Raw genomic sequence first — 115,669 nt, forward strand, 5'->3', positions numbered from 1 at the left:
ACAAATTGAATCTGATGACGGAACCCCAGAGGTCCCAGCCGTTGAGGAATGAACTAAGATCGCCATTGGACCATTTGAACTTTCCTTTTGTTGCGGGACTGAAACACGGGAGCCTCAGGACATGACTCAAGGAAGCAGCCCATCTGATAACCAGATACCTGGGAGCGTTAACAGCCTCACCCAGTTTTATGAATGGACATTCTCCGCTCCCTGTTTCTGCCCTATCGTAAAGTCTCGCGGGAAGAGGCTTGACAGCGAGATCTCAGGATCCCAGTCACAAAGTTGTAATTGTACCTTTTCTTTTATGTGTTGATGTTTTCTGTATTGTTGTAAGGTAAGGGACCTGCCCCCTTACCTGCCCCTTTGCCCCCTTTGATCTGTGTGTATAAAAGTTCTTGTGCTTGACCACGAGGGCGCGATTCCCCTGCCTAAGCTGTAGCAACCACTTCCGAATAAAATACTTTGCTTTTGAAGAACACCGGCTTCCTGCGCCTCACTACGTTGCCTGAGCTGAAATCACTTAATGTTATCTTGATCAGCAGCGGTAACAAAATGGAATGTGAGGAAAATTCCTGAAGGGTTGTTTAGAGTCTACAGCAGGGGTCTGCAACCTGTGGCTCTCCAGATGTTCACGGCAGTGTAACCCATGCCAATAGAAAGAAAGAGTTTGGATTTATATCCCCCCTTTCTCTCCTGCAGGAGACTCAAAGGGGCTTACAATCTCCTTGCCCTTCCCCCCTCACAACAAACACCCTGTGAGGTAGGTGGGGCTGAGAGAGCTCCGAGAAGCTGTGACTAGCCCAAGGTCACCCAGCTGGCGTGTGTGGGAGTGTACAGGCTAATCTGAATTCCCCAGATAAGCATCCACAGCTCAGGCGGCAGAGCTGGGAATCAAACCCGGTTCCTCCAGATTAGATACACGAGCTCTTAACCTCCTACGGCACTGCGTAGGATTGATGTAGCCAAGGATGAGTAAGTTACAACACCATGTGTAAGAAAGGCCTATGACCGTGTCAAAATTATTGTATACTTTGGGCAAGAGCCCCGTATATTGAATAATTTTGCTACCCAAACCTTTTACTGGCATAATAAACGGTACAGATTAACAGTGATCACATAGTAATACAATCACGGTTGCCACTTAATGACATAACACAGGTACTTAGCCACTGTTTCAGAGATGGCAGAAGAATCATTGAGATAAGAAATTTTTTGTTGGTCTGACAGACTCTTATTAATGAGTAGAGGGGTCAGCAAGTTAAACCTGGTCGTCTTATAAAATCAGCAATGTAGAAGCATATGAATTACAGCTTCGTGCTGCTTCATGGCCCCCTATATTTTGAGGCCCTGGACTTTAGCCTGCCAAGACTGTAGGTAAATCCGGCACAGGCCTGCAGGCTCCAGCAAGTCGGGGACCCTCGCATAACCATTTATGAGTGAGGCAGGACATTTTTCTCCACCCAACCCTAGTCAGAGCTGTCAACGTAAACATTTAACGCAGAAGTGGCTGATAAGTCTGCAACCCATTCTTATGAGAACTGAACTGCCCCTAACTCTCCATCGGACTGCATAACCTGCCAAATAGGGGAAAGATCCTTGAAACCGTTTCTATAAACATAAACAATACTTCTCAAGCCCTTTCCTTCCTGGTATTGAAGGAGCAAGCAAGCGTGTAACTGCTGTAACAGGAGACTTCAGCCAGTGCCAAGAAATCCTGTTGCTCCAGTCGCAAGAGCTCGCACTCTTTGCAAACCCTTTGTTGGTGCACAATAGCCATTTGCAAAGCAGGGTACGTGGAGCGGTTTGTGTATGTTTGTTTTTCTTCTAACGCTGATTTAGAAACATGTTTTGAATATAGGAGAAGGGGGAGGAATTAATTGTTCCTACTAAGGTGGGGAGGGGGAGGGAAGGGTGTAGTAGCGTAGGAGGTTAAGAGCTCGTGTATCTAATCTGGAGGAACCCGGTTTGATTCCAGGCTCTGCCTCCTGAGCTGTGGAGGCTTATCTGGGGAATTCAGATTAGCCTGCACACTCCCACACACGCCAGCTGGGTGACCTTGGGCTAGTCACAGCTTCTTGGAGCTCTCTCAGCCCCACCCACCTCACAAGGTGTTTGTTGTGAGGGGGGAAGGGCAAGGAGATTGTAAGCCCCTTTGAGTCTCCTACAGGAGAGAAAGGGGGGATATAAATCCAAACTCTTCTTCTTCTTCTTCTTCATCTCACAGCAAACACCAACTTTTTAGATTCAGAAGCTTTCAGACCGATATGCCGGATTCTAGAGAAGTTCCAGGGAAGGGAAAGCGTCACAGTCCCTATAACTGGTAACCCCCCCACCCCCTTCCTGCTGACTCATTGCAACTTAAGAGTAAATCCCGTCATCTCTCCCCCCCTTTCCTTTCCATCCCATCACATGATAAGCAGCTGGGCTCTTTCCTGCAGTTACGCAGCCGGGGCGGGGAGTAACGCGAGGGGAGAGGGGGGGGGGGCGGTCAGCAAAGGCGAAGCAAAAGTGTAAGGAGGAAGAGCAGCAATTCGGTTGCAACCGGGGGTGGACTCGTTGCGGATTGGGGGTGGGCTGTGAGGTAAGAGCGCCTCCGTGTCGGGGGTGGGGGGTGAGTTTAGTCAGATCGAAGGAGCTGCGGGGGTGGGGGTTGTTGTAGAACTTTCTGGCTCCTTTTTGGCTTCTCTCCCCCGGTTTGGAAGTGCAAGAAGTGGTCGGAGCGGTGCAAAGTCCAGGAGCTGGGTGTGTCTGGGAAGGGAATAAGTTTCTTAAGGTGGGGGGGGGGGGAGCCTCCCCTCCCCAACTTATTTTCTTTCCCCCTCCCCCGCCTTTCCAGGAATGCAGAACTGTTTTTTCGCAGCGGTGGCAGTTCCTAGTTTCTCTTTTTGGAGCCTCCATTGCAATAAAAAACCAGGTTGTTGGCACAGGACGCCCCCCTCCCCTTTCGAAGATGGGGTGTGTGTGTGTGGTTTCCTTTCACTAACAACCATATTGTTTCCTATAAGGAGTCTTGTAGGAGTGAGGTATCTCCCTTGGTGTAAAAACCATGTTCCTGACACAAGACACCCACCCCCTCCTTTACAAGGTGGGGTGTGGGTGGTTTCCTTGCCCTAACAACCATCTTGCTTTTCCTTACTCAGATCAGGAGTCTTGTAGAGCCTTTGAGGTGTTGACTCGTTTTTATTTTCAGCCAAAGGGTTTGGCCAAGTGGGGTTTGGCCCTTTTGTCAGAGGGGGTCCCCGTCAAGGAGTCATGTTTGAGGTTATGAAGGGTGGGGGGAGTAGTAAAGACCTCACGGTCTGAGGGCCAGGGTGGCAAAGTGGTGGGAGGGGGACGGAAACTTTCCGCGGACCGGATTTGGGAGAGCTGGACTTTGTGGTGGAGGGTAGGTGTAGTTTAGGTAGTATGTTGAAAGCGGCTGGAAAGCAGAGGTCTAGTATCCCTAATGGCAGCTGGGTGTAGTAGCACTGTTTTCTCTTCCTTTGAGGAAGTTCCGCCCACGATTTACTAGAATCACACCCCCCCTTGAGGGCCTAAATGCTTTGATATTGTTTCTTCCACGCGTCTTTTCTTTCTATCCTGTGTTAATACTGCCTCTGTTTTCCTAGTTCTCTTTTTCCCTTAACGGTTTGCGGTCTGATGGTTCTCCATTGCTTTTCTTACAGGAACTAAGCTTCAAAAATGGGTGTCGAAGGCGGCATGAAATGTGTCAGATTCTTGGTTTTCTTCTTCAATTTTATATTTTGGGTAAGTTATGGGCCTTGCCTCTGCTAGTGTGTGTGTGGGTGTGGGTGTGGGGTGTTTGTGTTTTTCCCGAAGGAATTCTACACTGTGTTTGTGCAAGAGGAAGTATATAACTTAATACTACAAATTACTTGGTGCAGAACACAGTTAACAAGTCACTGTGCCTTAAGGCTTTAAGTCCTGGTTGCTGCTGAGGGAAAACCAGTTATTTCTGTCATGTAACTGGCTTCTAATATATTTGGCTTTTCTTGGGTTGCCTCATATTTTGGAGATGGGCTATCTTGTCAGGGCTAACTAGCTTCTTTATAGGTAGTCCAGTTTTTTGGACTTTCAATAGTACCCTGTTTCCCCTAATATAAGACATCCCCAGAAAATAAGACGTAGTAGAGGTTTTGCTGAAGTGTGAAATATAAGGCATCTCGCGAAAGTAAGACACAGCAAAGTTTTTGTTTGGAAGCATGCCCGACGGACAGAACACAGAAAAATAAGACATCCTCTGAAAATAAGACATAGCGCATCTTTGGGAGCAAAAATTAATATAAGACACTGTCTTATATTCGGGGAAACACGGTAAGGGCAGAAACTGGGGCATATTTTTATCTATGTTCTTTAATATGTTTGGAGCTGTAATGGTTTTCCGCACTGGACACTGGGACATTGGTTTTGAGGGTGCTGATGCTGTTGTAGGAGATCTTCATTTCTAAGGTTGTCAACTGGCATGGAGAAAAATATCATTCCTCTTTAATAACATTTAAGAGCCATCGAGTCACAACTAACTTATTGCAATCCCTTGTGGAGTTTTCAAGGCAAGGAATGAGCAGACGTGGCTTGCTGATGCCTTCCTTGGTGGTCTCTCATTCAAGGACTAACCATAGTTGGCCCAGGTTGGCTTTCAAAATTTGACAAACTCAGTTTAGTCTGAGCTATTCATGCTTCACAGAGGTTTAATAGCATGCAGTCTCATTTGTTCTTTTCTGCACATTATGCACAAGGACAGGGAGTTTTTCTGCAAGCCTACCTGTTTCCTTCACAGAGCTACATTTTTTTTAATGATAACTGAAGTTACATTCTGCCGGAAATGAGATAGAACAGTTTAAAAAGAAGTACTAAATTGTAAATCACCGCAATATATAAAAATAGATCTTGGCGTCCATGACAGTTTATTAGTTCACCAGCTGGCTAAACAAATACAGCCACATTATTCCCAGAAAGACCTAAAAGCCTCATGAATTAAGCTGATGTGCTTGTAGAGGCAAGAGAAAGTTTGGAACTGCTGAACTTCAGCCGCCACCGCAGCCCTCTCCCATCAGTTGAGTGGAGAGTCTGAAAGTCATGTTGTCTAGATCAGCCAGATGCCTGTATTTTGAATTTTCAGAGGATTCTCTAGCCCCGTGGTGGCGAACCTTTGGCACTCCAGATGTTATGGACTACAATTCCCATCAGCCCCTGCCAACATGGCCAATTGACCGTGCTGGCAGGGGCTGATGGGAATTGTAGTTCATAACATCTGGAGTGCCAAAGGTTCGCCACCACTGCTCTAGCCTTTTGTGTCCTTGTCATTAGGATTATTAGTTGTTGCTGTTGTTTAGACATTTATACCTCACTTTTCTCCCCAATGAGAACCCAAGTGACTCCCACCTTTCTCTGCCACCCACTTTTATTTATTTGCATTTATTCCCCGCCCTTTACTGTGGTATCAGGGTGGGTTACAATAAAAAACAATACAAAATCCAACAGTGGTGAAATCATAATGAAACACCATTCTGAAAACCCTAAAACAGTCTAAAATCTCACCCACCCACCCTACCCGCAAAAAGGAAGGGGTGTATGGAAACCTTGGTGCCCCTCTTCAGCGTGGGGAGTCTATCAAACACCTGGGTGAAGCAGATGGTCTTCACCAGGTATCGAAACTCCAAGAGAATAGACGCCAGGCAAACCTCTGCAGGAAGGGCATTCCATAGCATAGAGGCCACTGTAGAGAAAGCCTTCTGGGCCACCCCCACCCCCTTCATCTTCAACAGTCAGGTGGGCCTCCATCTCTAATCTCAATGTTCAACAGGCAGGAATATATGGGCAGGTGTGCTCTCACAGGTACCCAGGACTTTTCATTAGTTGGCCTCTGTTCAGTCCCTTGTAGGTCAGCAACACTGTGATGATAGTAATTGAATCTACAGTTGTGGGAAATGAGAAAAGAGTACAAACCATGTAACAGTTCCGGGGCTTTCTTGGTTTGGGTGAGGAAGCCGCTGAGCCAGCGAGGTGTAGTAGTTAAGAGCGGTGGACTCTAATCTGGAGAACCGGGTTTGGTTCCTCTTTCCTCTGTGTGAATGGCGGAAGCCAGGTTTGTTTCCCCACTCTTCCACCCGAAACCTGCTGAGTGATCTTGGGACTGGTCGCAGTTCTCTCAGAACTCTAAGCCCATAAGGAGGCAGGCAATGGCAAACCACCGCTGAACGTCTCTTGTCCTGTAAAACCTATGGCAGTGGTGGCGAACCTTTGGCACTCCAGATGTTATGGACTACAATTCCCATCAACCCCTGCCAATTGGCCATGCTGGCTGGGGCTGATGGGAATTGTAGTCCATAACATCTGGAGTGCCAAAGGTTCGCCACCACGGCCCTATGGGATAGCCACAAGTCAGTTGTGACTTGACAGCACTTTCTACCACCAAAGAGGCTGCCAAACTCAGCCAGTGAAAGAGTTCTCAGTTTCTGGTGGTGGTGGGTTTTCCAGGCTGTGTGGCCGTGGTCTGGTAGATCCTGTTCCTAATGTTTTGCTGCATCTGTGCCTGGCGTCTTCAGAGGTGTATCACAGAGAGAAGTGTGTTCCTCACTGTGTCTTCGACGGTTGTCAATTTCCTTTTTCAGTCCAGTCTTTTCACTTTCTGTAGCCGTCAGGTTAAAAACTTGTCCTGGCAGAGCACCATGTGTGATTTAAACATGGCTTCTGACTAGTCTCGGTTCGCCTGTCTGTGGGTGGGCTGAGTCCCACTTCCAGTGCTCAAATGACACAGATGAGTTTCGTTAGCACCAAATTTGAACGTCCAGAACCTAATGTTTTTGTTAATCACGTTATGGAATCAGATTCTGTCTTCGTTTGTTAACAACTCTGCCCGAGGCACACCCTTGTAACGTTGTAAAAGGACAAATGCTGTGCTGTTACTTAACAGCAGGATCAAACTTAGCTCTCTGTGTCTGACAGCAGTCAACTGATGCTTGTTTGGTGAGGAATCATGTGTTGCAAAGAGTTGTGTGCCAGAAGAGGAATTCTATGCAGAGAGGGACAAGCTGACTTAAGTGTGTCGGAACATACAAAGGACACCAGAGGAGCTGCTCAACGTGGCAGAAAGTGTCAGCTTTCCTGCTGTGTAGTTCCTTTCCTGTTTCATTAACGACTTTGAAATGGCAGCTGTGAGAACGGAAGTAACTCCGGCTGTGAATGTGTGAGATATACCAGAAATTGATGTGAAGGGGGTAGAAAGTTTAAGCCTTATCTGGCCACTAGCTTTATTTGATGGACATTCTGAAGCCCTGCTGGCAGGCGCTGATGGGAATTGTAGTCCATGAACATCTGTAGAGCCGCAGGTTGCAGACCCCTGTTCTAGGCAGAGATGGGATAGCAATTGAGGACTAGGATTTCTGGATTTATGACCTCCAGAGGGATCAGATAATATAGAAGAAGAAGAGTTTGGATTTATATCCCCCCTTTCTCTCCTGCAGGAGACTCAAAGGGGCTTACAATCTCATTGCCCTTCCCCCCTCACAACAAACACCCTGTGAGGTAGGTGGGGCTGAGAGATCTCCAAGAAGCTGTGACTAACCCAAGGTCACCCAGCTGGCATGTGTGGGAGTGTACAGGCTAATCTGAATTCCCCAGATAAGCCTCCACAACTCAAGTGGCAGAGCGGGGAATCAAACCTGGTTCCTCCAGATTAGATACATGAGCTCTTAACCTCCTACGCCACTGCTGCGTGTTTCCCCCAAAATAAGACAAGGTCTTACCTTAATTTTTGCTCCAAAAATATTCCTTACTGCTTATTTTCAGGGGATGTCTTATATTTTGTGCCCCATCGTTCAGATGTATTTTTCCGGGGAATCTGTAACTAGGGCTTATTTTTGTAGTAGGGCTTATATTTCGAGCATTCTCCAAACATCGCGAAGAATAATGCTAGGTCTTATTTTTGGGGAAAGAGGGTGGGTGTATATATTTAATTACTTAGATTTATATTTTATTTATTTTATATATTTATTTATATATCCTATTTGATATGCCGCCCCACCCCCAGAGGCCTCTGGGCGGTGCACGATCCATAATAAAACATCATAAAACCTTATGAAAACATCATAAGAATTAAAACACAAAGCTAACAGCGGAAACATCTCAGACTATCCGGGGGTGCCCCATCCTATTCTTATATATGTCGCTCTCCCACATGCGCTCAGAGTGGCTCATAAGAAGGTAACAACATGGTTACGTAAATACATACAACAGATAAAAATAACTCTAAAATGCACATTGATTGAAACAGCAAACAACTCATTAATAAACTAACAGGCGACCGGCAAACTACACCTCCTGCTCCTAATCGTTTGGAGAGCCTGGGTTGAAATACAAACAGGTGGCTGGTCAAAAGATGAAGGGGTAGCCTCCACCGAAAGCCTAATGGAAAAGAATGGTTTTACCTCCTCTCATTTCATTCATGCTGTGGAGACAAAGCACAAGGGCTCCCTTAACAACAGAAGGAAATTTATGACTGGCTTGCTTCTCGGAAGCAAAACTTGCACTGTAAAATGCTCCCCCCACCCTGCTTTCTGTAAATCCGATACTTCTTATTCTTTAAAAAAAAAAAAACCATGCTTTGGGGTTTCTGGGTAAATGGAGGACTCAGCTTGCAACTCTTCTAAAAAAAAGGGGATTTAGGAGCCACAGGTGATGGATTCAACGTTTGCACCTGTATCTTGTCATTTTGCTTTGCCAAGTTTGAAGCCTTTTTTGGACTGAGATGCTTTGCTCCAGTGGAAGAGGCTGCCAAATTGGAAGACGTTTCCTTGCGCTGGAGGAACATTTCCAGTTTGGCTGAGCACAGTGGTAAGATACCAACCCCAAAGCCCGTGTTTGTGCAATAAACAGTGCATTTCTGTGTTCACCCCAGAACATAGGCCAAAGTATTCCCTGTCTGGACTCTGTTGTTGCCATTGTTTCTCTGCTAGCTGCAGTTGAACTACCGGTAGATGGTTGGGAAGATGAACTCTGATGTGGGGTTAGATCCAAGTACGTACCAACAAGATGAGTTTTTGAGAGTCCGCTTGTCAGAGTCAAAATGTGCACTGTGAAAATCTTTTTGACCTCTAAGGTACTACTGGACTTGTTATCTAGTTGTTCTGCTGCTGACCAGCACAATTACCCTCAAACAATCAGTGTGGGGACTGGAGTTTGCAACAGAGAGGGGGGAACTAGGGTGTTGTGGGTTTTCCAGGTTGTATGGCCGTGTTCCAGTAGCATTTTCTCATGACGTTTTCGCCTTCATCTGTGGCTGGCATCTTCTCTGAACATGGCCATACAACCTGGAAAACCCACAACACCCTAGTGATACTGGCCATGAAAGCCTTCGACAATACAGAGAGGGGAACCTTTGCTAAAGCACAGAAGAGGTGGGATTGAAGACCCATGCTAATGGGACTTGTGTGTTATAGTGACACTGTCTCTTCTTCTGCTGGTCTCCGACGCACGTTCTTGCTCTTAACAGATCCATGGCACCCCTTCCCCCTCAATAAGACTTCAGTATTGAATAATTCCCAAATGCTTGCCTTTCATGGCATCAGATGCTATTTGCTCAGCCAACCACGAAGAAGGCGAGTCAACTATATGTTTGTCTTTCCCGTTAATTTGATCAAGATGGCAAATATACCTGGGTGGAAGAACCCTGGGGCTCCTCCAGTAAGATATGGATAAGGGAGGGAGTATATCATGTGACTTGTTTTTTTGGGGGGGGGGTGAGATTTGTTGTTGAGTCACAGCTGACTTAATGGTGACTCCTGGTGGGGTTTTCCAAGGCAGTAGATGTGTGCCGTTGCCTTCCTCTGTGTCATGCCCTTGGTATTCCTTGGAGGTCTCCCATCTAAATCCTTGCCAGGGCTGATTGAGGGAGAGAGTGGCTGAAGGTCACCCAGCAAGTTTTCAAGGTCACCCAGCAAGTTTCAACACGTAACCAGTTCCTCACTCTGGCTCTCCTATAGGAGTTCAGTAAATCCAGGAATCTTAGCCCTCAGCTTCCAAAGTGAATCTAGAACCTTTGGCACTCCAGATGTTATGGACTACAATTTCCATCAGCCCCTGCCAGCACAGTCAATTGGCCATGCTGGCAGGGGCCGATGGGAATTGTAGTCCATAACATCTGGAGTGCCAAAGGTTCGCCACCACTGAAGAAGCTTTGTTTTCATTCTGCTGAATTCAAAAGTTTGACATGATATGTCAAGGTCTGCATGCATGTTTGGTTTGCAAAAAAACTATCAATTTTATGAATGCCCTCTTTGGGCGTATCACTGTTGAGTTCTTAGATACCAACACCTCTGTTTTATTTTGGTTTTTTTTAACACACACAGTGCAGTGGGTTGGGTCCAGTGAACTGTGAACAGAAAAGAGTTCGAGGAATAGATAATTTCTCCTTGCTTTGTGGCTTTCTGCAGTTGGTCCCTGCCCCCCTACAGCTGCGGCCACCATTTTGTAGGTTCCATGCGGGCACAACTGTAGAACATCAAAAGTGTTGCTGATAGCCACCTGGAGCACTATAAATGCTCTTCTTGATGAACCTGGCACCTATATATGATTCTATAATCCTAAAAGAGAGTTGGAAGGCAAACCCAAGGACCCCAGCAGAGCATTCCTCCACACACAAAAAGGTCCAGGAAGGTGTGGCATATTAATTCACCCACCTGTCATCTTTTTGAGGGAAAAGTTATAACTGAAGACATTGTGGGAGAAGAAGAGGAGGAGTTTGGATTTATATCTCCCCTTTCTCTCCTGTAGGAGACTCAAAGGGGCTGACAATCTCCTTGCCCTTCCCCCCTCACAACAAACACTCTGTGAGGTGGGTGGGGCTGAGAGCTCAGAAGAACTGTGACTAGCCCAAGGTCACCCAGCTGGCATGTGTGGGAGTGCACAAGCTAATCTGGTTCATCAGGTAAGCCTCCACAGCTCAAGCGGCAGAGCGGGGAATCAAACCCGGTTCCTCCAGATTAGAATGCACCTGCTCTTAACCACTACGCCACTGCTGCTCCTTGGTTGATTATCCCCACCCCACCCCCCCGCCGGACTGCAACCTATACATACAGTAGCCTGCTGTGCTCCTTGGGTGTCTTGATCAGCTTGGGGGGGGATGCTTTGGGAGGAGAAGGTATTGATTCCATAAATGCTTTCAATTCCATACAGTTCATTGGATCTAACCATGTAATGCTTCCCTCTAGAGAGCCAATGTGGTGTAGTGGTTAAGAGCAGGTGCACTCTAATCTGTAGACCCGGGTTTGATTCCCTGCTCTGCCACTTGAGCTGTGGAGGCTTATCTGGTGAACTTGATTAGCTTGTGTACTCCCAACACATGCCAGCTGGGTGACCTTGGGCTAGTCACAGTTCTTTGGAGCTCTCTCAGCCCCACCTATCTCACAGTGTGGTTGTTGTGAGGGGGGGAAGGGAAAGGCGTTTGTAAGCCCCTTTGAGTCTCCTTACAGGAGAGGAAGGGGGGATGTAAATCCAGCTCTTCTCCTCCTCCTCCTGATAAAGAGCAGAATTTTAAAAGGATTTTGGTATTTCCTGGGTTCTCTGTTACTTGCCCTTGAGCTGAAACAATTCAGTAAATGGGATTCAGCCCTTCATACTTTTGAACTCCAGTTCAACATGTGGAAGTCTACATTTGAAAATCTAGACTTCAAATGTTTGAATCTATACAAAAAAAGTAAATCTCTCCCCCACCACTAACAGTGCAATTCAAAGGGGAGTTAGTCCAGTTTAAACTCATTTATCTCAGTGAGTGTAGACTGGAGTAACTCTACTTAGGGTTATGTTGTAAGCCAGGGTGTCCAACTCTGGCACTTCAGATGTTCATGGACTACAATTCCCATCAGCCCCAATTGGCCAGCAGAGGCTGATAGAAATTGTAGTCCATGAACATCTGAAGCGCCAGAGTTGGACACCCCTGTTGTAAGCCTTTCTTCCAAGAACATAGCTTAAGGACCCTGCTGTTTGCAGCTGAGTGCTTATTGTGATGGTTGTGTGAAACAAGTGGGAAAAACCTGAGGTTCTTGCTTCTGCCACCTAAGCAGAGATGAACTGTAGCTATAAAACATCCATGTCAGTGAAGAAAACATGACACTTTTGTAAGTTTCCTGTATGGGGTCATTTTAAAGTTACTTTTCCTGTTACTTCCCTTATAATCTTGTGTCTGATGTAATATGATCAAAGTGCTGCTGCTGAACGGTAGCTCCCTCCCACCGCAGGGAAAGGTCTGCAGGTTTTTCCACAAATGAGTCTGGTGTGTGTTGTGTATAAGTGTGTATAACTGGCTTAACTTTGGCTGTCTGTAAGTTATCATTCGTTTATTTTGGATCTTTTCGGCATTTGTATTGTCTACTCCTAACTGCCCACCTACTGCTGAGCTTCCCTTCCCTTCTCCACTTCCTGGGCTTTGTGGAAAATATGGACGGTTTCCCAGAAAACACAATGCAGCAATGGGGCCTTTTCTTGGGAGGGGAAAAGCAAGTTGATAGAGCAGTATAAGCTAATTCTTGCAGCAGCCAGATGTTACGTGCCTGCAGTGGGAACGGGGTTGTTAAGGAACAGAGGTTCTTGGTAGTGTCCAGGTGGTGGTGTGGGTGGGTTTGAAAGTAAGCAATTCTTGCTTTTATGGGTGGCTTCTACTTCAGAGGCTCCTTCCAGATTGTGGCACTTGTAACACTGTCCCTGCATCAGGGGCGTGCCTGCCAGAGGGACAGGGGGTATCTCCTGTCCCCAGGCACCATCCAGCAGGTCATGTGGGGGGCATAAAATCGCCCCCACACATTAAAGCCTGCTGTGGGTCCGCCGGGCGCCCTGCAAATTGAGGAGCGCCCACTGGGCCCATGGCAGCCTGCTGCCGGGCCGTCCCCCACCTCCAATAGAGATGGGGGCCAACCTTCCACAGGCCCACTGGGCGCTTTTCAACCCGAGGGGCACCCTGCAGGCCTGCGGCAGGCTGCCCCCCCCCACCTGTATAGGAAGTCTGCCTCCAATAAGAGGTAAGGTGTGGGGGGCGCCCGGAATAGTGTTGCCCCCAGGCGCCATCCCTCCCCCATACGCCTCTGCCCTGCAGCATCTCCCCTGGTATGGTAATCATCTGGCCTCCCGTGGGCACAAGGGGGGGAGGGGAGTAGTCAGACGCCATCCACATTTTAAAATGGGTTCTGTTTTTATATAATTGATATTTAAATTATGTTTTAATGTTTGTTTTAACCTGTTGTGAACCGCCCTGAGCCCTCAGGGGGAGGGCAGTATATAAAACTAATAAATAAATAAAAAAATAATAAAATAACGCCCCACACACTGAAGTTGGAAGTTAAGCCCATTAAATGGAGACTCAAGGCGGCAGCCCTTGTTGATTTGGGTAACTATTGCTTCCAGTCAAGCAACTGGCTGCTGTATAACATACTTCTTCTTTTCCTTCTTCTCTTTGACAAAAGACAACGGTGGCTATTAAATCAGAATCTTACACTCCTCTCACTCTATTGCTGCCTTGCAAAACACGACGTCTCTCTCTGAAATCAGATGCTCAGCTCCTTGTTCATGGCACTGGGGCAACAAAGAAGGGAATAATGGGGCATGTGGCATAATCTCACGGAGCTGACCACGTTAAGGGCAGTTTTATCTTCTCAGAATGACAGTGACTCTCCACGGAGATTCCATGTCATGTGTCGCCTGATTCTTTTAACTGGAACTGTGGAGGATAGAATTGGAGCCCTTCTGCATGCTACGCTCAGTAGGCGTGGGCACCAGTATTTTCTATCAGTACATTTTGGGCTCAGGTTTTAAAACCTGGGATTTTTCAGTAAAGCCAAATAAAGCCCAAACCCATTGGCTTTATTCAACTTTTTACCATTTCTTTTTTAGGCTTTTAAACCCCCCAGAAATTCAGTTCTCCCCACCAGGGCTTCTCAAGTCCATGGGGACTTAAGAAACCATAGCAGGAAGAATTGCAACTGAACTTGGGCTGAACCTAGCACAGCATTCAGCCCCCCACCTTCAAAAGTGTCCTCACTGCCAAATAGCTTGGGTTCCCCCCCCCCCAGTAAATTAAAACTCCCCCAAAACTGACATACCTTATATACTCGCATATAAGTCTACTTTTTCTGCACATTTTTTGTGCTGAAAAAGCCCCCCCTCGACTTATACACGAGTGAGGATCTCACTTAATTCTTGTGTGGTGTTCCCCCTCTCCCGTCTTCGCTCTCCTCTGCCTTCTTCTTTGCCTTCCCTCTTTCAGTCACTTTGTCTGCCTCCTTCTCTGCTTCGCTCGCCTCTGCCTTCTTCTCTGCCTCCCCCTTTCAGTCGCTTTCACTGTCTCTGCTTTGCTCTCCTCTGCCGCCTTCTCTGCCTCCCCCTTTCAGTCGCTTTCTCTGTCTCTGCTTTGCTCTCCTCTGCCGCCTTCTCTGCCTCCCCCTTTCAGCCGCTTTCTCTGTCTCTGCTTTGCTCTCCTCTGCCGCCTTCTCTGCCTCCCCCTTTCAGTCGCTTTCTCTGTCTCTGCTTTGCTCTCCTCTGCCGCCTTCTCTGCCTCCCCCTTTCAGCCGCTTTCTCAGCCTCTGCTTCGCTCTTCTCTGACTTCCCCCTTTCAGCCGCTTTCCTTCTCTGCTCCGCTTTCCTTTGCCTTCTTTTCTGCCTCCCCTTTCAGCCTCTTTCTCTGCTTCGCTCTCCTTTGCCCTCTTCTCTGCCTCCACCCCTTTCAGCCCGCTTTCTCAGCCCCTCCTTCTCTGCTTCACTCTTCTCTGCCTTCCCCCTTTCAGCCGCTTTCTCGGCCTCCTTCTCTGCTTTGCTCTCCTCTGCCTTCTTCTCTGCCTCCCCCCCTTCTGCCGCTTTCTCTGCCTCTGCCTTCTTTCTCTCGGTGGCGGCCGGTCCCTGTATCTCAGCGGGTGACAGCCAGTTGACCTGGGTGAGCTGGACAAGCTGCAGGATGGAGATGTCGGTGGCAGAGACCTTGGGATTGGTGAGATGAGGGGTCAGTGGCAGAGACCCCCAAATAGCTTACCTCGGACCGTTATCTATTTTTATTTTTGAAATTTACCAGTAGATGCTGCATTTCTCACCCTAGGCTTATGCTCTAGTCAATAAGTTTTCCCAGTTTTTTGTGGTAAAATTAGGTGCCTCGACTTATATTCGGGTCGACTTATACACGAGTATATATGGTAGTTTTTTTCAGGGGTTTGGGTTTGTCAGATCACCACCCCTAATGCTAGGCAGATGCTATACTACTGAGCCATGCCCCCTCCCTCTTGGCTCCAGCCTTCTAATGGTGGTTCTTTGCTTGTTCCCGGGAAACCGCTCATGTGTACTTCAGAGGAATTTAGTTCTAATAGAAGTTGATTACTCAAGGCACAGGTGATTCAACAAGTTACAACATTAAGCAAAGTTAACAGTCCTTTTCTACATGCTGTTTTCTGCCCCACCTGGCATATCTGTGGCATCCACCTGGCCTAGTTGGGCCAACGAGGTATCCATTATTAGGCATTTGTTTGGGTAAGGGTGGCAGTGATCTCTCTTTCTCTGCTCTCCGTCACTGCGTGCCATCTAGAAATGGGCTGGTCCTCTTTGCTTTGAGTGCCTCCACCCTGCCAAGATAGGGCAAAGTAAATACTGACTCCAGGAAATACACAGACTATTTGGGAACTGGGTGGTGAATCAAGCTGGAGAGGGAAGAAGCTTCATGTTTCAGAGATCTCTGGTGGAAGAGCAGAAACGCTTCTTGTGTAGTCTGCAACTTCCAGCCTGAGCTGGATTGTTGCTTATGATCCTGAATTTTCTACCGTGTTTCCCCGAATATAAGACAGTGTCTTATATTATTTTTTGCTCCCAAAGATGCGCTATGTCTTATTTTCAGGGGATGTCTTATTTTTCTGTGTTCTGTTCGTTGGGCATGCTTCCAAACAAAAACTTTGCTATGTCTTACTTTCGGGGGATGCCTTATATTTCACACTTCAGCAAAACCTCTACTATGTCTTATTTTTCGGGGATGTCTTATATTAGGGGAAACAGGGTAGTACCACTTCTGGAAAAGGGCTGTCTCGCTCCTTGTCTGGTAAAACTTTTGCCGAGTGTGCACGTATTAACAGCTGCCTCTCAAGAGCGTTCAGTCCCCGTTCCGTAACTCTCTCTGGTAACAGTGCTGCATTAAGCTAAACGAAGTCAGTGGATTTGGAGTGGAGCAACTCTGCATAAAATTGTCTGGTCTGCCTCAGGTGCATGCAACTTGAATCTAGTACAGACCTGGGCATTATACGGCCCGGGGCCCACATCCGGCCCGCTGGATGACCCTGACTGGCCCTTATGACAGACTTGGCCCTGGCCTAAGAGGACCTAAGCTTTAGAACAGCGCTGCTCACGCTAACCCTCCCTCTTCACCTCTCACCTTGCCACTGCATACTGGAAAGGGCCTCTGAGAAAGGCCATGCCCTCACCAGCACAGTGGCTTCTGGAAACGTTCCCTCCTTTGAAAGTTTCTCCCCGCATGAAGCCGGTTGCCTTGGCTTGCCTTCTTCTGTGGGGCTTTCAAAAGCGCCAGTCGATGAAAAAAGTAGGTCAAGGGACTTAAGGTTTCCCCACTTGCTTGATTGTGACAGTGGACAACGATGCAGGTAGGTTAAGCCTGTGATTCTTTGTGCCAAATAGTGTTGTATGCAGAACTGTTGCCACTGATTCCAAGTTGATCTGTGCACCTGTCTGTCACTTATCAGCCCCTATTATGCAGAATTGAGTTCAGCCTTTTGGCCCGGCCCTCCACAATATTTTCTGTTTCTTATGCGGCCCCATGGAAAAAATAATTGCCCACCCCTGTTCTAGTATCATGCAGGGAGTCTGAATAGCCTGCACTTTCTCACACTGCAGGTGGTGGGGTGTGTTTTCACCTGTGTGATTATTGTGTGTCATTTAACTTTATTGGTATACCCTGAACTGAAAGAACAAACATACTTTTAAAAGCATGTGAGCGGTGCGGCCAAGTACAAAGGCCAGCTCAATGCTTCATTTTCTATCCTCTGTTATATCTGCCTGTTCTATCAATTAATATTATTGGCTGTGCCTTTAAGTTCCATGATAAGTGCAACCAGGTCCAGGGATCCCTAACGCAAGGCCCATGGGTGCCCATAAACACAATTCCAAATGCCCACCCAGTATTTTTTTTGAAAGTGTGGCTTTTGGCCATCAAGGGTTTTGATTGGTTGTGAAGATTTTTGAAACTGCTTTGGCAGCATCTTCCCTCGCAGCTCAAGGCTTAGTCGTCATGTGCTGACACCACCACTGTGTTTCCTTCTCCTGTGGCAGCATTTTGTGGCTCTGCCTGCCATGATGCATTAAAATTCCAAAGATCCCTGCAGGCTCCAAAAGGTTAGGGACTCCTGCATTAGATGTTTGTTAAAAGAACTGTGTTGATCACTTTACCTATGCGGCCTACTTTAGAGGCCAATGAAAGAAAGGAAGTTCTTAAAGGAATGCAGGATATGCAAATGTTGGTGGCGTAATACTGAACACTGACTTTTGTAGGAGGACCAGAAATGTACTGCGAACCTTATCATGTAAAAATCTGTGTGCTAAACGTACACAAATGTTCCTGATTTCATATGACTTGGCTTTTTTGTTGGTTGAAACATTTATACTTAGGATTGCTAATTCCAGGTTGGGAAATTCTTGGATATTTGGGGGCTGAGCGCGGGGGTGGGTGGGGGGGGGAGGGACATCAGTGAGTTATGCCACGTGGCCAACGTATCCTTTAATCCTTCCCCGGTGCTGTGCGGAAGTTCCAAAACACCGCGAAACTGAGCCAGCTGGGAGAGCTCCCCCTGCTGGGTGACCCATTATCTGCGTGCTACCATACAGTGACCGTGCACACGTTCTGTTTACAGGGAACATTGCATGTGGAGTTAGTAATCTCATTAGTGTGACCTGTTTGTCAGCTCTGTATCTGTGATAGAAACTCTTGATCTTGTGGATGAAGTAACTCCACTGATAACCATTTCCTTTGCCCCACTAATATGGGCTTTTGGAGGGGCTTTTGGAGGGGCTGGCCGCGGTTCTACTGCCCCCCACTGAAGGTGCAATGGCAGCTGAGGCTGCCGGTGTCCATCTTTTTCGAACTCGGTTGGGCCTGATTTTCTGATACCACCACAGGCCCTCCCGCTCCCTCACTCTCTTTTTGGCCTTGGGCACCGATTTTATGAAACTGCTGCTTAAATTTTAAATGTTAAATTTAAATTCTGAATTTTAAACTGGTTAATAGGTTAAGTTTTATGTTGCATGATTGCTGTTTGAATAACAGCCGTGTTTATGAGCCGCCTCGAGCCCTTCGGGGGTGAGGCGGCTTATAAGTCAAATAATAAATAAAAAATGGTGACAGGTAACTCTGCTTCATTCCATTGACAGGTGGGTTTGCCATTCATCTTGTTTAAAACAGTTCTAATACATGCCTCATGGTTCAAGTAGATTTGTCTTTCAAATGTTGCACGGTTTGGAATTTCCTCTTTCTTTTCCAGTCCGTGAAAAGGAATCTTTGTCTGTCACCTTCTTGTCGCAGATTAAGATGAAACATGTTGGCTGCACACATGAGCTTGAATGTGATGTTTTAAACAACATGCATTGCCCATTTGCTAGGCTACCAATGTGCCAAACTATGGGGCGAACTACACCTTACTGTTTAAAAGAGTTGAGTCTGGGTTTCCCAACCCTTCTCATTTTCCCTGCAGCATCGCAGCGGCTGCAAATAAGGGTTTCTTTTGAAAAAGAAGAGGCCAGATGGGCTGGGGGGGGGGACACACACAGTGAGGGGAATCAGGGCCCCCCCACCTCTCTGGCAAGCCATTTTTCTGCACAAAAACTACACTGGGGGTGGGTGCTTCTTCATGTGCATAGGTACTCCACATGGAATAGCAAAACTGGGGAAATAACAAACACCCACATCGTTTTCATGCACAAAAATGGCTTGTGAGAAGGCCTTCTTTCCTCCATGGTGCCATTCTGAACCCATTTGTGTTTTTGATAGCGGAGTCAGAAATGAATTATCCCACTTCTGATCTTGTTGTTAATAAAGGTGCAATTATGCTTTATTTCTTATAAGTTAGATAGGAACAAGTTGTATTCGGTAGGATGTAGGAATTACTGTTGTAATTTGTATTTGTGTCTTCATGGAACCTCCTTATCTCAAGGCAGGAATCCACCCCTGTTCCACCTGGGCATGTCCCTTTCATTTGCAAAAACCCTGAATGGACGTTTGACAAAAGGGACCCCAGAAGAAGCGCCTCCATCTGCCTAATCCCACCAGCAGGCAGATAAGGTCGTCGTTGTCGTTAGGTTTCATTTCCTGACCCCAAGCACCCAAAGGACTCTTTTGTGTTTTTCCCGCCTGTGCCTACGTCATCACCTCGCCCTGCTTCTGCCGCGAAATTCGAGAAGGGACTGCCCTCTGGATTCTAATTGGTCCTATGCATTTGTAGATGTATGATTGGTTCCCATGTATTTGTGAATGAATGATTGTAGGTCAGTGATGGTGAATCTTTTCGAGACCGAGTGCCCAAATTGCAACCCAAAACCCACTTATTTATCACAAAGTGCCAACACAGCAATTTAATCTGAATACTGAGGTTTTAGTTTAGAAATGCGTTACTCGGGAGTAAGCCTGGTGAAGCAACCGTGCAATTCTTCAAATGGGTGAATCACGACCCTAGGAGGGTTTACTCAGAAGCAAGCCCCATTGCCAGCAACCGAGCTTATTCCCAGGCCAGCCTAGATGTGTGTGTGTGTGTGTGGGGGGGGTGATTTTCCACCCCTCCACATGACGGACTCTGCACGTGTGCCCACAGAAAGGGCTCTGAGTGCCACCTCTGGCACCCGTGCCATAGGTTCGCCACCGCTGTTGTAGGTTGTCCTGTACTCCCCCGGGCTCCTGGGCGGGAGAAAAGTGTATTTAAGTTGTTGTAAAGCTGCTAGGCAGCGCAGTTGCCGTGGTGTGGAGGTGCTGACATGTAAGTCAGCACCTCAATAAAACCTTTTATTATTTCACTATACTCGCTGTGTTGGGTCCCGTTTCTGTTCCTCTGCGCTGCCGAGAGCTGGTCGGTCTGGAGCTATTAAAAGTTACCAGGCAGCGCGGTAACATTTTCCTTTTTTAAAAAAGAAGTTGTTCCCCACAGTTGTTGTGTGGCTACAGGAAACATGAATTGGGTCTGGAAAACTCAGACCCAACTCTGCAAAAACAGGAAAGTGTAATTTGGCCCCATATCTATCCATCATTTCCTCCTGTGTGCTAAGGAACGTATAATTTGGCTGCGGCTTTCTTCTCTGCCTCCCCCTATGCAGGAGAATTGGTTGTTGAGATGGATGTGAACAAACCTTTGGTTCTCCGTGTGAGGACTTTCCATCCTTACTGTACTGACATCTTGGGTTTTTTTTCCTTCACAGATCTGTGGCATCGCTCTTATTGCCCTGGGGGTTTATGTACAGATTTTGCTGAATGGATCCCTGACGATGTCTAGCGTGGCCTCTTCAGGGGCTCCCATTGTTATCCTAATTGTGGGCGTTATCATCTTCTTCATCGCTTTCTTCGGCTGCTGTGGAGCATGGAAGGAGAATTACTGCATGGTCACCACGGTGAGGATTGATGGGAGTGTGAAAGCGGGTCTTGGAATGAAAACTTAGAATTGAGGTAGCTTGAGGAGGAAAAAGAAGCACTGAAGGTCGGTCAGTCTTGCAGGAACCTTCCCCGTGTTTCTATTCTGGAATTTGCATTATCCACATCATCACATCCTTGAGAACTAGATTTAAAAAACAACAGGAAACGCATTTAATTTGTATAGCTCTGCTCACATGTGGAATGATATTGGATGTAGAATTCTGAAATATTATTGTTGTTTGATTTCACAGCTGCCAGGTCTTTAGCTGGTTGTTGGCCTTTCTTTACAATTCAGGCCTCACCCAGAGGCCTAGGAAGTTGTAACGTATCAGCATAGTATTCGTGCGGATCCCAGCAGGGCCACCTTCTGAATCTGACAGATGTTAATTTTGTCAATTTGAAGATATTTCAAGTGCTGCCCTAGTGTTTTCGGGATGGCTCCCAGGGTGCCGATTACCACTGGGACGACCTCAGCTGGTTTGTGCCATAGACGCTGAAGCTCGATTTTCAAATCGTGGTATTTAGTGACCTTCTCATGTTCTTTTTCAATGACCCTGCTGTCACCGGGGACTGCTATGTCGATGATGGTCACTTTCTTGTCCTCAGTCACGGTGATGTTTGGTGTATTATGTTCCAACACTTTGTCTGTTTGGATTCGGAAGTCCCCCAGGATCTTGACCTTCTCATTTGTTGTTATTGTTATTGTTTTGAATGCCACAGCTACCAGTTCTTTAGCTGGTTGTTGGCTTTGCATTACAATTTGAGCCTCACCTAGAGGCTTTGTTGTTGTGTTGTGTTATTATTATTATTTGGATTTCTACACCGCCCTCCCCTTTCGGGCTTGGAGTGGATCACATCATAATATAACATAGTATATTATATAGCCATCTAAAACAGCATACATCTTAACAAAATCAACAACAATACATACATCTAATAGTAATAAGAGGAGTCTGGCATAAGGAGAGGTTATTAAGAACAGTACATGGGCAGTGGAAGACCTACTGTTTTGTTTTCTCACTGGGACCTTCCCATTTTCTCCATGTTAAGAATCTCTTGAACGCTTGCCATGTCTTTGCTATGCTTTGTGCTTCTTACATCAGAATTGATGTGCTTCTTACATCAGAACGCGCAGAGCGAGCTAGGCAAGCAGCGATACAGGGTCTCAATGTGTGGATGAGAAGGTGGTGTAAGGCAGAGGGTTTCAGATTTGTCAGGAACTGGGGAACCTTTTGGGACAAGGCAGGCCTGTACAAAAGGGATGGGCTTCATCTTAACCAAAGAGGAGCCAGGCTGCTGGCGCTCAACATTAAAAAGGTGGCAGAACAGCTTTTAAACTGATCCCTGGGGGAAAGCCGACAGGAGCAGAGGTGACTTCGCTTCGGAATACAGTATCCATGGGGATGCAGACAGAGAGGGAGATTTTTCTAAATCAACCACATACAAGCGAGGAGCATAGCAATGTGATAAGTGATAGTGTCTACAAAAGGCTGCAGGCAAAGCATATAAATCCCATAGGTTAGGGCCAAGCAGAGACAGAGTATACAGAGTGTCTCCTATGCTAATAGTAGAAGCCTTTGAACTAAAAAATGGGGAGCTGGAGTACCAGAGTTTTGAAGGAGGGACATTGATATAGTGGGGGCATCACAGCAGAGACATGGTGGAATGGAGGTGAGAACCAGTTGGGATGCTGTTATACCAGGTTACAGGCTCTATAGGAAGGATAGGACCAGGGCATGGTGGGGGTGGGGTTGCCCTCTACATCAAAGAGAGCTATAGTGTCACATAAAACCAGACATTGCAAGGGGAGCTTGATTCCCCTACAGGAAGCATTATAGATATCACATACACAATCGGGAGTGAAGGATAGTTTAATATATTATCGTCCCCCTGACCAAAGCGTTATAAAGAGGATTCTGGAGATGGAAAAAAAAAGAAAAAAAGTAGAGGTGAGGCCAAATTGTGTGCTAAAAGCAAAAAATTATAGCTGGTAATGGGCTGCATTCTTGAACTATCCCCACATAAACTTCGGAAAATGCGGGCGTGTTCCAGGTCATAGTAGCGGCGGAGAGAGCATTCCTGGGTATGCTAAGTGACTGTGGCTTAGAGCAGATGGTTGTGGAACCAACCAGGAGAGAGGTGATCCTAGATCTAATTCTATGTTGGGACTCAGGGACCTGGTGCGGGGAAGTCAGTGTTGTTGAGCCGATAGCTTGAACCTCAGCGACCACAGATGCCTGTCAGAATTCAGAGTATGTCTGCATGTGTAACAAGTGACTAACTACTAATGTAGTTACACATTTGCCTTCAGAAAGGGAAATTTCTCAAAGATGAAGGGGGGATAGTGTTGCAGGAAGCTGGAAAGGGAAAAAATCCAAGAGAGTCAAGGAAAACTGTCCAGGATGCTTGGAGGGTTATTTAAAACACAGTCATAAAAAAGTGCCTCAGCTTGGAATGTGCCCTGTGAGGTTAGGAAAGGCAGCGCCCAGTCCAAAAGAAAGCCACCATGGTTAACAAGAGAGTTTGAGGAAATTATCAGAAAAAAGAAAATGTCTTTTAGAAAATGGAAGTTCAACTTGACTGGGGAGGAATACCGGAGGGAACACAAATGGTGGCAAAAGAGAAGCAAGTTAGCTGTGGGGGGAGGGCAAAAAAAAGGATTATATGAGGAAATGCATGGCTCTTGAACATCAAGACCAGCAACAAACAGTTCTTCAAGTACATCAAAAGTAGGAAGCCAGCTAGTGAAGCAGTAGGCCCGTTAGATGACGAAGGAACAAAAGGTGTGCTAAAAGATGACAGAGAGATTGCAGAGAAGCTAAATTAATTCTTTGCATCTGTCTTCACCCAAGAGGAGGTGAGGAAAATTCCTGCACCTGAACCAAGTTTCCTAGGAGACAAATCCGAGGAACTAGTGAAGATAGTGGTAGACAAGGAAGAATTTCTGGCAGCCATTGATAAATTAAATGCTACCAAATCCTCTGGCCCAGATTGCATTCACCCAAGAGTTCTTAAAGAGCTCAAGTATGAAATTGCTGATCTCACTTTAATATGCAGTTTATCCCTGAAATCTGCCTCCATCCCTGAAGACTGGAAGATGGCCAATGTCACACCAATTTTTAAGAAAGGATCTAGGGAGGACCCAGGAAATTAAAGGCCAGTCAATTTGACATCTGTTCGTGGTAAATTAGTAGAATCTATCATCCATATATATATAAAAAGCTAACAGTGACTTTGTTAGTCATGCCCTAATGCCGAAACGGCTGGACCCCTGTTCCTCCCTGTTGCGGGCAGGTAACCAGACCTTCAAATCACCAAAAGTCCATACCTGAGCCAGGTAAAACGTATTTTTCCTGGCGCACCAGGCCATGAAGCTGGCTGTGTTTAACTGTCACCCTTAGAATGTTCGTGCAGCCTGTCTGTCTGTGGCCTGAGGGTATGAGGGCTTAGAAGATTTGCAGAGATGGCCAGAGATGAGCAGTTAAAACAGTAAATAGGTAATAATGTTAGGTAATACAAGTGGAAGTGAAACACATACACACTTTGCCATGTGAGACGTCAGGTGGGGTCCCCCCCCCCTCAGACGCAGGTAACTTTCACTCTCTGTGCCTCACCCACTTCTACCACACAACACACATACTCTCATCCACATCCAGCTCATCCTCACACACCTCACTCTGCCCACCCTCACATCCAACCACCACTTACCCACTTCCTCACCCATATTCGCCACAGCTCTCTTTTACTAAAAGCTAGCTGGAATTTGCCTTTTTCTTCTAAGAAAATCCATGGGGTGGGGGTGAACCAACACTACTGGCTCCACTTCTTTTGCACATGGCCCTTTAAGAACCCAGGGAGCTGGCCTCAATCTGAACGCCTCACCACCCTGCCACTGTTGCCTAACTGGGATAGCCTGCTTGCCCCAGTTCTGCCTTACCCAAGCCAGGACTGTGCGTGTCAACCAGCCTCATGGACAGTGGGATTCGCACTCTGGACAGTTCTGTTGTGGAATGGAAAGGGTTACCTTATACTGAAAAAACAAGACAGCACCATATAACAATGTGAATTGAAAAGGGAAAGAGGGATTCTATTTGACCATCCCAAAAGGCTATGCTGCAGATCATTGGACCTGCATGGACATCTGTGTGGGTTGCGGACTGTGATGAGAAGGACAATTGCCACAGCAACGCGTGGCCAGACCCCGCTAGTTAAAGATAAAATTGTAAAACATGTAGAACAGCAAGACCTGCTGAGGAAGAGTCAGCATGGCTTTTGCAGAGGCAAGTCCTGTCTTACAAACTTACTAGAGTTCTTTGAGGGTGTAAACAGGCATGTGGATAAGGGGGAACCAGTGGACATTGTCTACTTGGATTTCCAAAAGGCTTTTGACAAAGTTCCCCACCAAAGACTATTGAGAAAACTCAGCAATGAAGGAATAAGAGGGGAAGTCGTCCTATGGATTAAAAACTGGTTGAGGAACAGGAAGCAAAGGGTGGGTGTAAATGGGAAATTCTCGCAATGGAGAGATGTAGGGAGTGGTGTCCCCCAAGGATCCGTTTTGGGACCAGTGCTCTTTAACCTATTCATAAATGACCTGTGAAGTAGGGGTGGGTAGCGTGGTGGCCAAGTTTGCAGATGATACCAAATTATGTAGGGTGGTGAGAACCACAAAGGATTGCGAAGAGCTCCAAGTGGACCTTGATAAATTAGGTGAGTGGGCTAAAAAATGGCAAATGCAGTTCAATGTAGCAAAATGTAAAGTGATGCACATAGGGGAAAAAAATCCAAACTTCACATACACGCCACAGAGGTCAGTCACAGACCAGGAAAGGGATTTGGGCGTCTTAGTTGATAGTTCCATGGGAATGTCAACTCAGTGCATGGCAGCTGTGAAAAAGGCAAACTCTATGCTGGGGATAATTAGGAAAGGAATTGATAATAAAACTGCAAAGATTGTTATGCCCTTATATAAAGCAGTGGTGCGACCGCACTTGGAGTACTGTGTTCAGTTCTGGTCGCCACATCTCCAAAAGGATATCGAAGAGATAGAAAAAGTGCAGAGAAGGGCAACGAGGATGATTGAGGGACTGGAGCACCTTCCTTATGAAGAGAGGCTGCAGCGTTTAGGACTCTTTAGTTTGGAGAGGAGACGTTTGAGGGGGGATATGATTGAAGTCTATAAAATTATGCATGGGGTAGAAAATGTTGACAGAGAGACATTTTTCTCTCTTTCTCACAATACTAGAACCAGGGGGCATACATTGAAAATGCTGGGGGGAAGAATTAGGACTAATAAAAGGAAACATTTTTCCCCGCAACATGTGATTGGTTTTTGGAATATGCTGCTGCAGGAGGTGGTGATGGCCACTAACCTGGATAGCTTTAAAAAGGGCTTGGACAGATTGATGGAGGAAAAGTCGATGTATGGCTACCAATCGGATATTGGATGCTGCTTTTAAATTGTTTTAATATTTATTGTTTTATCACTGTTGTAAACCGCCCTGAGCCCTTCGGGGGAGGGCGGTATAAAAGTAGAATAATAAATAAATAAATAAATAAATCTTGATCCTACTTGATCTGAGATTGCAATGCTTTAGCAGACCAGGTGCTCGGGAGCAGCAGCAGAAGGCCATTGCTTTCACATCCTGCATATGAGATCCTAAAGGCACCTGGTGGGCCACTGCGAGTAGCAGAGAGCTGGACTGGATGGACTCTGGTCTGATCCAGCAGGCTTGTTCTTATGTTCTCAACTGTCAGTGAAAACGACAGCCATACAGTTAACTTGTGGTGGTTTATCTGCTGTTCATTTAAATCCATCTGAATGCGCATGCCATTAAGTTTCTGTGTTTTTGTTCTGGAGAGAGTTTTGTTGGCTTCTGAAGGTCCACGGTCCCTGTTTGCTTGCAGCCTTCAAAATCATAAATGCAAAGGGCTTTTTAACCATGGCTTTTTTTTTGCCTAGCATTGGACTCAAGTGTGAGGGGTGAGCAGAAACCAAGAACTTACCAACTATGATCTAGTATGATCATTAAGAACTGGTGCTGTGTTCCCTGACGGGATAGACCAAAAAAAGGTGGTGCCAGAAATGAGGAGTTGTGTCACTTTGTTTATTGTGTAGGGGTATTGCTTCCACCCAGTAGATATAGTCTTTGATTTCAAGAGGTGGGGCTTAGTGTTGGATAAGGTGGAGGTAGATTCTTTTCCTCAGTACTGAGTTCAAAAATCATGTCCATGATGTAAAACGAAGAAGAGATGAACATACACTTAACAATGGTTTACTTTTCCTAATAGTTTGCTGTCCTTTTGACCTTGATCTTCCTGGTAGAGATTGCTGCTGCCATTGCTGGGTACATCTTCAGGAATCAGGTAAGAGATGTGAATTGTGGGTAAAGGGCTGGTTGCTGCCATTTCTGAAAGGCCCTAGGGAAGTGGCAATAGAGGGGAATCTCAAAAGAGAGTGCCGTCTTCCTTTGGACTATTAAATCTCCCCAGAGTTGATTTTTGTTCCCCCAAAAGGATTTTTGTATGGCAGTGAATTACTGTGTGCGTGTTTTACGGGTAATCCTTATCGTGTATCAATCACCTCGCCTTTGCTTTTTGTTCAAAGATCAAAGGTGCGGTTAAGGCCGGAATCAATAAAGCAATGTCTGAATTCAAACCAAATACAACATTTGAAAGTGACATGGAAAAATTGCAGAGGGAGGTGAGTGAAACAAGGAGCTTCTGTCTTCTGGGCAAAAGTGAATAGGAAAGCCAAGGTGGTGCTATGTTGTCTGCACTTGTGTTCCCAAACCTGGAGCCTATCTGAGTTGGCAGTGAAGTTCTTGGAATAGAATCCATGCTGCTGCTTTACATATATTCAAGGCCTTGAGAATGTCTCTTTGAGGGCCATTCCAAACATTCAGAATAGTGCACTTTGCAGCTGGAATAGCAAAATCTACTTGCAAACAATTGTAGAAGTGGATGGAAAGTGCATTATTCTGCATGCGTGGAAGTGCCGTCAGTAACGTGCTGATGTTGAATCACAGTCTGCTTTTGAAAGCGTTCTTAATTTCAGAAGTAACTTGTCAGGGGGAGAAGTGCAGTGGTGGGACTCAGCAGGTTCGTGCCACTTCAGCAGAACCGGTTGTTAAAATGGCGCTTGTAAACAACCAGTTGTTGAATTATTTGAATCCCACCACCGGAACCTGTTGTTAAATTATTTGAATCCCACCACTGGAGAAGTGGCTGTTTGAGAAACACAAGCTTGAAACCGTCTTGGGTCTACAGAGCTACTTCTGTGTTCTTTGAATCCCAGCCATGAAACTTGAGGAGAGCCCTACTGGATCAGCCTGAATGCCTGGCTTGTGTCCTCTCTCCAAATATGGCCAGGCAGATGTTTCTGGGAGTCTTGCAAGCAGGAATTGAAGGCAGATAACCTTCCTCTGTTTGTCCCGAGCATCTCCCATTCAGAGGTATACTGTGTTGGAACCTGGAAATTCTATTATATTCTGTTTCACATAAAGATGTTAGTTTGGTCAATTGAGGTGCAGCAACTGAGAAAATGGTATGGTTCCGCATTAGAATATAGTCCCAACAAATGTAAGAATTGTCATGCATTTTTACGATCTGCCTTTGGCAAAACCATTATTTTGTGCATTGTTGAACTTTGATACAGGAACATTTATGCCAAAATGTATTTTTTACTTTCAAACAATTGGGGGAGCAGGGCTAAGTAGGCATTAGGACACAGTCAGCCCATTCTACAACAAGAAAGGTCCAGCATGCTTTGTTCTGTGGTAGAGGAGTTTACAATCTACTAACATCATTATGTGAAACAGGGTATAGCTGACAGATTAGGTCATGGCCACTTCCACAGGATTTTGTAGTCTTGAGTTGGGCATTTGTGTTGACTCCGCCCCTTACACCCTTGGGAAATTGGAACAGTAATGCTCTTACAAAATGGCTGAAGATGAATGTTCTGAGGAACCAATTTCTACTGAGATGCATGGGGTTAAGACTGACTGGGAACAACGAAACCTCTTCTGGCATGATTCTGCAAAATGCTCACTTCCTTTTCTCCATACAATTCTCCCTTCTTCCCCATTCTATTGCAGTTTATTTGCTGTGGGGTTACAAACTACACTGACTGGTTTAATAAGACAGGGTACAAAGACCAAGTTCCTCCATCATGCTGCAAAGACAAAACAGATGATTGTGCCAACAACCCAACACCTTTCAACGTCTTCCCTGAGGTATATGCGGAAAAGAGCTGGCACAAACAATTTTGGAGGGGGGAAAGAAGTTTGTTCCTGGATATCCGAGTCTTTTGCTGGGCCCTCTGAGGTAACTCTTTCCATTTTTCTATCCCTGTAGGGTTGTGCGACAAAAATAGAACAGTTGCTGAAGAAACACATTCTAATTGTCGCAGCGGTAGCATTGGGCATTGCCTTCTTTGAGGTAAGAATTTTAGCAGTCTGTGGGGAAGAGCTGTTGTGGGAGAGCATATGTAATTGATGGTTGCACTGGGTAAGATTTAAGTCTTTACAAAAAAAATTGTGCATGTTAAAGCTGCATTCTGCAGTCTGAATAATACATCAAACATGGTTTTTAAAAATCTGCTTCTGTTAGCTACAGAGGGAAGTAAAGAATAAGATTCTGAGGTCCAGTCGTATGTTGTTAGTAGTCGTAGTCGACTCTCTCTCTGCTTCTGTGACTTCACCAGGAATTGTCCATGTGCTCGAAAGGCCTTGCCCTTCGGTTCCCATTGGCTAGAAAGGTCTTCTAATAAACTGCGATTCTCAATACTGTGATCGTTTCTCCCCTTTTTGTTCTGCAAACTAATACAGCACTTCCAGACAACCGACAAAGCTTCAGAGTAGCATTAATCAATATGCTTCTGAACTTCCATAAATGTAGTGTAACTATGTAAATTTGATAACTGGATTACCCAGTCGGCAGGAATACAAAGGTCATGCGGTCTCCTCCATCACACATAGCTGAGATATGTGCTGTATTCTTAAGAGAGCCGGCCTGGTGTAGTGGTTAAGAGCAGGTGGATTGTAATCTGGAGAACCAGGTTTGATTCCCCGCTCATCCACCTGAGTGGCAGAGGCTTATCTGGTGAACCAGATGTTTTTCCTCACTCCTACATTCCTGCTGGCTGACCTTGGGCTAGTCACAGTTCTTTGGAACTCTCGCAACCCCACCTATCTAACAAGGTGTTTGTTTTAGGGAGAGGAAGGGAAAGGAGTTTATAAACCACCTTGAGTCTCCTTACTGGAGAGAAAGGTGGGGTATAAATCCAAACTCCTCCTCCTTCTTAATGCATGCCTAGCAGGCTCTCACAAGTGATCTTCTGGCACGAACTCTTACAGTGGATAGAAATATGTTTGTTGCAGGTTGTCCAATGGATGCAGGGTGGCTCCTTTCCTCTTGAGTTCTTCCCCTGTTCCTGACTGCATGTTATGAAGCCAAACCAGGATTGGGGAACTTAATTACCACAAAAGTGTTACTGGAGCACTTCTAATAAGTCTCTGTACATACACTGATAGAGGGAGGGAAAGCCGCCAGTGTTTTGGGCAGGAGGACCAAATAAAGTTAAACCCTTTTAGACTATAAAACAAAGTATGAAGTTTTCTATGAAGTTTTGGAATAGGATCCCGTCAGATAGTCAGCCTCCTTTTCCCCGTTTTGCTATTTATAGATTAAAACCAACTGCCATACTTTGTTGTTTGCTTAGCTTAACTGCCCACAGTGGAACCAAAAAGCTCAATTTTCAGATATGCAATACTGGCATTAAGCTCAGTATCTGTTCCTCCAGACTTTGACTGACTTAACTGGTCTGAAGATGAAAATGAATGCCAGGCGTTGGGGTTGGAGAACACACAACTGGACTGTCCCTTTTTTGTTTTTGTTTTGCTTTGCTATGGTGCACAAGTGCATTTCATTGTTCTACTGTTGCCTGTATTCAAGAAACATTTGCAGTTTGTTAGAAGCAAAGTTTAAAAGAAAAAAAACACCTGTGAGCAGATAATCCCGGGATGAATATTTAAATGTGGAGTAATGATGACTCTAATTGCACCACTTTTAGTTACTTAGAAAACAAAATGAGCATTGTCAGCATCTATCTGATGTGGAGGAGGGGGATCGAAGATCCACTTTGAGATACCGTATATACTCGCGTATAAGTTGAGTTTTTCAGCCCTTTTTTTAGGCTGAAAAATGCCCCCTCGACTTATATACCCCTTCCCCACCTCGGTCAGCCCCCAGCTTACTTGTGCAGCGCCTCGTCCCCCTCACTCACCCCTTCCTTTCCCTGTAGGCTCTGAGGCTCGGCTTCAGGGAAGCTGCTGCTCGGGCAGCCTGTCTCTATGGCTTCCTTAAAAGGGCAATGCTCCAAAGATTGCTTAAGCTGCGCCCCCTGCAGGCCAAAAACTTAAGCAACCTTTGGAGCATTGCCCTTTTAAGAGAGTCGTAAGGTTGCCCGAGTGGCAGCTTCCCTGAAGTCAAGCCTCAAAGCCTGCAGGGAAAGGAAAGGGTGAGTGAATGAGGGGCCAGGGCTAAAAGGGGGTGTGGTCGAGCTACAGTGGGTTGCAGTGCAGGGCTGATCGTGGAGCTGCTGCATTTCCCACCCTCAACTTATACAAGAGTCAATAAGTTTCCCCAGGGTTTTTTTGGTAAAATTGGGTGCCTTGACTTATGCTCGGGTCGACTTATACACGAGTATATACAGTACTTGCTTTAAGTCACTTAAAGGCTATAAAAGCCCAAGTGGGAAACCAAGCTTGGTGAACATGTCAGGAAGGGGAGGGACCATATAGATAGAGTTTGGGTTATGCAACTAAGAGCTGGAGCGTCCTGTTCTCTCTGTTGCCAAAAGATAAGACAAAAGTATTCTGGCTCTTTTCCCTGCTCTGTAATAGTGTGAAAAATAATCTGCTTGCATGCATAACTCCTTCAAAAAAACCCAAAACCAACCCTCTCCCTGACTGATACCATTTCTGTAATCTGTTTTTCAGCTTCTCGGCATTGTCTTTGCCTGCTGTCTCATGAAAGGGATCCGCAGTGGCTACGAGGTCATGTAGCTGCTCTTCCGTGCCGTGCACCTGCTGCAGCAATTACACAAAATGCTGGAAGATTTCTGTCTCTTTTTCTGGGGTGCAAATGGCAGGTTCCAGTGTACTTTGGGGCTTTATTGTGGGAAAGGAGTGGGTAATTGCATTCCCTTGTTGCCTTTTGTAAAATGCATCTGGCCATCTGGAAGGATATATTTGTGGCCTTACCTTTTCTGTAACAGGGAGGTGTAGTCCCTGTAGTATCTTTTACTTCTCTCTACTGCTGATCATCCTTTACATTTACACTCACGTGGGCTGTTAGACTTTTCTCACCTAGTGGTCATCTTGTGACGAGCAGCTGCTGCTGGGTTCCCAGCAGATGTTCCTAGTACTCTTCTTAGCTGTGAGCAAGCATTCTCCAACTGCTGCTTTCCGTGGATTCGTACATCTTTAGACTTCTGTAGCTTTTTATCTTGACACGCCTCCTGATAACACAGATTATCTTGTGCCTTTTCAGCTTTACCTCTTCTGCCTTAGAAAGGCAGGCTCTTCATTCAGACAGATGTTTTTTGTTCTGGGAAACCGCAAGGGGACGGGAAAAGTGAATTGTGGGGCCTGTTTTTAGCTGGTCTCATTGTTTTGGAAAATAAAGACATTTGTTTCCCCAAAAGGTTTGAATATTATTTTAACTCTATACTGGTTTGAATGTACTTTCTAATCTTAGATCTCCTCCCCTTTGGGCTTCGCATCCCCTTTCCAAAACTTGCTTGCAGAAGCTCAGGAGTAAAGGCATGTTAGTATGACAGAACTGCTACTTTCATTAGTATGGAGGGGGGATCGATCGGGGGGGGCACTTCCATGCTGAGCCAGTAATGCTTGAATTGGCCGTACAGTCTTGTGTTGTAGGGTATATGGTTTCTGTAAGCACACAGGATTTTTGCATTCATCCCTCTCGTAGTTGACTTAGTGCAGTTCACAGATTTAACTGAAACGCACTTGAATCCTTCAGACTGGTAATGGAGGACTTTGCTGATACATTGAAGAACCTTAATTATGTGTAAAGATTCCAGTTGTGCATTTAAGAATAATAGGTGTAATAGAATTATAATAGGAATAATAGACCATTTAAGAATGATAGGTACCTGGTTGGGGGAGAGATTCCTCTTAGCCCACTCCAGTTGTGGCATTTTCACCTGTTTGTGTAAACATTATTATTTATAGTTTTGCCAAACAAAGTGAAATTAACTTAGCCTGTGACTCTGGGCCAGCTTCTCCTATGCTGGATCCCTTTAAAGCAGGCCCTCCAGATGTTCATGGACTACGAGTCCCATCAGCCCCTGCCAGCATGGCCAATTGGCCATAACATCTGGAGTGCCAAAGGTTTGCCACCACGGCCCTAAACCAAACCTAAACGGGATTGGTTGGGTACAACATGGGGTACCCCATGTTCCCTAGGCAAATACGCCACTGCCTATTCCTTCCTTTTGAGATGGCACCATGGCATCCTGAAACAGCATTTGGATTGTGCCCAAATGGTCTTTGAAGTTCATGCGAGGACCTGGCGACACATGTGCTATGCTTGTGGTCAGAAGAAAATGGCGATAGACGGTAACCCTTCCGTTATTGCAGAATAATAAATGCACCTCGACAATTGTTTGCAAGTGGATTTTGCTATTCCACACAGCTGCAAAGTGCATTGAAAGTGTATTATTCTGCATGTACAGAAGGGGCCTTAGTTTCAAATGAAGCCAAATGCAATTTAGCCTGCGGTCCATTTACCATCTTTAGATACATTACTGGAGTGCCAGCTATTTACTCTTTGCTTGTGTATTTTTTGGGCCCGGTAGGGCTTTCAAGGTAAGAGAAGCTTGGGTTGTGTGATTTGCCATTGCCTGCCTCCATCATACCCTGGTATTCCTTGGAGATCGCCCATCTAGATTCTAGCTGGGGTCAGGGCCAAGATCCCTGGCAAGCTTCCATGGCCAAGTGGGAATTCAGACTTGGGTTTCCCAAGTCCTGGTCCGACACCTTAACCACTCCCCCACGCTGGCTCTCTATTACTGTTACTGCCCCATTGGTAATGGTTCTAAATAGTACCGGCCATGAATAGAGCAATTACTGCAGAGTATGCCGGCGGCAATAAAAGAACATGGTCTCATCTAGGCAAAATGCGCTATATCCAGAAAAGCAGCCATGTCTTCCTGTTTCATCACATGCACTTCCTTTGGATAAGGTGGCCCTGTTTTGGTCTTCCTGTTTTGATTGGGCCAGAGTTCACTATGGAGCCAGGAGAGACAGCCACTGCAGAGACTCTTGTCTGGGACTGCTGTTGTTAGATGACGCTATTTCTCGTTTGCTCCCCAGAAGTTCCACCCCTCGCTAATAGCGTTTTAGACAGAACTCTGTTCTTAATAAGCCCTGCCAGCATGGCCAATTGGCCATGCTGGCAGGGGCTGATGGGAATTGTAGTTCCTGAACATCTGGAGAGCCGCAGGTTCCCTACCCCTGGCCTAGACAAGCCTAGATGGAATATGGCCCAGACGGCTCCCGTCCGGTCTTGCCCAAGACAGTTTCATCTTCCTCCTGGAGCTGAAGTGGCAAACTTAGCAGAACCTCTCTGCAGTTTATATTCCCTGGAGTCTGGATGTGTTTCTTAGTAATTCGGTGATGTGGGTTTTCCGGACCGTGTGGTTGTGTTCTGGTAGTTTTCGCTCCTGATGGTTAGAGGGAGATGCCAGTCATAGATTTAGATGAAATGTTAGGAGCAAAAAGTACCAGACCACAGCCACACAGCCCAGAACACCCACAACAACCAGTTGACTCCAGCTGTGAAAGTCTTCAACTATATATATATTCTTAGTAACTTCCCCCCAATATCTGTGTAGACCCTCCTACATCTCTGGGTGGTTTGTATCCCTTGGAAAAGGCGGGTTTTGGCTTTCACCCCTATTCAGAGCACTTCGACATCCCGTGAATGGGAACTATGCAGTACAAACCAGGCACTTTGCTCTCAGTTTTGTGTTAAGCCTTTCAATTGCAAAGAAAGCCCGCATTGTTCCTTATACCTATGTGTCCCCCCCCCCCCCCCCCCCCTGCTTCATACCTGGTAGTCCATCCTTATTCATCTTCCTTTTGGTTCCCTGTAATGGGATGATCTTCATGCCTCTTTTGCTACATTGGGGCCTTTATTTCCACATTTCTGAAGAGGGAGGTGTTAGGCTTCACCCCTGACTCCAAAACTGTTCCTCCCTGTCCTCTCGCAGATAATGTAAGAAAGGCGCACTTTGAAATAAGTGTTATTACACATTATCTTTATACCCCTATTAATATCTGCATCCATTGAAGTTAAGATGCCCCTCTGTCTAGTTCGCTCTTGTAGGTTTCAGAGTCTCTGCTGTAGCAGGTAATATCTTTGTTTCTCCCATTCCTTAAGGAACCCTGGGATTTAAGATGCTTGCCAGAAACGCCTTTATTTAATACCTGCAGAGGAAGATCTCCCTTTGAAGGATGCTTGCTTGCTTAATGCTACTGGATATTCCTAGCACAGAAGACCAGGAAGCTTGGCTAGTATGTTGTACTTTGCATAGAGCAGTGGGGAAATCCAACACCTGGTAAGTGAACTGAGTGCACTGAACAATATGCCCTATACTATGCCCTGCAATGCACAAGAATTTCTATGGGCTGAGGAACTGATATGTGCGTTCCCTGCAGATGGAAGTTGACAGCCATCTCCCTAGGCATGTTTCTGAAATGGCAAGCAACAATGCAGGTGATCCTGTGTATTGTTATAGAAAGAATAGGTAGATATGATTTTTCTCTCACCCAAGCACTCACACTTAGATCACCCACTGTGGTGTAGTGGTTAAGAGCGCAGACTTCTAGGAGGACAGGGTTTGACTTCACCCCTCCACATGAAGCTCACTAGTGATTCTTGAGCCAGCCACAGTTCTCGGCTAAACTCTCTCAGCCCCGGCCTGTCTGTCTGTCTGTCTCACTTCGTTGTGGGAAGGGATACACAGGCTGCTCTTGAGATGCCTTAAAAGGACAGAAAAGGTGATAAAACCCAACTCTTCTGCTTTCCTCCATAGATCATCAGATCAGACCTGGAAACCCTTTTACTCATCTGTAATACCCTATCCTATCAGGGACCTCAGAGGTTACTGTCCCCTGCAGTGAGGAAGACTAGTGGCAGGGCATTGGCTTTACCGTGACCTAATCGGGATTATTTCTGCACAGTTCATTGTTTCCTTTTACACCAGTAGCTGGGCCAAAAGGCTTGGTCTAGGAACAGAGAAGAGACTTGGGAGCTCCATGGACGCTGTGGGTGGGGCTGGCTTTGGTAGGATGGTAGCCAGCTTAATATCCACTATGAGCAGTGGCAGGTAGGAGGTCGAAGCTATTAGAAACTGGCATCCCAGCCAGCTGTATCGAACTGGGATGCTTGGCCTGCAGATGTGTTCCATGCAGTTGGTCACTTTGCTGAGATTCAGTCACAGATGATGTTCATTATGAAGTTCTGACTTTCACATCTGGGAAAGGCAGAGGGTACACCAATTGGGAGATTCTCATAGTCTAGGACTCAGAAAGGGAGTTCTTTACACTCCAGATGTTATATATACTCCATTAGCCCTGCCAGCATGGCCAATTGGCTATGCTGGCAAAGGCTGGATGAGAATTGTAGTGTCCATGAACATCTGGAGTGCCAAAGGCTTCCGGCTTTCACCACTGGCCTAGGAACAAGATGAAGCATGCCTTGAGGGGGGGCCAGGGTGGAGAGAAAGGTCCACCTGGCACAGGAAGCAGACTCACTGTAACAACTAGTCGTCTCTTATCCTAAAACGATAACTTTCTTTTCTGATTCATAACCTGGAAACAAAGCCAGAACTGCTTTTCAGCCTTTGCCTCCCAAGTGATCTGGGTCAGTTTTGATGCCTTCAATGCTGCTATTATGGAGCTCTAAAGTACTCAAGGCAATCTTAAGTGATCGGAAGAGGCTCTTCCAGGGCTGCGCACCCAGCTCTCTAGGAGAGTCTCTACAGGGCAGGTTTCAGCCTGCTATTGCTAAATATTTTCAAAAATACAAGCAAATGAAGGCTTGAGCAGCAGTGGCTAGGAGGTTAAGGGCCTCGTGGTATCTAATCTGAGGAACCAGGTTTGATTCCCCAGCTCCGCCCGCCTGAGCCGTGGAGGCTATCTGGGGAATTCAGATTAGCCTGTACCACTCCCACACATGCCAGCTAAGTGACCTTGGGCTAGGTCACAGCTCTGAGCTCTCAGTTCAACCCACCCTTGGCCAGGGGTGTTTGTTGTGAGGGGGGAAGGGCAAGGAGATTGTAAGCCCCTTTGAGTGTCCTGCAGGAGAGAAAGGGGGGATATAAATCCAAACTCTTTTTCTTCTTTTGTAAAGTTTGTAAAGTGAATGTGATGCCTCCCAACTACAGACTCAAGAAAGGGAATATTTGTTGGTACATGCCAAATTCTCTCCCTCCCCCACCAAGGGCATATTTGCCAGAGGGACTTTAGGGGGGGTGTCAATTGACCCCGGGTGCCACCCATTAGGTCACGTGAGGGGGGGGGGCAAAATTGTGACCTGAAGGAGCAGCCAGGCTGGGAGACTGCTGCCTTGGAGGAGGTAAGTGGGGAGGGGGGCACAGAAGGCGTGGGGGGTGCAGGACCAGGTATTGTCACCAGGCACCATTTTATCTCGGTATGCCTCTGCCCCCCAAACATACATATACCAAATAATGGAAAGTGTAGGTACCAGCACAAAGAAGAAGAGAAAAGTTCTAAACACTGGTCATTCTAATAGATTGGGACCATCAACTATAATCACAGAGCTGACCCTCCAGATCCTGAGTTGCCCAGTCTTAACTGTACATCATTAAGCAACTTAAGCAACTTAACTGTACATCATTAAGCAACTTTTCTTGGATTGTAAGTGTTGAGTATCAGGTGACGGAGGGAAATGAAGGTGCTAATTAGGATAGGATTGCCAGATGAGCCTGCATGGTGTAATCAAACTGGGTCGATTCCCACCCTGCACATTAAGCCTACTCAGGTGACCCTGGTCACAATTTCACTTCTTCTGTACAGCAGCCTCCCCATAATAACATTTAACATCATAAATGCTTTTTTTTACATGCATTTTGTTGCTCGTACCAAACAGAAGAGTTTAAATTAAGATACCAGCAAATTATAATCTGAGAACTGGGTTTCATTCCCTCGCTCCTGCACATGAAGCTTCCATTAGTGACCCTAGGCTGGGCCACAGTTCTCAGAACTGTCTCAGTCTCTAAGGAGAAAAGCAAAGGTAAAATCCAATTTGACCGCCTTCTGCTGTGAAAACCCCTACAAGATTGCCACATAAATCGGCTGTGACTTGCCACTGCATGCAAATACACATACACAATCTGGAGTTCTGGAATCTAAATGCAGGCTATTGGTTATTGCTGCTTTCCCATGCTGCCTTTTAACCTTTAACTGTGGTAAATGGTGCAGCTAATAGCTATGTTTTCACTCAAGTCTAATTTTGCTCTCCTCAGCAGTAGTCACAGCTTTAAAAAGGCACCTAACTATATATATATTCTTAGTAACTTCCCCCCAATATCTGTGTAGACCCTCCTACATCTCTGGGTGGTTTGTATCCCTTGGAAAAGGCGGTTTGGCGCCACCCCATTCAGAGCACTGGACATCCCGCAATGGAACTGCTGCAGTACAAACTCAGGCACTTATTTCAGTTTTGTGTTAAGCCAATTGCAAAGAAAGGCCGATTGTGTCTATACTATGTGCCCCCCCCCCCCTGCTTTGTACCTGGTAGTTCATCCTTATTCATCTTCCTTTGGTTCCTGCAATGTGATGATCTTCATGCCTCTTGCTACATAGCCTTACTTCCACATTTCTGAAGAGAGGGTGTTAGGCTTCACCCTGACCCAAAACTTGTTCCTCCCTGCCCTCTGCAGATACGTAAGAAAGGGCATTCTGAAATAAGGAAGACACATTATCTATACCCCTATTAATATCTGCATCCATTGAAGTTACATGCCCCCTTTCTGCCCGTCTTGTAGGTTGTCTCTGCTGTAGCAGGCAATATCTTTGAGCTCCATTCCAAGGAACCCGGGGATTTAAGATGCTTGCCAAAAATTCATTTATTTAATACCTGCAGAGGAAGATTCCCTTGAAGGATGCTTGCCTAATGCTACTGATATTCCTAGCAATAAGAAGACCAGGAAGCTATTGTATGCTGTAGGTTTTGCATAGAGCAGTGGGGAAATCCAACACCTGGTAAGTGAACTGAGTGTGCACTGAACAATATGCCCTACAGTGCACAAGAATTTCATAATAGAGGAACTGATATGCAAAGTGTTCCCTGCAGATGGGAAGTTGGACAGCCATCTCCCTAGGCATGTTTCTGTTGAAATGGCAAGCAACAATGCAGGTGATCCTGTGGCTGTTATAGAAAGAATAGGTAGATATGATTTTCTTCACCTGCCACTCACACTTAGATCACCCACTGTGGTGTAGTGGTTAAGAGCGGCAGACTTCTCTAGAGGACAGGGTTTGATTCCCCACCCCTCCACATGAAGCCTACTGGGTGACTTTGAGCCAGCCACAGTTCTCGTCAAACTCTCTCAGCCCCACCTGTCTGTCTGTCTCTCTGTCTGTCTGTTGTGGGAAGGGAAGGTGATTGTAAGCTGCTCTGAGACTCCTTAAAAGGACAGAAAAGCAGCGTATAAAAAACCCAACTCTTCTGCTTTCCTCCGTAGGATCAGATCAGACCTGGAAACCCTTTACTCATCTGTAATATCATCTTATCCTATCAGGACTCAGAGGTTACGGTCCCCTGCAGTGAGGAAGATCAGGTGGCAGGGCATTGGCTTTAATGTGACGACCGATTTATTTCTGCACAGTTCATTGTTTCTTTTACACCAGTAGCTGGGCCAAAAGGCTTGGTCTAGAACAGAGAGAAGAGACTTGGGAGTCTAGCGGACGCGGTGGGCTGGCTTTGGTAGGATGGTAGCCAGCGCAATATCCACTATGAAAGCAGGCAGGTAGGAGGCCGGAAGCCACAGAAACTTGGCATCCCAGCCAGCGCTGTATCGAGTCCGGGGATGCTTGGCCTGCAGAGCATGTTCCATGCAGTTGGTCACTTTGCTGAGATCTGGGTCACAGATGATGTTCATTATGAAGTTCTGGACTTTCACATCTGGGGAAAGGCAGAGGCACAATCAAATTGGGATACTTTCATAGCCTAGGACCGTGGTGGCGAACCTTTGGCACTCCAGATGTTATGGGCTACAATTCCCATCAGCCCCTGCCAGCATGGCCAATTGGCTATGCTGGCAAAGGCTGATGGGAATTGTAGTCCATGAACATCTGGAGTGCCAAAGGTTTGCCACCACTGGCCTAGGAACAAGATGAAGGCGTCTTTGAGGTGGGGCCAGGGTGGAGAGAAAGGTCCTTTACCTGGCACAGGAAGTGAGACTCACTGTAACAACTAGTCAGTTCTTATCCTAAAACGCATAACTTTCTTTTCTTGACTATAACTTGGAAACAAAGCCAGAACTGCTTTTCAGCCTTTGCCTCCTGGGTGGATCTGGGCTGCTGTTGATGCTCTTCTAAATGCTGCTATTATGGAGCTCTTAAAGTACTATGCATCTTAAGTGATCGGAAGAGGCTTTCCAGGCTGCGCAATCTAGCTTCTCTAGGGAGAGTTCTACAGGGCAGGGTTTCCCCCCAGCCTGCTATTGCTAAATATTTTCAAAAAATACAAGCAATGAAGGCTTGGAGCAGCAGTGGCGTAGGAGGTTAAGAGCTCGTGTATCTAATCTGGAGGAACCGGGTTTGATTCCCAGCTCTGCCACCTGAGCTGTGGAGGCTTATCTGGGGAATTCAGATTAGCCTGTACACTCCCACACACGCCAGCTGGGTGACCTTGGGCTAGTCACAGCTTCTCAGAGCTCTCTCAGCCCCACCTACCTCACAGGGTGTTTGTTGTGAGGGGGGGGGGAGGGCAAGGAGATTGTAAGCCCCTTTGAGTCTCCTGCAGGAGAGAAAAGGGGGGGATATAAATCCAAACTCCTCTTCTTCTTTTGTAAAGTTTGTAAAGTGAACGTGATGCCTCCCAACTACAAACTCAAGAAAGGGAATATTTGTTGGTACATGCCAAATTCTCTCCCTCCCCCACCAAGGGCATATTTGCCAGAGGGACATTGGGGGGGGGGTGTCAATTGACCCTGGGCACCACCCATTAGGTCACGTGGGGGGGGGGAATTGTGACCTGAAGGAGCAGCCAGGCTGGGAGACTGCTGCCTTGGAGGAGGAGCAGCCAGGCCGGGAACCTGCTGCCCCCCAGCCAAGGGGCGCCCCTCAGCAGGCTTCCGGGCCAGCTACGGGTCTGTGGCAGGCTTTTGACCCGCTGTGGGCTGGGCGCCTGCCGCCCTGGGGGAGGTAACTGGGGAGGGGGGCGTGGGGGGTGCGGCAGCAGGTATTGTCACCAGGCACCATTTTATCTCGGTATGCCTCTGCCCCCCAAACATACATAGACCAAATAATGGAAAGTGTAGGTACCAGCACAAAGAATAAGAGAAAAGTTCTAAACACTGGTCATTCTAATAGATTGGGACCATCAACTATAATCACAGAGCTGACCCTCCAGATCCTGAGTTGCCCAGTCTTAACTGTACATCATTAAGCAACTTAAGCAACTTAACTGTACATCATTAAGCAACTTTTCTTGGATTGTGTTGAGTAACAGGTGACTGAGGGAAATGAAGGTGCTAATTAAAATAGGATGGCCAGAGGAGCCAGCATGGTGTAATCAAACTGGGTTTGATTCCCCACTCCTGCACATTAAGCCTACCAGGTGACCCTGGGTCACAATTTCACTTTCAGAAAATAGCAGCCCTCCCCATAATAACATTTTAACATCATAAATGCTTTTTTACACATTTTGTTGCTCAAAATTAAACAGAAGAGTTTGAATTAAGATACCAGCAAATTATAATCTGGAGAACTGGGTTTCATTCCTCGTTCCTGCACATGAAGCCTACTGGGGTGATCCTAGGCCAGTCACAGTTCTCAGAACTGTCTCAGCCCTAAGGAGAAAAGCAAAGGCAAACCACCCTGACTGCCTCTTGCCGTGAAAACCCTACAAGATTGCCATAAACCGGCTGTGACTTGCCACTGCATGCAAATACACACACACAATCTGAGTTCTGAATCTAAATGCAGGTTATTGGTTGTTGCTGCTTTCCTATGCTGCCTTTTAACCTTTAACTGTGGTAAATGGTGCAGCTAATAGCTATGTTTTCACTCAAGTCTAATTTTGCTCTCCTCAGCAGTAGCCGCAGCTTTAAAGGCACTCACAGTTTGGAAAGAAGTCTTCTCCGTAGCTCCGCCGCGTCTCAGGGGTCATGTGGTCCCAAAGTTGCCGCAAGGAAGCCTCTATAGATTCTAGGTTGGTCACTGCAGTCTTGAAGAAGCCTGGCTCCACGATGGAAACCTTTACTCCGAAGTGATACATATCCCTCCTGCAAGAGAAGTGTTCAATGCTTACAAACAGCAGCAGGTTCTAATCTGGAGAACTGGGTTTGATTCCCCATTCCTGCACATGAAGCCCATCAGGTGACCCTGGGTCACAGTTTCACTTTCAGAAAATAGCAGCCCTCCCCATAATTACATTTTAACATCATAAATGCTTTTTTTACACATTTTGTTGCACAAAATTAAACAGAAGAGTTTGAATTAAGATACATGAAGTTATTGCTTTTCAGTATCTTCTTCTGAAATATAGCACAGAATCAAATTTGATTGTCACCTTACTGGGCTCTTCAGACTGACAGGTATATATGTATTTCATGTATAGGTCGCCCTTCCCCTGTGAGCTCACGGCAGCTTCCAACAACGATAAATATGATAAAATTAAATACATTAAAACCAATAATCTACTCTAATCAGAAAATGGATGGCAGCTAAAAACTCTCGTACATTAAGAAGAAGAAGAAGAGTTGGGATTTATATCCCCCCTTTCTCTCCTGCAGGAGACTCAAAGGGGCTCACAATCTCCTTGCCCTTCCCCCCTCACAACAAACACCCTGTGAGGTAGGTGAGGCTGAGAGAGCTCCGAGAAGCTGTGACTAGCCCAAGGTCACCCAGCTGGCGTGTGTGGGAGTGTACAGGCTAATCTGAATTCCCCAGATAAGCCTCCACAGCTCAGGTGGCAGAGCTGGGAATCAAACCCGGTTCCTCCAGATTAGATACACGAGCTCTTAACTTCCTACGCCACTGTAGGAACAATAAGTTCCTATGATTGCGTACAGGAAGATAGAGGGGATAAGGGGTGGGAAAGAGAGAGGCCATTGGATGGTAAAGTGTTGTTGCCTCAACCATAAACCATCTTACAGGCCCTGCAGAACCGCATCAAGTCCTGCATGGTCTGGGCATAGCGTCAATGGAGCCGGGTGGGGTGTGACACGCCGAACGGAGCAGCGAAGGGGCATGGCCGGGCCACGGAGGGGGCGTGGTGGGAGCGTGGCGGTCCAGGGTAGGGGCGCAGGGTGCGCGCATGCCCTGGTCACAGTTTCCCCTCATTCTGGGTCTGGGTCTCATCCAATAGAGAATTTAACCAGGCTGGGGGCAGAACCTAAAAGTCTCTGGCTCTGGTTCATTTCAGAAATGGTGTAAAGTCATGGCTTAATGGCCTCTTTCGCACATGCAGAATAATTCACTTTCAATGCACTTTGCAGCTGGATTTTACTGTGAGAAAATAGCAAAATCCACTTGCAAACAATCGTGAAATATGCCGCCACAGGAGGTGGTGATGGCCACTAACCTGGATAGCTTTAAAAGGGGCTGGGACAGATTGATGGAGGAGAAGTCGATCTATGGCTACCAATCTTGATCTTCCTTGATCTGAGATTGCAAATGCCTTAGCAGACCAGGTGCTCAGGAGCAGCAGCAGCAGCAGCAGCAGGCCATTGCTTTCACATCCTGCATGTGAGATCCCAAAGGCACCTGGTGGGCCACTGTTGAGTAGCAGAGTGCTGGACTAGATGGACTCTGGTCTGATCCAGCAGGCTCTTTCTTATGTTCTTATTTGAACCAGGATCTTGGATTGAACCAGGAAAATGGATTGAAAGTGCATTATATGAACCAGAAAAATGGATTGAAAGTGCATTATTCTGCATGTGCAGAAGGGGCCTAAGAACAGAGGCATATCTAGGGGAAACGGCAGTGGCGTATCTGCCTAGGGACAAGGGGTACCCCTTGTCCCCGGGCACCACTTCTAGTCACATGGGGGTCGCAAAATTGGCCCCCCACGTGACCAGGAAGTCCTGCTGTCTCATCGTTTTCACGTGCCTCGACCCCATCCGAGGCACGCAAAAATGACTTCCTGCTGCCTCCAAGTGCCCTCTACCCCACCCTGGACTCCCCCTTCCCTTCCCCCCCTGCCGGCTGGGCTCGCAGCCAGCAGCCTCTTCCCCTCTGGGCAGGCCAGAAGAGTCTGCATTTCTTGCCTCGGAGACCTTCTTTTATAAGTATTGAGGTCGGGGGTGGGGCTTGGGGAGCAGGAAGTCCCACCCCTTCCTGCTCCCTAAGCCCCACCCCCTGGCCTCAGTGCTTATAAAAGAAGGCCTCTGGGAGCCCAGCCGGCAGCGGGAGTCTGTGGGGGGGAAGGTGGGCACCCTAGACCTTGCCCATGTCCATGGTGACATGGGCGGGGTCTAAGACAGTGGGGGTGGAGCCTGGGGCATCAAGGGGCAGAGCTAGGGTGGTGGGGGGCAGAGGGGGGCGGCAGAGCCTGGGGGGTGTCCTGGAGACAATTTGTCTCCGGGCGCCATTTACCCCTGGTACGCTTCTGGGAAATGGAGCTCGGGACAAAATCTGAGTTTTCTGCTCCCCCCCACGGGCTCCATTTCCCCTAGATAAGGGGGTGGGGGAGAGAGAGAGATTGAGCTGCCTGCTAATCTACTGTTGCTGTGAGATCTAAGGACAAGGTTTCCCACGCTTTTCTGCTTCCCTAAACTTCCTCCTTGGCGTCATTTTCTGAGCACACTTGGTTTCCTGTTTATTTGCTCTTTTTGCTTTTTTATTGGGGGGGGGGGGATAAATGTCCGAAGCACTTGAGTATATGAGGTATAGAGAATGCAACACGAAGCTGTGAAGCATTGAAGCAGAGAACTTTAAAAAAAGAAGGGCAATATCACAAATTGGTTGCCAGGAATCATTTCAAGGTGGCGAGTGCGAACAAAAGGGGGGAGTGAAAATGTTTTACCGATTTGTGCGGAAAGGGCTAGTTAATGGAATGACAGAGGATGTTGAAGAAGCAGAGGTGGGCGGTGGAATAAAAGAAGGGTGTTTTTGAACCAAGAAAACATGAGATGGTAAAAAAAAGGTGGGGGAAGGGTGAAATGAGTCACGAGGGCAGTGATGGTGAACTTTTTCGAATGCCCAAATTGCAACCCAAAACCCACTTATTTATCGCAAAGTGTCAACACGGCAATTTAACCTGAATACTGAGGTTTTAGTTTAGAAAAAACGGTTTGCTCTGAGGTGTGTGTTACTCGGGAGTAAGCTTGGTGGTAGTCGGTGGCTTTGCTTTGACGGGCGCTGTGCAACTCTTCCAACTTAAGGATTGAATCATGACTCCGGGGGGGGGGTGTTAAACTCAGAAGCAAGCCCCATTGCGCTAAACAACAGAGCTTACTCCCAGGTAAAGGATCATGCTATAGTTCTTCACATGAAAATCAGTGGTGTTTAACAGCGCTTAACAGGGTTACCTACACTGCTTCCCCAAAACTAGGTCTTAGTTTAATGCTAATAATCAAGCCCGGCAGCCCAGGCCAGCCTAGATGTGTGTGTGTGTGTGGCGGGGGGGGACACTGTTTGCGCATGCCCACAGAGAGGGCTCTGAGTGCCACTTCTGGCACTCGTGCCATAGGTTCGCCACCACTGCACTAGGGTGAAATGTAAGCACAGAAGAGTGAAGGATGAAGTGCTCGAATGGGAAAGGCGATGGATGAAAACAGGCAAAGCCCTACCTGGTCTCCTACCTAAGGCTGTCGGAGAAGGCTTCAATTGTGTATTTGGAAACACAGTAGCCACCGCCATTGCCTGAGAGACGACCCAGAACGCTGGAAATGTTGACCACACGGCCACGGGCCTGTTTGAGGAGAGGCAGGAAGGCCAGAGAGACTTCAATTACCCCAAAGGTGTTAACAGCCATGACTTTGCGGTAATCATCTATGCGCATCCACTCTGTGGGTCCAATGGGGTTGGCCACACCTGCATTGTTCACCAATCCAAAGAGCCCTGGAGAGAGAGAAAGGGGGGACTGATGGGTGTGGACCAGAGGGAAAATAATGTCACTCTTTCCCTATGCCTATTACTCAATCAGTTCCTTTGTGTTGCTTCCTGAGAAAAACTTGGAGTTAGTTAATGTGCCTGTCCTAATTCAGCATAAGAATTTTTGCCTTGTGTGAGATTATCCTTATACATAACTAGCAGGGCCCAGTCATGTGTTGCTATGGCTTATTGTGGTGAAATGGGAAAGGAACAGTAGCAGCAAATCAATTGCAGAGGCCAGCAGTACGTACTCATGCAAACACGCAGCCTGATACTGTGCAATGTCATGGATGTGTGTGCCTGCATTCCTGGGGGGGGGGGGGGATGGAAAGGCACCCCTCCCACACATCTAGGCTGGCTGGTCATGATCCTTTACCTGGGAGTAAGTTTGGTTGGTGGCAATGGGTGTTAGCTTCTGAGGAAACCCTCTCTGGGGCGCTGATGCAGCCATTTATTCAAAGTATGTCACGGTTGCTGTACCAAGCTTACTCCTGAGTAATGCGTGCCTGGTTTTCTTAACTGTAACCACAGTATTCAGGGAGTCTAAAGTGCCTGGCCCCTCCCTCCCATCCCTTGCATGTCACCCCTCACTTTCTTCCCTCCCTCACTTCTCTTCCCTTGCATGCCACCCCTCCCTCTCCTTCCCTTCCCTTTTCCTCCGCTTGGGTGTGTGGGTCATATCAAGATGCTTGGCCCCCGCCTCCCCTCCCTTGCATGCCACCCCTCACTGTCTCCCCTCTCTCACTTCTCTTCCCTTGCATGCCTCCCCCTCCGTCCCTTTCCTCTCCCTCCCTCTCTTCCCTTGCATGCCACCCCTCCCTCCCCCTCCTCCCTCTCCCTCTCCCTCATGTGTATGTGTGTGTATGTGTTTCACTTCCACTCGAGTTACTGCCTATGTACTGTTTCCACTGCTCATATCTGGCCATCTGAGTGAACATTCTGAGCAGCACAAACATTCTAAGGGTGACAGTTACACACAGGCAGTTGAATGTCCTTCACCATGGAGCGCCAGGAAAAAGGCGTTTTACCTGGGCCAGGTGTGAAATTTCAGGTATGTGAACATCTAAAAACACTCTCACCTGGCTGACTATAGTGGTTGGGAATTTTCAGAGGAATTGGCCCAGCAGTTACTGAGGTATACTGTCATCAACAAAAACACTGTTAGCTTTTTATATATATAGATAGATTGCCTAAGAGGGATGGAAAGTCCGATGACAAACGTCCAGCCAACGGGTATGCAGGGCTCACAACATTCCATCCCTTCCCTGCCCACGTTCCCATCAACCTAGGAGCCTCCTCCACCCCAAACAACACCAGCTGCTCTCCTGGAGGGAAGGAGGGGAAGGAGAAGGGGGGGGTCCCCCACCCTACTTCCCTCCCTCCTTCTTTGAACCCATTTTGTTTTAATTTAATATGGGCTTTAGTGCTAGTTCACTAATAATAAGCAATGCCACAAAGGCCGTGGGCAATCAGCCATAGTCACAGCCTTTCCCTCAGCACAGGGCTGGCTCCAGGTTTTGGAGGCCCCTAGGCTAAGGTGACCAGATGGTCACCTTTGTGAACTGGGACGGGGGTAGGCGTCACAGGGTGGGAAACGGCAAGCCCCAGAGGGCCGTGCTCCTGCGGCCGTGCGCGCGGGAGGCTGCCGCACTGTCTTGCGCCCCAGAAGGCAGTGCAGCAGCCTCCCAAAAAGCAGGACAATTGAAATAACCAGCGGGACGCGGGACAAATTGTTTGAAGGCGGGACTGTCCCACCAAAAGCGGGATGTCTGGTCAGCCTGCCCTAGGCAGACAGTGGGGTGTGGAATGGTATGGTATACTGATCTCATTGTATCTCAGAATAGGATCGCCAGCTCTGGATTGGGAAATACCTGCAGATTTTGAGGGTGGAGCCTGGGGAAGGTGGGGTTTGGGAACTGAAGGGACCTCAGCAGGGTCTGATGCTACATAGCATCAGAGACCGTCTCTCCCTGTATTGCCCCTCTAGGCCCCTCCGCTCTTCGGAGGCAGACCTGCTGGTGATCCCCGACCCCAAAGCGGTCCGGCTGGCCTCTACAAGGGCCAGGGCTTTTACAGTCCTGGCCATGCCGTGCCTAGAATGGAACAGAGCTCCCAGGACTGAGATCAGGAGCCCTGTGGGACATACAAGAAGTTTCCACCCAGGGGTCTCTGTAAAAGCCGGAGCAGACAGTGGCGTGGGAGGTTAAGAACTTCGATGTGTAACTAATCTGGAGGAACGAGGTTTGATTCCCCAGCTCTGCCGCCTACCAGGCTGTGTAAGGCTCTGGGGGAATTCAGAATAGCACTGTACCCCCACTCCCACTGCGCCCAGCTGGGTGACCTTGGGCTTCTCGGAGCTCTCTCAGCCCCACCTACCTCACAGGGTGTTTGTTGTGAGGGGGGAAGGGCAAGGAGATTGTAAGCCCCTTTGAGTCTCCTGCAGGAGAGAAAGGGGGGGTATAAATCCAAACTCTTCTTCTTCTTCTGTTCTGCCAGGCATTTGGCCAGCTGGGGTAACATCGATATCCCGCTATATAGTACATATCTGGCCTCCCGTGGGCGCGTGAAAGGGGGAGGGATGGGAGTTGAAGCCGTCTGCTATTACCCTGTTTCCCCGAATATAAGACATCCCCAGAAAATAAGACGTAGTAGAGGTTTTGCTGAAGTGCGAAATATAAGGCATCTCCCGAAAGTAAGACACAGCAAAGTTTTTGTTTGGAAGCATGCCCGACGAACAGAACACAGAAAAATAAGACATCCTCTGAAAATAAGACATAGCGCATCTTTGGGAGCAAAAATTAATATAAGACACTGTCTTATATTCGGGGAAACACGGTAATATGTGGTTCTTTTAATTATGGGCAGTGATTGTTTTGACTGATTTTAATGTATGATTGATGGACACCGCCCTAAGCCCTTCGAGGAAGGGCGGTATATAAATTTAAAATAAATAAATAAATAGTCCACCCTCCAAAGAAGATGTTTTCTCCAGGGGCACTGACCTTGGGCATCTGGAGATCAATAGTAGTAGCGAGAGGTCTCTTATATTTGTTCGGGACTATATTCTAATGCGGAAGCATATAATTTTCTCGACCTCTGCACCTCTACTGACCGTACTAACATCTTTTTCTGAGACAGAGCATAGCAGAGAATGTACAAGGGGAAGCAGCAGCAGCGAGGCCCACCAGCAACTCTGGCCTCGGCAGCTGCCATGCCTCAAATGACGCTGCCCCTGCCTCAGCTGTGGTTTTCTCCCTGGTGCTCGCAGGGCGAGACTCACCTTTTTCACCCACTTCCGTCCGCACCCACTCTACCGCTTTGCGGATGCTCTCGGAATTTGTGACGTCGATCAGTGTCGTGCGGAGGTTCGGGGACGTGGCCCGCTGCAGACTGTCAGCTCCCTTCAGGGTTAGGCAACCTGCCAGCACGTGAAAGCCCTTCTTGTCAAGTCGCTTGGCCAGCATGTTCCCAAAGCCAGTGTCACAGCCTGTGATGAAAACATACTTATCCTTGAAGGAGCTCAACATCTGCCGGTCACGGAGGTACCAAACTGCAGCCCAGAGGCAGCTCACCAGCAGCACGTAGAGCCACATAGTAGAGAATCTAGCTGGATTCTGGAGGCCTGAATAGGGATAGGCAAAAATAATTGGTGGGGTAGGCGAAGCAGCAGCAGCAGCAGCAGCAGCAGCAGCAGCAGCAGCAGCAGCAGCAGCAGCATAATAATAATAATAATAATAACCAATAGCCAATAGCCAATAATAATAATAATGAAGGTATTACATTATTATTATTGTGTAATGTGTAATATTAATATTACCACACATAACAACACAGCACAGTGTCTGGAATTCATCTCTGAATATGAGTCCTTCCCAAGGACCTAGAATTATCGCAAATACCTCTAATACCTAGGTCCTTGGGAAGGGATACGATATTCAGACTGCAATATGTTATTCCTTAATATAATAACATAATAATAATAATAATAATAATAATAATAATAATAATAATAATAATAATAATAATAATAATAATAATAATAATAATAATATGGATTTATGGCCCACCTTTCTGTCCTGTTAGGAGAAATCTCCTTTCCCTTCCCCCCCTCACAACAAACACCCTGTGAGGTAGGTGGGGCTGAGAGAGCTCAGAAGAACTGTGACTAGCCCAAGGTCACCCAGCTGGCATGTGTGGGAGTGCACAGGCTAATCTGAATCCCCCAGATAACCCTCCACAGCGCAAGTGGCAGAGAGAGCAGGGAATCAAACCTGGTTCCTCCAGATTAGAGTGCACCTGCTCTTAACCACTACACTACTGCTGCTGTACCGCATACATATATCGATATAAAGAAAGTTGCTTTGTGAGAAGCACTGGCTGTATGTCCTTTTTTCGGCCATAGGAGGCATTCAGTTCTAAAGTTGGGTACTTGGTGGGTTGTAGTGAAATAAAGATTAAGAACCACGGCGTGAGTCGCTAAGCCGAGGGAGGCAGCAATAAAACCTTCAAGTAGCCTGCTGTTCTCTGAGCAGTGCTGGGCAAATCTTTTGCACGACTTGGCGATATGGGCACAGAAGAAGAAAAACTTTGAGTTAGACCCTGTTTTTCTCAACTGCAAAGTCTCGGAGCAGCTTACAAACTCCTTCTCCTCCTCTCCGCACAACAGACACCTCGGGAGGTAGGTGGGGCTGAGAGAGTTCTGAGAGAACTGTGACTACTAGCACAAGGTCACCCAGCAGGGTTTGTGCATAGAAGCAGAGAAACAAACCCAGTTCGCCAGATTAGAGACTCATATACAGGAGTGGGGAATCAAACCCGCCTCTCCAGATTACAGTCCACCTGCTTTAGACCACCACACCATGCTGGCTCTCATGATAGATCCCATACCAACTCTGGCTGTTTTTACACAAACATCACTAATAACATCTCAGCAAACTGCCTTAGTCTCTTACCATTAGTAACCACAATATAAAATAGCCTTCTTTCTGAAATTCACCCTTTGACATCTTTTACATGATAGCCCATGTGGTGCAGTGATTAGAGTATCAGGGAGACCCAGATTTGAATCCCCACTCTGCCATAGGAGGAGGAGGAGGAAGAAGAGGAGGAGGAGGAGGAGGAGGAAGAAGAAGAAGAAGAAGAAGAAGAGTTTGGATTTATATCCCCCCTTTCTCTCCTGCAGGAGACTCAAAGGGGCTGACAATCTCCTTGCCCTTCCCCCCTCACAACAAACACCCTGTGAGGTGGGTGGGGGGGCCAAGAGAGAAACTCCGAGAAGCTGTGACTAGCCCAAGGTCACCCAGCTGGAGTGGGTGGGAGTGCACAGGCTAATCCAAATTCCCCAGATAAGCCTCCACAGCTCAGGCGGCAGAGCGGGGAATCAAACCCGGTTCCTCCAGATTAGATTCGTGAGCTCTTAACCTCCTACGCCACTGCTGAGTGACGTTTTAACTTTCCTTACAGGGTTATCGTGAGGATAAAATGGAAGGAACGAGAGCAATGCCAGGTGCTTCCTGTCCCTATTGGGTAGAAAGGTGGCATATAAATGAAATAAATAAATCTCTCCACACCAGTGTGGTGTAGTGGTCAAGAGCAGTGGACTCTAATCTGGAGAACTGAGTTTGATTCCCCACTCCTTCACACATAAGCGGCAGACTCTAATCTGGTGAGCTGGATTTGTTTTCCCGCTCCTACACCCAAAGCCTGCTGGGTGACCATGGGCCAGTCGCAGTTCTCTCAGAACTTTTTCAGCCCTACCTACTTCACAAGGTGTCTGTTGTGGGGAGGGAAAGGGAAAAGGAGTTTGTAAGCTGCCTTAAGTCTCCTTATGGGAGAGAAAGGTGGGTTATAATTCTAAACTCTTCTTCTCTGCAATTCTGGTATAACACTATAGTCCCTGAGTTCTGAGAGAACTGTGACTCGCCCAAGATCACTCAGCCGGAAGGTAGGAGTGGGGAAATAAATCTGGTTCACCACATAAGAAACTGCAGCTCATGTGGAAGAGTGAGGAATCAAACCCAGTCCTCCAGATTAGAGGCCACTACTCTTAACCATTACAGCTCAGGCTCATTCCGCACATGCAGAATAATGCACTTTCAAACTGCTTTCAGTGCTCTTTGAAGCTGTGCGGAATGGCAAAATCTACTTGCAAACAGTTGTGAAAGTGGTTTGAAAACGCATTATTTTGCGTGTGCGGAAGGGGCCTGAGTGAACCACTGAAATGACTGGATATGAGTCTAACGGGGGGTGGGGGGCGGGGTTGGGTGGGTGGGTAGGAGGGCGAGTACATAATCTAAAACAGCCCTGCTCAGCAAAATGCTGGAAAAGTCAAGGGAGTAAGACATCAGAGAGTGTTTGTGACTGGGTTCAAAATTATTTGTCTTGTCCCCAAGTAGAGATGGGATTCCTCAGAAATACATGTCTATGTCCCTTCTCTCACCCCTGCACCTGTAAGTTGACGCAAGCGTTCCCCATGGAAGTATTTGCCTGTAGAGCCATCCAAATCAAAATACCAGCATACCAGACTATTGTAACACCTCTAGTGTGTCTCTCACAGGCATCTTCCTATAGCGTAGTTCAAAAACATGCATCCCCGGCTTTCCTCCTCTAGAATTCCCCATGAAGAAGAAGGAGGAGGAGGAGGAGGAGGAGGAGGAGGAGGAGGAGGAGGAGGAGGAGGAGTTTGGATTTATATCCCCCCTTTCTCTCCTGTAGGAGACTCAAAGGGGCTTACAATCTCCTTGCCCTTCCTTCCTCACAACAAACACCCTGTGAAGTGGTAGGGTGAGGCAGAGGAAGCTCAGCAAAGCTGTGATTAGTCAAGGTCACCCAGCTGGCGTGTGTGGGAGTGCACAGGCTAATTTGAATTCCCCAGATAAGCCTCCACAGCTCAAGTGGCAGAGCGGGGAATCAAACCCAGTTCCTCCAGATTAGAATGCACCTGCTCTTAACCACTACGCCACTGCTGCTAAGGCAACCTGGTCTAGACTACGCTGCAGGCACCAGCCGACTGGGATTAAGCCCCAATAATAGCATCAGAAGTGTCAAGAAAGCATCCATCTTAAGAGAACCTTCTGGGTTTAACTAGCTGAAAGTTCCGCCATGTGCTGGGTATTGCTTGGTAACTGCTTATCTTCCAGACTGATACTAATTAGAAATATTCAGTACATCTGAAGAAACTTCTAGCTGGGAGGGGGGAGCTACTCATTCTGATTGAGAGGGGCACGTCACTTTTCAGGACAGTCCCAGGATTAGTTGAAAGGGCTCACTAGACTATGGCCAGCATTTCCTCTAAACGGCATCTTGTAACAGCTAAGCATTCCCTTTTTACCCTCCACCCCAGAGGTGGGATCCAGCAGGTTCTCACAGGTTCCCGAGAGTAGGTTACTAATTATTTGTGTGTGCCGAGAGGGGGTTACTAATGGGTGATTTTGCCACGTGATTTTTTTTACTTGCTTAGTTAAGCCCCTCCTCTCCAGCAGTAGAGTGCAGGCTTGAAGCAGTCTGGCAGGAGGTGCACCGGCGTGCGTGGCAGCCTAACCCTAGCAGTGCATTCGTTTCCACGCCTTAGGACCCGGTGCAGCGATCCTTGCCACAACCACGCCCAGGAATGCCTTCAGAATGCCAGAGCCATGCCCCCCTCGTGCCAAGACATGCCCCATTAGCGCTAAAACCACAGGTTTGAATCCCACCACCATGGGAACCTGTTGCCAGGTTTTGGATCCGCGCCTCCCGCCCCCATCGCTGCTAGAGAGATCTTTGCTTAGATTCGTGTTCCTGCTGCATTGCAGGGGGTTGGACTTGATGGCCCTTGCAGTCTCTTCCAACTCTATGATTCTGTTATTCGTAGCCCAGGCTTAAAGACAACTATCCTGTATAGAACTTCACTGTGTAGGTAGGTAGTGAGATTTGTTATTTTCTGTGTACCTGTTCTTGCCAAACTGTAATTCTGTTCATTCTTAAACATGTTTCTTAATTTCTCAGTAGAGCTCAATTTGGCTTTTCAAAGAGGTGTGAGTTTGCTGGCCAAACCCAGGGTGCTTGGTTGCATTACTGACAGCAACAGCAGCTTTTGCTGTACAAGAAGCTAGCAGATTTCCGCCTCTATTTTTGGGCAGAAAGAGATTCTAGTATGAAGGTGTGATAGGCACAAACCTGAGGCCAGAGAGAAAATCGATCTGTCCAGCATCAAAACATGAGACAATTAATACAGATGAATCACCTTCACTTTCATATCCTTCAACTGTTCGTTGATGTGTGAATCACTCCTGGAATTCTGAAGCACAGCAACTGCTTAAAGGCATAGTTGGGCAGTGAAGAAGAAGAGTTTGGATTTATATGCTGCTTTTCTCAACCCCAAGGACTCTCAAAGCAGCTTTCCAACTCCCTTCCCTTCCTCTCCCCACAACTGACACCTTGGGAGGTAGGTGGGGCTGAGGGAGTTCTGAGAGAACTGTGACTGGCCCAGTGGTGGGATCCAAACATTTTATTAACAGGTTCCCATGGTGGTGGGATTCAAACTGTGGCGTAGCGCCAATGGGGCTAGGTTGGAGACGCAGTGAATGGGCATTCGAGAGGCCGAGTGATACAGAGGGCTGTGCCAGCAGGGCGCAGCCGTAAAGCGGATCATTGGGCAGGAAACGCAGGGACTGAGGCGCAGGCTGCCAGGCAAGTGCACCTCCTGTTAGACTGCTTCAAGTTCTGGGCGCTACTGCTGAGAGTACGGGCGTAACTAGGGCAAAAATCACGTGGCAAAATCACCCATTAGTAACCCACTCTCGGCACACACAAATAATTAGTAACCTACTCTCGGGAACCTGTGAGAACCTGCTGGATCCCACCTCTGGACTGACCTAAGGTCACCTAGCAGGCTTCATGTGGATGAGTGGGGAAACCAATCTAGTTCCCCAGATAAAAGTCCATCACTTATGTGTAGGAGAGTGGGGAATCAAACCCGGTTCCCCCAATTAGAGTACACAGCTCTTAACCGCTACACTATGAAGGCAGGTCCATGCACATGCTGAGTTGCGTTATGGATCCCCTTCCGGATTTGACCCTACCAAATCCATTTATGCTGTTGCTGTGCAGATCACTCAAGTTACTTTCCACCAATGACTTGCTGTGAAGCCTTCACATGCACATTTACTTGCAAGAAGTTTTCACTCCAAGGCATGGATATGTTAACTGGGCCTTGTAGGTATTTATTTATAAGGAAAAAAAATTATACCCTCCCTTTCTCCCAAGTGGGGACCAAACGCAGCTTGCTGTCAGGACCAGGCCTGTCAGTGCCCAGATGTCTTGCTGTGTAAGAATTGCAGATGTTTTCCTGTAACTACTTTTCTGTTTCCCTCTTCCCTTCCTGGCAACTCCCTGGCGCCAGCTCTCCTGCAAGAAGGTGCGAACGGTTCCCAGGTACTTTGAAGCTCTGTAGTGCAAATGTTGTAGAATTTGTAAGGCACATTTGGTGTGGGTTTTGAAGGATATAATCTCTGGATCTAAGCTGGAGAGCTTAGATTCAGCTTTCTATTGTTACTCTACGCGTTGTTAGAAATAAACTGCTTTAGGACTTTCCTACGGTCTCTGTTATTTCCACATTCGAGAGCCTTGCAGCATTCTGCTACTTGCTACTTTATCATCACAACAACCCTATGAGGTAGACTGAGCTGAGAGAGTGCAACTGGCCCAAGGGCACTTCGCGAGCTTCCATGGCATGTGGGGATTTGAACCGGGGTCTTCCAAATACTAGCCCTACTTTTAACAACTGCCCCGCAAAATCAGGATGACTAAGGAAAAAACACACAAGTATTTCCCTCAAGGGTGAAGAAGGAATTAGGCAGTCGAAGCTTTTAAAATATATTCCTTCCAGCCTGGGGTGCAGAAAAGAGAGCTACTCTGGACTAACCCAAAGTAAGAGACTGGCACAGGTGACAGGTGACCTGGGCCCACCTGCCCCCAACCCTAGAACAGCCCTAAAAATCAAAACCTTGACTGTGGTCTCCTTAGCTGACCCTCGTGAAAACACAAGACTGTGAAAACTACCGATGCTAGTAAAAGAGGTCCTTGGGAAACTATTTCCCAGTCGGTATCACATTATTCCCTGAATGTTGATGCATAGAGAAACTGGTGAAATTTAAAACAGAAATAAAGATTTATTATTCTTGGGCATAGTAGATGCTAGCAGAGTGGATAGGAGACAAAGGCTCTTTCCGCACATGCAGAATAATGCACTTTCAAACTGCTTTCAATGCTCTTTGAAGCTGTGCGGAATGGCAAAATCCACTTGCAAACAGTTGTGAAAGTGGTTTTATTTTGCGTGTGCGGAAGGGGCCAAAGACTATTGTATAAAATAATGATAAGAGCTGTACACACAGTTATAGCGTTGGGTTGGAAGGATAAGAAAATATGGACAATTCAGAATGGTTAGAATATATTCGGGAACAAGTACAGTTAGAAAATTTTGAAATAATGTCAAGGAATCAATGATGGCGCAGACAGAATGGAATGATGAAGATATGGATTCTGTATATGGAATGGATGAGAGAAGTTGGAGTTAAAGAAGACGGATGGGAGAAGGGGCTGGAAAGAATGAACCTGATGCTGCTCAGTTAAGAAAATATGAAGAATTCAACTCCTGGGGGGGAGGAGAAAAAAGGGGGGAAATTGTATGGTTTGAATGTAAACGGATATATATGTTTGTAATGGAATAGTCTGACTATACAAATAAAAAATGTATTTTAAAAAAACATTAATCCCTGAATGTGCACTTTCCCAGCCTTATTAGTAGGCGATCGAAGAGTTGTATCTAACATGAAACTGACCTGACAGCATGGGAGCTTTATGGAGCGAATGTGGCTCATGGATCCTATCCCAATCCCTGGGAAATTTGCTCAGCTTCCTGTCACATGAGCTCTAGGTCGCCGTTACCAAGACACAAGTAGTTGGGTATTAGAGGATTAGTCGCCTGCTCCAGACTCTTGGGATAAAGGCTGGTGATGGTTTTCATAACCCAGTTTTGTAACTTGGGAGGTCCAAATCAGGGACAGGACTCGGGTGCCTTGCGTTATGTATAGTTTCTAACCCTGTGTTTTCTTTCAACCAGTAGAGGGCCGGGTGCAATAATAATAAGAAAACTTTTATATAAAGCACCCCCCCCCCCCGCCCCCAAGTGGACCAAATGAGAGATGAAAACTCTGACTGGTTTCATTGCTCTGGACCTGGTACTCAGGCAGGGGTGGGCAACTATGGCCCTCCAGATGTTCGTGGACTACAATTCCCATCAGCCCCTGCCAGAATAGCCAATTGGCCATGCTGGCAGGGGCTGATGGGAATTGTAGTCCATGAACATCTGGAGGGCCATAGTTGCCCACCCCCGCCTGGCTTTCAGGGATAGCATTACAATATTTTTGCAAGGCTTCTCACATTTTTGGGGATTTAAAAAACAAAACATGGTTCAATGTAATGTATTGTCAAAGGCTCTCACGGGTGGATTCAACTGGTTGTTTTGAGTTTCCCGGGCTGTGTGGCCATGGTCTGGTAGATCTTGTTCCCAACCTTTCACCTGCATCTGTGGCCAGCATCTTCAGAGGTGTATCCACTGGACACAATGTATAACAGACTTCTCTTTGTGATACACCTCTGAAGATGCCAGCCATAGATGCAGGTAAAACGTTAGGAACAAGATCCACCAGATCATGGCCACGCAGCCCAGAAAACCCACAACAACCAGAACATGGTTCGTATGCTGATGAATTCAAATATATATGAAAATTTACCCCTGCGGCACTAAACGCCACACCAGTGCAAACTCCTAACAGATGTTTGAACCAACAAGGCATAACCCCAGACTTGGTTCTACTTTACTGTTTTCTTCCCAGCATTGATCACTTCCAAGGTTATATGCCGTGATATATATGTCTCTAGTTTATTTGTTTTGGACATCCAGTAATAATTCACAAGTGTAACTTCTAATAATATACATAGCATGCCCACAACCAAATACAGTAATATGCAACAGAGGCAATTGATGGCAAATCGTACAATGAATAGCAGCAGATGGAATTTCCGGATAACTTCCATGTTTTAAAACTGACCTTTAGTCAGAGCTGCTTGGAGAACATGCGCCTTTCCCCTTTAGCTGTGCACTGCCCTGTTAAACTGCCAAAAGGCAAACATAGTCCTAACGTCGGTAACCGTTTCATGTTATAAAGCAGCGGTGGACGAACCTATGGTGCCAGAGGTGACACTGGAACCCTCTCCATATTAGCACAGCGATGCACATGAGTTGTTATGTATTATTATGTATTGGAATTTGCTGCAGCCTGGAGCAGCTGGGACGTCATGGTTAGCGAGCAGGGAGGACTCGGCTGGTGGGACCGGTGCCTGGTAGCAGCTCCAGGTGGCTGCTGCCCGGGGGATGGGGGGGAGCAGAGGCAGCAGAGATGCTAGAGAGGTGCAGAGCAGCACATATGGGACTTGCTGGAGGCTACAGCAGGCTGGCCCCTGCTCAAGGGGTTTTTTCAGGTTAAATTGCCGCGTTGGCACTTTGCGATAAATAAGTGGGTTTTGGGTTGCAATTTGGGCACTCGGTCTTGAAAAGGTTCGCCATCACTGCTCTAAAGCATTTAGCATCGACACGTATTGTCCTTTTCTTTTTGCATTGACTTCTGTGTTGCTGCAACTTTAATTGCTGTATAACGCCAAAGGGAGCATATCTATGATAAGGTTTTGATATGGATGCCATTTGGATGTACGGGTGAGACACCTACCATTGATCATCGAGCTATGCTGGATTAGCAGCATGCCGGACCATCTGTGGCTGGATTCTCAGGGGTGTGTGAAATTGTACCTCCATTGCAAATGCACCACCTTGCCTAGGGCTTTCAGGTCTGGGTTGGAAAAAAACCAGGGCTCATTCCGCACATGCAGAATAATGCACTTTCAAATCACTTTCACAACGGTTTGCAAGTGGATTTTGCCATTCTGCACAGCTTCAAAGAGCACTGAAAGCAGTTTGAAAGTGCATTATTCTGCATGTGCGGAATGAGCCCAGGAGACTTAGGGAGTGGAGGAGTTTGAAGGGGGATGGGACCTCAGTAAGGGTAACAATGCCGTAGCTAACAGGAATTGTGTCGCTCTGGGCGCTTCCAGATGTTCAAGGATGGTACACCGAACCCGCCCCTTGGTATTTCCCGAAAGAGGCGGATGGCAATTGTAGTCCTTGAATCATAATTTATCTATTACCAGAAGTTGGGACATTTTCTATAGAGTCCATCCTTCCGAGCAGCCATTTTCTCCAAGGGAATTAATCTGTCACCTGAAGACCAGTTCTAATTCTGGGGAATCTCCAGGCACCACCTGGAGGCTGGCAGCCCTAGCCAGGGTACGAGCAGCGACAGACACAGGATCAGTGGAAACATCGTCCACGCATCCGGTCCCCATGTGGCTCGTCCCATTGATAGAAATGTCGTGTATGGAAATAAACAGCAGAGGCTTTTCATGGCGTGGAGGTAAATACAGCAAAAAAGGGGGGACCAGAGGTGCAACTAGGGAAAATGGAGCCTAGTGCAAAATCTGAGTTTTGCTCCCCCCACCCCCATGTTCGTTTGTGTTTTTTGCATTTTTAGTGTTTTTTCCGTTTTTGGCCTTTAGGGGGCGCAGTTTTTAGGCTAGCAGCATCAAAATTTCAGGGTATCTTTAGGAGACTATCCTGATAATACCAGCCAGGTTTGGTGAAGTTTGGTTCAGGGGGTCCAAAGTTATGGACTCTCAAAGGTGTAGCCCCCATCTCCCATTAGCTCCAATGGGGGATGGGGCACCCCCTTTGGGAGTCCATAACTTTGGACCTCCTGAACCAAACCTCACCTAACTTGGGTGGTATCATCAGGAGAGTCCCCCAAAAACTCCCTGAAATTTTGAAGCTGCTGGCCTAAAAACGGTGCCCCACGCAGCCCAAAAACTGAAAATCACTAACAATACAAAAAACAAACAAAATTTTGCTGCCCCCAGGCGCACACCCGGTGCAACGCGTACCCCCCGGTGCCCTTGTAGCTACGCCTCTGGGGGGGAGAAACGTAACCCAAAAACTGAATTAGATACTACAAAGGTTGAGCAAAAACAACATAAAACATTTGAATTCGTTTTAAATTGTTTTTGCTCAACTTTCCTGGTACCTAACGAAGGCAAAGAACACTGCATGGCAAAATAATATCACATGAAGGGCAGAATATTTTTTTCCTCTAGGAGGTCTTTGGGAATGCTACCCAGGAGTCTTGCTCAGAATGATCATTCCCATTAAATGTGTGTGTGTGGGTGGGGGGGTTCTATTCCGTGTACGGAAACAGCTATGTTTCCAGCATGACTGGTTCAAGGCCAGTGGCTCAGTGAACAATCATATGTGTTGCTTTCAGAAGACCCCAGGTCCAGAATTGATTCCTGGTGTTTCCATTTTTTTATCTTAGGCACCAGGTATTGGAAAATACATTTCTAAGCTCAGGATTTGTCAAAGCATCTACCAGAGAGTACATAATATTGAGATAGATCAGCAATAGTGGCATAGGAGGTTAAGAGCTCTTATATCTAATCTGGAGGAACCGGGTTTGATTCCCAGCTCTGCCGCCTGAGCTGTGGAGGTTTATCTGGGGAATTCAGATTAACCTGTACACTCCCACACACGCCAGCTGGGTGACCTTGGGCTAGTCACAGCTTCTCAGAGCTCTCTCAGCCCCACCTACCTCACAGGGTGTTTGTTGTGAGGGGGAAGAAGAAGAAGAAGAAGAAGAGGAGGAGGAGGAGGAGTAGTAGTAGTTTGGATTTATATCCCCCTTTTCTCTCCTGTAAGGAGACTCAAAGGGGCTTACAATCTCCTTGCCCTTCCCCCCTCACAACAAACACCCTGTGAGGTAGGTGGGGCTGAGAGAGCTCCGAGAAGCTGTAGGTGGGGCTGAGAGAGCTCCGAGAAGGGCAAGGAGATTGTAAGCCCCTTTAAGTCTCCTGCAGGAGAGAAAGGGGGGGGGGATATAAATCCAAACTCTTCTTCTTCCTATATTTCTATATGATGGCAGGTTGCAGAAATGGCTGGACCACTCTTTTTGGGCTGCTACCAGGAAGCAAATTCCATGGCTTTTAGCATCTGCCCCTCCCATTAGAGATGGTTTTCATCCATCTGCATTCAGTTAGATATTTTGTTCTTCGGAGGCTGTCTATGGACGACTCTCCTGCTGGGGAAACGGAGGACAGATTTACAGAACTCTTTTTCCTGTTCTAGGGTGACACTTTGCAGTCACCTTTGAGAAAAGTCCACCGACAGCTGTTTTGAACTCCGAGATCTCGGGAATTTGCTTGCTCTCTAAATGCATGCTGAACCGCCCGTAAAACTGAGACGCCAGTGGTTCTTAATGGTAAACCAGGCATAAAGAGTCCCAGTGTAGTACAACACACTAGTAGATCAAACTGTTTGAAAAGGGATAATTAAGGAATGATAGAAGTATGAATTCACTATTGATGTACAACCGTACGGTGAACTTAAGGTGTACAGTTGTCCGTTCCACATCGCCACTTTCCTGATCGCAGTTTTAGTATATCAAAAGTTAGCATGAGAAAGTTCCGTAAATGGGCATTTTAATGACATTTTACTTAACGTTGACATGCATATATCCTATGGCCAAATACTTAACTCAGATTTTATAACGAGGTGCTGAAAAACCCCTGTAAAAGACCAAGAAAAACATTTAGATGGGTGCTGTGTGGTTTCGGGCTGGCGTGTTTTAGTAGTACGATTCTCTCCTGATGTTTCGAAGCCTGCATTTGTGGCTGGCATCTTCTGTGAGGATCACAAAGTGCCAGCCAGGCTCTGGCATCAGGCATACCCTTCATTCGCAACCATAACAGCCGCTCTCTGAAGATGCCAGCCACAGATGCAGGCGAAACGTCAGGAGAGAATGCCGCTAGAACACGGCCATACAGCCCGGAAACCACACAGCGCCCAAGTGATTCCGGCCGTGAAAGCCTTCGACAATACATAAAACATTTAGACTTCTCCGGTACAAAGAGAGGGCCAAAAACTTTTATGTGGTTCTCCAGACTGTGGAGGGCACCATGCCTCTAACCCTAACAGTGTGGAAGGGACAAGTGTAAACTTTTAAAAAATGCTCTGAGGCTTGGGATCCAGCATGACTAACCTCGTTCTTATCTTACACATGCCTGATTACAGCTCACTGGAATGCAACACATTCTCCCATTGATCTGGCTTTAAAATAAGTATATTGCCTCTCCTGCCCACTCAAAAAGGGCTGCAGAGCCATGCAATGGTGTCAACAGGTTGGAAAAAATTGCCTGGGACTGGAATAACTACAGTTGCAACCCACCTGCCCCTCCATGCCCCCTTTACCTGCTCGCAAGGCGTAAGTGTTGACTGGGTCAGCCGGACGCTACCAGTAGAAGCAGCTCCTTGCTGAGTGTGGTTGGGACTCTCCGCTGTGTTTGGCTGCTAAGAGCAGGCAAAAGTTCTCCTCTTAGTCAAAGTCCAGGAAGGCAACATGCCAGACCCCTCCCTCCCCACCCAGCTTCCTGATGAAGGACATCAAGGGGCAGGGACTCAAGTCCAGCATTAACTCTTTAGTTTAGCTTCAAGGGAAAACCAGCCGGCCAGCTCTGTGACATTCCAGATGATTCTGGGACTGGGCAAAAAGATGATTGGACCCAAAGCCATGTTGAAGAAACGAAGCCATAGGCTAGGACTCCCCCAAAGGCAGACTCCCCGGGCCCCTTGCCCCACAAGCTGTACAGGATGAGCCACCAGGAATATCAGCTGCTTTCGAGAACTAGTGAAGGATTTGGGGACTTTCAGTAACCGGCGGTACAAGAAGCCTTCAAAAAAAAGAAAAACAGCCCGTTTGTTAATTGAGACGCTCGGGACATTTGAAATTGTTCGGTGATCGTTTCTCTGAGCAGTTCAGCGTAACTGGGATTGAATTTTCTCCATGTCATCTCCCCCGTTTGAAAAGCTGATGCCCGTGCAAATATACTGGAGAGGGAACAGACTGGAAACCCCTGGCATGTTTTTTTTAAAGCCTTGCTTTAAAAAGACTTGCTTGGAGCAGCAGTGGCGTAGGAGGTTAAGAGCTCGTGTATCTAATCTGGAGGAACCGGGTTTGATTCCCAGCTCTGCCGCCTGAGCCGTGGAGGCTTATCTGGGGAATTCAGATTAGCCTGTACACTCCCACACACGCCAGCTGGGTGACCTTGGGCTAGTCACAGGTTCTCGGAGCTCTCTCAGCCCCACCCACCTCACAGGGTGTTTGTTGTGAGGGGGGAAGGGCAAGGAGATTGTAAGCCCCTTTGAGTCTCCTACAGGAGAGAAAGGGGGGATATAAATCCAAACTCTTCTTCCTCTTCTTTACAGCACGGCTGCATTATCCATAAGGCTGACTAGGCTGACGTCTAGGGGCCCCCCAATTTTTTTTGGGGGGATAAATACACACACACACACACGCACGCACACACACGCACACACACTACTTCATATTGCTTACTGGTGCCCCTTTTGTCAATCTCTCCATTCCAATATTCAGGCGAGACTGGAGTCATAAAAGGCAGGAGATACTTCATTTCCGTTCGAATCCACTCTCCCACCTATTTTAATCCATTTCTATGAAATATTTATTGTTGTAAACTTCTCCACTTGCCTGTTACAGCATTAAACAATTATTCTCCCAAAATGTGCTTGTCTGAAGAATTCTGCTCATGCAATAAAAATATTTAAAAATTGTGAGTACAATTCTTCATCAGACCCTCAAAATGGATATAGGGCTGTGTGTGTAGTGGTGTAGTGGTTAAGAGCAGGTGCACTCGAATCTGGAGAACTGGGTTTGATTCCCCACTCTGCCACTTGAGCTGTGGAAGCTTATCTGGTGAACTAGATTAGCTTGTGCACTCCAATACATGCCAGCTGGGTGACCTTGGGCTAGTCACAGCTCTTTGGAGCTCTCTCAGCCCCACCCACCTCAAGGGTGTTTGTTGTGAGGGGGAGAAGGGAAAGGAATTTGTAAGTCCCTTTGCATTTCCTTACAGGAGAGAAAGGGGGGATATAAATCCGAACTCCTCCTCCACCACCTCCTCTTCTTCTGGGGCCCGAAGTATCCAAAAACCTAGGGGCTCAGCCGTGGGATAACGCAGCCTGCTATCCAGACGAAGCGCATGGTTTCCTCATGCTGCTACAGAACATTAAAAACAAATCATTAAATTGACAGTTCCATTTTCCAAAGAGAAAAAGAAAGCTAGTGGCATTTAAAAGTGTAGTAGATTTGCGGGTTGTTGTGGTGTAGCAATTAAGCGTGCCATACTAGTATCTGAAAGATCCTGGTTCAAATAAGAACATAAGAAAGAGCCTGCTGGATCAGACCAGAGTCCATCTAGTCCAGCATTCTGCTACTCGCTGTGGCCCCTCAGATGCCTTTGGGAGCTCACATGCAGGAGGTGAAAGCAATGGCCTTCTGCTCCTGCTGCTGCTCCTGAGCACCTGGTCTGCTAAGGCATTTGCAATCTGAGATCAAGGAGGATCAAGATTGGTAGCCATAGATCGACTTCTCCTCCATCAATCTGTCCAAGCCCCTTTTAAAGCTATCCAGGTTAGTGGCCATCACCACCTCCTGTGGCAACATATTCCAAACACCAATCAAATCCCCACTTGTATACACTGGAAGCTCTCTGAGTGACCTTGAGTCAATGACATGCGCTCAGCCTAACCTACCTCACAGGATTGCTGTGAAGACAAAATGGAGGAGGGGAGAATGATCTAAGCTGCTTTGGGTCCCCATTGCGGCAAAAGGTGGGGTACAAGTTCAATAAATCAAATAACAAATGAGATGTCACGTGAGTCCTTTTCATTTAAGGCTGATCACAGCAAGCCCTCTGGGATGATGTGAAAATTTGTCATAAACAGAGAAGGTTGCCAACTCTACCCGGGAAATTTCTGGAGATTGGTGGGGGGTGGGTTGCTTAGGGAGGGCAGAGTTTGAGAACAGGAGGGAGCCATTGTCTGCTCTCTGAACTTGCCATTTCCTTCAAGGGAACTGATCTTGGTGGTCTGGAAATCATGTCATTCTAGGGCAGGGGTGTCCAACTCTGGTGCCCCAGATGTGCATGGACTACGATTCCCATCAGCCCTGGTTCCTCCAGATGAGAGTACACCTGCTTTTAACCACTACGCCACTGCTGCTCACAAGGGGTGGCCAACCTATGGTGCTCCAGACGTTCACGGACTACAATTCCCATCAGCCCCTACAGCATGGCCAACTGGTGGGAATTGTAGTCTATGAACATCTGGAGCACCATAGGTTGGCCACCCCTGGAAGATTTTCATGGAAGGCACTTCTGAATCCTGGCCAACTTAACCACCGACTGTTTCTTCCTTGCTCCAAAACAATCCTCCCAGCTCAGAAAACAGTCTTAGCCTCTGGCCTGCTTTTACAACTGTAGACCTTTCCTCTCAGCTATACATCTCAGCCAATTGGCCATGCTGGCAGGGGCTGATGGGAATCGTAGTCCATGAACATCTGGGACGCCAGAGTTGGACACTCCTGTTCTAGGGGAACTCCAGGCCCCACCTTGATGATGGTAACCCTGCCCTTCAAAGTGATTGCATTAATTATGTTTATCAGTTGATCTGCCATGTATCCCCTTGAATCGCAAGACATAATTGCGTGAAGGTGCACTTCTTATTTATTTATTTTATTTATTTATTGGTTCCACTTTTATACCGCCCTATCTAGCTCTAGCTCTAGCTCTAATTATCTAGCTCTAATTTAAATACAATGATATGTGTGGTTGAAAAGCATTTTAAGAGGATGAAAACAGCATCCCATATGGATTGACTGATCCCCCCCCCCCCCAGGAAAAGATATATCTACCAGTTCCCACTCCCCCTTTTCAATTGATGGGAAGTGCCTCTTCCTCCCTCCCATTTCCTACATTGTAAATGTAAAATATAAACAAGAGAAAGGAATCCACCACACTGAACCAAGCCAAACTCCAGACAAAGATCCAAGTGAAACCCTTGCAGACGCATCCCTCTTAAAAGAAACACAGTTTCTCGTTGCTAGGTCTACCAATTGTATGAGCCAGGCCAGGGTTCAGAAAGTGTTTTGAGTTTCCACGCACTCTGTATTTGGGTACCTGCAATACATGCAAGATTCTCAAGTCTCTCTAATGTTTCACAGATCTCCATACCCACCAAGCATGTTTCTATTACACTGCTTTTTTTTAACAGCGGAGGTGAAGAAAGATGGGGGCTAAAATGGAATTGTTACCCTGTGCTCTACTCTTAAGTAATTCATCGCGTCCAGCTTCTTTTCAGGATTGAAGGCAAACCATGCACACTAATGGTTAAATCCACAAATCAAGCTGGTTCATGAAGCACAATAGCACATTATTCTGGCAACAGCAAATAATCAAGGAAAGGGGATACAGATATATTACATTACAGTTACACCTAATGGTTATCAACTAAGTTACAAGCTGATCAAGCTGTTCATTTCTTCAGTAGAGAAGAGTTGGATTTATCTCTCTCCTTTCTCTCCTGTAAGGAGACTCAAAGGGGCTGATAATCTCCTTTCCCTTCCGCCCACAGAGGCGTAGCTACCAGGGGACAGGGGTGTGTGCGTTGCACCAGGCAGGCGCCTGGGGGGGGGGGGCGAGGGGAGGACAATGTATTTATTTTAGTGTTTTTAATTTGTCGGCCGGCAGGGGGTGCAGTTTTTAAGCTAGTGGCACCAACATTTCAGGCTATCCTCAGGTGACTCCTGATGATACCAGCCAGGTTTGGTAGTTTGGTTCAGGGGGTCCAAAATGGGGAGCCCCCAAAATGGGCTCTCTAGTCTAAATAACATGGAAAGTGATGCTGTTTCAGGGTGGATTCTGCCTTTAAGGGGGATTTAAAAGGAGAATCGGGGCTCCCTAGCTCCCAAAAAACCAGCATCACTTTCAATGTTGTTTAAACTAGGGAGCCCTGGGTGTGTTCAGATTAGTGAGTTGGGGCATGTTCTATAATGTGATGGTGACTTTGAGGTGACCTGGAGTAAAAAATTATTCTTTGATCGTAGTGGGGGAGGGCGTCCTTTCGTCGTGGGGGGAGGGCGGCCTTTGGTCATGGGGGGGTCCACCCATACCTGGGGGGAACTCAGATTTTGCACCGGGCTCCATTTTCCCTAGCTATGCCTCTGACCCCCCCCCCCACAACAAACACCATGTGAGGTAGGTGGGGTTGTGAGAGCTCAGAAGAATTGTGACTAGCCCAAGGTCACCCAGCTGGTGTGTGTTGGAATGCACACAGATAAACCTTCCCCAGATAAACCTCCACAGCTCAAGCAGCAGAGCGGGGAATCAAACTCGGTTCCTCCAGATTAGAGTACACCTGCTTTTAACCACTACGCCACTGCTGCTCACAAGGGGTGGCCAACCTATGGTGCTCCAGACGTTCATGGACTACAATTCCGCCAGGACTGCGAACACAGACAGCAACGGCTTAAGCAAGTTTCGCAGTCCTGGCGGCACCCAGTCTAACTTCCTCCATTTCTATCTCATGTGTTTTTTTGCTTGGCCAGCAATTACTTATTGAACTGACACAAATCAATAGATAGCCCCCCCCCCCCCATTTCCCCTAAGGCTGCACTTCTGAATCCTGGCCAACTTAACCACCGACTGTTTCTTCCTTGCTCCAAAACAATCCTCCCAGCTCAGAAAACAGTCTTAGCCTCTGGCCTGCTTTTACAGCTGTAGACCTTTCCTCTCAGCTATACATCTCAGCTATACATTTTCCTCTCAGCTATACATTTTTATTCCTTAGCCATGTTCCAGTGTGGTTCTGGGACTGGGATTTGAACAGCCACGCATTCTGAGGCTCCAAGAAAACAGAGGCACATCTCAATGTGATACGACCAAGAAGCAGCAGTGGTGTAGTGGCTAAGAGCAGGTGCACTCTAATCTGGAGGAACCGGGTTTGATTCCTCGCTCTGCCGCTTGAGCTGTGGAGGTTTATCTGGGGAATTCAGATTAGCCTGTGCACTCCCACACATGCCAGCTGGGTGACCTTGGGCTAGTCCAGGGGTCTGCAACCTGTGGCTCTCCAGATGTTCATAGACTACAATTCCCATCAGCCCCTGCCAGCATGGCCAATTGGCAGATGGGATTTGTAGTCCGTGAACATCTGGAGAGCCACAGGTTGCAGACTCCTGTTCTAGAAGACCAACAACACCAAGATGTTGTGCCTGCGGACACTCACCTGACCGAGGCCTGAAGTTTCTGCTCTGGTGAGGCGGCTGTTTTGGCCTTCAGCTTCTCAAAGGAGGAAAGAATGGGATTGTTCAATAAAGACCATTCCTCTCCTCCTTTTCAGTGGGGTGCAGTTTCCAGGCTTTGAATGAAAACGTGGGAGTCGAGGCTGTAAAAGGACGAGGAGGCATACTCCTGAGCAGGGTTTTCAAAAGTGGAGGAGGAGGAGGACACTTGGGGCTGCGAGTGACTCTCAGTGTCATCAGACCAGATACTGGAAAAAGGACCCATTTTAAGAGTTCCCCATCTGCCTCTTTAACAGGCCCTGTAGCCATGGAAGCAGGTGGAAGGGGAAACTCTGCCCATGCAAACCCACGGGGTACTCAGCCATTAAAAACCTGCTTTGGAAAGAGCAGTGGGATTGAATACATTAAATATTAAGTAACCAAATTGGCAAGGAATGGGAGCAGCGCTGGGGGAGGGAGCTTTCTTGAACTGGGGGATTTTCCACGGCCCTTTTAGAAGGTTCTGTGCTGGGTCCGCAAGGGGGAGGGGTGAGCCAGGATGGGGGCTGAACCCTCTTCTGTGCCCACTTAGCAAGCGTGTCCTGCATGCTGAATCAAGGCAGATTAAGACAAGCTGCTCCAAGAAATGTTCCTTTGTTCACGTTTAGAAAGAACTTTCAGAGAGGAATTTAAAGAACTAAAGAGGATGAGGAGGCCAGGCGGGGAGGCATAATGGGCATGGGGCCACTCGTGCTTTTTCCATTGCCCCAGACCACCGCCAGCTTGTACCCTCTGTCTCCCCAGATAGGTAAAGGTAAAGTTTCCCCTTCAGTCATGTCCGACCCTGGGGTACCACTGCAAGCAGTGATTTCATAAGAAAGCTGTTTTTGTGGGGTAGTTTGCCATTGGTTTCCCCGGCTATTCTTTACCATTGCTTTCCCCGGCTATTCTATTTTCATTTGCCATTGCTTTCCCCGGCTATTCTATGAGCTAGGTCAGTGTTTTCCAACCTTTTCGAGGTCAGGGTACCCTTGACCTCACTCTTCATATCTCACGGTACCCCTGCCGCCACCCCCCACCTTCCCCTCCCATTGCTCCTGCTTGCCACCCCCCCACTTTCCCCTCCCAGGGTGAAGGGAAGCACTGGGGGGGGGGTGGCTGCTGACCTTGCGGCAGGCCCTGCCCCATGGGCCAGCTCCATGTCCCTATTGGCACCAGTGGGAGACACCACAAAAATGAGAGGGGGGGGGGCGGTAGTGTTGCCGCAGTACCCCGGGACATGCTTACGGTACCCCAGGGTACCACGGAACCCTGGTTGAGAATGGCTGAGCTAGGTACTCATTTACCGACCAAGAAATGGATGGACGGCTGAGCTGACCATGAGCCAGCTGCCAGGATATCTGACCCACAGGGGGCTCGAACTCCTGACCGTGTGAGTGGCAGTGCAAGCACTTAACCGCTACGCGGCTCCTCATCCTCAGATAGGGAGGAGCAATTGAAAAAGCAACCGAAAACACCCCTCGTTCACTAATAAAGGCAAAACATGCTGTTTCGGCTGTGCGTTTATTCCATTCTGTGATTTCACAATACAGGTCGAAATAAACTGGCCTCAAAGAGGCGTGGCCTCTTACGTTTCCATCACCTCTTGGTCTTCCATCACTGTGTTCTTCCCTCCAAATCCTGTGCCAGTCTGGTTCAGATACCTTCATGTTGGCTTAGCAGGAGCACAGGGGAAAGCCCAAAGCTGGAAATTATAGCCCAGCAACACCTCTGGCGGATGCGAAAAGATGTCATTTGCTGCTGCAGAAAGGCGGTCTCGGAAGTTTAAATGAGGAGTGTGCCATTCTACCGGTCCCCAGCTGGCGTCTATGGCATGAAAGAGGCTGCGTCTCATGTGCTGGTAAGGACAGGGATCCAAGCAGCAGAGGGGGCAAAAGGGCCAAGGAGGACCCTCTCGCTTCAGGAGGTGGAGGGCTGCAGCTGCCCTTTGTGAACGTACTCCAGGGCAGTGGCAATGGTCCGCATGTCCATCTCGATGCTGCGCGCCCAGTTTTCCACGTCACCAATCTCCTGCATAGAGCAAAAAAGTCATGAGCAACGCCTTGTCCTTTCACATTTCCATTTTGCACGGGTGCATTCCAAATTTCATTCCCATACTCCCCAGCTGGAACTGAACATCCTCTAGTATCCAATCTTTTTTTGCCTCACCTGAAGTTCCAAGTTGAAATGACCCCCCCTAAAAATGAACACAATGATTTGACCAAACTATCCCTCCAAGCCTCCCCGGCTGCCTCTTATAACCAGAATGAAGGGGGCACCAGGTGTCTTTTGTTTAAACCTCTACTTAACAGTCTCCTTTTCAATAAAAGCTTTGGCTCAACTTCATCCACAGCCAAAAGAAAGCCCAAACAGACAAGTCACACTTGTTTATTTATTTTATTTATTTATTTCTGAGATTTGTATACCACCCTACCCCCGGAGGGCTCTGGGCGGTGGACACCATAAATTTACTACATATACAATTAAAAACCCATTAAATTAAAATACAGCGATCAATATAATAAAATAGCGCCAGCAATAAAACCCTTATTAAAAACCCTCCCAGAGAGGGGGGGAAAAGGGGTCCCATAGATGGTAAAGGGACCCCAAACACAGGAGAATAGAGAGGGCACTTATCAGTGGCAGGACACTCCAAAAGCCCGGTGGAACAACTCCGTCTTACAGGCCCTGCGGAACTCACCAAGAGTGTTCCACCAGGCAGGGGCCAAGGTCGTAAAGGCCCTGGCCCGAGTGGAGGCCAGCCGCATCATTGAGGGGCCGGGAACCACCAGCAGATTGGTCTCTGCTGAACGCAGAGGCCTAGTAGGGACATATGGGGTAATGCAGTCCCGTTTACTATGACCTCTTTTCATTATGTTCTTTCTTCTACTGTTGAGGTTTAGATTGTATGCTTATAGGGCAGGGGTGGCCAACCTATGGAGCTCCAGATGTTTGTTTGTTTATTTATTTATTATCAATTTTATATACTGCCCCTCCCCCGAAGGGCTCTGGGCGGTGCACAGCATAAATTAAAACACCGCTAATGGAGCATATAAACAAATACAATCACACATAATATAAGCTCCACTAAACATAACATTGAAAACCCCATGAAAACAGCGGGCCATACAAAAATGTAGCCGCCCAGCTTTAAAATCTTCATTAAAAGATTTCATGTTCATGGATTACAATTCCTGCCAGCCCCTGCCAGCACGGCCAATTAGCCATGCTGGCAGCGGCTGGTGGGAATTGCAGTCCATGAACATCTGGAGGGCCATAGGTGGCCACCCCTGTTATAGGGGATCTGCCTTCTTTGCTTAAATCCAAGTGCTGCTGATCTGTACTATATTGTTAAAATGAATACCACTTCACAGGCAGTTTTCACTGACTGGAGAGTGTATTTTGGGAGGTCAATCTCTTACCCCCAGGTACAGGAAAGGGAATGACATATGCTGGCCTGCATCTAAACATCTACAACTACAAAAACCTTTATTAGGCATATTTATGCTACATTAAATTTCAAGAAAAGGTATAACGTTTGCTATTAATTCCCTCGTAGCGATATGACCTGCAACAAGTAGTGAGCTGTTTTCCCTAAAATCAGAGGATCATTACTATTAAATACCATGTTTCCCTGAAAATAAGACAGTGTCTTATATTAATTTTTGCTCCCAAAGATGCGCTATGTCTTATTTTTTGGGGATGTCTTATATTCGGGGAAACAGGGTAGTTTTACCATGCAAACTTTGGGAGACGCTTTACCCATGATTGATGATAACAGAGCTTCCCTCTGTGAATCATATTTTGGACAGTAGCATACAATATGCTCCAGTGTTTCCACTGCAGTAGGACAATGTGGGCATGCTCTGTCCGATAGGGGGAGCTTCTCAATCCGACCTTGTAGAAGGGCAAACTAAACATCTTGGAGAGAACCCAGAATCCTCTTTCATTCCTTTCTGTTCTGCAGCCCCTTCGGACCCCTCCCCCCAGAAAGGGGTGAGAATGTGGAAACCCATGCAGAGGAAGACAGGGGAGGGGGACACACTCAGAAGGTCAAAGTGGGGAGGGACAGGGGGCAAAATTATGTTTATTTATTCCTTGCTCACCCCTTTCTGTCGGAATAGTAGCAGAACAGGGGCACATAGCCAAATATCTTGAACGATTAACTGAACCCCAACAGAGATGGATTATGACAAGGGCCAGATGCAATACTTTCCCATCGGCCATTACAAAGGGTCGCTACCTATCTATCCCTCTCCAGGATCGGGTCTGTCCACACTGTAAAAACCAAGGGGAGACTCTTGCTCACATTATACTTGACTGTCCGAGATATGTGGGTATTAGGAATTTCTCTCCTGGGCGGGTCTTAAGACAAATCTGAAAGAGACTCTGACAACTCTGTTGTGGAGCTTTTGTTAAATAACATAGAGGCATAAATAACATAGAGGCATATGGAAAAAGTAGCAAAATTTCTTTTACAAGTGACAGAATTTTCTACGTAACGTTCAATGCTAGATACAGTTTATCTGACTGTGTTTTGAATGTACTTTTGATTTGTACTTCAGAAATGTCTGTAATGCTCTGGAGCCTATTTTAATATGCCTAATAAAGGTTGTTGTATTGTAACTAAATTTATTCCTTGCCTTTCACCCCAACAGAGACCAAAAGCAGCTTACGTTGTTCTTCTCTATTTTGACCCTTTTCTATAAGTACCACTCAGCAGAAGGGGTGACTTCATATCCTTTTCCTTTAGCACGCCTGTTCTCTGGCCAAGGCAAAGCTGCTGGCTGCTGATTCTTCCAGCAGCCGGCATGACAAGCTTTGTTACACTGTTCCCTTATTTCATGATGCACTTCTTAAACTTCTAAGGTAGGAAAAGGTGCATAAGCATAACACAGCAGACAAGACCCGGCACAGCAAATACAGTCAGACTGATCTATCTTGTGTCTCTTCCAGAATTAATAGGTTAAGTAGTCTTTGTCCAGTAGGTGGGGCTCTTCAATTGTGCACTGCCTGGGCTGTCTGTAGCTGGTACAAGCAAAAAATAGTCTTGGCACAATCAGAGACACAACAGGGAGCCTCCTGGTCAAAGACTCTTTTTTCTGCTGGTTCAGAGGCGTAGCTACAAGGGGGATGGGGGGTGCGTGGCAGCAAAAATGTCAGGTTTGTTTTTTGTATTTTTTAAAGTGTTTTTCAGTTTTTGGCCTGCAGGGGGCGCCGTTTTTAGGCTAGCAGCACCAACATTTCAGGGAGTTTTCAGGGGACTCTCCTGATGATACCACCCAAGTTAGGTGAGGCTTGGTTCAGGGGGTCCAAAGTTATGAACTCCCAAAGGGGTTTCCATTGTTTCCAATGGGAGCTAATAGGAGATGGGGCTACACCTTTGAGAGTCCATAACTTTGGACCCCCAGAACCAAACTTCACCAAACCTGGCTGGTATCATCAGGATAGTCTCCTAAAGATACCCTGGAATTTTAATGCTGCTAGCTAGCCTAAAACCTGCACCCCTGCAGGCTGAAAATGGAAAAAAACACTAAAAAAACAAAAAACACAAACGAACATGGGGGTGGGGGCAGCAAAACTCAGATTTTGCACTGGACTCCATTTTCCCCAGCTACGCCTCTGTGCTGATTACTCAATTGCTCCCCTGGCACAATGTCTATGACCCAGGACTTGCTTTTCTCAGCTCAAGGATTCCCTTCCCTCTGCAATCTGCATCTGCCACTTCGCTACTACTTGTTTACAAATATCTTCTCGCTGCCAACTGGTGGTCCTTGGCTGCTGCCCCTTCTGTTCCTTCCCAGGACTGACCCCTTCTGCACATGCAGAATAATGCACTTTCAATCCACTCTCAATCCACTGTGCAGCTGTGTGGAGCAGCAAAATCCACTTGCAAACAGTTGTGAAAGTGGGTTGAAAGTGCATTATTCTGCATGTGCGGAAAGAGCCACTGGCTCCTCAAGAAGGGAAAGAGCAAGCCAAAAACACCCAAATACGCACACAGAGAATGTTTATGCTGAGTGGTATTTGGGGAACGGGGCGTGCACAGCCAGACAGAGGAGGAGGCAGCAGACTGGCTTCTTGGTGGGATTCAGAGAAGTAATGGGCACTGCCAGGTGGTGCCAGATTGAGACAGTGGACGTGTGTGCCTGTTTCGCACGGGCTGCTGCCAGGGAAGCAGCTGGATGGGGAGGCGGTCTTGGAATGGAAAAGTGTGCTCTCCGTTCCAAGCGCCGAAGAGATGGCTCATCTGGCACCTGCTGCTTCAGTCCGTCTTCTGTCCTTGTTTCACCCAACTAGCCCAGGAGAGCAGAAACCCCGCCAGTGCCAGACAGCTTGCAAAAAGTTTCCACAAACCTTAGAAGCTACCCAGGCCGTTATACACGAATGAAGGGGACATTCTCTTTAGAGGCAAGAGTACTGAGCCTTTTCTCCTCCATGCTGCTCTCTCCCGAAATCTTCCCCAAAGTGTGGGGTTCCAGACTTGTATTTGTGAGATAAATACTGGCTGGAGATGGGGGTGGGAAACTGAGTTGAGGCGGGGAGAGCTGATACCGCCACCCGCTTCTCTCTCAATGCAAGGCACTTCTTCTCAACATCGTGCTGCTAGGAAGAAGGGGCCTTTGGGGCTTTATTACACACCAACAGTGCCCTCTCCAGAGAGAGATACAGAGACAGGAGAGAGAGAGAGAAGAAGAGCTTGGATTTATATCCCCCTTTCTCTCCTGCAGGAGGCTCAAAGGGGCTTACAATCTCCTTGCCCTTCCCCCCCTCACAACAAACACCCTGTGAGGTGGGTGGGGCTGAGAGAGCTCAGAAGAGCTGTGACTAGCCCAAGGTCACCCAGCTGGCGTGTGTGGGAGTGTACAGGCTAATATGAATTCCCCAGATAAGCCTCCACAGCTCAGGCGGCAGAGCTGGGAATCAAACCCGGTTCCTCCAGATTAGATACATGAGCTCTTAACCTCCTACGCCACTGAGAGAGGGGGGAAGAGATAGATAAGATACAAACATAAAGATAAAGAGAGACAGAGAGAGAGAGAGGAGTGATAGAGAAAAATATATAGAGATATTGAGATAGAGACAATGAAAGATAGAAACAAACAGAGAGAGAGAGAAAGAGAGAGAACAATCACTGGTAAAATTCAGACTTGCTTTAAAAAGACGAACTGTTAGCCTCTGCTTTTGTGGCTATACTCTGTCTCACAAAAAGATGTTAGCAGACTGTATATTTCTCCACCACAGAAATCAACTTGCTGGACCCTCTTTGTTGTAGAATGCTCCATGTGGGTCCTGGGGCCTACCTAGCCATGCTCCTGCATCAGTTTGAAAGTCTGATGATAGTATTTCAGCGAACTATAAATGCTCTTGTATCAAACAACAGTGTTCAATAATGCACAAAGTAATGGTTTTGACAAAGGCAGCATGTAAAAATGAATGACAATTCTCATATTCGTTTGGGACTACATTCTAATGTGGAAGCATACAGTTTTCTCAATTGCTGCGCCTCAACTGACCATACTAACATCTTTATCTGAGACAGGATATCGAAGATGGTTCGCCCACCTCCAGCACGGCAGCCCAGCAGAACCTCTGACTTCAAGCACTGATGAGGCGGTTCAACACAGTTTCTTCCACGGAAGCTCCCTTAGCTAGGTTTTCCCATTCATCCTCCAGAAATTCAGGAATACACATTGACTTTCGCTTCGGACTAGTTCCAGGTATGGGGTGAGGGGCTCAGGCAGAAAATGCTCAAGGGTTCCCCAGGCCCACTACCAACCTACTTAGAAACTGCTCGCCAATGAAAAGCCAAATATCTGAAGGCAGGTGGCAAATTTCTGTGCCTACGTAATTAAAACTTGTGGATAGCTGGGTTGTATTGTTCTTTAAAACTAAGATTGTTATATTTTTAAGAAACATGATTTAAATAGTTTTATTTATTAACTCTATTTTCCTTTTATTTCTCTAAATATTTTTAATAGCAAGTATATAATTTATTTTTATTGTTCCCCTTGAATGTCTCTCATTTTATAAATTCCGGGATTCGGTTTGTTTGATTCAGTGGTATTGGTCTGTGACTGCAAATAAATGAAGACTGAATACTGAAAGGCAGAGAAAAGCAAGGTATAAAAACCAACTCTTCTCTTAATTTATTATGGTTTCAGAGAAGAGTCCTGGTATTCATTAAGCCAGGGGTGTCCAACTCTGGCGCTTCAGATGTTCATGGACTACAATTCTCCTCAGGGCATGGCCAATTGGGAATTGTAGTCCATGAACATCCGAAGCGCCAGTGTTGGACACCTCTGCACTAGGCTACAGCTATATCGACCTGCCTTGATCAGGGGTGGGATCCAGCAGGTTCTCACCAGTTCCCGAGAGTGGGTTACTAATTATTTGTGTGTGCCGAGAGGGGGTTACTAATTGGGTCTGCTTTTCCGTTAAAAATTCCATTAGGTCCAAAAATCATAAAGTCCTATTGTTTCCTATGTGGCTGGTTAGCGAAGGTAGAAAACGGGATAATTCTCCCTGTTGGGCTGTTTTAAAAACATGTTTTAGAAATATGGTAAAGTTCCTGGTTAAGGAAAGTATCCTTCTTTTGATTTCTAGAAACAAAATGAAGTATTTGAAAGTTGTAGGGATGCACTGCTGACCCAGCAGCACCGTAAGTAGAGCGCCGGCACACCGGCGCTCCTGCGGCCTTCTGGTCGCACCGCTCCCCCACCCCTCATCCCCCGATGAGTCACAGGTCATGAACTACCTGGCTCACAACCACCGGGTGTCCCGGACAAAGGGACAATGGCCTTGCCCCCAGGTGAGGATTAGGCCCAGACGCCGACGCTCCTCTCCGCACGTAGCAGCCAGGTGAGATCATGCATCACATGATGATCTCTCAATCCCCCGCTCTCCCGCTCTCCCGGAATTCCCCCCGTTCCGCCCTTCTACATGCCCCCGCTAGAATCATAATAAAAGGTGCCAGGAGCCAGCATACGGGAGAGTCGCTAGGAACACGGAAACCCGCGCTCCCGTTGCTGGCGCTCTCCACCAGATGAAATCACCGCGTCTCGTCTCGTTCTTACGCTGACCTCGCGGCACGACTACAAGCTGGTGCCGAAACCCGGGAATCCTCGAACCTCCACCCTGCTCACCGTCGCCTGGGAAAGGGCCGCGGTACCGAAGTCCGCTGGATCGGCGCATCCAGGGACCACCATTTCGTATCGCCCGTCCGCTGGATCGGGCGCATCCAGGGACTCGACTCCTCGCACACTCTCTCGTCGGACGGAGCACCGGTGAGTATGGGAGCTTGCAAAAGCAGGGCTTATGACCAGCACGTTAACGAGCTACAAGCGTTAGCGAAACGCTGCAGGGTCCCCGTAAAGAGAGGGGAGCTGCTAAATTGGTCGAGGAGATTGAAGCTCACCGTCCATGGTACCCGGAGGGGGGGACATTGAATCTTAAGGATTGGGAAAACATCGGGCGACTTTTCGACAGAGCCTCGCGCAAGGCCGGGTGTCGCTGCTACTGACGTGGAGACAATGTTATGTCGCCATCAGCCTGCAGACCTATGGCTCCTTTGCTGTAGGTCAGCCTCCTTCGATCTTTCAACTTCAATTTCACCCCCCGAATTTTCTCTATCCTCTAAATTAGACGCCTGTCCTCCTTCTGCCCCCCAATGCTCCCCTGCCTCCTTCAAATTCTCCCGCAGCTCGGCCGCCCCCACCCCTTGCTCCGCCTTCATTTTCTGAAGCCATAGCACCTCGGTCGGCGCCACGTAATGGCGCTGGTTTTCAAAACCCTCGCAGAGCGTATTAACTACGACCTGCAAAAAAGGAAACCCTGACGGAAGACGATACCGATATTCTCGCTTTATGCCCCGCTCACTTCAATGGATACCGAGGGGGAGGATGGTATTGTTCGGCGGGTTGTCGAAAACCGCCTGCTGAGCTATAGTATCCTCACCGAGCTTCGTAAAGCGATGCGGGACGTAGGAGTCACCAGCCCCTATGTGAGAGGCATGCTAGAAGCAGTCGCAAGGAATCACCTAATGGTTCCGGATGACTGGAAGACCACCTTTCGTGATGCTTTTGAGCCCTGCACAATTTGTGATCTGGGAAAGCGAGTTCCGCCAGCAGTGTGTCGCTAGGGGAGCAGCCCGGGCGGCGCCTACACCGCCAAGCTTTACGGCTTCGATGCCTTCGCCCGACCCCAACGATCAGATTGTCCTGCCAGAGGCCACCCTTACGGTCGCCTCTGAATGCGCCTACAAGGCGTTCATCAAGGTCCCTAATGCTGGCCAGCCAACCCAAAGTTTCTCCACCATCCGACAGAAACCCCAAGAGCCCTACGCCGATTTTGTGAACAGGCTCCAGGAAGCGCTTAAGAGGCAGGTAGATAGCGAGGAGGCCCAAAACGAAGCTCCTCATGCGCCTCGGGCCCAAAGAGAACGCTTCCACTGAAAGTGCTGTAGGGCACCATGGCCCTAGGCAAAGATCCTGAACTGGCCGACATGTTTAAGGCTTGCCAGGACATCGTGGATCCCTCCGCGGCCACCAAGCTAGCTCCTCCTCTCTTGCACGCAGCACTCTCCACCACCAGGGGACAGCCCCAAGGTGAGATTGCTTTAATTGGTGCAGGTCAGGACACTTCCGGCAAGGGAGTGTAGGCAGTCTCGGCTGGGGGGCCTACAACCCCCGATGGAGGAGGGTCCTCCTCCCAAGAGGCGTAAGGCCCCCTCGAGGCCAGCCTAAAACCCCGATGCCCCCTGTGCCAGAAAGGCTTCCCACTGGAGAAGGCACTGTCTGCCGGGAAACTTCGCTACCGGGCATCTCCCCCAGCCCAGGACCAAAGGGAAGTGAGTACTAGGAGCAGGCCTGCAAAGCACCAAGACTCCACACCCAAAGTCCTACCCCCCCTCTCGGGTGGCATCTCAGCTCATGTGCACCCAGCCCATCTCCTTTTAAATTCTACCCCCCACGCAGGTCCCTCGTCACCCCAACCCAATAGTGTATGCGACCCCTATCCCTATCGGGACCATTCGGGCTGGTGGGGCGCTAAAGGCCTCCGCCGCTGGAGCAGGGATTGTTCATCATCCCCGGAGCTTCATTGGACTCCCACGCCACTAGGGACCCATCCATCTCCCCAAGTCTGGACAAACATCCCGCAGGGAGTTGCCTGAAGCTGGACCAGCTGCGCGACAGCGCTGATCCCTCCTGCCCCCATGCGCTGCCCGGGCTGCCGACGCACATAAAGGCCATTTGCAGCCCCGGCAGCCATCAGGGCGCATCCAATACTACCATTGGCAAGGGCGGTGGAAACACTCCATCGGAAGCCTCCCGCCCGTGATCTGGGAGCTCACTGTGGAGGGGGGTGTCTGTTCAAGGGCCTGGTGGACACCGGGCGCTGATGCAGGGACCGCCCATCAGAGCAGCCGAAAGTGGCCTGGACCAGTGGCCAACCGGTGACCTGTCCGCGACATCTGGGTGTGGGGAAAACAAACTCGCGAGACGTGAGCATCCGGGCCCTGGCCACGGTCCACAGCTCCAGGGCTCGTTTAAGCGCAGCTCACAGTCCCGGCCCCATCGCTCTGGACATCCATGTCAATCTCTGGGGAAGGGACCTCATGAGCCAGGTCAAAACGACCCTTAGTCTGGGATGGATAAACCCATCACACAGATCATAGATCCTAATTGTGCTCTCTCTCCGGAACTCATCCCTCGTAACTTCCGGAGAGAAACTAGCCCCCCCCCCTTTTTTCTTCTTCTTCTTCTTTCTTCTTTTCTCTTCCCTCTAATTTTTTTCAATCCAGCAGAGGCGTGGAGAGCCACTGGCTGGATCTGGGCCCCTCCCTGGATTAAAATCTGGGCCCGGCCCTGGTACCGCAGCACTGCCAGTGACAGGCCCCAGTTTAAAAAAAGAGGCTGCCGCCACTATGCCCCCTGGACAAAACCTGTTTGGCTTATGGCTACCATCGCCAGGGCGCTTAGGCCGAAACCGCCTTCTTTAAGGAGTGGTTTCGGGCGCCAGGGCAGGCCTTCCTCAGTCAAAGCTGGATGCTGCCAAGCACCAAATTCACAATAACAAAACCTGTGTGGGTTGTGGGAGTTGCCCAGCGGCTTCGGCGGCTGTGCAAGGCCAGGTGCTTACCGAAGCCGCTTCCTAAGGAGCGGTTTCGGGCGGGCGGCAATTCCCCGGGAAGATAATTCGATTGGACATAAATTCAGCACCATTCCAGCCTCTCTAGCCGCTAATCCACCAAGGGGTCACGGTAAGTGACATTTTCCCTGCAAAGAAAAGACCCCTCCCCACTTTGTGTGTGAAATTTAATTCCCCTAATCGCCTTCTGATTACTTTGTCTCCCCGGATGCATCCATCACCCAAAAAAGCGCATCCAAGCCCCTTCTGTGCTGTGTTGCAAATTAAGCATGCATACCCACAATTCCCCCAGGGTCCGCTTACCTCTCCTCCCTCGCCGAGGCTCAGACTCCTCGCTTTGGACGCGACTCCTGATGACGCCTCTCTGAAGCCATCTCTCCTTTCCATCAGGATCGCTTTTCTACCTCTTGCCCCTTCCTGTCAAACAATTTAAAGAAAGAGGAGTGGGCGCGGGCGGCCCCCAATAGACTGCATTAAAGCAACTCCTTACGCGCAGGCTGCAAAATAAACCTGTCGTCCTATATCAAACACTCAAACCTAACAAACTCTGATTTTGACTCTCCCGGCCATCGGCTCTCCAAGCCCGGCAGTGACCCGGCCCCCTCCTGGGCAACCTGGGGAAGGGGTGTGTTTCAGTCCTTTCTTCCTACAGATCTCCTCGGTGGATCCCGACTACCATGAACAGGCCAGCCCATGGAATGGCGCCAGGAGGAAATCGTAACCTCTATCCCCGGGAGATGGAACGAATCTCTCTGGAGTGATCCCGCCCAGCTGCCTTCAACGGGAACGCCGCCACCGACGCCCAGGACGGGTCCAAAGACCCGGATGACCTGGGGAACGCCAAAGCAACCGGGCCAGCCAAGCTTCAAGAGCTGCTGCGCCAGCAAGGCCACCCCGAGACGCCTCGGAGAACCTTCCTGTGCCGCCTCTCTTGCAATCATCACTGCCAACTCGGGACGCCACCATCCTTTGCTCTGCCTCTGCTGCCTCCATTGCCGCGGTGGCAGTCGGCCACCCCTGACGAGATTTGAACTCAGACCAACATCTGGGAGCAGTTTGCTGCCAGCCAAGCTAACGCTTCTGGCCCTTTCCTGCCTGGGCCAGTACCTAGGGAGTCGGGAGCCTGCTAAGCTCCTGCCTGCTCCCCGCTTTGCAAAGCCCCCCCCGGAGACTTCCTAGCGGAGTCTGGCTTGAGCCCTTTATGAATGCTTCATCCATTGGCAAGTACTCTATGAGCTTGACTGGGGACTCACGCTTCGGCCCAAACTCCTTTCCCGCCGGGCGCTCTCTCCCTTGTCACCAAGACTGTCGCTTAATCACAAGTCCTACACCTGCGCCCGCATCTCCGGGCGTTTGGCGATGACGAGGGAACTCCGACCTGGCCCATTCACCCGCTCGGGCTAACTGGAACTGCATCGCGCAAGACGAGGACATTCCCTCCGGGCAGTATCGGAACATCTTGCTCCCAAAGGGTTGGTTCTGGACTTTAAGCGGGGAGAGAATCCTTTCAACTACATCCCTGCTCGGCTCGGGCCGGCCCCTGTTGCCTTAGCGTCAGCCAACACCATCGTCCCTGCCTCAGGCTCCACCCCAGGAGCCCGGGCGCCGCCAGCCACTCCACTCTGCCCCTCGACCCCTCTTGCCGGGAGCGACTGGCCGTTGCCCTCCTCCGAAGCGGAGTTCGCCTCCCTCGCGACTTCCCTAGTGGGAGTCCCTCGGACCGCTTCTTACAACGCTAAGATCTCATTGGCCGGCTGGCCTTGTGCCCTATGCTAAGTCCATCAACTTCTACCTCCATTGCTCCTGGATGCTCTGGCCTCCGAAAGTGCAGCAGGGAACTTCGCTGGGTTAATTTTAGATAATCGTGTCAGCTATTGATTATTTGTTGTTATTGCATCACCAAGGTTGTGAGAATGTACATAATATGTGTTGTTTTAATCTTCTGATAATTCCCATTTGATTCATATGAAAGTGCATGAACTGCAAGATATTGTATCTAATCTGAAGTATGACGCTCTACCCACACTGGTGGTCAGCCCTCTGGAGCTGGCTACCGGGGATGGATGGTTGAGTGCTATTGTACAGCTCTGCATTGGCTTGATTGTGTGCCTCATTGTCGGATCTTTGTTTCATTCAATGTATTTCTAATATTGCCTGTAACATGTGTAAGAGACCCCTCAACTTTCCCTTTACATCGCAACTAAGTCCTAATGTTGCATCATGCTAGCTCGGCCAGCTTGGCCAAACGGGCGGAGGAGACCGAGCCGCTCCCCTAAATCGCCTCTAATATTTCGCCTCCCTTCTAAATGTAAAAAAGCGAGGAGATGTAGGGGATGCACTGCTGACCCAGCAGCACCGTAAGTAGAGCTACCGCACACCGGGCGCCCGCGGCCTTCTGGTCGCGACCGCTTCCCCACCCTCTCATCCCTCCTCGGGATGAGTCACAGGTCATGAACTACCTGGCTTCACAACCACCGGGTGTCCCGGACAAAGGGACAATGGCCTTGCCCCCCAGGTGAGGATTAGGCCCAGACGCCGACGCCCTTCCTCCGCGACGTAGCAGCCAGGTGTGAGACTCATGCATCACATGCATGATCTTCTCAATCCCCCGCCTCCCGCCTCCCGGAATTCCCGTTCCGCTCTTCTACACGCCCCCGCTAGAATCATGGCAATAAAAGGTGCCAGGAGCCAGCATACGGGAGAGCTGCTAGGAACACGGAAACCCTCGCGAGAGACTCCGCTGCTGGCGCTTCCACCAGATGAAATCACCGCTGGCTCTGCCTCGCTCTTACGCTTCGACCTCGCCGCACTCCACTACAGAAAGTATTAAAGCATTTGACAGGTGCAGTCAATTAGGAGGAGAAGTGAAGTTGTTTCTTGTCGGCAGTAGACGACCAGGACTCTGGCCATATAATGAGTTTAAATTATGGACAGAAAGATACCAGCTGGAAATTAGGAACTTTTTTTTACAGCAAGAGTTTTTTACAGTAACAGAGAAATTATTAATGCCATACGCCCACGGAAATGCCTGGCCTACCGCCCCTCGCTGCACCTCGCACCAGCTCCCATTGGAAAAGCTACGCCACTGTTTGAATCCCACCACCATGGGAACCTGTTACTAAAATTTTTGGATCCCACCACTGGCCTTGATGTACTTGAAGCGTTGTCTAGTTGTCTCTGGAGATCCTACCCTTCACTCTGCAGTCCACTGAGTCAAATCACACCCTTTTAAGGGCTGATCTTGAGGCTGCGGGATCTTTCATTCAGGCAGCAATCCGACTGACCTTCAGAGCTTGGTTGAAGTTCTCCACCATGCTGATCCACTGGCCTGTTTGCTTGGCAAACTGAGCAGCCTGGATCTGCAACGTCTTCACCTCGTGGTCAAGCTTTCTCTGGTTCACGTAGGCCTGCGCCACCCTAGAGGAAGAACAGATTGAGGCAAGCAGGGGAGGCATGGAAGGCATTTCCCTTCATTGAACACTTATCGCGTTATTTTCTGCTCAGCCCTCCCGCATACTGAATGGTTTCCCAGTTCAGGGCAGGCTAACCCCAGGGACAGAGGCAGGCGCTGGGAGTCTGCAGCTGGGAGAGTTCCCAAGCTGTGCTGGATTTACTGGCTCAGCAACATCTGGGAATCATTAGGCAGCACTGGGAACATCTGGAACCAATCTTCCTGAATTGATCGGCAGGTGAAGATACAGGCATGGCAAGGCGAGTGTGCGATTTCCCTCACCATGGGATGGGAAGGTAACCCAAAATAGGTGGAAATGGGGGATGCCCTGTCAGTTGCCCCTCAAAACCCAGCATGAGATACAGCCAAAGACAATATCTGGACAGTTACAACCGTTCCGAGACAAGCTGCTGCACTGGTCCCACAGATGTGAGCTAAAGCAGACTGGAGGATTGTACTTCCAAGGCAGCAAGTTTCTGTGTTGCACAGAGATCTGTTTCAGGAAATGAAGAAGGTTTTCCTGCCTAAAGAATATTTCTGTGCAACTCCAAAGCTTGCCACTCAGCCTTATCAGAGCTATTGGTCTGTGAAGTGATACTTGAACCATTTTGTACTCCATCTGTATTCAGAAAACTGGTGGAGGAATATCCTACTCCATTTCACTGAGCTGCCTTCACTAGGATACACGGAAATGTAACATAAAAGAACGTGTGACACAGTCGCATAGCTACCATGGGGTGAGGGGGGGTGCCCCACCCTGGGCAGATGCCATTGGCATCATGTGGCCCCCCGGGGAAAATAATAATAATAATAATAATAATAATAATAATAATAATAATAATAATAATAATAATAATAATAATAATAATAATAATATTTATAGGCCGCCTCATCCCCAAAGGGCTCGAGGCGGCTCACAGTATAACTGTTTCCAATAACAGCACATAAATACATAACTAAAACTTAACCCCATTAAAACAAATTTCCAACAGCAGCAGTTACTTAAAATTTAAATAGCAAAGTTAACAAAATTAAGAGCAAGCAAAATGTAAAGACAGGCGCCCGACCAAAAAGGCTGGGAGGGGAAAGGCAGGGCCCAAGATGGAATCAAGGCCCTGCTAAGATGATGATGATGAAGAAGAAGAAGAAGAAGAAGAAGAAGAAGAAGAAGAAGAAGAAGAGGAGGAGGAGGAGGAGGAGGAGGAGGAGGAGGAGTTTGGATTTATATCCCCCCTTTCTCTCCTGTAGGAGACTCAAAGGGGCTTACAGTCTCCTTGCCCTTCCCCCCTCACAACAAACACCCTGTGAGATAGGTGGGGCTGAAAGAGCTCCGAAAAGCTGTGACTTGCCCAAGGTCCCCCAGCTGGCGTGTGTGGGAGTGCACAGGCTAATCTGAATTCCCCAGATAAGCCTCCACAGCTCAGGTGGCAGAGCGGGGAATCAAACCCGGTTCCTCCAGATTAGATACACGAGCTCTTAACCTCCTACGCCACTGCTGCTCCTCTGGAAGACCGGCAGCCTCAGTGGGGGGCAGTAGACCAGCGGCCAGTCCCGCCAAAGGCCCGGTGGAACAGCTCCGTCTTACAGGCCCTGCGGAACTCACCAAGGTCCCGCAGGGCCCGCATAGCTGGAGGGAGAGCGTTCCACCAGGCAGGGGCCAGAGCCGTAAAATTGTGCCCACGCCCCTCCCCCACTCCCCGGGCCTGGCAGAAGCCCACAGCAGCATGGCAGGCCCAGCCAGGCTGCTTTTTCTGAGGTAAATGGGGGAAGTGGGGGTGAGAGGGCGGAGCGACATTTTGCCCCGGGACGCCACTGGTGTGACAGGCAGGGTGATGGCAAAAAAACCCCACCAGAATGCTAGCGACCTGACCTCAAATAGCCTCTCCTCTCCTGTTCTATGCAGCTAGAAATCTACCTAGGCATACAAGCTGGGCCTCCAAAGGAAATGGAGGTAATTCTCTTTGCCAGAAATGCCTGGCCTGCCACACAGACTTTCTCAGGACATCAGAATTCCACAGATGATCAGGAACGTTGAGGCAAATGAACCTTTCAGGCTGCTAAAAAGCCCTGGGGAAACACAGGGAAAAGCAGCTTCCTCTCAGCCCATCAGCTAATTGCAGGAACAAAACAATAGCAGAGCCTGGAGATGCCCGATCAAGGCCAGGAGTCATGCTGTAAGAATCTATCTATTTATACTTTAGAACACAAATACAGTATACAGGAAGAGTGGGATAAAGAGGGCTGTGCTGTTGCTCGACCAGAGTATTAGCTGATTGGACTCTGCATTAAAAACTATTTTAAATTCACAAGGTACACAGGCGGCGAGAAATTTGACTCACCAAAAATGGGGAAGAACCCCCTTCAAAAGCCCACGTTTGACCATACTAATGGCAGGAGTTTTTGACTTCGGATATTTTGCTGTCATAATTATATTAGTCTTGGCAATCTAGTACAGTGATGGCGAACCTTTTTGAGACCGAGTGTCCAAATTGCAACCCAAAACCCACTTATTTATCGCAAAGTGCCAACACGGCAATTTAACCTGAATACTGAGGTTTTAGTTTAGAAAAAATGGTTGGCTCCAAGGCCTGCGTTACTCAGGAGTAAGCTTGGTGGTAGTCAGTGGCTTTGCTTTGAAGCAACCGTGCAACTCTTTCAATGGGTGAATCAAGCAAGCCCCATTGCCAGCAACCGAGCTTACTCCCAGGTAAAGGATTATGCTTTAGTTCTTCACATGAAAATCAGTGGGGTTTAACAGTGCTTAACAGGGTTACCTACACTGCTTTCCCAAAACCAGGTCTTAGGTTTAATGCTAGGTTTGTGCGTGCCCACAGAGAGGGCTCTGAGTGCCACCTCTGGCACCCGTGCCATAGGTTTGCCACCACTGATCTAGTAGCTTAGCCAGGAAACGTTTTTTACACTAAAATTCACTTTTTACTTAAATTCACTTTACACTTAAATTCACTTTTAAATTTACACTTAAATGTTCTTTACATTTAATACTCTGATCAAACAAATGTTCTTTACACTTAAATTCTTCACAGCAATTTTTAGAAAGATGCCACGTAAAATAAATAAGCAGATTTTGTGGGCTTTTGGTTCACTCTTCCAAGAATTTTAACATAAACTTTGAGGGCTAGTAACTTTAAAAATTGTAATATTATTATTCTCATGGTTATGTCATGCACTCTCAGGCTGAAGCAAATCACTTTCCTTGGCAATGTGCAACCTGGACTAAGACAAGTAATCAAAGGGACCTGCCATTCTACACCAGCAAACACAGGATCCCTCTATTTTAGAGAGGACCAGCCTGGTGTAGTGGTTAAGAGCAAGTAGACTCTAATTGGAAGAACCGGGTTTGATTCCCCACTCCTCCACAGGAGTGGTGCACCTGGTGACCCAGATTTGTTTCCCTGTTTTTCCACATGAAGCCTGCTGAGTGACCCTGGGCTAGTTGCAGCTCTCTCAGAACTCTCTCAGCCCTCCCTACCTCACCAGATGTCTGTTCTGGGTAGAGGAAGGGAAAGGAGTTTGTAAGCTGCCTTTCGACTCCTTACTGGAAGGAAAGGCAGGGGATTCAAACTCCTCCTCCTTCTCTGCTAACAACTTCAGGTAACTTAAAAAGATGCAGAACGTCTTCAGACTAAGGCCATTTATGCACTTGTGATCAGCTTCACCTTTAGGTTGGATTCTCTGTAACACACACGTTTTCTCCTCTCCCAAAATCACGGTGCCTCAGATCAGAGAATCTCTGCAGTTTCTGAAACTTCTGAAAGTGCACCTTTTCCTTTTGCTTCACAGGGAAAGTGAAGGGAGACAGCAGGTGTTTGGCTGGCCTTGGGTTTTCTCACTCCTCCCTGCCTTCCTCTGCCCACCCAACAGCAGTTCCTATCACTTTTCGAGACAGCAATAGTCCGATGAAATCTACTCATCTGGCAAGTATACATCCATGGGTGTAGTCCAGTTTTACTACAGGAAGGGTAACCAATCTATTGCCGCTTTAAAGATCTTCCAAGTACCAAAGATCCTATGGAATCTCCATATGGATAAAGGGACTTAACAAGGATATTGAACAAATCTAAGCCCTGTTCTGAAGGAGAATACTGGGAGCACCTAATGGTGCCACCTATTCCACTCTTTGTTTTGAATCTGAAATGTAATTAGTTGAAACTAAAGCGTGAATCCTAATGATCAAATATTGGTTCAAAATGCACTGTAGGCCATTGACAGGGAATCTTATTTCTCATCTTCTTTCAATCATGTTTTGCAATGGTCTAAACAATTATCTTTAAAATTAGGAGTATCAGAATCTCCCTTGAATCTTTGAAGAAAGCTTTATCCTGAAACAAATTCAAAACAAACTGACCAGCAGTGGCAACTTTTCTATTCAACTAAGAGAAAGAAAAAGGAGGAGGAGGAGTTTGGGTTTATACCCACCTTTCTCTCCTGTAAGGAGACTCAAAGTGACTTACAAACTCCTTTCCCTTTTTCTCCCCACAACAGACATCTTGTGAGGTAGGTTGGGCTGAGAGAGTTCTGAGAGAACTGTGACTAGCTCAAAGTCACCCAGCAGGAATGTAGGAGTGCGGAAACACATCTGGTTCACCAGATAAGCCTCTGCCACTCATAAAGGAGTAGGGAATCAAACCTGGTTCTCTAGATTAGAATCCACCTGCTCTAAACCACTACACCATGGTGACTCTCCATATGGATGGCCATATAATCGAAAGGAAGTTTCCTGCGCACACTCTTCAAGGCACCTATATTTGCCCCATGGATTCCAGATACAAGGCCCCAACAAAATTAATAAAAAGAATAGCACCTCAGCACTTCTACAGCACAGTGGAATGTTCAAAGCACTTCACAAGCACTCTTTCCATAATTATTATAGCACTGTAAAGTAAGGCAATATTTGTATTTCTATACTGCAAGTGGGAGCGAAGGCCAAGAGATTTGAAAGGGGGCGGGCCATGGGATAATGCAGTTGTCCACACCACCAGTTGTCTGTTTCTGTCCCTTGCTAAAAAAAACAGCTTAGCTGCCCAAAGGCAGAAAGCTACTTACACTCAGGGAAGGTAAAACCTATTCACGAGGTTATCAACCAAGATTGTTTGGCTCCATTGCTCCTCAACATTCAACCCTACTTACCCTACGTTCAAGTGGTCTACTAGGGCTTCTGTTAAGCAAGTAGCGGCAGTGATCGCCTCTCGGCGTCGCCGATCTGCAGCGGGAAACAAAAGCGCCTTCAATCAGCATTACTGCGGAAGGTCGATATATACGTGTGTGGGGAGACGCATAAGAAATCTATTTCGAAGCGTGCTCTTGCCACACTTGATCTGTTCATTTTACTTTTCTCCTTCGCATATGATTCCTCTTTTCCAAATGCAAGTTTGTTGTTGTTTTTTTAACTTTTAGTCAAAAAAGATGTTAGTATGATCAGTTGAGGTGCAGCGGTTGAGGAAATCATATACTTCTGCATTAGAATATAGTCTTGAAAGAGTGTGAGAATTATCATTCCTTTTTACATGCTTCCTTTCTCAAAACCATTATTTTGGGTATTACTGAACACTGTACTTTGATGCAACAGCATTTATAGTTCATTGAACGGCCATCACCAATATTTGCCTTTTGCAAACTGCAAGGGCTAAGTAGGCACCAGGGCCCAGGTGGTGCATTCTACAACAAAGAGGGTCCAGCATACTGAGTTCTGTGGTGGAGGAATATACAACCCCACTAACATCTTTTTCTGAGACAGACTATAATTATTAAGACAATTGGCTGCCATGGGTTTTCCGGACTGTATGGCTGTGGTCTGGTAGTTTTTGCTCCTAGTGTATTGCCCACATCTATGGCTGACACTAAGGTATGTCAGGGCGAGATGTGTTGCATGTAGCTGGGTGCAAATGGGTTTTATCCCCCCCCCCCCCAACTGTGAGGTGGACAAAATATATACCCCACCATACAATCACTCCACACTGCACCACAGAGAGAAACATGTCTTTGCTATAATTTGCCTCTGAAGATGCCAGCCATAGATGCAAGCAAAACATTAGGAGCAAAAACTACTAGACCGTGGCCATACCACCTGGAAAACTCACAACAGCCAGTTGATTCTGGCCACGAAAGCCTTTGGCCATACATTGATGAGACAATTGCTCCTGTACCGCACAACAAAATTAAGTGCAGTTTTATCTAGACCACAATGGACCGTAAAAGGTGTCAATAGCTTAAAGACGCTACAGAATCTCATGAGCTTTTGTCTGGCACCTTCCCTAATACATCTCATCCAATGTGAAGCCAGGATTCTGCCATGCTGCCCTGTTTTAAAGCTTATAAATAGTTAATTACAGATGAGCCTCTCTGTAATGATTTAGCACAGTGGTTCTCAACCTGGGGGTCGGGACCCCTTTAGAGGTCAAACAACCCTTTCACAGGGGTCGCCTAAGACTCTCTGCATCAGTGTTCTCCATCTGTAAAATGGATAAATGTTAGGGTTGGGGGTCACCACAACATGAGGAACTGTATTAAAGGGTCGTGGCATTAGGAAGGTTGAGAACCACTGATTTAGCAGATGAGCTTGCCCCCCCCAACATTTCACGTTAATGTAAACAATGAATAATAAACAACATTTATGACATATAACCTAAAACCTAGTTTTTGTCTGTTCCAGTCTACTAACAGATTTTATTTGTTGGAACAGACAAAAACTAGGTTTTTAGGTTATATGTCATAAATGTTGTTTATTATTCATTGTTTACATTGATGTGAAATGTTGGTCTCAAAGATTGTAGCAGATCCCTCTGTACCAATTTTTCTTGGATTTTGGTTTAACCTTCTGATAAACATTTTAAAAATTAAACACAGCTTGCTGGAAATTTGGAGTGGGGAAAACCAAGGCACCCCCAACTCAGAAACGTTTGCTGGCCTTGTCTTCCGAATAACAGGGCCTTTTCTTTTTAACATCCACATGACATTGTACTCCCCTTCCAGGTTTTGCTTGTCCTCAAATATGCTTTTCCCCCAAACCCACTTTATTCTGATCTTCTGGAAAAAGTGCTTTATTGGATTGATAGAAATGGTACATAGAAGAAACAGTGAATATTTTCCAAGCATGATGTAGCTTAGTCTTATACTTGGTATTTAATATATCTATTATTCCACATTTATAACGAATTGATTTATAATGTATCTAGTATGCTTATAACTCTAATTTTAAGTATTATTTTACATTATATAATTCTAAATTCCTGCTTTGCATAACAGATCTCAAGATAGTCAAAATATATAGGTAAGATTAAAGTCTAGAGCTGAAGAAGCGGAACAATAGCTACGAAACGGGCAACAGCAGCGAGCTTGTCCCACGTTTGGATTCTTTGCACAGCGGCAGACTTGCAATTGTCTTAGATATTCCGGTTAGTTTTGCAGTCTGTTCTGAGATTTCTGCACTTTTCTTATTGTATTAAAATGTTGCACTTTGGGCACTGCAGGTAGCCTGGGTATAGTATCTTGTTTATGTCTGATCACTGATGTTAAACCATCCTCTCTCTGGCAAGGACAAAGCAGGAGCCAGGGACGAGAGGAAAATAGAAATCTGGTTTTAAGAGGATAAAGCATTGGTCTGCCCACCTGGCCATGCCTGGGCTGCTCAGGCAATAAGGGATGCAGACATCCCAGCCATCTTTAATCTTTTAAAAATTAATTTTAAATTAAAACATGTTTTAATTTAAATTTTAAAAAATTAAATCTTTAATTTTTTTTAAAATTCAACTGAGCTAAAACAAAAGAGCGGCCAGCCCTTCATCTATTTTTATACTGGGACTAATAATAGAAAACGTCCACCGTCTCCACTCCCCCTCCACATGACAGCCCCCTTGGCTAATAATAGAGCAGACCTTCCTCCCGCGGTCGTTTCTAACGCTACTCGGAGCCACGCCTTGCAAGCCCCGCGCGGCGTTCTTTCCCACTGGCGAGTGGCACTACTCGAGGCCGAGGCTTTCGGAGTATCCGCTAGGCCGCTCACCTTGCAGTTCTTTTCTCTCGCTTTGCTTTGCCTGGTGCTCCTTCAGCAAGCGAGACAGCATGATGAAGCCAAGGCTGGGCAGCTGGAAAGACTGCCTCCTTCTTGTCAGGTGACGCCAGCTTGTTCACATGACTTGCTAAGGCTTCTCTCTCTCTCTTCTCCCTCCCCGCCCCGTCAGAAGATGCACACAGATCCCTGCAAAGATCTGCATCTGCATAGGAACGGTCTCCACCACACCTTTTTTAATTGCCCCTTCCGCACATGCAGAATCATGCACTTTCAATCCACTTTCACAATTGTTTGCAAGTGGATTTTGTTATTCTGCACAGTAAAATCCAGCTGCAAAGTGCACTGAAAGTGAATTGAAAGTGTATTATTTTGCATGTGTGGAAGGGGCCAAACAGCAGCATGGCAGGCATATTAGCGGGTGTATTTGAATTCTCAGTGTGGGGATGGAGGAGTCAGGAAAAGAGAGATGATTTGTTCGTTCTTGTAGGTCAGTAGGTTCAGTTCTGGAACCCCAGTGGTTTTCCAGATAAACATGTGGACCATAATCCCATCAGCCCCTGCCAGCATGGCCAGTGGGAATTGTAGTCCATGAACATCTGGAGTGCCACAGGTTGCAGACCCCTGAACTATACTGACTACAGGGCACACAGCATGGTCATGATGGGAATTGTAGTCCATGAACATCTGGAGAGCTGCAGATTGCAGACCCCTGGATAGTTGTAATTGTACCCTGAAAACAGCAAAGTACACATCTTTTTTTCTTGTTCCTCAGAAACAGCTTTTTCTATCTGCTGCAATGCTGTTTCTTGAGTTTTTGCATGCCTTTTTGATTGTATATTTTTAAAAAATTCCTTGGGACTGTTTTAGCAAAGCAGAATCTTGCAGGAATCGCGAGTGTGTGATAGGGCCTTGGCATAATCCGCCTCTGGCATATTCTTTGGTAAAACCTCTGTGTTGCAGGCTAGGTCATGGCCAAGCTGTAAAACTCGGTCTCGCAATGTTTTTTTGTGTATTTTTCACATTTCCTTTGTATATTTTTCTAAGGATTATATATTTTGATGCAAGCAAGTGAGATTCCCTTATTGATCCTGCGGCTGCCAAAAGGTTGAATGCCGTTGAATATTTTGAACATAAATAAAAACCACAGATGGTAGAGGTTTTTTTTTCAGTTTTACATTTTAATAAGGATGCAGATAGAAGTTTCTGTAAATTGGGAACATTTATACTGTTGTGGAGAAAAGTATTGTTACCGCCAGGAAAATAAACCAAATATTTTCCTGAGTCAGGTTGCCTGGCTACACTGGCTCCATGCCCAGACGCGGAGACTTGTGTGGTTCAGAAGCCTCCATAAAGCTCACAGAGAACGTATATGTAGGATTGTACCAATGCTATATATGGCTTCCTCTGTTTATGCCAGCCTCTGAGGGTGTAATAAAAAAAGCCCCTCTTTAGCTTTTGAATTCTATGATGTGCCCACTGTTTGGGATTCTTAGGGGCTTTTGACTAGGCTCTTCAGTTGCTTAAGTGTTCTTTGTATATTGTTAGGGTTTAGGAAAAGTCTTCGTACAAATTTTATAAGCATGGATATGTGTTTATCCCTTTAAGGTTTCCCCTAATGTTTGGCAAGCTTCTTAGAAATGTTATTTTTTGAAATTTGTGTCTGATGGCCATAAAGCAGTGGTCTGAAAGGTTTGATATTAAGGGACAAGGAAGTTGGCTATTCTGGAATGCAGCTTAGGACCAATGCCCAGCCGACTCCTTTGACAAAGACAAAGACCCTCTTTAGACTTGGTAAATCGTAATCTTGTTTGCTAGGCGACTCCTAAAGCTGGGTCCCCAGCCGCTGGGAAGAAGACGTAGGGACCACCTATTGATGACAGTTTGAACTCTTTCTTCTTTGTTGTAATGAAGTGAGGTGTAGGAGTTTCCCAGGTGGTATTTCACCAAAGCGAAACAGCCATCTTGATAGAGGAGATAGCTGTGGTGCCGCAGCGAGCCTCCGTTCCTGGATTTCTTCTGAATGGACCTATCTTCGCTCTCCATTCAGCAACCTTTCATTGCGAGATCTCGCTGGGGAAGATCGCTTGACATTGCGGGATTTGGGAATCCCATTCAGAAAGTGTAACTGTATCTTGTTTGTTTCCTTATTGGTGTTTGGCGAGGGACTTGCCCCCTCTCCTCCCCTTTTCCTGCCCCTTTGCCCCTTTGAAGTTTGGGAATAAAAGTTCTTGCACTGCGTTGCAAGGGCTCGATTCTCCTGCCCGAGCTGTGACCATCACTTCCAAATAAAATCCTTTGCTTTGAAGAACGCCGGCTTCCTGCGCCTCATTAAGTTGCTGAGCTGAAATCACTTATTGTTACCCGAGCAGCAGCAGTAACAGTATTACCAAAACATATTTTGTTACCAGCATTGAAGTATTATCAATCTGAGCAGGATCTTGAACATGTAAGTCTTATATGTTGGGTTTTTTTGTTCCTAATTTTTACTCGTGAAGTAAAATGTAACTGGCCAATCATGTCATGCCCATGAAGCTCTTGTGCATATCCCTACACAAAAAAAAATCATGGCATTCCCTTGCATGCTCCCCTTTAAGCCACACCCCCCCCCCACCACACCCCTCAAGACTGGCGCCATACTCAAGTGCATCGCTAAGACACCCTCTTCCCCTCTTGCCTACGCCACTGCCCTCACCTACTTGATGAGTACTGCCATTCAAAATTCCCAGACTTCCTATATATGATTGTTCCTATATGATTGTGTATGTTTGTGTATTTCTATCTGACAAAATAAACTTTGCCTCATAAAAGCGTATCCTTTTAAAATATTGTCGGTCTTTAAGTGCTCCTAGACTTGAACTGTTTATGGTTTCTTGCCCAGACAGAGACACTCAAACCCCACCCCGCCCCATCCCATTTTGTTCAGCCAGAGATGCACCCGTTTCATGGCTCCGTCATCAGTCACATTTGCTGTTCCTGTAGATGCCATGTCCTGTTTCTTTATCATTCATTCACTGTGTGTGATGGATTGTAGAGACACTGAGCTAAATGTGAAACAGGAGCAGTAAAAAGCCGGTTGTAGTTCTGATGAAGCAGGAATGAACTTGAACACTAAGTGAGCCAAGGGACATTACGGTAATTGAAAATGCTGTGCAGTGTACCCTTGACGTAATATAACCATGGAAAAGTGGGTGACTCGGCAAAATGTGATACTGCGTTGATCTCATCAGACTGAATGCTGGGTGAATCAGAAGTGGTATAGCATCATGGGGAAAATGGCTGTTCTTGGGCCAAAAGAAAGCAGTGGATGATGGCAGTCCCAATATATAGGTAAACCAGAAGGAAAAAAGTCTTGAAATGTTAGGCTTCCTTCGGAAGAAGGATGGGTCAGAGGATATATCTGATTGAGTTCTGCGTGATCTTGATTCCACGAGCAATTTGTCTATACCCCGTTTAGTTGTAAACTGATCTCACGATTCTTTTCCGCTTACATTTCTTGAGAAGATGAACACCTTCATATGATCACATCACCACCAAGTACAGTGGTGGTGAACCTTTGGCACTCCAGATGTTATGGACTACAATTGGCCATGCTGGCAGGGGCTGATGGGAATTGTAGTCCATAACATCTGGAGTGCCAAAGGTTCGCCACCACGGACCTAGTACCATCAGGAAAGGACTTTGGGGTAAAAGTCCAGAATACCAAATGTCATTAGAGATAGGTGAGCCCCACTCTGCTCTCCTCTTCCTTCACTTCCTTCCTGCTTTTTCCTCAGTATGTTCTGTGAGTTGTAGTTTTCCGACTACCTATGAATGATGGGGTGGAGCTAAGACCACTGAATCCACTCCTAAACTAGGTCATCTGCAGACTTTCTTCATTTTGCAGAATTAATTAAGATTGTAGAATTCAGGCACACAAGCACAGAGTAACCACAGCTCTTCACAGCAGCAGCATTTGATAGCCAGTCCCTTTGGAAATGAATCTTTAATAGCTGCTTGGCTGTAGCTGTCAATGTTCTTTATCAATTGGAACACAACTTGAAAAATCTTAAGAGTTTCCAGATGAAGTCATGCACATGATTCAGTTTGTTTGTGACGGTGGCATACCAGGCCTAAATGGCACCCGGGGGCATGACTGCCTCTCCGCACCCCCCCCCGGCTCCTCACACCCCACTTATGGGAGCCAGCAGGGAGGGTGGGGCTTGGGGGGGTGGCTAGGATGGGCGCCGCAGGGCCACCCACTGCCAAGCCCCACCCCCGTCCTCCTTGCAGGCCGGCTACTGCCCTCCCCAGGGCCTGGAGAGAGCAGGAGCTGACCTATAGGGAGGACGGGAGACGGGCAGGGCTCAGCAATGTGCGCCCGGGGACATGAGATACTACATGTCCCCATTAGCGGTACGCCACTGGTTTATGACAGTGATCTGGTTGCTTACATTGAAATGCATAAGGGAAACTGGAAAACATGTGGACTGATGTCCCCCTCCCCAAAAGCTTAGAGCCGTGGTGGCGAACCTTTGGCACTCCAGATGTTATGGACTACAATCCCCATCAGCTCCTGCCAGCATGGCCAATTGGCCATGCTGGCAGGGGCTGATGGGAATTGTAGTTCATAACATCTGGAGTGCCAAAGGTTCACCACCACTGGCTTAGAGGGTTTTTAAAAAATTATTTATTTAATTTAAAACATTTTAACCCACCTCGTCATTCAACATAGAGTCCCCAAGGTGGTTAAGTATTAATACAAGATTAAAAAAAACATAAATACATTAGAACGCAAAAATATATGAACAAGAGGAAGAGGCCGAGAGAGTTCAGAGAAAACTGTGACTGGCCCAAGGTCACCCAGCAAGCTTCATTTGTAGGAGTGGGGAAACAAGTCCAGTTCACTAGATTAGAGTCTGCTGCTCATGTGGAGGAGCAGGAAATCAAGCCCGGTACTCCAGATTGGAGTTCTCCGCTTTTAACCACTATCCCATGCCGGCTTTTAATCAGTGACGCCATTCTCAATTTATTTTCTGATTCTTTGGCATTGTCATCTTTTGAGAACCGTTTGTTCTACAGTTTTATGAGATGTTTTATTTTACGTTTCAACTTTTACTGAGTTCTATGCTAAGAATCGGCATTACACATAAAGAAGGGATAGTAGAAGTAAGAGGAACTGAAAAGAGTTGATGTCAGCGTACAAATTTATTGATAAAAATGAATAAGCAATAAAGGCAATAAAGTAGTACTTTGTTGACAAAGCTCAGCACATTTTGAACAAATACGTTTTTCACAAGAGAATACCTGGAATGATTGTACTTACAAAAGTATGCCATAATAAAGGATGTAATAAAAGACACGTAAATAAATAAATGAAAAAAAATGATTATACAGTTTCTTGGTACTCAAAAAAAGTGGATCAAAGTTATAAAATATTAAAACTTTTTTCTTGAATGGTTTTGTAGGTAGCCTGAAAACCAAAGTGAAAATTTACCACTCATAATAACGATATAATCAGTGATTTGAACCTATACATGGCTGCTCACTGTCAATCTTTATTATGGTCACAGATCAGTATAGGGTAAATAAAATAAAAGATAAAACATATTAAAGGATAAAGCATATTAAAACAGTAGATGGGTATCTAAAAAGAAATAAAAGAAAAAAACCTACTGGTAAAAGAAAGTTGGGAATATGAAAGGTATTGGAATATGAAGGAAACAGAATAAAAGCATAAATACTATGGGGAACAAAAACTTCAAAAACTATAAAAGGGTAACATACCTAATAAGCAATAAAAGATAGTACAGTCCTGTGGGAGGAGGGAAAGGGCATAAGAAGTTGATGAGGTATCCTGCCAAAGTAGGTCTAAGACAAAGTATCTCCCCTCCCTTTCATGCTACCCCTCACCCCCTCCCCTCCCCTCCCTTGCATGCCACCCCTCCCTTCCCTCCCCCTCCCTCTGCTCAGATGGGTGGGCCAGGTCCAGATGCCGGGGCCCCTCCCTCCCCTCCCTTGCATGCCACCCCTCCCCCTTCCCTCCCTCCACTAGGTGCTGGTGGAGTGCCCCAGCTAGTTGCCCGTGCAGCAAAATCATGACGCAAGCTGCTGCATCGGTGGGGAAAAGGGTGGACCCGGGGGCATGGCAAGAGTTAGTTGATTCCCTGAGCCACCTTAGCCTGGGAATGCCCCAAATCAGCAGGAAGTTATGCCATCAAAAACCACAACACAGCCCATAGGCAGCTATACAGTGGGACAGGCCAAGTGTCCCATCACAGGCATGATTCTGCCCAAAAGCCCCTGTGGAGCACAGGATTCTGACCACACCTGCAGCCAGTCTCCCCTTCCCCATTGGTGGCCAATCCCAATCCCTCCACCCAATCACAGCCCTCCTAGCATTACATAAATCTCAGCCAGGATGCTCCATATTTCAGTATGGGGCTGTGTGGGACACTATCTTAGAGGTCTCTGCCATGTACATTTGGTGGCCAGAGGGGTATAGAGAGAGCATTCAACACCACGTAGCCCTAAAACCATGCCATGTTTCTAACATAGGCCAATTGGCCAAGCTGGTAGGGGCTGATGGGAATTGTAGTCCATGAACATCTGGAGAGCCACAGGTTGCAGACCCCTGGTCTAACATGTCTTGTTTCAGAACCCTGACAGGTACTCAATTTCCAGAGGCTTATCCCAAAAAGGATTATCGTGCCCTGACCCACGAGCAGGGGGAGAAAACCATCAGCACCAGTCTGGGAGTCCATAACTGCCCCCCACCCAGCCCCTCTCACAAACCTGTGCACTACCTCAACAATAGTGGCACCCATAACTAAGGCCTGAGCTAGGACCACCCAGCATTATGTCCCAGGAGAGCTTCTTGTGACGTGGATGGTGGTGATGGTGATGGAACGGGGCAGGGATCCCTGCAGCCCAGAATTAAGCTGTTAACAGACTTCATTGACAGGGTGTCCCCTTCCCCTGGCAGGGGAGAGGGAACAACTATGGCTTGGGGTGCCCATCAGCTGCCCAAGTGTGCTCTGTGGATCAACTGGCCAAGCAACCATGGGACCCGTTGCCTTGTAGGATCAGGACCCTGTGCATTTGCAGGGGATGGAGCAGTTGCTGAACACGTCCTCACAGGATCGGCTGATATCATTTGGATGGCTACAGTATGTGCCTTGGGAAGGTTCTCGGGCAGAGGGAGCTCCACCATGGAGTTGGGACAACAGATCCTTTCCAAGACCACACAGGCATGGCTGCATTGTTTGCCATCACTGCAATGTTTCTATTTAACCCCTGAGCAAGTGCTCATTCAACAGGGAGACCTGGAAGCGTAACTGGTGCACTTCCTGTCACTCTGCTGATTAACTGGTTCAGGCCTAGATCCTGGAGTGTCCTGCCTTGGGCAGCCTCCCAACCAGGAAGTCTTGCCTAACTCACAGGGCAACCTCCCAACCAGGAAGTCTTGCCTAACTCACAGGGCAGCCTCTCAACCAGGAAGTCTTGCCTAACTCACAGGGCAGCCTCCCAACCAGGAAGTCTTGCCTAACTCACAGGGCAGCCTCCCAACCAGGAAGTCTTGCCTAACTCACAGGGCAGCCTCCCAACCAGGAAGTCTTGCCTAACTCACAGGGCAGCCTCCCAACCAGGAAGTCTTGCCTAACTCACAGGGCAACCTCTCAACCAGGAAGTCTTGCCTAACTCACAGGGCAGCCTCTCAACCAGGAAGTCTTGCCTAACTCACAGGGCAGCCTCCCAACCAGGAAGTCTTGCCTAACTCACAGGGCAGCCTCCCAACCAGGAAGTCTTGCCTAACTCACAGGGCAACCTCTCAACCAGGAAGTCTTGCCTAACTCACAGGGCAGCCTCCCAACCAGGAAGTCTTGCCTAACTCACAGGGCAGCCTCCCAACCAGGAAGTCTCGCCTAACTCACAGGGCAGCCTCCCAACCAGGAAGTCTTGCCTAACTCCCATGCATGCTGTGCTGGAGACAGCTCCGTCTGTCTCCTCATGGCCCCGGGAGCAGCTCGTAAGGGCATGCATGTCATACTGGATAGTGGGAGTCGGCACCTCCGTATCATCAAACCTCTTCATGGCCCTTTGTGCACTGAATGGCACTGCTGTCTGGTTCGCTGTGGGGTCTCCTGGTGTTTCCTCATTTACATGCGAGAAGGTGACGTAGCCACCATTTTGCCTGCCCTGTGAGGAGAATGCTTCCAAGTTCAGGTGGTTGTTTGCCACCTGCTTATGTTTTTTTAAGGTTGTTTCTTTGATCTGTTGCTCTGGAATAGATCAGAAGTGTTTAAATTAAAAACAAAAAGGAGTCCAAACCATCCCCCGGAAATGCTGGTAGTGGATCTTCCTGAGTGGACAGGGGAAGGCAGGAATGAGCAGAAAAGCCAAGTAAAGCAAAACCGCTCTGCTCTACTTTCCCTCCACGGGCACAGGAAAAATCATGATTTGCCCACTCTTAGAAACTGCGGGGCTTCTCTGTTCTGCAGTACAGTGAGTTGTGAAGAGGAAAAAGATGTTCGCAATTGAGAATCTGACCCGAAGGTAATGAAAGCTTGAGCAAAAGAGACTAAACGTGTGCAAAAGGCTCATCAGTTTGCTAGTCAGTAACATCTGAGGTGTTTGCAACTCTGACTCTGTGAGCAGATGAGAATAGCTCCACAGCTTTCCCTGCCCGACTTCCTCCCTTCCACCATGTATGACTTCTCTTTAAGGCTGTCCCTTCACATGTCTCAGACTGTGGGTTCTGATTCAAGGATTTGCATGCTGGGATTGCTGCTGTTGGTTCTGGTGTTGCTGGACCTCCGTGTTGTACAGCTGCAAAACATAGCAGAACCCCAATGGTATCTGGGATGCTGATCCTACATATTGGTCCTCATCTCATTCCCACTCACACGCTCTGCTGACTGCTGCATGCAGCTTACAAGGGATATAGGATGGTGGGTGCTTTGAAGGGGTACGTGGCTGCTCTAGCCACCCACCCGACACACTGGAAGATAATCTAGCATTTGCTGCTGCTGAGAGTCTTGGGAAAGAAAGGGAATTTGGGAAATCTTATTAATCCAGCAAGAAACTTCTTATGCTCTTAAACAAGAGGATGTATTCAGGATTACTTAATGCCGATCAATGATGCCTTTGTTTGTAAGGTATAAGCAAGTATACTTATTTGCTTTGTAAGTATTTTCATTTAATAGATCTCCCAGCAGTGTACAGATCTTAAACATGAGTAATGTTTCAAAACAGTGTGTAATTAATAATGCTTATAATATTTCCAAAACAGGAAACAGCCACAAATACACAAATACGTAAATACCAACTAATTCAAGGGATAGGGTCCCAAAGATTCTAAAGATAACAATTTCAAAACAAACAAAAAACAAGGATGTTGTGGGGTTTCCAGGTTGTATGGCTGTGTTCCAGTAGTATCTGAAGATGCCAGGCACAGATGCACGCGAAATGTCAGGAGAAAATACTGCTGGAACAAGGCCATACAATCTGGAAAACCCACAACATCCTTGTTTTTTGTTTGTTTGGCCATGCTGGCAGAGGCTGATGGGAATTGTAGTCCATAACATCTGGAGTGCCAAAGGTTCGCCACCATTGGACTAGGACCCTGCTGGACCTTCTGAAGTCCGGCAGGGCCTGTAAGATGGAGCTGTTCTACCAGGCGTATAGTTGGGGCAACTATAGTTAACATCTACCAACTCTTGATCGTTAATTTGACAGAGTATTCAGTGCCCCTTGTATGGGTTTAACATCGAGATGACTGTAACATCGCCTCTTGAGATAATGCTACTTACTGAGCTGTTTAACGTCTTCAAATGTTTTAACTGTTTTAATATTGATGTGTGCCACCCTGAGCCCAAAGGGGAGAGGCAGGAATATAAAAACTGATAAACAAAACAAATGATTCCATGATTGGATTCCCAGATGTTTAATTGCGACTCTGGGAAAGGAGGGGTGTCAGCCAGTATCAGAAGCACAGAGAGCCTTGAATGAATTACAACTGCTAGAAAACAAGTTCTTCAGGCCAACGCTTAGACCAGTTGTGTCAAGCAAGAAACACAGGAAGAAGTGAGTGAGTCTCCTGTTGAAACTATCTTTAATTCCCCTAAGTTCAGGGATTCTTGCTGGTAGTCACAAAATGCACACTGCTACAATGGCAAATCTCCTCTGGCTAATTAATTAATTTTTGGAGTGCAATTATGACCAGTAGGGTACATTTGGGAATGGAAGGTCAAATCCTCACTGGTGATTAATCCCTTGATAGTCACCTGAAATATCCAGGTTTCAGAACGAACTCCCCACAGCAACACCGCCGAACACAGATTCATCCCGGTGCTGGCGTTCCCTCGACCCCCATGTTTTCCTAGGACCTGCATGATTGAACACCTTTTCAGAAAACACGTGTCCAATCCAGATCGGTGGGGAGGATCGGGGATAGGATCCAGATTTGTCTTTCATGCTGTAGGGAGTGACGCGGGGGATTCCAGCCAATGAAAGCGCGGCGGGCAATATGCGAAGCGCGCACAGCCTTTTTTTTGTCACGCTGCCATCTCAAACATGGGGACGCAAAAACGTTGGAACAAGAACACGGGCACATTAAAACATGGGCACGCAGCTCTGAAACTTCTGTGCCAATGTGCCAATGTGTTCACGAAACTGTTCAATAAAGTGAGACAGCAACACGATAGCTCATCAGGAAAAAGCAGCTTGGCCGGGGTTATTGTGTGCGCGCGCTAACGTATCACGTATTCTCGTACGAATTTTTTTTAAAAAAAGGTCCCGCCCCAACACGGCCTAACAGCCAATCAGATAGACCCACTGAGCCAATCGTGTGTCCATGGAGATTGCTGCATTGTTTGAATCCATGATGGGCACAGATGTCTCCACTAGCAACATGCTGCAGTGGGGATAGTGAAACCTCAATGAAAAGGTGCCAATTCTTTTGAAGCCTGGATATATCTAGATTAATTTCTCAGTGGGGATTCGGCGGAAGTTGAGTTTCGGACTGTTTGAACAATACTGCCTTAGGGTGTATGTGACCCCTGTGGTTTTTAAGGCGGAGATAAATAATGCTGTGCTGACCCTCGGGATTCTGAACTGTGATGTTGTAGAGGAGGAGATAATTAGACCAGCCTAAGAGCATTAAGACATCCTTGCAATCCCTGTTGTTCACTGGCAGACCTGTCAGAGGGGAAGTGGGGCAGCAGTTGGCGTAGTGGTTAAGAGCAGGTGCACTCTAATCTTGGGAACTGGGTTTGATTCCCTGCTCTGCCACTTGAGCTGTGGAAGCTTATCTGGGGAACTAGGTTAACCTGTGCACTCCCACACACGCCAGCTGGGTGACCTTGGGCTAGTCACAGCTCTTTGGAGCTCTCTCAGCCCCACCCACCTCACAGGGTGTTTGTTGTGAGGGGGGAAGGGAAAGGAGTTTGTAAGCCCCTTTGAGTCTCCTAAATCCAAACTCCTCCTCCTCCTCCTCCTCTTCCTCCTCACTGTTCTAGTGAAATTTTCTGACCATGGAGGAAAGGTATCATGGCTTTGCAGATAGCTTGGTCGCTTGAAAAGGAGAAATCTCTCCAGTGTTTCAATTGGGCCATTTATCTTTTACTGTGCATGTTCCATTGGTTGATAACAGCTGTGTGGAATAACTAGGGGATACTTTAAGTGGTGTGGCTGTTAATGGAATTCACATTGTAGGTGTGGCTCACTGGATGATTCCTCTTTCTCCTTGTCTATCCACCCCTTTTCCTTTGCCAGGAAGCCAGTGAGCCACAACTGCCTCTGCCAGGACCCATTTCTTCTGCATATATTTCTAGCCCTACTCCTCCTAGTGTCTCTTGAAACAGGGGGACTGATGCACTGTACCCCCCAAAGCAGTCGTGAAGTACAAAAAGAAGCTCTTACATCTGGCTGCTATCTTGGCTGCAAAACTCCCTCATCCTAATCTCTTGAAAACGGATCAAACGGTTTTGGAAGCCTCTCAAAGAAGGAAACAAAATGGCATGATCAGAGATTGAGGGATCGAGATTTTGTCAGGTCCAAGAAAGGATTTCAGAGCCAAATTGAATAATCTAAACAAAGAATACTTTACACTTGTTGGATTCTAATGGTTTTTTTTAGTTGTTGGGGAAAGCCCCACTCTTAGTTGTTACAGAAAGCCACTCCCCCCACCCCACCCCACCCCACCCCAAACATGACTTAGAGGGAGAGAGAGAGAACGTACTTTGGCCTGTTTTGGAAGAAACCCCTGTATCCATTCCAAGAAGGACATGCACGCTTCCTCTCGTCTGGAGGTAATAACTTCCATTTATATAACGCCTTTTGTTCATTCCAAGCCGAGTGTTTAGACTCAGCTAATGGATAATCCCCTTCCATTCATGCTGTAATGTGGCTTCCCACACCAAACACTGCAATTCTCAGGGAGCACGAAGTTTGTCTTTTTAAGGCTACAAACGTTTGCCCAGTATGTGCAGCCAGAATCAGAAGGGAAAGACTATGTTGGTAGAACGGGCTTTTCCTTTCTGACAGTGGGGGAAGAGATGGTTATGTTTTTCATGCAAAAGCTCCTTGCAAATTAAAAAAAACCCCACATCTGTGGGAAAATGTTCTAGCCTAGCCTTTCACGTGCTTCATTGAGTTTCTACTTTTAGGGAATGGTGAATATATGGGGAACTTTGAAAAAAAATGTAATCCCCACCTAAGGTTCACCACCTTCGTTCTCTGCTACCTCATTGAGCTGGCATGGTGTAGTGGTTAAAAGCAGCTGGACTCTGATCTGGAGAACTGGGTTCGATTCCCCACTCCTCCACATGAGCAGCCGACTCTTATCTGGTGAACTGGGTTCGATTCCCCGCTCCTCCACACAAAGTCTGTTTGGTGACCTTGGGCCAGCCACAGCTCTCCCAGAACTCTCTCAGCCCCACCTCCTCTGCAACGGCGTGAAGGGGCGGGTGATTTTTACGGCAGCCTTTAGATCTCCAACGGAATCCCCTCGCCCTCCCCCATGCCTACTTGAGCCAAAGAATAATGTACTCTCCCCCCAACGTTGGCCAGTCATACAAAAACAGCCCCCCCACACACATGGCCCAAAGCCATGCCTCTCTCCCTCCCCCATCTCACTTACCCCCATCTCTGCCCTCCAGCTCATGGTGCCAGAAGATCACTTTGGCTATGTGTCACCAACTGCCTTCTTCTGCCTCTGCATAATGCCATTTACACGACAGGACGTGCGCTTTCAAGCCACTTTTGATACACTACCCAACTGCATTTTACCATACAGAATTCCAAAACCCACTTGGAAGCAATTGTGCAACAGGATGCCAACTGCCTTCTTCTACCTCTCCCTCTGTATCCAGGTACAACATTTACATCTGTCAGAGACTAGGAAGCACAGTAATGGATTGAAATTATGAGAAAAGACAATTCACCTAGCCATCAGACACACCTTCAGAAGTAAGGGCTCTTCTCCTCAGAGGATGGCGCAGTCTTTCCTTACACGGAGCCTTAATGGCCATCTGTTGGGGAGGGGGAGCACAATCACAGGGATCAACAGATCGATTCTCACTGTGAGAAAAGGAAGGGCTCCATTAACACAGGCTTAATTTTCTTTCATTTCCATTTCACCACACTCAGCCACAGCAACGCGTGGCCGGGTACCGCTAGTATACAAATAAGTTCCCAAATAAGCCAGTCTTACCATCTAAAATAGTTATTGTTCTTTAAGTTTACATACAGTTTTCATGTTAAAATACAGATTTGGGGGTTGTCTGATTTTTAAATCTAAAAACTTCTGCCAAAAATGTTGCCACCTCCAATTTCACACGAGGATTTTTTATCTCCCAACAAATATTGAATACAAAAATAATCTGATCTATCTTAACAGAAGTGGAAAAATCTTCTGCTGCCGCTCACGCTGATAATATTGACATAAGAGGATATGCCTCACAGTTTCAACATCCTGAGCATTGCGAGAACATACTCTAAAGTAGGGGTGTCCAACTCTGGCACCCCAGATGTTCATGGACTATGATTCCCATCAGCCTCTGCAGTTTGTAGAAGGAGGAATATCTGCATGTGCTGTTGCTTTCAGAGTTCCGCATAATCATTCATTGGTCTATATCAGGGGTGTCCAACTCTGGTGCCCCAGATGTACGATTCCCACCAGTCCCTGCCAGCATGGCCATTGGCCATGGACTGATAGGAATTGTAGTCCAGCAGTGGCGTAGGAGGTTAAGAGCTCATGTATCTAATCTGGAGGAACCGGGTTTGATTCCCCGCTCTGCCGCCTGAGCTGTGGAGGCTTATCTGGGGAAATCAGATTAGCCTGTACACTCCCACACACGCCAGCTGGGTGACCTTGGGCTAGTCACAGCTTCTCGGAGCTCTCTCAGCCCCACCTACCTCACAGGGTGTTTGTTGTGAGGGGGGAAGGGCAAGGAGATTGTCAGCCCCTTTGAGTCTCCTGCAGGAGAGAAAGGGGGGGATATAAATCTAAACTCTTCTTCTTCTTCATGAACATCTGGGGTGTCAGAGATGGACCCCCCCTGTTCTAAAAGAATAAGGAATGCCAGTTAACCTCCCACTGAGCTTTTCAGAAGGAAAAACATTTAACCTTGCCTTCGTGAATAACCTTCTATAATGCAGTACCATCAATGCACTCCGATAGTTAGCAGATACAAAAGGGATCTAATAATTTATATGAGATATAGCTGGAGAGCAAACGGAATGAGAGCAAGACCAAAGCTCTGCAAATGCAGTGTCCCGTAGTCTCTGGTCAATTGACTTAAGAGCTACATCATTATCCATAAGAGCAAGGAGAGATGAAGAGGAGCCAATGGAAGCCATTTCCAGGCAATCTTCTTCATCCATTTACTGGAGTAGTCGTCCTGGGCTAGATAGAATGAAAGGCCTGAGCCCCTAGAAAAGATCATTATCTTAAGCCAGAGGCTCAATGTTACAAACCGTGCTCTTAGTGAAGGCGCGTTCACCAGTTTCTAATAGAAGTACGGCATTTGAAACACAATTTGGTACATTTAAAATTGCTCTCAAGAATCTAGCTTGAATTACAAAACCTAATAGAATTGGGGGGGAGAGAGAATTGGCTGGCAATAAGAGGGTTATGGGAAAAATTAAGGAAATATAGAATAAAAGGTGAATGTATAATGAATCAATGGCTAAGACTCCATGAAACAATGAAAGGGAAGGTTATAGGAGTAGTTTACAAGTACATGGTAGAGGATAAAGAATTTATGATAAGAACGTTGAAACAAAAATGGGAAAAAGATAATTTCTTAGAAGAAGAAAAAATAGAAAGAATAATGGACAGTATGAAGAAGATAAAGACTGAAAAATATGTGGAACTAGAAAGAAAGGTTATACTTAAATGGTATAGAACCCCAATACAGCTAGCCTATATGATTAAAGGATTAAGTCCAAAGTGTTGGCATTGTGGAGAAAGAGGAGCATATTATATACATATGTGGATAGAATGCAAAGTAGTGAAAAAGTTTTGGGAGAATATTTTAAAATATGTAGAACTATTGGTAAAAGTAAAAATTGATGTAAATAAAGAATTATTAATTGTGGGGATAATAGACGATATTAGAGTGAATAGGAAGCCTTCTAAACCAATGTATAAAATAATGATTAGATGCAGCACACGCCAAAGTTGGCATGTTGGCTGGAAAGATAATAAAAAATGGACAGTTTCAAGATGGTTGGAATATATATGGGAACAAATACAGCTAGAGATATTTGAGAGACTGACAAAAAATATTTTATGGAAAGAAAAAATAGAAGACATCATGGACAGTGTTTGAAAAATGGATTGAAGATGCCGGATTTAACGAAGAGCCATGGAATAAGAGAATAAGAAGAATGAACCTCCTACTGCTTGCATGAAATAATTAATAGAAAGAAGGGGGGAGGGGGGAGAAAATGGAAAAAATGTATAGATGGAAGAAAAATATTAAATGTAACAAATGTATACATACTCTATACAATAAAAAAATTATATATATAAAAAAAGAATCTAGCTTGAAACTTATCAAGTTCCTGAGATGTTATATTTATCCATACTACTTTTAAAACAGGCGGAATGGAAAACCCTCCCCTGGAGCCAAGTCAATTTTTATTCTGTTCACAGACCATCTTAAGGTAAATAAAATAAGGATAAAATACATTAAATGCAGAATAATGCACTTTCAATAAGAACATAAGAACATAAGAACAAGCCAGCTGGATCAGACCAGAGTCCATCTAGTCCAGCACTCAGCTACTCCCAGTGGCCCGCCAGGTGCCTTTGGGAGCTCACAGGCAGGATGTGAAAGCAATGGCCTTCTGCGGCTGTTGCTCCCGAGCACCTGGACTGTTAAGGCATTTGCAACCTCAGATCAAAGAGGATCACGATTGGTAGCCATAAATCGACTTCTCCTCCATAAACCTGTCCAAGCCCCTTTTAAAGCTATCCAGGTAAGTGGCCATCACCACCTCCTGTGGCAGCATATTCCAAACACCAATCACACGTTGCGTGAAGAAGTGTTTCCTTTTATTAGTCCTAATTCTTCCCCCCAGCATTTTCAATGGATGCCCCCTGGTTCAATCTACTTTCACAATTATTTGCAAGTGAATTTTGCTATTCCGCACAGTAAAATCCAGTTGCAAAGTGCATTGAATGTGGATTGAAAGTGCCCTGCATGTGTGAAAGTGCCCTGTATTGTAGGTCATTCAGATGTTAACCGGTGCTTTCCGCAGGCATGGATCTCACGAAGATGCCGGCAAGAGCAAAACCAGACGGCTGGTTCACATTTGAGATCTTGACCAAGCCAAGCAGGGGAATGGCATGGTCCAGGCAAGAAGGAATGAGGTTTAGTGTAATCCAGTTTATACGGGAAGGGCACGATGCAATCTGCTTTGGGTTCCCATTGGAGTGAAGAGAGGAGTCCAATTTAATGAATCAATGAGGACTGTAGTTCCTATGCTAGTTTAATATGAAACCAGGTGGTCTGAGGGTATGTTCCTGCACTAGTCTTCCTTCACATGGCTGCTTTGTCACATTCACAGACACTCTGAAACATAAACCGCTGTGTTATATGTATGCTGAAACACCTGCCTGACTAGGCATGACATTATAAGCTGGAAATAGATCAAGCAAAATGGCTGAAAGGGGAGATCTCATTGCTCATTGGGGAGATCTCATTGCTCATTGCTGCCAGTCCATCCCATCCAGCCATCCCAATTGTTTAAGCAAACTCTGTTGCAGATCCTATTGTTTAAAGATTATTAGGCTCTTAAATCTCTGTATCCCTTTCTAACCCCAGATTCCTGTTCGTAGATTGGAGCCTGTTGCCATAGTGGGGTTTGCAACCTGTGGCTCTGCAGATGTTCATGGACTACAATTCCCATCAGCCCCTGCCAGCATGGCCAAATGGGAATTGTAGTCCATGAACGTCTGGAGAGCCACAGCTTGCAGACCCCTGGTCTAAGGCTAAGCTATGGTTTAAGATGACCCTTGACCTCCTCCCAGTGATGTATTTTCAAGACATTAACAAACGAGAAGGGCATGCAGGCTGGAATCTTTGCTTCGAAACTAGCAGCTAGATATAGCATGTACCATCTATTCAGGGATGTGTGTGTAAAATTGTGGGCTGCTGGATTTAAAAAAAAATATTCCCTGGGGGTCTTCAGAAGGAATTGGGTCAGTTCCCAGAATTTGGAATAAAGCATCCATTTCCCAGCAATGGTTATGCCCTGCTTACAACAGCGGAGATCAGCTATAGCAAAAAAAGCTGGGAAACAGCCAAGTGTGTGAAAAACTGATACAGAAGCAGAACACCAAAATGGTTATGGGCTCCCTAAGTGATAGATCTTCACCTTCTGCCCAGTAAAGCTGCAAACTTGAGTTGGCCAAAGGTCAGTCTTGCTAAAACCAGACCAGGAATCCCCAAGGGACAGGAGTCCATCCAAGACTCGGTGACGCTTTGTGCTCTTTTCACAATTGCTATATCCTGCAAACGAGCCGGATTCCCAAGGATGCAGGGGACGCTGCCAGCACTTCAGTGTCTTTGAAAACTTTCACAGCAGTTTAAAAATAGCCGCCATGCACTGGAAAATGTGACGGTCGCTGGTCCTGTGTGTAGCTCGCAGCGGGGGTTTGAATTAACTCTCTCCTCAGTGTCGGCTGCTCTTGAGTGGCTAGACACCCCACTATGATCTGGTTTCAGCTAGAGTTCGTCAGGCCAGTTAGTGTTGGGGATTAAATGAGAAAGATATAGAAGCTGGTCGTTGGCACATTGCTCAAGAAAGTCTTGCCTTAGCACCAAATGTTAGAAACTTGGATTAACAGGCAACTGGGATTTTGCTTGCCCCAGGTATCCCATTTAAAGAAGGTCCCTGCTGGCAGCTTTTGCAGAGCTGAGTACAGGGGAACCTCGGTTTTCATTGCCTTCGGTTTTCATCGATTTTTTCTGTGAAAATTTGCCTTGGTTTTCATCGATTTGCAGTAAGGTGCAGGGGTTTGTGGAGAAAAATCAGCAGAAGTCCCTGCGGAATTTTCTGCCCCTACGCGGGACCTTACAGAGTCGCATACCAAAGCGTGAGTGCACCCCCGGGATCCTCTCTGGTAGTCTACCACTGGTTCAGTGAACGGAACATATCGGAAATGTGGATGCAAAAGTTGTATGTTTTCAGAATACTTTGAAAATGGGAAGACATGGATTAGTTGGGGGCAAAACAGGCAAGAAAAGGACTGTGAATTCTTGGACAGGAGGCTAATGAATTAAGGGACAAGAGAGCCTAGTGTGGTGTAGTGGTTGGGAACAGTGGACTCTAATCTGGCGAACCAGGTTTGATTCCCCACTCCTCCAAATGAGTAGTGGAGTCTTATTTGGTGAACTGGATTTTTTCGTTACACACTATAAATAGGACTTAAACATACTGAATAGCAATTAACAATAAACGACAAATACCGCCAGTCCTGCTGCTTAAGAAGACAAACTTTGATACTTGCTACTAATTTACTAAGAGGATTGGAAAGTGAAAATAAGTGCACTACTGTCTAAAACAGCTATGAACATACATAAATACAAAAAAATTACAAAAAATACAAACCATTAACAATGTACATGTACAGAAAATACAATTGTATACCTTGGAACAATTATGATCTGGGAATTCTGTGCCGTGAATGCTGCGGCTATTAGGTACAGTTGTAATTCTCTGCAATTTGGTAATTCAGTACCACATCAACGCAACTTTCATCAGTTACTAAAGCACTGAATACAGGACTCGAATGGTCACAGCATTCTACTGAGGAAGAGCTCATGAAAACGTCTCATCACGAATGGCGGTCTAGAATGCCTTATTCTGGATATTTTTGCTCTCCTAAAGAAGGTGTTCCCCCCCACTGTGATCACTATGTCCTCATGTATATTGACAGTAAAGGGCTTTATCTTTAAATTCAATCTGTGTTTCATTACACAGTAAACACAAAAAGAATTCCCGGATCATAATTGTTCCTACGTATGCAGTTGTATTTTCTGTATATGTATATCGTTTGTGGTTTGTATTTTTTGTGACTTTTTTGTGTTTATGTAGGTTCATAGCTGTTTTAGACAGTAGTGCACTTATTTTCACTTTTCAGTTCACTGAGTAAATTAGTAGTATCGAAGTGTGTGTGTTTGTGTTCTTAAGCAGCATAACTGTATTCCCCCCCCCCACCCCTGTTTCTATGTTCCTGCTGGGTAACCTTGAGCCAGTCCCAGTTCTCTCAGAACTCCTTCAGCCCCACCTATCTCGCAAGGTGTCTGTTGTAGGGAGAGGAAGGGAAAGGAGTTTGTAAGTCACCTTGAGTCTCCTTACAGGAGAGAAAGGGGTAGGGGTGGGGGGTGTAACCCCAAACTCCTCTTCCGTTACTCTTCTAATCCTGTTTGACTGACAGTACAGCCCTTTTTAATTTATGTCTTTTTTCAGACTTTTCCCTGTATCGACGAAGGCTAGAGAAGATCTTTGCTGTCAAACTGATTCCGTGTTCTAAAACCTCACTACCATATTTTGTGTGAGGTTCAGCTTTCTTCCTGTGTGGCAGGAAAGACATACTGCCCCATCCATGTCAATCATTCTGGTTGTTGGGAAAGGAGACATCTACTTCTGGTCAGACTTTCTCAACAGGTATCGTGAACGTGGGACTACGAGCAGACCCATGGCTGAATACGTCTTAGTGGCTGATCTGCTGCATGATGGAGGCAAATGTGCGTCACTGCAAAATCTCTTGTATGGATGTATTTCCTCAAGCCCTGCTTTCACTTTTTATTCTGCCTGCGACAAGCAAGTTCACTTCTAGCACAAATTTAATTTTGCTTTGCAGCCAGAGTGGGAAGATTTGCCGGTGGGCACAGCTTGGCCCCGGAATTCTTCCCTCCACCCACAACCAGCCTGCCTAGTCTCAGCTGCCCTCACTCCTTTGTGCTGCTTTGCATGCCCTCCTCCCTGTTGCCGACAACTTCCTACTTCTCTAAGTGCTTATATTGATACATCAATATAGTCAGAGGCGTATCTAGGGGAAATGGAGCCCGGGGACAAAATCTGAGTTTTGCTAGGGGGCCCCCTCCATCATGGGCAGCCACCCTCCCCCACCGTGACCAAACAATGATTTTTTACACCAGGTTATTTCAAAGTCACCATCACAGTATAGAACATGCCCCAACTCACAAATCTGAACACAGCAATAGACCATGCCACACAGCAGAAATAATTTTTTTGAAAACATTTTCAAAATGCTTTCAAAATGTTTTATTACTGCTGTGAAAACATTTTATGGTGTTGTATCTAGTCCCCCCAATTGGGGGAAACAGCATCACTTTCAATGTTATTTAAACTGGGGACCCCAGATTCTTCCTTTAAGATTGATTTAAAAGGAGAATCTGGGCTCCCTAGTTTAAACAAGTGATGCTGGAATCCACCCCCAAACAGCATTATTTTCAATGGTGTTTAAACTAGGGAGCCCAGATTCTCCTTTTAAATCCACCTTAAAGGGAGAATCTGGGGTCCCCAGTTTAAACAACATTGAAAGTGATGCTGTTTTGGGGTGGGTTCTCCCCCACCCTGAAACAGCATCACTTTTAATGTTTAAACTGGGGACCTCACATTCTCCCTTTAAATCTATGCCGAAGGATTTAAAAGGAGAATCTGGGGGAATTTGGGGGATGCCTGCTGTCAGGGGTGCAATTATTAAGATAGCAGCACCAAAATTTCAGAGTATCTTCGGAGAGGATATTACCTAGGAGCCTAGGGTTTCTGAAATTTAGTTCAGAGGGTCCAAAGTTATGGACCCTCAAAGGTGTAGCCCCCCATCTCCTATTAGCTCCCATTGGAAACAATGGGGGATGGGGCACCCCCTTTGGGAGTCCATAACTTTGGACCCCCTGAACCAAACTTCACCAAACCTGGGTGGTAACATCAGGAGTGTCTCCTGAAAAAGCTCTGAAATTTTGGTGCTGCGCCTAAAAACCGCGCCCCCTGCAGGTCATAAACGCAAAAAACACTAAAAATTCAAAAAACCACAAACGGACCTGCACTTCTTGTGTCCCCCCCCCCCAAGGGTGCACCTGGGGACATTTGTCTCCCTATGTCTCCATTGCAGATTTGTGACCGGATATAGTAATAACAGGGAGTTGGAGTTTGCAAAGGAATGGCCAAGCAGGGTCTCTTTCTGGCTCCACCCCACCTCCCCTGCTCTGCTTCTGCCCTCTCCAATGACCGGGAGGACATTTTAAATTTTTCTTTCAGACAACCTTCTATTTTACAAACAAGTCTCTCTCTTGTGCAGCAGTGAGAGAGAGAGAAAGTGTATGTGTTAGGAAGGACATGGAGGAGAATGTTTGGGTGATTCAAAGTCTGTTGCCTGACAAGAATTAAGTAAGCAGCAAAAAGAGAAACCAATTTTCAGCAAGCAGCTGCTGGGCAGGCACTGGGCTGCCTCCTCATGTGCATGCAGAGGAACGTGAGGAGAACCCTCTGCAAGCCCACTACGTAGAGAAGACTCCCAAGGTAAGCGTTCTCTGTGTAATTGTCCAGTGCCTGGTGCTCCAGAAGAAAATTAAGGATGGAATAAAGCAGCAATGTTAGCCATGAATGAAATTAATGTCTGTTTCAGATCCATGTTGCAAGAGAATAATGTGCTGTTTTATCTTCACAACAGCCCAGTGGGTTAGAAGACGCTGATGCAAAGTGATTTCAATTTGATCTGTTGTGATCCAGTGCACTAACCAGTATGCCACATTGCTACAAGTTTTTTTCTTTCCTGACCAAATCAAATGGTCCTTTGTGCAGCCAGTGCAAAAAATCTGAGATCTGCTGCACTGCAATTTATGGTAACTCCATAGGGTTTTCAAAGCGAGAGATTAACAGAGGTAGTTTGCCATTGCCTTCCTCTGCACAGAAACTCTGGTAATCCTTGGTGGTCTTTCATCCTAGTACTACCCAGGGCCAATCCTGTTTCATTTCTGAGACCTGATGGGATCAGGCTAGATTGGGCCATCTGGATTAGGGCCATCATCCCTTTCATCTTCGATTAACAGGTCTTTGTGTTCCTTCAAAAACCTGTTTTACCAGAAGTGACAGTGGTGCCAAATAAACTATATACCTTGGAAACCCTTCTCTGAACTACTTCTTAAAAACTATTGCATATCTGGTTGTTGTTGGTTTTCCAGGCTGTGTATCACATGTGTAACATACAGCCCATATTCAGACATATACTAACAAAGAGTTTTTAAGTTCCTCATAGCCCCATCCAAAGTGTGGGTGGGTAAAAGGGTTTCTGGAAATGGTGCAAACGTGCATTGATGCATTTGCCCTCCCTGGGGCAATTATCTGGCAGAGGGGGCAGACGTGCTGGTGGCCGCACTTCCTGGAACCCCACTGCCATGAACCTCAAAAGTCTGGGCTGCCGCAGGGCTGCTCTGGCATCCTCCTCAGACAGCAGCATGAGGGGGTGGGGAGGCGGGCCGGGGCTTTGTGTATCACAGAGAGAAGTCTACAGACTTCTACAGACACACAGGCTGTGGGTATCACAGAGCCTACAGACTTCCCTCTGTGATACACCTTTGAAGATGCCAACCACAGATGCAGGCGAAACATTAGGAACAAGATCTACAAGACCACGGCCACACAGCCCAGAAAACCCACAACAACCAGTTGAATCCGGCCGTGAAAGCCTTCGACAATATATTGCATATCTGTTGCTGTAATATTGGATTAGAAGCATTGTTCTTATGGGATCTTGTATTACAGTGTTTCTTTCTTTCTTTCTTTCTTTCTTTCTTTCTTTCTTTCTTTCTTTCTTTCTTTCTTTCTTTCTTTCTTTCTTTCTTTCTTTCTTTCTTTCTTTCTGGAGCAGCAGTGGCATAGGAGGTTAAGAGCTCGTGTATCTAATCTGGAGGAACCGGGTTTGATTCTCCGCTCTGCCACCTGAGCTGTGGAGGCTTATCTGGGGAATTCAGATTAGCCTGTACACTCCCACACACGCCAGCTGGGTGACCTTGGGCTAGTCACAGCTTCTCGGAGCTCTCTCAGCCCCACCTACCTCACAGGGTGTTTGTTGTGAGGGGGGAAGGGCAAGGAGATTGTCAGCCCCTTTGAGTCTCCTACAGGAGAGAAAGGGGGGATATAAATCCAAACTCTTCTTTCTTTCTTTCTTTCTTTCTTTCTTTCTCACATGCAGAATAATGC

General features: G+C 47.0%; 3 protein-coding genes across 5 annotated transcripts; 1 reads left to right on the forward strand and 2 right to left on the reverse strand.

Moving 5' to 3' along the window:
- The first annotated feature begins 2,458 nt into the window (after window positions 1–2,458).
- CD63 (CD63 molecule) lies at window positions 2,459–32,341 on the forward strand. 3 transcript variants are annotated; one of them, XM_048491871.1, is made up of 8 exons: window positions 2,459–2,581; window positions 3,666–3,747; window positions 20,425–20,613; window positions 26,927–27,001; window positions 27,243–27,338; window positions 28,732–28,869; window positions 28,991–29,074; window positions 31,636–32,341. In XM_048491871.1, the coding sequence occupies exons 2-8, from the start codon at window positions 3,682–3,684 to the stop codon at window positions 31,699–31,701; spliced, it is 714 nt and encodes a 237-aa protein (XP_048347828.1). In that variant the 5' UTR covers window positions 2,459–2,581; window positions 3,666–3,681; the 3' UTR covers window positions 31,702–32,341. The 3 variants fall into 3 exon arrangements, with proteins under 3 accessions (XP_048347828.1, XP_048347830.1, XP_048347829.1); XM_048491873.1 differs by lacking the exon at window positions 2,459–2,581 and adding an exon at window positions 2,721–2,742; XM_048491872.1 differs by lacking the exon at window positions 2,459–2,581 and adding an exon at window positions 3,120–3,166.
- Window positions 32,342–39,541: 7,200 nt separating this feature from the next.
- RDH5 (retinol dehydrogenase 5) lies at window positions 39,542–62,532 on the reverse strand. Its single transcript, XM_048487219.1, has 5 exons — window positions 62,399–62,532; window positions 49,295–49,636; window positions 45,723–45,981; window positions 42,037–42,200; window positions 39,542–39,874 (listed from the first exon to the last, which is right to left on the reverse strand). Exons 2-5 carry the CDS (start codon window positions 49,605–49,607, stop codon window positions 39,651–39,653), a joined length of 960 nt encoding a protein of 319 aa, XP_048343176.1. The 5' UTR covers window positions 49,608–49,636; window positions 62,399–62,532; the 3' UTR covers window positions 39,542–39,650.
- Window positions 62,533–69,828: 7,296 nt separating this feature from the next.
- BLOC1S1 (biogenesis of lysosomal organelles complex 1 subunit 1) lies at window positions 69,829–92,127 on the reverse strand. The gene is made up of 4 exons (XM_048491880.1): window positions 91,943–92,127; window positions 89,071–89,143; window positions 83,756–83,888; window positions 69,829–70,352 (listed from the first exon to the last, which is right to left on the reverse strand). Exons 1-4 carry the CDS (start codon window positions 92,001–92,003, stop codon window positions 70,242–70,244), a joined length of 378 nt encoding a protein of 125 aa, XP_048347837.1. The 5' UTR covers window positions 92,004–92,127; the 3' UTR covers window positions 69,829–70,241.
- Window positions 92,128–115,669: the final 23,542 nt, after the last annotated feature.

The sequence above is a fragment of the Sphaerodactylus townsendi genome, linkage group LG03 (assembly GCF_021028975.2).
Source record: "Sphaerodactylus townsendi isolate TG3544 linkage group LG03, MPM_Stown_v2.3, whole genome shotgun sequence".
NCBI classification, from domain to species: Eukaryota; Metazoa; Chordata; class Lepidosauria; order Squamata; family Sphaerodactylidae; genus Sphaerodactylus; species Sphaerodactylus townsendi.

Excerpts from the sequence above, each read along its gene's own strand:
- CD63 (XM_048491871.1), top strand. The coding sequence starts at position 3,682 with ATGGGTGTCGAAGGCGGCATGAAATGTGTCAGATTCTTGGTTTTCTTC. Across the intron at positions 27,339-28,731 it reads TGGAAAAATTGCAGAGGGAG|TTTATTTGCTGTGGGGTTAC; the intron begins GTGAGTGAAACA and ends ATTCTATTGCAG. Across the intron at positions 28,870-28,990 it reads CTTTCAACGTCTTCCCTGAG|GGTTGTGCGACAAAAATAGA; the intron begins GTATATGCGGAA and ends CTATCCCTGTAG.
- RDH5 (XM_048487219.1), bottom strand. The coding sequence starts at position 49,607 with ATGTGGCTCTACGTGCTGCTGGTGAGCTGCCTCTGGGCTGCAGTTTGG. Across the intron at positions 42,201-45,722 it reads GCCTTCTCCGACAGCCTTAG|GAGGGATATGTATCACTTCG; the intron begins GTAGGAGACCAG and ends CTTCTCTTGCAG. Across the intron at positions 39,875-42,036 it reads AGAAGACTTCTTTCCAAACT|ATGTGAAAGTCCAGAACTTC; the intron begins GTGAGTGCCTTT and ends GCCTTTCCCCAG.
- BLOC1S1 (XM_048491880.1), bottom strand. The coding sequence starts at position 92,003 with ATGCTGTCTCGCTTGCTGAAGGAGCACCAGGCAAAGCAAAGCGAGAGA. Across the intron at positions 89,144-91,942 it reads CGAGAGAAAAGAACTGCAAG|ATCGGCGACGCCGAGAGGCG; the intron begins GTGAGCGGCCTA and ends TTCCCGCTGCAG. Across the intron at positions 70,353-83,755 it reads ACTTCAACCAAGCTCTGAAG|GAGATTGGTGACGTGGAAAA; the intron begins GTCAGTCGGATT and ends TGCTCTATGCAG.